General features: G+C 37.6%; 2 protein-coding genes across 3 annotated transcripts; both read right to left on the bottom strand.

Moving 5' to 3' along the window:
- Positions 1-6364: 6364 nt before the first annotated feature.
- On the bottom strand, positions 6365-65615 carry Lix1 (limb and CNS expressed 1). The gene is made up of 6 exons (XM_057758893.1): positions 65452-65615; positions 44800-44963; positions 29980-30120; positions 27722-27817; positions 17020-17097; positions 6365-14898 (listed from the first exon to the last, which is right to left on the bottom strand). Exons 1-6 carry the CDS (start codon positions 65531-65533, stop codon positions 14611-14613), a joined length of 849 nt encoding a protein of 282 aa, XP_057614876.1. The 5' UTR covers positions 65534-65615; the 3' UTR covers positions 6365-14610.
- Positions 65616-77582: 11967 nt separating this feature from the next.
- Positions 77583-95026, bottom strand: Riok2 (RIO kinase 2). Of its 2 annotated transcripts, none has more exons than XM_057758891.1 (10): positions 94920-95026; positions 92877-93015; positions 92120-92236; positions 89690-89865; positions 87033-87121; positions 85922-86113; positions 85275-85367; positions 82936-83460; positions 81754-81850; positions 77583-77832 (listed from the first exon to the last, which is right to left on the bottom strand). In XM_057758891.1, the coding sequence occupies exons 1-10, from the start codon at positions 94983-94985 to the stop codon at positions 77668-77670; spliced, it is 1659 nt and encodes a 552-aa protein (XP_057614874.1). In that variant the 5' UTR covers positions 94986-95026; the 3' UTR covers positions 77583-77667. The 2 variants fall into 2 exon arrangements, with proteins under 2 accessions (XP_057614874.1, XP_057614875.1); XM_057758892.1 differs by lacking the exon at positions 94920-95026 and adding an exon at positions 94627-94911.
- Positions 95027-144179: the final 49153 nt, after the last annotated feature.

Raw genomic sequence — 144179 nt, forward strand, 5'->3', positions numbered from 1 at the left:
TAGATGTGAATAATTTGCATTGATATGAGTCTTGGTTTATTGGTATAAATTTAAGGTCAATCTTGTTATATGTATATGTATTTCTGATATTGATTAAGGTATTGTGATTTTGTAGTTCATGTAAAAATGTAATGTATATAGGTTGTTAATGGATAATCATCTATAATATTCAAGCTTGTAGTCATGTTAGTTAGATTTTCTAGATGTACATAGATATATTTTAGATAGATATTCTTCATATCTTTCAAAGACTATGGAATATGCTATTTAATGTTTTAATAACTTAGGACTTTTCATGACAATGAGACATTCTGCTCCTGCAGCACCAATCTACTTCAAGAAGAAGATGGGCATCGAAGAGGCTCCTTATGGAGTTTGATAACCATTTGGGCAAGAACTGCTCTTGCCTGGACTGTTGCATAAACTGGACACAAAGAACCTGCAGAGAGAGGACTGCTGAACTTGCCTAAAGGTGAGATGATCTTTCGGGGTTCCTGATTCATGAAAGAGTCTGCAAGACATTCTGCAGGATACAGCAGATAGTGACTGAACTGCCTTTGAAATTTCCTGCTTCATGAAATGTCTGCTGGACACTATGGACCTGTAAGCCGAAGATGGATGCCCCAACAGTACAGAGGAACTTTGGGTGGCTGTCTAGGCAGCAAGATGTCTCTGTCATTTCTAGAGTTTGAAAGTTGCTTATTTCTTGTTTGCTTAGGTAATATTATATCCTTCTGGAGTCTTTGATGGAGGTTAAAGAATATATAGATAGTTATCGTTTTCCTTAATTATGATAAAGATTAAAATAGATGTAAATATTGTAATTTTTACTTGATAACTGTTCTGTTATATGTAATTTTGCTATGTTAAAGTTAAAGCCTTCCCTTTTTTTGTTTAAACAGAAAAAGGGGAAATGATGGAGGAAGGTCATTGGCTAATAAAGAAACTGCCTTGCCCATTTAATTGGCCAGCCTTTAGGTGGGTGGAGTAAACAGAATAGAATGCTGGGAGGAAGAGGAAGTGAGCTCAGATGCAGGACAGCTCCTCTGAGAGACAGATGCCATGTTCTCCTCTCCAGAGCAGAAGTGATGAAGCAAGCCGCTATGGTCAGACATGCTGAATCTTTCTTGGTAAGACTGATGCTACACAGATTATTAGAGATGGGTTGATCGGGATATGAGAATTAGCCAGTAAGGGCTAGAGCTAATGGCCAAGCAGTGTTTAAAAGAATACAGTTTGTGTGTCGTTTATTTGGGGCATAAGCTAGCCAGGTGACCATGAGCTGGGGCGGCAGGAACGCAGCCCACAGCTCCTTCAACACCCATCTCTCCACTAAATAATCATACTCCATCTTTCTTATCTCTCTATTACATATTTGTTCATCATAGTGGTGCTCGGGCCCCAGGGTGAATGCTTGGGGTGTCATCTGGCCATTTCAAGGTTTCAGCACCCTGGGTGGGTACTTGGATCTATAAATTATATATTGGATATAAAGGACTTCCGATTTCAAAGTTACAAAACCTATTGAGCAAAGAAAAGCTTTGCACACTTTTCTAGCAAATCCAGTCATTGTAAAATGACACACATATGCAATATTGCTTGTGGATGATGAATAATAATCCAAATAACAATGAGAGGAAGGAAGGCAGGAGAAAGAGAGGGGGAGGAGAGAGAGAGAGTGTAGAAGGAACAGCAGGCTGTGTTCCTGCCGCCTGGCTAGCTTATGCCCCGAAATAACAACACACAAATTGTATTCATTTAAACACAGCCTGATCCATTAGTTCTAGCCTCTTCTTGGCTAACTTTCATATCTTGCTTTAACCCATATCTAGTAATCTGTGTATCACCACAGGGTCGTGGCTTACCGGGAAGATTCTAACCCACATCCATCTTGGGCCGGAGCTTCATGGCGGTTGCCTGACTCTGCTTTCTTTCTCCAGCATTCTGTTCTGTCTTCCCTGCCTATCTATGTTCTGAACTATCAGGCCAAACAGTTTTCTTTATTAATTAACCAATGAAACAACAGATAAATAGAAGACCCTCCTACATCGAGAGAGAGAGAGAGAGAGAGAGAGAGAGAGAGAGATTATATTGTGAGTAAAAGTAAATGAGAATGTCTTTATTACTAGAAAATCAGTTTACTTTGACAAGTTCTATAGAACTTTGATTCTCAATGTGACTACAAAGTAATTTGAATCAAATAAATGAACTGTGTAACTGTGTAACTAGACAACATGAAAAAGAAACTGAAGATTGAATCCAGCAAAAAATTGGCTTCTCGGGCATGAAGGGAAAATAAGGTTGCAAGACTTAGAATCAAAGTTTTCTGTTTTGCAACAGGTATCGTGAGGAAAAGAAAATGTTTTGTTCTGAAATTTTGAAAATTAAATTCCTGAAATAATCAAAGAGTAGAAATTAACAGGGAAAACAATCGTTTTCATTGTGAGCATAACTGACTAAATGAAGCTTGAAGAAAGGCTTGGAAAGTTGGATGGTGGTGACAAGTTTTGGGAGAGAGTAGGAAGGGAATGTGTGGAGAATAAATGTTGTCTGGTTATTAAGAAGAAAAGTCTTAGGTAAATGAAAACTACCCCAGAGAAGCCTGCTACGACTGTTAGCATAACTCCGACATGCTCCTTTCTAACTGGATACAATAATTTCTGACTTTTTATTCTTTAAGCCATTTATTTTAGGCCCTGTAAATCCTCCTGTCAACATGTGTCTCACTTGCAGTGTCTGGGATGCAGTTTCACATGTGGCAAAGCGCAGCCCACTGAAGCCTCTTTTCCACAGAGTGCTAGCAAAGTCCCCTTGGCTTTTCACAGACAGTTAGTAAACTGGGCAAGGAGATGCAGTCCTTGATTAATGTGGAGGAATGAGAAAAGATCTCAAACATGTTGCCAATAAGAATGTGCTAAATAAAAGGCAAATTTAAAGGAAAGTTGTTTTAATTTACAGAAGGTTCTTTAACAAATGTCCTCATTTATTATAAAAGGAACGGTATTTTGGCACTTCTGATACTTGAAGAGACCATAAGTTTTTTTAAAATTCATTTGCACTAGTGGTCTTGTGATCCAAGATTTTTTTTTATCCATAGATAAATAGGTAGAAATGGTAAGTGATAGAGGGATAGATAGATGTCAGTTAGATAATGGATGGATAGATGATAGATAGATGATAGATAGATAGATAGATAGATAGATAGATAGATAGACAGACAGACAGACAGACAGACAGATAGATAGATAGATAGATAGATGATAGATAGCCCGTATTATTTGATTGATTAACTGAAAGGGTACAATGTCTGTTCTTTTTAATTTCAATTAAGTGTAGTACCAAGTTCACCTTTTAGTTCTCCTAGCAAACTGGAATTTCAATAGATCATCTGTGTTTTCAGATTTTCTCTATGGAAATCAGCTTTCACCAAATACTACTTACTTCCAGGTGTCATCAACAATTGCTGATGGAACTAGTACAATGTCTGAGCAGACACAATAGATCACCTCTGAATAACTTGTTTCCCACATATTGTTATGACTATCTAAGTCACAACTCACAGGCCAGAAAGGCATGCTTAAGGTTTTTAAATCACTCAGTCTTAAATACGGATGAATAAAGTCAGGCTATTGAACTGTGCATTTTTGCTCCAGCTGTTTGCACTTGTTGGGATAACTATTTCCCCTTTTATTAAGGCTCATTAGCAGCCACTGATAATGAAAGCCAGTGCCCAGCAGAAACAGACCAGACAAAAATTTCTGACTCACTTGCATAACACCAGTCCATCAGTTCTGAAGATAAATGAAGTGTGACTGCAGAGTAATAAGAGTGATTGGGTTTCCATGGGTAACAGAATTCTTACATATAAGTGAGCAACATTTCCTCTGGAGTTCTCAGGGTGTCTATGTATTCCTATGTGATTGGTCTGGAAGCATTTCGTTTTCCCTTCTGGGGAGAATATTCTTTTGAGTATCTTTAATAGTGGCAGTTTGTCCTTTGAGGAAGCATTTGATGTTTGGAAATCGCACAATGTATTCATAGTACACATCTGTTGTTTCTGTTTACCCAGAAGTTTTTTTCCCCAATTTCTGGTTGGAGAGATTCCATTTCTTCTATTGGTTATACTGTCTTTGAAGATCCTTGGGAAGGAAATTGTTTTTAAATGTCCTGGGAAGTTGCCATTTTACCTCTGGTAGCTGAACCTATGTTTGCCCTCCTTCTTTTCCACTAGGTCTAAGTTGTTTAGATGGGCTTGACTTGACCATTGGTTCTAGAGAGACAGACAAGTAGCACAGGTCTGACCATAGCCATCAACTCAAACCATGATGGTACTCGGTTCTTGGACTTGATTGGGGTGACTCATTAAAATGGCTTATATCTTGCTGCAAGAGGAAAGAACCACTGTAAAAACAGAGCTAGAACTTAAAGTAGATCCTGAAACATGAGCAATAATGAATATATGTGTGCGAACCTGTGAAAAACTATGTAATATAAGATGTCAAATCCTGATTTTTTTCTTACAAAAAAAAAGAAGTCCTTTTTGTTTGTTTGGTTTTTCAGAAAGTTGGTAGAAGAGACCACAATTAAGTAGGGGTAGGGAGTGGACGGAAGGAAAAAAAGACAACCAATCTGGAATTGAAAAATATACCCCAGGGAGATGTTTTAGTACGGGACTCCATACCCACAGCTGCTCCTTGTTCTACCTTCTGGATCTGGAGACCACATCAGGGCCTTGTACATGCTAGGACAATGCTCTACCACTGAGCTAAAACCCTGCTTGGGTTATAAGGTCCATATTAGGTTTCATGGATCAAAATTTTAGGTACTCTATAGCTAAGCAGTCTTGCCTGATAAACTTGTCTTACTCAACACACACACCACCACCACCACCACCACCACCACCACCACCACCACCACCACCACCACCCTCAGAGTTGAATTAACTTGTTTACAAATGAATTCATGGAACACAATTCATGTTGAAATTAGGAACTGTCTGCAGAGAGCAATTTGATAATTTTCCACTGGAAATCGGCATCCTTTCAAAATCAACAGCTCTCAAAGTAAAGTTTAAAATTCTGCACACTTTCCTAATACTTGCTTTGCTCCCAGACAAAAATGTGCATTTTATATCAGCTTGTAGATAGAGGCTGTAATGGTTTGGTTCCCAGCAGGGTCGTTGAATGCAATACTGAACATTGGTGTCATGGTGCTCTTTTGAAAGAAAACAAAACAAACAAACAAACAAACAAAAACAAAAACTATCTCTTTGCTCCTTCTGATATTTTCTAGCTTCCAGACAAACCTTCTTTCTGTGTTCTTACCTGAGAGATCAAGGCCATACTGCTCAGTAAAAGATTTATTAAGTAATTTCAGGCTACAATATAAAAGACTGAAGTGTGATCAGAAGCATGGGAGGAAGTTCACTGGACATGAACGCTGATTGGAGTAGGTCACTGAAAGTGTGTCTTTCGGGGTTGTATTTTGCCATGGCATCTTCCAGTATTCCTCTTCTCTGTTACAATGTAAACGATCCCTCCCTTCCCAGTGTGTGTCTGTGTGAACACTTTTTCTGTTTTAGTTCTGGATTACAGGGAGGAAAAAGTGTTCAAGAAAAAGTATCTACTCCTATGTAGCCTAGAAGAGTTCCAAATTTGGGTTTAGGTTCAAGGTCAAGCAGGGCAATGATTGTACTGGTAGATAATAGATTTGAGTCAGTGATTACTAAAAAAAGTAAGCAGTAGCTGACAGCTTTGCTATACATTAAAACTGGTGAGATATATACATTTCTGGTGCCTAGACCATGCATTCAAAAAGTTTGATTCCATAAACCTTAAAAAGATGTTTAGAGCTCTTTGGGTATTTTAGATGCATAACCAAAACCACTGGGGAAGAGAAAATGAGTTCTATTACCCTGGAATCATAGATGAAAACACTATTGGCATACTTATAACATTAAGTTTTAGCATAGAAGGCTATGCTTTGAGTTCTTACAACACCACAAAAATCAGTAGGTGACAATATTTGGACCAGTGTTTACCCATGGACATAGTCAGAGGTAAGGAAACTGTCTTCTTTTGGGATTTGGCTACAAAGAAAGGCACTGCACAATAAAAATAAGAACTCTAAAACATCTCAACTGTAGTCAACTATAATTCTTTTAGATGAAAACATGTTCCCTAAAGAAATAGGAGAGTCATAAACTTTTGGATTTTTTCCAGACTGAAATGATCAGATTCACAGTGAAGAACTGATGTCTTGATTCTTTTCCTTTGCTAGAAATAGTTGATATTAAGAGCAAAAGTACATGTGAACAGTAGCATTAGAAAAAGCGGGTAACCAAATTCAGAACATTGATGGGAGAGTGGTTTTATTAAATCTGTAATATTCTGATACAGGTGCCTACATTTAGTAACTTCTTCATCTCAGTTTGTTTTTTCATAACAACAAGGTATATTTTGATTTTGCAAAAATTAAACTATCTTTGCCCAAACAATACAGTTTTTTTGTTTAAGAATAACAGTAATCATCTTAGAAGTAGGGTCTATGGGCTAGACCTAAGATACACTGGGTCTCTGAGGTGAAATTTAAAACTATGTATGCTTTTAAAATTGTGAGTTTCAAACTAAGGGTCAGGGATGCTCTGGAACAATCCATGAATTTTAGTGGGATCCATATATTTTTTGATATTCTTATATTTTGCTATGAGCTAGTCTGTGAGTTTTTGTCTGATTTTCAAGGAGTTCATAAAACAACCAGCTTCAGGGCTCCACATTCCTACAAACTCCTTTACTTTAATCTCTTTCCACAGTGCAGTATTGAGAACAAGACAGGCAGGATTTTTTTCCCTCACCTGTGTTTCTCTGTACCAGTGTTACAGATGTGTGTGTGATGATTTGTCAGCACAATGTCTTGACTGAAGTTGACTTGCTATTAGATGGGGCCAGCTATGGCTTTGATCTTTGTTACTTTTGCTGAAGCTTCTGGTACTATTCCAAGAGAAAGAGCACTTTCCATCATTTTCAGTTCACAGAATTTGTGCAGTGTCATAATCATAAAATATTAGGTGAGTTTGATTTTGACCCATCTAAGCCCTGTTCTTATATCTAATCAGATATCATCCTTTTGAGGTGAACATTACCAAAGGTTGTAAATAGAGTAAAGATGTACCACATATAAATATCACTGCCAATATGTGGAAATGGGATGGATTTGAAATGCTAAAGATTTTGTGAAAAAAAATTAAATAGAAATTTTCTTTCGCTTAAAAATTTATTCAGCAAACAAAACAATCCTGATTCCTTCTCTTCTAGATGATATTTAGCCTCATTAAGGACAGCAATATGATTGTTGTTAAAATAACATTTTAAGATGAAAGCTATCTAACATTACATACCATTATCTTCTTAGGATATTTGACTAGGGCAGTTATGTAGCTTAATTTCTTCTTGTCTGAGAAACATGACATGTAATAAATTTGTTATTAAAACTAATTTCACAATACATGATGAGAATATAGTAATTTTCAGGAGTGCTCAAGCATATGCTGACTGTTGTACATTTTTTTTCAAATAATCTGTACTAATTAATTTTATGTATTTTAAAGGTTGCTATCAGCTAGATGGTGGTGGCACATGTCTTTAATACACTCTGGAGGAAGAGGCAGGCAGATCTCTGAGTTTAAGGCCAACCTAGTCTACAGAATGAGATCCAAGACAGACAGGGATACACAGAGAAATCCTGTCTTTAACAACAACAACAGTTTCCTTGAAACCCTGCAAGAGACCCTGCTCCCATGTGGAGGGGACCAGAGAGGTAAGTCAGTAGCCACATGGCCAGACAGCCAGAAGCACCACTCCCTGGGACCTTCCCAGGGGGACAGATTACAAGCACCCCCAAATTCCCTAAGCTTTTCTGGCCATCCAGCAGGGTGTGTTCCTGCTGCTGGGCTTTCTTTACCCCATCCTACCCTGCCTCCAAGCCCACCTTTTCATCTGCGTGGTCCTTGGAATCCTGCAACACAGTGCTTAGGGGATCTGAGAGGTGAGTCAGTACCCACAAGCCTGGACAGCCAGATGTCCCACTCTACAGGACCTTACCAGTGGGCCAGAACCTAGAGGCCCCTCCACAACTCCCTAGGTTTTCTGGCCAGCCAGCTGGGAGTGTCCCTGCTTTTGGGATTTCCCCAAACCCACCTTGCCCCCAAGCCTGCCTTTTGCCCGTGAGTTCTTTGGAATCCTCAAACACAGCCTGCTCCAGTGCTGAGGGGGCCAAAGAGAGGGTAGACAAAGAAAAACTCCCAAATAGTCAACCACAGCAAAGATGGGACCAAGATGCCAAGACTCTGCTGGCCTCATTTGAAGGAAGAAAGGTGCCAATGCAAGAATTCCTCCAACATCCTGAAAAGCAACATGTTAACACCAGAATCCAGTGAACATGTAACAGGAAGACTTGAACATCCTAATCCCCCAAAAAATAGAAGAAAATGACTTTCAATGTAACCTCATGAAAATGATGGAGACCTTTAAACAGGAAGTGAAAAACTTTCCTAAAAAAATGAAAGAGAAGACAAACAAAAAGTTAGAAGAAAGTAATAAATCCCTCAAAGATACCCAAGAAAACTAAGAAAAAGCATTCAAACAGGTAAAGGAAACAGTTCAAGACTTGAAGACCGAAATGGAGGTAGTAAAGAAAACACAAACCGAGGGATGACTGATATGGAAAATCTGGGTAAATGAACAGGAACTACAGAGACAAGTATAACTAACAGAATACAAGAGATAGAAGAAAGAATCTCAGGGGCTAAAGATACCATAGAAGAAATAGACTCATTGAACAAAGAAAACATCAAATCCCACAAATTCCACAAAGCATTCAGAAACTCTGGGACACCATGAAAAAACAAACCTAAGAATAATAGGGGTAGAAGAAGGAGAAGAACTCCAGCTCAAAGGCCCAGAAAATATAGTCAACAAAAATATAGAAGAAAACTTTCCCAACCTAAAAGAAGGATATTCCTATGAAGGTACAAGAAGCATACAGAACACAAAATAGACTGGATCAAAAAATCCTCTTACCATATAATAATTGAAACACAAAACATACAGAAAAAGAAAGAATTTTAAGAGCTGCAAAGGAAAAAGGTCAACTAACATATAAAGGTAAACCTATCAGAATTACACCTGACTTCTCAGTTGAAACCACGAAAGTCAGAAGGTCTTGGATAGATGTACTGCAGATGCTAAGAGACCATGGATGCAAGCCCAGACTACTATACCCAGCAAAGCTTTCTTTCACCATCGATGGAGAAAACAAGATATTCCAGGACAAAAACAGATTTAAACAATATATAGCCACAAACCCAGCCTTACAGAAAGTACGAGAAGGAAAACATAAGCTCAAGGAAGCCAACAACACCATAATAACATAGGCATCTGACAACCCTCCACCAACACAACTCAAAGAAAGGAAACACACAAACACTACCATAAAAAAAATAACTGGAGTTAACAACCACTGGTCGTTAATATCACTTAATATCAATGGACTCAATTCACCTATAAAAAAGGCACAGGTTAAGAGAATGGATATGAAAACAGGATCCAACATTTTCTGTTTACAAGAAACATACCTCAACCTCAAAGATAGACATTACCTCAGAGTAAAGGGTTGGGAAAAGGTTTTCCAATCAAATGGACCTAAGAAACAAGCAGGTGTGGCTATCCTAATATCCAACAAATTAATTTCAAACTAAAATCAATCAGAAGAGATGGAAAAAGAAACTTTATACTCATAACAGGAACAAATCATCAAAATGAAGTCTCAATCCTTAATATATATGCCCCTAATATAAAAGCACCCACATATGTAAAAGATACATTACTAGAATTCAAATCACACATCAAACCCCACACACTGAGATTTCAACACTCCTCTATCCACAATGGACAGGTCAACCAGACAGAAACTTAACAGAGAAATTCATTGTAATTCATTGTAATGAATCAAATGGACTTAACAGACATCTATAGAACATTCCACCCAAACCGGAAAAAATATACCTTCTTCTCAGTACCTCATGGAACCTTCTCAAAAATTGATCACGTACTCGGTAACAGATACATCCACAGATACAAAAAAATTGGAGTAATTACCTGTGTCTTATCGGATCACCATGGAGTAAAGTTAGAATTTAACAACAGTACTACCCCTAGAAAGCATACAAACTCATGGAAACTAAACAGTCAATTACTGAACCACCCCTGAGTCAAGGAAGAAATAAAGAAAAAATTAAAGTCTTCCTTGAATTCAACAAGAATGAAGACACAGCATACCCAAATCTATGGGACACTGTGAAAGCAATGCTAAGTGGAAAGTTCATAGCATTAAGTGCCCACATAAAGAAAATGGAGAAAGCTCACATTAGAAACTTAACAACACACCTGAAAGCTCTAGAAAAAAAAAGAAGTAGACTCATCCAGGAGGAGTAGAAGATTGGAAATAATCAAAGAAGGGGCTGAAATCAACAAAATAGAAATACAGAAAGCAATTCAAAGAATCAATGAAACAAAGAGCTGGTTCTTTAAGAAAATCAACAAGATTGACAAACCCGTATCCAAACTAATCAAAAGGCAGAGAGAGAACACTCAAATGAACGAAATCAGAAATGAAAAGGGAACATAACAACAGACACTGAGAAAATTCAGAGAATCATTAGGTCTTACTTCAAAAACCTGTACTCCACAAAATTAGGAAATGTAAAAGAAATGGACAATTTTTTAGATAGATACCACATATCAAAATTAAATCAGGACCAGGTGAGCAATTTAAATAGACCTATAAGTCACAAGGAAATAGAAGCTGTCATCAAAAACCTCCCAACTAAAAAAGCCTGGGGCCAGATGGTTTTAGTGCAGAATTCTACCAGAACATCCAAGAAGAGCTAATACCTATACTCCTCAATGTCTTCCACATAATAGAAACAGAAGGGTCATTGCCAAACTCTTCTTATAAAACTACAGTTACCCTGACACCAAAACTGCACAGAGACTCAACCAAGAAAGAGAATTACAGAGCAATATCACTCATGAACATTGATGTAAAAATTCTCAATAAAATACTGGCACACCGAATCCAAGAACACATCAAAAAAATCATCCATTATGATCAAATAGACTTCATCCCAGAGATGCAGGGCTGGTTCAACATACGAAAATCTATCAATGTAATCTATCATATAAATAAACTGAAAGTAAAAACCGTATGATCACTTCATTTAGATGCCGAAAAAGCATTTGACAAAATTCAACACCCCTTTATAATAAAGGTTTTGGAGAGATAGGGATACAAGGATCATATCTAAATATAATAAAAGCAACATACAGCTGACAGCTAACATCAAACTAAATGGAGAGACACTCAAAGCTATTCCACTAAAATCAGGAACAAGACAAGGCTGTCCATTGTCTCCATATCTCTTCAACATAGTGCTTGAAGTTCTAGCAATAGCAATAAGACAACATAAGGGGATCAAGACGACAAAAGGAGATAAGGATTCAAATTGGAAAGGAAGAAGTCAAACTTTCATTATTTGCAGATTATATGATAGGGTACATAAGTGACCCCCAAAAACTCTACCAAAGACCTTCTACAGCTTATAAATACCTTCAGTGATGTGTCAAGTTACAAGATCAACTCAAAAAAATCAGTAGCCCTCCTATACACAAAGGACAGAGAAGCAGAGAGGGAAATCAGAGAAACTTCACCTTTTACGATAGCCACAAATAGCATAAAGTATTTTGGGGTAACACTAACCAAAGCAGTAAAAGATCTATTTGACAAGAACTTTAAGTCTTTGAAGAAATTGAAGAGGACACCAGAAAATGGAAAGATCTCTCATGCTCCTGGATTGATAGGATCAATGTAGTAAAAATGACAATCCTACCAAAGGCAATCTATAAATTCAGTACAATCCCCATCAAAATCCCAACAAAATTGTTCACAGACCTTGAGAGAACAATAATCAACTTTATATGGAAAAACAAAACACCCAGGATAGTCAAAACAATTCTATACAATAAAGAAACTTCTGGAGGCATTACTATCCCTGACATCAAACTCTATTACAGTGCTACAGTAACGAAAACAGTTTGGTATTGGCATAAAAATGGAGACGTTGACCAATGGAATCAAATTGAAGACCTGGATATTAATCCACATACCTATGAACATCTGATTTTTGACAAGGAAGCTAAAATTATACAATGGAAGAAAAAAAAGCCACTTCAACAAATGGTGCTGGCATAACTGGATGTCAACATGTAGAAGAATGAAAATAGATCCATATCTATCACCATGCACAAAACTCAAGTCCAAATGAATTAAAGACCTCAGTATAAATCCGACCACACTGAACTTGATAGAAAAAAAAGTGGGAAGTAGCCTTCAATGCATATGCACAGGAGACCACTTTCTGTGTATAACCCCAGTAGCAAAGACAGTAAGGGCAACATTGAATAAATGGGACCTCCTAAAACTGAGAAGCTTCTGTAAAGCAAAGGACACTGTCATTAGGACAAAAAGGCAACCTACTGAATGGGAGAAGATCTTCACCAACCCCACATCAGACAAAGATCTGATCTCCAAAATATATAAAGAACGGAAGAACTAGACATTAAAATTCTAAATAACCCAATTAAAAAATGGGGTACTTAACTGAACAGAGAATTCTCAACAGAAGAATTTCAAATGGACAAAAGATACTTAAGGACATGTTCAACTTCCTTAGCTATCAGGGAAATGCAAATCAAAACAACTTTGAGATACCATCTTACACCTGTCAGAATGGCTAAAATCAAAAACACCAATGATAACTTATGTTGGAGAGGATGTGGAGTAACGGAAACACTCATCCATTGCTGGTGGGAATGCAAACTTGTGCAACCACTTTGAAAATCAGTGTGGTGGTTTTTCAGAAAATTAGGAGTCAAATTACCTCAGGATCCAGCAATACCACTCTTGGGAATATACCCAAGAGATGCCCATACCACAAAAGCATTTGTTCAACAATGTTCATAGCAGCACTATTTGTAATAGCCAGAACCTGGAAACAACCTAGATGCCCCTCAATGGAAGAATAAATAAAGAAAGTGTGGTACATCTACACATTAGAGTACTATTCAGTGGTAAAAAAAACAATGACACCCTGAATTTTGCATGCAAATGGATGGAAGTAGAAAACTGCATCTTAAGTGAAATAATCCAGACCCAAAAATATGAATATGGTATGTACTCACTCATTAGTCATAAACAAAGGACATTGATCCCAGAGAAGTTAAGTAATAAGGTGAACCCAAAGTAAAACATATATAGATCCACTTGGAAATTAGAAGCAGACAAGATTGCCAGGCAAACGTTGAGAGCATGGAGGCAGGGTGGGGGGAAGGTTTAGAGGGAAGGGGAGAGGGGGAGGGAGAGGGGAGAAGGGGAGTGTTGGGGAGAGCTTTGGGGGGTGGGATGGTTGAGATGGAGGAAGGACGGATATGGGAGCAGGGAAGGAAATATCTTAATTGAGGGAGCCATTTTGGGGTTGGCAAGAGGCTTGACTCTAGAGGGGTTCCCAGGATTCCATGGGGATGTCCCCAGCTAGGACCCTGGGCAGTGGAGGAGAGAGTGCCTGAACTGGCCTTATCCTGTTGTCAGACTGATGACTGTCTGAATATCACCCTAGAACCTTCGTCTAGCGATAGATGCAGATAGAGACAGAGACCTACATCGGAGCACTGGACTGAGCTCCCAAGGTCCAGTTGAAAAGCAGAAGGAGGGAGAAGATGAGCAAGGAAATCAGGCCCATGAGAGGTTGGTTCACCCACTGAGACAGTGTGCCTGATTTAATAGGAGCTCACCAAAGCCAACTGGACTGGGAATGAATGAGCATGGGATCAAACTGAACGCTCTGAATGTGGTTGACAATTGGGGCAGACTGAGGGGCCAATGATAATGGCACTGGGATTTGTCTCTACTGCATGTACTGGCTTTTTGAGATCCTATTCTCTTTGGATGCATGCCTTCCTAAGCCTGGATATAGGGGGGAGGACCTAGAACTTTCCACAGGGCAGGTTGCCTTGCCCTCTCTTAGGACTGGACGGGGGTGGGTAAAAGGGTATGTGGAGGAGCTGGAGGGAAGTGGAAGGAGGGGAGGAAGTGGGAATTTTGATTGGTATTATTTAATAAAGAAACAACAACAACAAGTTGTTAGCATGCTACCTTCCCTAGTACTGCTGCTGTTTTCTTGGAGGCTTTTGTACTGGCCCCTTGTGTGAAATAAGGCACATGTCAACTAGACTTTAGATTGGATTCAACCCTGAATAATACTTTCCAATCAGTTCTGTTGTCATTCATTCTGAAGTAGAACCACTAACGGCATAGTTGAAAACATATATGAAGAAGGAAGTTGGGGTCTGGACCAGTACTACTTTTCCATTCCGTGGACAGAATGGGTAGGGAGTAGTGTACCCTTCAGGTAGTGACTATTATGCTAAAATCTCTGACAACCTCTGTCAGTGAGATTCCTGATGTAAAAGACCTCAGGAAACCTGAGACCTGGGCTTGCTAATGATAGCCACACAGAGCCGTGAGGCTCAGCTGGTCATCACTGGGTGAGGAAGGGTCAGGATCACTATAAATCTGAATCAGAGCCAAACTCAGGATTTCCTTTTTTTCTTTGTAAAACCGTAGTTCTTGTCCTGACTTCCTGGCTTCCTCCAGCTGCCCCAGGGCTGCACGTAGCTCTTGAGAGAGAATTCCTGGGGACTCACGCTCCTTCATGATCCAGTCCAGGGCCATGTGGCTGCGCATCTTTTCATCTAAAGAATATTGGGAATAATAGGAGATGACTTCCTAGAATCAAGAAACAAAAGTTCAGAGTGTCAATAGACAGAAACAAAGGCACATGTGTGCAAGGCCTTCCATACTTCCCAGTCAGTTATGTGGTCTTTAAACAACACTAACTTTCAAAATCTGAAATCAAATCCCATTGACATACTTCTGAAAAGGAAATAATGAGCAACTCTAGTCCTGCAAAGCCTGTCCCTCCAGGTTGAGTCAAAACATAACACTAGGAATATCAATAATGTTCATAAAAATATATTTCTGTAACAACATATAAATTTGATTTCATTCATCTCACTGGACCCTTGGGCCCAACCAGCACTACTGGCTATAAGAAGACAGAGGGAGGAAAGGAGTTACACAGTCGAGCTGAGGCAGAATGGGGTTAGGACATGCCTATTACAGGAAAGAGGAAGCCTTCAGTCAAGGGGACTTTAGAACACTTTGAAACCCAAGGCTATTTCCTAGATGATGTGCTTTGTTGTTGGAACACAGCTCAGGAGTAGAGTGCTGTGAGGAGAATTTTGAGTGCTTGTGAGAAAATGCCAAGAAAACAGACAAGAGTCTTGTGACCTCAGTTTCTTCAAAAACACAAAACTGTTCTTGGAATGTGTTTTCATGCTCCTCCCAGGCGTACCAGTTGGGAGTGAGTTTACTTCAGATTACGCATTACTACTCGCTATTGCCTCTATGGAAAAAATGCTTTTGCCATATGAAACTTGTCCACCATGTGCGGATTGCCCTTGTGATTATACACTTAACCCTCAGAGTATAAATTGGCTGATGCTCCAAATACAGTAGACTGTTACATGAGAGTTTAGTATGTCTCATTTTTGTCTCCCAGAGCCCACTGCCTGTAGAGTGGTAAAGACTTTTTTAGCATAAAAAAGACAAATATCCATATGGTTCAAAATAAGCATAGAAAGAACTTCCAAAATGTACTGTAGAATGGAGGCATTATCATTATTAATATTACAATGATACTTTTGTGATACACTAGTTTTTACTTTTGCAAATAATTAAAAATTAACTACTTTCATTTCTTCTGTGAAAAAATATCAATCCATCATGCTATCATATATATGTTTGATCATGAGGAATGGATGCTTTGCTTATTTTTATTTTCATCAGGAACATATGGTATTTCTTTATGACCTTAACAAATTAAAAACAATCATGGAAAAGTGTTTATGACCAACCCAACATATTTCAAAGGACTTTCAAAAATCAAAGGAAAGGGGAAAAAAATGCCAAAGCAATTGTCAGTTACTCATTTCTTTTCCATTTCTGACATTTTGAAAGCCAGACTTTCTAAGCAAAGAACAACTAAAAATTACTGGACCTGCAGTGCCTCCACTCTCCTCTTACTTACTGTAGCATCTTAGTTCTTCATACATATTCTTATTGGGAAATTTTCAAAAATAAACTATTATCTTTTAAGTTCTAATGATGAATAAGGAAAGGATAAATCTCAGAGGACAACAAGAAAAAAGTGTTAAACACACAGGATAGAGTTTACGCTTAATATTAAAAAGAAGAATAGTTCCTATTGTAAGTAAGGAAGGAATACAGAGACCTTGCCTCTGGAAAAGAAAGAGAAAACTTCTAAACCAAAAAAAATTAAGGTGACTAAATGCCAATGTGTCCAACATAATGATCCTTTTTATTGCTTTTGAGGAATTTTTGTTGTAACAATTCTGCCTGTCTTTAGTGAGGAGGTTTTAGAAACCATGTATTCTCTTTTTTCTATACTGGAGAGTGCAAAAGGGCACAGTTCCAAGGTAGGCAGTGTAGATAGATGCACAAGGGGAATTCAGTACTTCACTTAGAATCCAACAATGTCTTATGGTTGCTTCATTCTGCATTTACTATAGTAGGTGTTCTAATCAACCCTCTACAGAGCCAACATTCTTAGTGTGTGGCAGTCCCTGACTCAATATTTCTTCACTCGTCCCTGCTCTTACTTAATAGGCAAATATAAATTTAAAACAAAGAAATGCACAAACAATCAGTTTCAGTCAATATATTTACACAAACAGAAGCATCTGAATAAAGGAAGCCTCTTCAAAGTTTGGTAAACCCCTTGTCTAGTCCTCAAAGCACCAACCTGTTTCAACCAGAAAGTCTCACCTGTCGAGAGCACTTTGTTTCACGGAGGGCTTTCAGGCTTCCATTCCAGTGCAATAGTTGGAAAATGGTCATCAGTTCCTACAAAATCAAATGTCTGTCATTGATCTTAAAGCAGAAGCACATTTCAGAAATAGCTGATTAGACTTAAGTCTGGTCCCAAAGAAACAAAGGCAACAAAATGTCTGTCAGAAACTTTGGGACTGTCCAAAGGACAGAGCACAAATGCCCCTGAAGAAGTGCCTCCCTTCCCCTGCTTTATCTTACATTCAATACAAAATTACTAAATAGTTGACAAATGTCTTTCAACACTAAAAATACACACATTAAAGTAATTGTACACCCCAAAAGTAACTTCAGTATGTCAGAAAATAAGAGAAACAACTTACAAAGTTATACATACATTGTATCATATTTTTAATTGCCAGAGACTGGAAACATTTTAAATGTTCATATTTAAAGAACAATTAAAGTATGATACATCCATATTACTGAACACTGAATATGTAGTGATATGGGAGGCGATGTATGCTGTGAATATGTTTTATTGCCATTGGTTAATAAAAAAGTGTCTTTTGGCCAATGGCTTAACAGAGTATAGCCAGGCTGAAAGAGATACAGACAGAGAGTAGACAGAGTCAGTGAGAAGCCTTATAGCCCCACCAGAGACAGATCCTGGACGTCAGATGGAATTTTACCTGGTAAACCACAGCCATGTGGCAATATACAGATTAACAGATGGTAAGTTTAAGATATAAGAGCTAGTTAAAACTATGCTTAAGCTATTGGTCATGTATTGCAAATAATACAATTTCTGTGTAGTTATTTCTAGTCTGGGCAGCCAGAAACAAATGAGCAATCTCTGGCAACAATAAAGAATGATCATACCCTCTAATCTGTAATACAAAGAAATCTATGGTGTATTGTTAAGATAATAGAAAAGCACACAACCAACAGTGTGTACTTTGTGTTTTATTTTAGAAGAATGAAAGATTACTATATACAAATTTGCTTGTAAATGGTTAGAAGAATTCTTACAAGATACAACAGACTAACAAGAAACCTGACTGTAGAGAAATTTCCAGAAATCCACAAGGATGATCCCAGCTAAGACCCTAAGCAATAGAGGAGAGGGAGCCCAATCTTGACTTGTCCTGTAGTCAAACTGATGAATATCTTCAATGTCACCATAAAATCTTCATCCAGCAACTGATGGAAACAGAGGCAAGAGACCAACATTGGAGCACTGGACTGAGCTCCCAAAGTCCAGTTGAAGAGTGGGAGGAATGAGAACATGAGCAAAGGGGTCAAGGTCATGACGGGTTCACCCACTGAAACAGTTTACCTGAGCTAATGGGAGCTCCCCAACTCCAGCAGGACTGGGAATGAACAAGCATAGGGCCAAACTAGTTCCTCTGAATGTGGTTGACAGTTTCATGGCTGGGGCAGACTGCAGGGCCACTGGCAATGGCACTAGGATTTATCCCTACTGTATGTATTGGCCTTTTGGAAACCTATTCTCTTTGGATGATACCTTGCTCAGCCTATATACAGTAGGGAGAGCCTTGGACCTTCCCCAAAGCAATGTGCCTTACCCTCTCTGAGGATTGGATGGGGGTGCATGGGAGAATGTGTAGAGGGAATGGGGGGAGCGGAGGGAGTGAGAACTTGGATTAGTATGTATAATGAGAAAAGATAGTTTGTTTTCTTTAAAACAGACAAAGAAACAGATTAAACATTTAAATATAGGACCTGAAACTCCAAAACCACTGGAAAATAACATAAGGAAAATGTTTCTTGAACGATGATATTTTCAGCTGTGAACCCAGAAGCAGTAGAACAAAAATACAATTAGATAAACAATATTGCATCAAAGTAAAATGTTTCCACATAGTAAAGGAAACAATCAAAGGAATTAAATAGTAACCTATAGAAAAGATATTTGTAACCACACAACTCACAAAGACTTAATACGCACAAAATATAAGTAGCACAAACAACAAAAGAAATAAAAAACAAAATTCAATGGCATTTAAATGGGCACATGTCTTGAATGAAATTTTACTAATAAAGTCATATAAATAAATAAATGATACAACAGAACCTGATAATAGAGTCTGAAGGTCTCACTTGGTGGTAGAGCATGTACTTAGCATACATGAGACCCAACTTTGGATCTCCAGCATCAAAAGCAAAAAACAAAATTGATCTGGTAACATGTTTGACTTAAGAGAAAAGAGTGAGAAGAATTCTCTCCAGCATTCTGGAGAAAACGTATTGGGTTTTAAGTCATGTAACTAAGTGGAATTAAAGAAAACAACTGAGCTGGGCGGTGGTGGTGCACGCCTTTAATCCCAATACTCAGGAGGCAGAAGCAGGCGGATCTCTGTGAGTTGAGGCCAGCCTGATCTACAAGGGCTAGTTCCAGGACAGGCTTTAAAAACTACGGGAAAACCCTAAGCCCTGTCTCGAAAAAAAAAAGAAAGAAAGAAGGAAGGAAGGAAGGAAGGAAGGAAGGAAGGAAGGAAGGAAGGAAGGAGGGAAGGAAAAGAAAAAAAGAATACAACTGAAATTTTAAGAATGTAAACTGAAATATATATATGTATATATATATATATATGCAAAATTTATAGGAGTCCATTTGCTTTGAACCAGCTCCTTCCAGTACATGACTCAAAATGGACAAAACCAAAGTAGACTCACTCAAACTAAAGTTTCATATTAGCAAGCTGAAATAAATTATTTACCTGACTTTTTCAGGATGTAGGAAAGAGAGGGAGATGGAAGGAAGGAGGAGGAAAGATGTAGTAGGAGGCCATTTATTCGTTTCCGACTGCCAAGACTCAAAATAACCACTTAGAAACGATATTATTTAAATCACTTAAGTGCATTGCTAGCTAGTTCTTATATCTTAGGTTAATTCATTTCTATTAATCTGTGTATCGCCAAGTGGCTGTGGTTTACTGGCAAGGTTTCGGTGCATCTGTCCCCAGTGGTGACTACGTGACTTCTCCTGACTCCCCCTACTCTCTCTCTCTCTCTCTCTCTCTCTATATATATATATATATATATATATATATATCCAACCTGTCTATGTTCTGTTAAACCATTGGCCGAGAGCAGCTACTTTATTCATTAACCAGTAAAAGCAATGAATATACAGAAGAACTTCCCATACAGAAAGAGAGAAGGGGGGATAAAAGTGGAGAGAGAGAGATAGAGACAGAGACAAAGAGACAATAGAGAGAGAGGGTGGGGGAGAGGGAGGGAGAATTTTAGCCAGCATAAAAAGAGAGGTAAGTCCCTCTGCTTTAAGAATGCCTTGAAATGTGGACGGTGTGGTTGAATTCACCTTAAAACAAATTAAGGTTCCACATTCTGCTCTTTAGCCCTGACTGAGCAAAACTTATCAACTCTATCCCCATTTCCCTGCCTGATATAGGACCAGCAAGCTGAACATTTCCATTTTCCTAAAGGTCACAGCTAGCTGAAATTATTTTGTTTCACCTATTCAGGGATTTTTTTTGTTCTTGCTTTTTTTTTAAAGCTTGATGTCAATTATGAATTAATACCATAAAACACAACCATATAATCTTTGGAAAATAACTCCATATAATTACGGAACTTTCTGCTTATAAAAATAGTTATTAAAACTTAGCTTCTAGACAAATGTCCTATTGACTATTCATATATTCAAAACAACAGTCTCTTACTGTCTTTACTTCTATTTGCTCATGAACATGTTTTTCTTCTGAAAGCCCAGAGATGTGTAGTCTTAGGCTGCAGGCATGTTAAAATTATCTTGTGATTTTAGAACTGTAGGGTTATCAGAGGATAGGGCAGCTCTAAAGCTTCTATTATGGGTTAGTGTTGCTACTTTGTATCCCAAGATCCAGTTGGCACCTCCAGACACTGAGCTCGTAGTAAAAGCAAAACCATTTGTTTCCACCAATTAAAATCAACACAAATATTAAACAAGTTGTTCCTTGCACACCAAACAAAGACCCCACTGTCCAGCATCCCAAGTCAAATGCCCAGCGACCTGCCCTATCACAGCCCCTCTTCTTCTAGGTCCCATGTAATTTCACTCCAACATATTGCTACACTAATGTGAAAAACTGGGAGTACACCTAATAGAGCTCTCATCAATGTTCCTGTCAATCCATTCGTCAAAGTATTCCCAGCTGATATGGAGGGTAAATTTCTTGTGTCTTCCCCAATGCTCCTTTCAGACCCACTCATGCAATATTTTGTAACAACAAAAATGAACATGAATTCTCTATGCCCTGATAGAAAACAGGATCCATGTTGTAATAAAAGGTCAATATTTGATATTTCTTTGATTTCATATAAAAACTACTTAAATTTTTCACTAACTATATTTATTATATTATGTATATTATTACTTGTGTGTCAAATGTGTGTGTTCATGTGGGGAGTGTGTACATGAGTCTGAATGAATGTAGAGGCCAGAAGTTGACAAGTGGGTGTCCTCCTCAATTGCTCACCACCATAATTTTGAGACAAGGACTCACTCACTGAACTTGGAACTTACTGATTTGGCTAGATTGGCCAGCAAGTTCAAGGTATCTTCTATCATCCTGGTGCTGCAATTGCAAGTTTGAGCTATCATGCCTGGTTTCTTATGCTGACGCTGAGGGTAGAATTTAGGTCTTCTTGTCTGTGTGCAAGACTTTAGCCTGAGCTCTCTCCAGACCTGTATCTATTTTATTTTTTTTAATGAAGGAAAAAGTCACTCTGCTTCTTCAGTTGAACTCTCATGACCCCAAATCTGCAGTTGGTTTTAAATTTAACTTTCTTCCAGTTCTGGAGATCAAACTCAAGACCTTGCACTACTTGGCAAGCCTCCTCTATCAGTGATCTACACTTAGAGTCCCTATGTAAATTTGGCAACAAAAAGGGACAAACTAGACTTGTGTTGCAGCTTCTAGTACGTATCCTAGCATTACCCTAAAGTGATCCAGTTTGAGCAACAATTTAATGCTAATATAACTCTTGATTTTCTCTCAGACAGCTTTTGTCATTGTTATGTACTCTTCTTTAGTCAGGATCCTCTAGAACCACATACTCATCTATGGACCAACGGCTGCCTCTTGTAGATGCGCTGCTGTCATTCCACTTGGAAAACCACCCAGAACTTTAGAATCCATGGTTATATCGTGAACAGAACTAGAAAGCTTTTTCATGACCCTTGACAACCTTCATTTTTCAAAGACTTCCTGGAAAGTCTGAAACTGTTCTTGCCTCTCTGGAGATGGTCATTTACTTCCCTACTGCTCTAGTTTGTCTAAAAAAGTGCTTCCTCCTTAGTGTGGCTCTGGTTCTTACATATTTTAAGGGAAGGTGACCTCCTTCTCATCCTCATACATTCTATCCCAGTCTAGTCTTTGCCCTGCTCTGTAGAAACATTTGTTATCATATAAGTATACCTAACTATTTATACATACTTCTTATCTCACTTCTTTATTTCCCTTCACGAGACCAAATTCTTTCAGTAATTGTTGTTTTGTTTGCTTGTTAGTTTGTTTTGAGATGGGTTCTATACAACTCTGGCTGTCCTGGAACCCACTACTAGACCAGCTTGGCCTTGAACTCAGAAATCTTCCCAACTCTTCCTTCCAAGTGCTGGGATTAAAAGAGGTTTCACAACATCCAGAGTTCTTGTGATTTGGTGCTTAAACCAATGCTTCTAGGTCCTGTCAGACTTGAAGGAAAATCCATGCAATATTACAGAGGACGTCTGTCTGTAAGGAATTGTTTTCTAGTTTCACTGGATTCCTGTTGTCTGGTTTTAACCCTGGCTTTGTAACTTATCAACCCATGTCCTGTACGGAAACTTGCAGTTACCTACTCTATGATGACCTTTTCTGCTCTTCTGTTGTGAACTTTGTTAAATAAACTAATTTTGAAGTCTAGGGAGCCTGCCTGGCTGAACTGAAAGGAAAGTGAGAAGGCAGCTTGTTAGGGTGAGGTATGTGAGGCAAGATTTAACTGATTCATGAGTATTAAAGATCTTTAAAAAATTAATATTTTGTGCCAGGCATTGTAGCACACAGGGTCAACTCCAATACTGGGAGGCAGCAACAGGCTCAAGGAAGTCTGGGCTACCTACTGAAACCTAACTTTGTTTTTTGTATTTTGTTTATTAAGAGAGAATTTTACACTTATTTTAAGCTTTAACAATATTGTAGTATAATATTTTGTCTCTTAATCACTGAGCTTTTAAAAGCATCTTTCAATTTTGTGCAAAGACAGATGCATTGCTTTCCTCTCTTTGTCTAGGACCTTCTGGATCTGTCCTGGCATCAAGCCTAGCTTCTCACTTGTGAGGTCTATGCAGCCCTGAAGGCGCTGCCCTGGTTTGGTACCCGGGTTAATTGTTTTTGAGCAAAGTCCTTTGCATTTTTATTTTGCACGAGGCCCCACAAATCATATAACTTGTCTTGATCATCAAAGTAAATTGTAAACTGAATGGTGAATAAAACCTGTGTTTTCTTTGCTCTGTAGGGAAAATTGCAGTTGCTGCTTGCTCTCCATCCACAGCTTCCTGTTTTTACTTTGTCATTAAATTCCTTTAATCCTGCAACAACTGGGCTCTGTCCTGGAAACTGCCTTCCTGATCTTGCCTCTTAGAGACAATGGCTTTTCAGCTACTTTGAGCATGAGAAAAGACTCATTGCCTCTGCCTGGAACTTTGGGAAACTGGTTGGCTCTGTGATTCATCAGAAATAAGAAAAACAAACACTGTAAATGGAGAACTTGGAAAACAGGTGGGCACCATCTCCCTACCCAAGAGAAAGAGTTTAAGAGGAAATTTGTTTATGGGATGGGGCTTTAAAAGGCGACCTGGGGAATTTAGTACAGACGTAAATAAACAACTCTTCCTTGGATTGCATTAGTCTTCAGAATAAATACATTAACCAACTTCAGTCAAATTCTCTCTAGAATCTGACCTTGACAAGACCCAGTGCCCTCTGGTTGCCGCTCTTGTCCCTCCCCATAACAGCAGGCAGTTTCTCTCTGGCCGCTTACCCCAAATCAGGCAGACCCTTCTCTCCCAAGGACTGAAGGTAAACAGAAGCCTGTTAGGATTCCTCAGCGCTGCAGGGCTGACCCGGGGAAAACCCGCAGTCAGTGGACACCAATCTTGCCTTTTTACGCTATAGTCATCCGGTCCCAGATCCAAACACTCTTCTGTGACACCCCCGGCCCAGGTCTGTACTCACTTCCCTTTAAGTGTAGACACAAACCGATAAATTTGCCCAGACCCCATGGACCTCCTGGGCCCCAGCAGGCAGGCAGAAGGAAAAGTTTGGCTCCCTGGGTCCTCTCTCCTAATCCGAGGGTTCGAGTTTTCCCTGCCTTCTATCTTTCTTTTTGTCCCTATCCTGCCCCAGTCTTCTTTGTGAAGCATTTCTTGAGTGTGATTTAAATAATTATCATTTAAATATCTTAGTACAGACCACACAGAAAGCAGTCTAGCAAGGCAAGGGTTAAAGTGATACTGAGGGGAGGTTCAGTAAAGCATTTCATAGTACTTGGAAAAAAGTTTTTTTGTTGTTGTTTTTTGTTTTTTAATTCTTACGTCAGTAGCTTTGGCGGAGTAAGCCAACCATGTTCAAAATTATTTTTTTTTAATAGTTACTAAATCACATTCTTGCTACAGGGGTGTCAGTGGGAGAGTGGCCCCTACACCTCAACGGGGCAAAACAGTAGAGCTACTCCTGAAGGTGCAGGAGTGGGAGAACCAGTGACCCCACCCTTGCTCATCACTTCAAAGGGTGAACTAGCCTGAGCAAAGCTGGAGAACTCAACCTGTTGCTGAAGACAGGGGAGAGCTGACCAGATGACCCACGGTGCAACTACTCAGGCCCAGAACGAGGGCTAATTGTTGGCCCACCCCAACATCAACCCCATCTGTGATCTGCTGGAAGGGGAGGGGGGTCTTGTGGACCCAGGGCTACAAGATCTCCACAGCACAGGGCATCAAAGGGATGTCCAGGAAGAGTCCATGTGAGGGTCCAGTGTCAGTAGTGTAGCAGAGACGAGGGGCCTCTAGCCAATGATTCCGTGCAATGAATGTCTGCATGTAAAGGTGTATGGATAAAGGGATTTACTGCGTGACACCCTGTGTTACACTGCAGTTTCCATGACAAGAGTTTCCCTTTCTCCCCATCTCTTTTTTTTTTTCTTTTCTGTTTTTAATCTTAAATTTTGATTTGCTTTATTTGGGGAGGTGTTACAGGGGCAGAGGGTGGAGGTAAGGGTGCAGAAGATGTGTGGAATCGGCACACATGATGTGAAAGGCACAAAGAACAAATAAGAAAGAAAGTTAAAAAGATATTGACTTTCCTCCTTATGAGAAGAGCTGTTCTGGATGACTTATAAACACCCAGGTCTTTAGCTCTATAAAATGAAATGATTTTTTTTATTTAGCAGAAAATAAAAATGAGTTTCAGAATGAGAAAGCTCATAGATATAAAGTGATAGGCACCCATACATAGGTCTGTATGATTTTAAATGCATATCTTTTCTCTTCTGCCATTCTTTTTCCTGTTATTTTCTCTAAAGCTTGGTGTTAGATTGTGGGGGAGGGTTATAGATCCTTCATAGTTTCCCCCTTTTATTGTAAGGCAGGGGGCCATGAAGCATTTTGGCAGAAAGCTATCTAACCTCTTGTGAAACTTATTATTTTCTAAAGGTGTCAGGGGGAATACATCCATCAAGCAGCCTCTGACGTTTCAAGTAACACAATCCTTCAGAGTTACCCTTAACCTTCATGGAGTGTTTACCACATGCCAGGCTGTTCCAGACTCTTCTCATTGTGTCCGACTTCACCTTCACGGGCACTGTGAGGTAGTACTGGTATTTCCTCAGATTTATACACAAGTGAAGAAACAGATTTAGAGATAAGGAACAGAGTAAGGCTGAACCCAGCTACTCTATTCTATATGTCCTCATCTACTACAAAGAAAAGTTGGTGTTTTTGAACATCAGCTGCAACATAAAGCAGCTGTAACACAAAGATTAAGTTTTACTATGATAAACATTTTTGTTCATAAAATTTGTAAGTCTGATTACTTCTTGAAATCAAACTTAAGAAAATAGAAGTACTGGGAGTAAGACTGTACTATTGTATATTAATTTTTGCTGGTATTCTATGACATTGGATATTTGACTTCATTTAAGCTTAGCTGTTTAGAGGGACACACATTGTCTGCCAAATCACTACTGAATTTTCATCTGCTCAGTATATGAGAAGAATCAGATGTGTGAAAAAAAGGAAAGAGATTGCCTTGCATGGGTCTGAAGCCTGGAACTCAACCATTTGCTAAGTGAAGACAATCTTCCTTGCGTAACATGTGAATAATAATGACTACCTCATATGACTATTGTAAGGGTTTAATTATACTAATAGTCAAATGCTCAATATTATGCCAAAGAAAGTATCAAATGAGAAACAGATACTAATATCAATGCTGTTACTGTTATTTTAAACTTTATAAATACAAATAGAATAAGTCAATTTTAACTAGAAAACATCTGTAAACCAAAACTGTATATAGTGCAGTTAGCCCAGTGAACCACACAGCCCAACAGAGTGCACCTTCAGCGTGCTCAAACCCTTACAGTTGGCTTTCTGTTAGGCAAAAGTTTACAATATAGTATTAAATATCTTCTGCGATTTATTGAGCAATATACTGAAGAGACAAGGAACAGTGTTGTTTTTTCATGCCTACATAAAAGTGGGAAGTATTAAATTTAGGATTATATAACAGAGTTCCTCAGCTGTTGCTGCTTGTCAGATGTGGATGACACATTGTTAATGTTGGTTTCCCTGATAGGAGGGAGAGGCACCTCATGTTTAATAGAAATATCAGAACTGAAGTAGTACTTTTGAATGTACCCTTTATCTGACTTCTGGAGAATTTTGTACAAGCAACATTTTTAACCTTTTGATTTTGTTTAAAGGGGATCTTAGTGCTGAAGAGCTGGTGAAGTGTTACTGGGTTGTAAAACAGGCATTGTTCTTCTGTTTCTAAAGTGATAGACACCATATGTAGGTCTGTATGGTTTTAAATAGATATGTCTTCTCTCTTGTGCCATTCCCTTTCCCCCTGTTATTTTCTTCTGTTTGAGGATAATTTTGTTTGAAAAAAAAAAAAATAGACTCTTCGGAGTTCTCCTTTGTTGTTAAAACACAGAGGCCCTGAAGTTTTGGGGCAGTATGCTTCATGAGAGCAGAGTGTGCTATGATTGCTATTTAATTTGGGTTAGTGAATGTGGCTAAAATGCAGTCACAATGCTAAATTCTAAAAGCGTAAATTTTAAAAATCAGATTGTTGGAACAAAAGATACTAATGCTAATGATAAGAGTTACATGTCTTGGGCCTGGAGAGATGCCTCAGTAGCTAAGTGTAAATACAGCTCCAGGGCGATCTGGTGCTCTGCCCTGCATGGGCACCTAAGCTTATGTACACACACACACACACACACACACACACACACACACATATATATATATATACATATATACACAAATAGATAGATAGACAGACAGACAGATGATAAGGAACAGAGTAAGGCTAAACCCAGCTAGTCTTTATATATATATAAAGAGTTGCATATCTCCAAGGCTTCTGGATTGGATCATCAAATAAATAACAAGCAGGGAGTTGGGCACCTGAAACTCCAGCATGGTCTTCCCCATGTTTGACTCCAACATGTAGTGATAGGCTCCGACACTCGTGCTGGGGTCATCTGCATCATCTAAAGTGCCCTTGGGAAGGAAATCAAGCAAAGAAACAAAATGTCAATAATAATTCCTTCCCTTCTTTGAATGAGTAGGACCTAATCCTATTATTGGTCTAAAGGTTCTGGATAAAATACTTAATCTCATTTACAATGACTCAAGTAACGAGTGTTTTATAATCAGCTTAAATGTGATGTTTGCTTAAAATGCTAGCAGATTATAGAACTACTGATAGAATAATAATCCCAAATCAGGAGTTCCCTTTTCTTCTTTTAGGATCTTTTGTCAGTGATGCTTTAATGCCTATGTGGCTGCTCTCCATGACTGTCACTGCGGTTTACTAGAATCTTACAACATTGATCTTATCCTGATTTCACGTAAGAGTGCATAATAGAAATTGAAAGAACTTTACAGGCATGTGGCCCATTCCTTCCTGCCTGCCTGATTCTTAAAGGGAAGTTTTCATAATAAGCTGTTGCTGACTGCATGGGTATTGGTGTGTATACATTTTTAATATATATATATGTATATATATATATACATATATATATACTACTTAATATTTAAGAAGCAAGGTAGGTGACAGGTAGAAATGAAATTCTTTTTAGCTTGGTTGTGAGGAACAACACTAAGCAGCAAACACAAGCTCTGGAATGGTATTCAGGCTTCCTTCGGTATCCCATGACCTTGGATTCCCAGGATGGGGAGCAATAGCAGCGTTGTGAGACTTCACAAACAGCTGTCAGCATCAGGCAGCAGGAGATGTATAGCTTCCAATGCAATAACATTAACACACTGCTCCTGAAATATTTACATTGGCCTTTTAAAATATCCTAGGGGAAATCCATCCAGAAGCCTGCAAGCCACACATATCTCTCTCTTTAGAAATTTCCACCAAAAAATGACAAATTACATTTACATTGAGGGCCCTTCCTTGCTCCTAAGTAAATTCCACATGTATATAAATCAGACATCATTTTCCTAACTTCTCTTCCTCAAAGGCACTTGAATTTACAGGGCCAGAAAAAAAAAAAAGCTTGCTTTTATGTTCAGAGCAGATACAGTGCAGACCTCCCCACTTTCTCCCAGCTAGGCTACTAGTCCCACTGTCCTGCTGCCCCCGCTCTTCTCTGAGTGATAATGCAAAAGGATCCCTAACAGCCTCATCATCTCCTTCATGAGCCACTGCTCAGTAAAGACAGAGACTGTCACTTCAGCTCAGGAAGAAAAACAAAGGGAGGGGATGCTGGCACAAAGGCCTTTAATCCCAGGACTCACTTAGGAGGCAGAAGCAGGCAGATTTCTGAGTCTGAAGCCAGCCTGGTCTACATAAGTGAGTTTCAGTAGCATCATGACTACATAGTATGACCCTGTCTAAAGAAAAGGGGTGGGGGGCAAGAAACAGAAGAAAAGGGACAACGTTTGCCCTCTTCTGTGATTCACACACACAGAGAAACATCTGCTATACTGTGGGGTTCAGGGTAGCTTACAGTTGGAGACACTGGACAGGAATTCTCAACCATTTATTGGACAAATAAATATCTAGTACTGGATTGCTGAGAAATTTTCCTATTTAAATTTCTAAGACACATTTTGTTGTTTTCATTTATCTTTCAAAGCATTTAATTGTATCTGTCAGGGAAAGTTTCAAAGCTTACCAGAAGATGTAAACCGCTAGAAACCATGATTATTGAACACACAGAGCTGTCAAAGCAGCCCATAGTTTCTTACACTATCAACTGCAAGGCTGCATACTGGCTGGGGAATTATTATTTACAGCAAGAAGAACTTAAAATATTTAGCATAATTAGTTAAGTTTGGAGAAATTAGAGCTAGTTTATTACTAGATTATAAATCATTTTTCAACTGCATACATTTTTGGACTCTGAAAAATATCTATAACCCTCAAAAAGCAAACATTGAAATCAGTGTGATCATATGATCTTCCTCAGTCTGAAAGTTAATCGATTTTGATCCTGTCATATCAAGAGTATTAACAAGATACACAATGGGGAAACACTTTCACCTTCGTGATTTCTAACTTAAGGATTCATTTTGCTAAACTTTAATGAGTAGATGGGCAAAAATTTAACCTGAATATTGTTGAAATGGGGAATTTGCTGACTTTGGTATTTCCCAGGATTCAAATGTTCTCATGTTCCCACCTCTCGCCTCCCTTCAGTACTCACACTGGTGGAGGCCACTGCTTCCTGAACACTCTCCATGATGAATTCCTTGGTGATCCTTCGGGAGGGCAGCTCGTTGAAGAGAGAGTTGATGAGCGCCACTTTAGCTGCATCCCGCCTGGCCTCAGCTCTACTTAAGCAGCACTTGAGGAGAAAGGAGAGACAGTTATTAGAGAAGTCAGCATCTTACCGTTCCAACACTGCAGCCGCGGGACTCTGTGCACTTCTGCTTATACATTTACATGGGCTCTCTCTGCGCCTCAATGTCCTTCTTAGTAAAATAACAGTAGGATTGAAGTTGAAACTGATTAATTGATATGAAAAAAGCACCAAGAATGGTTACGATACATGATACATCATCATGGTCCATGAAAGAATGTCAGTCACATTTACCATTATGATGGTTGTAAGAATATATATATTAGTGAAAGGATACCACTGTCAGTCAGTACATACTGTTTTTAACTTTTCCGGCATTTGTTCCCCACCTTTCTTCTAGCAATAGTTCCCTAATTTCCTTGAGGATTGCCTTTTATACTTTGCTCATATATAGTTTGTGTAGAAATCAAAACCATTTGGTTTTCCAAAGTTAGGGGACACAGACTGTCTATGCTCAGTAATTTATTAAATGCATTATTTTTCAAGCCTGGCACGGTGACAACTCCTTGTAATCCCAGTACTTTCAAGGTTGAAGTTATGATATTTTGAGGTGAACCTAGGCTAGAGAGGGACTGTAGAGCTTTAGCTCAGTTGTAGAGTACTTGCTTAGAATGTACAAGGCCCTGGGTTTGAATCCCAATACTTTAAAATATTTTTTTCCAGTGCTCCCAGTGTAATATTAGTCTCTGTCCTCCAAGCCCGATTCCCTCATTGTTCACATGGGCTTGCCCAAGTATCTCGCTTCCATTCAGTTCATTCCCTCTCTTTTCCTAATACTTAAAAGTTCCCAATCTTTGAGTTGAGATAGAAGTCCTATAAGGGCTAGAATAAAGCCATACCTTTAGAGCACTTAAGACATGATAACTGCTCTCCAAGAGGCTCCTATGAACACAGAGCTACAGACACTAAGGTTCCTAGTAGGAAATTACTCTTGTGAAAAGAAGGCAAGGCCCAAGACAAGTCAATGGGATAGCCAGGGAGCCCAGGCTTGTACGATCTAGTCCACCTGAGTTTTGGGGGCTATTTCCTTATACACAGCTTCTACTACCTAAATGTGAGGCTTTCAGAAACATGACTATACAAGGTGTGAAAGGATAAGAAAAGTATTGAGGGTCTCACTTCATTTTTCAGTTTCATAGTCTCAAATCCTTGTGTGCTTTCACACTCCACCCCACACTGACCTTTCTGCCCTGTCCCCAGGTGCTTGAATACAACCTTGTATCACTTAGAGCCCACTTCCACAAACCCAGTTTGAATCCCTGAGATCAGGTTCCCAGTCTCCAAACCCTCCAAATATCATGAATGCTCTAGTGTAACAATCATGTAGGTAACAATTGATCACTTCTTTTGACTTCTCCCCAATCTTTTGTTTTTGGTATTTTTGCATGCTTCTTCGACAGTCATTATAACATCTAAACCTGGATCAGTGCTTTGATTTGAGATGCTTGTGTACCATCAGGGCATGGAAAAGATAGTAATCATAAAGACTTTTAAAACAGTGGGGCAAGGTGTGTGTGTGTGTGTGTGTGTGTGTGTGTGTGTGTGTGAGAGAGAGAGAGAGAGAGAGAGAGAGAGAGAGAGAGAGAGAGAGAGAGAGAGAGAGACAGACAGAGCAGAGACAGAGGGAGTTTAAGTTCTAGAACATCAGTTTACTTGAATGTAATTATTTGCTGGTCTTTTGCCTGCTGTCTCCTCCTGCATGCTCTAGTTGTTACATAAGTTTCTTTGCATCCCTTCCTATTACAATTTACTGAATGAATAACAGACTGACACATAGGAAACTCGGTAGAAAATCAATAAAACACCTGAAAAATGTGCAAGAAATTCTTTCAAGAATAAATATATATACTACTTTTTCTTTAAAAGTACTATTTTTATATACTTTATATGGTATTTTAATTTGGCAGTATGAAAATATATTAAGCCTGGACTAATATTCATAAGGATAACTGGATTTAGACTCTGATATGAACATTTTTCTCAATATGTAAGTTATATTTATTATTCTTTGAAAGGAATATACTCCTATTAAAAAGAAAAAGTTTTGTCAATATTACACAACATCTATAACAGCAATTCATTTTAATAGCAGTTTTACTTTGCAAAATCTACAACAGAGTTTTGGGACTTTAGAATTTAGGGAATAAGATACGGGTCAGGGTACTCTTAAACTCTTAGGAAATATTTTGTCTAAATAATAGCAATTTAAGACAACTTTCGGGGGGGGGAGAGACAAAGTAAACACTGCACAGTTAAAAGAAGCAATCTACTTAAGTAAGAGCAGCTAAGTACTAGATCAAAGGCAGAATGTTCATTTACAGCCCCATGGCACTGTCTCACAGATCAAAGTATAGTAGCCAGGCAGGCAGGCAACAGACAGGGCCTTTACCAGGGAAGCATGGAAGAGGAAGGTGGGAGACTCAGCTAATCTCAAGATGTAAAAGCAGACACCTGGGTTTACTTATTTTATTGTTTCAGGGTATTGGAGGGGTTTTTTTCCCCTTCCAATGGGGAGAAAGTGTGCCTGTTAATAAGTACAAAAAATAAAATCAGTTCTGAGACATCAAAGAACTTTTCTTCATATTGCTCTTTATATTTCTGTACGACAATCACTTCAGAATGAATGTCTATCATGTCAGCCAGCTGCTTTCTTCTGAAACTACAAATCCAAGCCAGTAAAACTGCTGCCTGTTTTGCTTTTTAGAGGTTTAAGGAGAACCTTTCACCCATAGGAACATATACTTGGCCAAGCAATTTAGCTCATTTGCAGTCTGCTTGGAATATCAAAATAACAATCTGGATGCTCCTATAAGAACACGCACCTTCAGAGTCATCACCAAACAATGGGAACTGTAAAGAAATAAATATGGCAAGTTAAAGGGCATTTTATTGTTTCCAAACTGGTTATCAAGGACATCAGAAAGGAGTAAGTAAAGAATGATGCTATTTCAAAGCAGCTTCCAACTAGAATTAGACTTCACTCTATGGTTTACTCTTGCTATTTTTCCCCCAGACCTCATCATAAATACAAATCTGTAAACTGTACCTTATGTGCTAACCATTCTTACTTGTTAATACACTGAGACAGCTTTCACCCTTTGCATTCTATGAAAATTCTGAGCTTGAATATTAAACAGTCAAAATCTTTAGCAAAGTCAGCTATGGACTTCTTAGGCATGTGAACTAGATGCTTTGTGAGTGGCCAGCAGACCCCACCAGATATTTCTCTTGCTACTTAGGTGTCTTTTATTTGCTAGTAGATTATAAACTATTATAGTCATTAATGCCTTCTAATAATAAAGCAAAAGTGAAAATACTCTCCTCCCTGATAACCCTTCTTCTGCAACCCCCCCCCAAAAAAAAATCCACACAGAATGCTGTAATGCTTGGGAAAGCCATTTAAAGGCAATGGTGTGTCAAAAAGAAAATGCCCTCAGTGGTCCATTCCTTTTCCCAGCATTCACCTCTTCACCGAGGTCTCTCGACTCTGTAGGAGTGTTAGTCAATGGAACATGGCAGAAGTGATAGTATATTTCTGTAATATTGGTTTATAAAGATCCCGTTTGCCTTTTCTCTGATTACCTTCATGAAGAAAAGTTAGCTGATGTATTTAAGCAACCCTATGGAAAGGCACACATGACCAAGAAAAAAGCCTGGGGTCAATAGCCATCTTGGTGGGGTTGAAGGATACCCAATCCAATCTTTAGATGACAGCTTGACTGCCACCTTCAGCAGGTGGAGAGCCAGAAATGCCCAGATTCCAGAGTCCTGAACATGTGTGTAAGTTTTGAAACAATTTATTATACAACAAAAGATAACTATTACAGAGTCTTTGCTTGCTTCAGGCAATTAGGAATTTTCTCAGCACACTTTTGGGAGAGAGCTCAGTATCTGAGATCTTATTGCTGACCCTCAGTGATTTGGTCCTGTGCTAAACATTTTATAGTTAATATCATGTCTAGTTATCACAACAATTCTATGAGGTTGGTTTTATTATTACTCTTATTTTATAATTGTGGAAGCATAGACTTTATAAAGGTTATGCACCCCAAGGTTATGGGACTTAAAAATAAACAAGTAAATATTCTCTCTCAAGTATATCTAACCAGTAGTTTATTTTGTGCTTCATAAGAATCCTAACTCAAATTGGTAGATGAGTGAGTCATTGTGAACAGTATGCATGGTTGTGTTCTGTGTGGGGGCTACTGATTTCAGGCACATTTGTACCATGGAACGGGCCTGGAGAACAATCTATGGGAGAATTCATTTAGAGGAAAGTGGAAAGTTTAGGGAGTTGGTTTTTCCTTCTACCGTAAGTACCAGAGAGTCAACATCTTGGAAGCAGTTTCATCTGATGAGCCATCTTGCTGACCAGCCTTCCACCTTATTTTTATGGGACAGGATCTTTTGCTAACTCTGAGATCACCAATTAGTTAGATTGACTTGCCAGCAAGCTCAAGGACCCAGTACAATAGGATCATAGGCACTTGTCTCTATGCCTAGCTTTTTTTTTTTTTATGTGAGTGATGGGGTTCAAACTCATAACCTTATGCTTGTACAAGAAAACTTTATCCATTGACCCAGTGCTCCAGCTCCCAGATATGCATTTAAATAAACCTTCAAGGTGAATCTGAAGACCCTAGACCTGTTCTTAGAAGAAAAACAATGTAAAAAATTCCAAGTAAAATGTGTTAACATTATGCTTTCAGCCTGTAGAAGCTTTTTTGTCTTTATGATAAATCTGCGATGTGAACATAAAACAATGGTAGTTTCTCAATAGAGGAACTGTTTCTATCTAAGACTTAAGCAAAAAAAAAAAATCAGGTTAAAAAGCCCTTTGATAACTCTCCTAAAAGTTGCTGGCTTTTCTAAATTACATCGAAGTTCGCTTTTTATTTCTTCTGTGATAAACTATACAATGTTAAGATGTAAACAAGATTAATTTGTAGATTGCTCACAAATTAAATAGTAGCTATTCACTGGTTTTTTTTGTGCTTTGCTTTGTTTTCTTAAGAATGCAAAGACATTCTTAAAAGAGCTTAAATAAAATTTATAAATAAAATATTATTATAAATAAAATAATAACAGACAAATTTTAAGTAGAAATGTCTAACAAGAAATTAGTACCAGGGCTGGAGAGATGGCTCAGAGGTTAAGAACATTGCCTGCTCTTCCAAAGGTCCTGAGTTCAATTCCCAGCAACCACATGGTGGCTCACAACCATCCGTAATGAGGTCTGATGCCTTCTTCTGGCCTTCAGACATAAACACAAGACAGAATATTGTATACATAATAAATAAATAAATATAAAAAAATAAAAAAAAGAATAAAAAAGAAATTAGTATCATTTTAATAATTTATGAAACACTTAAAAACTGTAGACATATTCCTTATAGGACATCTTCTTGTCAGTCTGAAATAATTCAGATTGAAGAGTAACTTTCGTATTATCTGTCAATGGATTAATTTTCATCCATAACTTGTTTTAAAAAATAAGCGGGATGTGTGTGTTGAGTCAATTTTTTACATTCAAGAGTTTATTGAACATATATCCTAGATATGATTGGTTCTGTTGGAAAGTGTGTGGAAAGACATAAGACAAGGAACCTAACTCCATCTTAACAGACTTCCTGGAATTATTCACCCATGTACTTTAAAGATTAAGATAAAGGTTCTTTCAATCTGAAATCTATAGAGTCAAATTAAGTACACTCTACTTAGTGCTTATGGATGACTGCTGAGGAGCTGCAAAGATGTAGCAGGCAAAATTTTGAATAACAGTAATGTAATAGCAAGTGTTACTTGTGACTATAAGGAGATGGGACTGAAGTTAAAATGAATCTTTGCTGGGGTCAAGGACAGTTCAGCGATATTTAATTAGGACTCACTCAACAGTAAATTGCACACAAGGGGCTCTCCCACACTAAGATTTTGCAAGTGGCAAACCAAATAAACTGACAGTGAAAGTGAAAAATCTTGTCCTAATCTTAAATGTTGTAATGTCTGTCGTTCAAATGGTTGAGAACACTTTTTCTTTGCAACATGTAGTCCTAGTTTCTGCAAGCGACTTGCAGAGTTTACGTGTGCATGACCTGTGGGCTCTGGTCAGTGTTACCAACACCTCAGTTTCATTCTGACATCAAGCAAGCCTTCAACAAAAAGAATTCCACAAGCCAGGCCCTGCTGCTCTCAGTTCTTTAGTGCTTTGACCTCCCGGGTCAGAGCATGAACATTCGCATGTGTTTCAATATATTGGGTTGTGATGTATTAGCGTTTGCTCCTTCCAGATGGTGATGTGGAAAGGGCAACGGCTGAGCTTCTATCACTCAGGTTAACGCCTCCTCTGCAGGTCAGGCTGGAGGCAAGTATGTGGAGACAATTCAAGTCTCTGTATGTACTGAGAACAGGGGTCTTTGCTAGGCATGGGGGAGGGGACTGGTTTGAGAGTCCAGTGTTCGGAGAAAATTCACCAGTTTCTGTTCGCTTAGGGGAACATTTCAGGCATATGGTGGATCAGAATGTTTTTTTCATAATATAAACCACCTGCCCATCTCCTCATTTACCTCTGTTTGAAATGCTATTCTACACATGTCCCTAGACCAAAGTCCCTGGTAACTATTAAATCCCAAATTACATTGGGCTCCTTCAAAGAGAGATGAATGGCTCAGCAGTTAAGAGCACTCACTGCACTTCCAGAGGACTAAGGTTTAGTTCCCATCACCCACATCAGATGGCTCACAACCACCTGTAACTCCAGTCCCAGGCGATCCAACACCTTCTTCTGACGTCGGAAGGCACCTGTACACACATGGCATACACTCACACAGACATACATGCACACATATACTTAAATAAAAAAGAATTCTTAAAAATTTTTCTTTTGACTTATTTTTTATAGTAATTTTGGTGTAAATAGATTGCATGAGACGAATGGGAGGAAATCATGGAAAGTCAAATTTACCTGCTCAGCTACTTAGTAAGATGGTGAACATCTTCTCACAGTGTTTTACAAGGGCTGTAAGACTTCTGTAGATATATCCTGACATCCTTATTTTATCATGGGCCTTCTCTAAGTTTTCCTTTCTCTATATGCTACCATTTTCTCTGGAGGTCAAGCATCTCTATTCACTTCCTTATTAAAGGAAGAAGCAGATAATAGTTAAGGAAAGAAGGCTGGGGAATAAAGGGTCTTATTAAAACAATACACACTTCCAAGTTACATATAAGTCATTAAAGTCTGATGATTAGCTGACATGTCTTTCAAATGAATGCAGTATTAACTAGCCTTTCTATCTGTAGGTCTCATTATTTATGTTAGGATGTTTTTCTGTGAAGATTTCTACCAGGAAATAACTGCTTTAGGAGTTGTTATACTCTATAATAATATATAATGCATCTGAGCCTAGTACCAAAGCCAGGAAAAAAGCCAAGGATTGTTTCCAACAGAAATATTTAGTATTAAAGCAACATTGGTGTGGACAATAGTCTTGATTTTATGGCAGGAACTTCCCTTCTATCTGGAGACTAAAATGTTAAAATGAGGGCTTATTTGATTACTAGCAAAGAAAGCATTGCAGTTTCATTTAGTCAAGTATGTGAACTGACTAAATATTCTCTCAGTCATGGGGAAAACCTTAGTTTTATTAACTTATTTTTATTGTGACTTAGATATATCTTCACTATCTTGGATTTTGAGAAGACTCATACAATTTATAAAAGTATAAAATGTATTTTTGTGTCTGATTATATAGGTAAAATGTGCTTATCACCTTAAGTGAGCAAAAGAGAACAACATTCCACATTTCTATTTTTCTTGTACTCAGTACAATCCTTATAAAAATAGTTTTCCTATGTATTTTCATAAGCAATGACTTTGAAAAGCAGAGTGGCAAAATAATTAAAGGCCATTAAACAAAGACTGAGTGGTTTTTTTTTCTTCCTACTATACAGTCCATTGCACAACACCAGAGTCTTAGGTAGGGTTTCTATTACTGTAACTAAACACCATGACCAAAAGACAAGTTGGGGAAGAAAGAATTTATTTGGCTTACACTTCAGCATTGCTGTTCATGGCTGAAGAAAGTCAGGAGAGGAACTCAAATAGGGCAGGATCCTGGAGGCAGGAGCTGATGCAGAGACCATAAAGAGGAGCTGCTTACTGGCTTGATTCCCATGACTTGCTCAGCCCACCCTCTTATAGAACCCAAACCAGCAGCCTAGGGGTGGCACCACCCACCATGGCTGGGCACTCCCTCACTGATCACTAAATAAGAAAATGCCTTACGGCAGGATATCAAGGAGGCATTTTCTCAACTGAGGCTTTTTCTTCTGACGACTCTATAACTTGAGTCAATTTGACACATAAAACCACCCAGAACAACCAGATATGTGTTAAAAATGGGTTGAGGGAGCCAGTCAAGAGTCTGCTGGTAGAGATACCAATGTTTCAACCTCATAGACCTGGCATTATACAACTAGTCTTAGAATCACACTGTGTCGTTGAACACCTTTGCTTATTTTCTATGAAACACTTTTAACAATAGCACCCAAATAGTTATGAAAGATATAATATCCTAAGAAATTAAACCTATTTCAAATACATCAAGCAATCACATCAATGCTTTACATTTTTCATTAATAATAATTCACATATGCAAATAATTGTATAAAATGTAGTACTATGCCTAAAGGAAATTTGCATTTACTAAAGATAAGAATGCAATCCTTAATTCCAAATTATCCTAGCCAATTCTATACAGAAGACCACATCACAGACTTTTTTTGAAAAAATTAATCATAAACTTTTAAAATAAAAATATAAAATAAGATACTCAAGTTTTCCTTGCAGTTTATAAACAAAAACAGTTGCTGAAACAGTAGTGGGTTTTCTTCTGCATTCATAAGGAGGGGCTGGTAGATAAGTTGGGGTCATAGTTGCTTTTATGGTAAAAATGTGGAAAATGTTGCTGGTTTTCATGGTTGTGATGTATGCCAAGAGAATGATTAACTGCCTAGACCCTCCCCAAAATGATGTAATGAAAACACAATCAAAATGCACAAATCTCATTTAACTTCTGAGAACTTTTATATCAGTAGATTACTTTGTTTACTGCTTAGATATTTAAGAATAACACCATATTTTCACTTCTGTTTTTTCATACTATAGTAATTTATGAAGGTCTGATGAAAAGAAGGTCTATGGTGTTTCCCCCATCTATTTGCATTTATTTTTTTGTGGTGTCAAGATTAACTGAAAATGTCTTAATTAGTCTTCATGGACACAAGTTTCCCATTTACTAAAATGAGAGGTGCTTTGCATAACAAACGGTGTTAGCTTGTGACCATCAAAGCCCTGGACAGCTCTCCTTTCACTAGTCAGAAAACTAAAGCTCATTTTGAATACCATGTTTTGAATGAATGAACATAATTTCTTACAGCTTTCATGAAGCCCATCCTCCACTTTAAGTGTTTTCCATCACTAGGCACCACTGGAAGTTATGTCCATGACACAGCAAGAAGCCTGCTTTGGCATAATGACTTCTCCATGCTTCAGCACATGGCCTTGGCATTAATAATCCATCATGAGATGATTTGCAGTGCACAAGGGTGGCATTTGGTTATGTGAAAAGGCATAGCAGGAAGAAGCATGTAGGAAGGCTCTTATAGGCTAGCTGCTGGAAAAACAAGGCTAAATGCTATATGGTGAAAAGAACATTTAAGATGGTTTTTGAACTCACAAAGAAACAATGCAAGGTATCATCTCTAGAGAAATTCTCATTCCTCTTTTCTTTCTTGTTTTTTCTTCCCCCAACCATGTTTTGGAGGGACAAATAGGTTAAGGGGCTAGATTTGGTTGCCAACACCCAAATACATTTTAAAATATATTTGATTCGGGAAGTTCTGGATCTTTTAAAGCAAAGATGTTAACAATCCTCCTGGGAACCTTAAACTATGATGATTTAAACATAAGGAAAAGAAGACTTTGAAATGATCAGAGAAGTCACCCAGAGGCTTCCCTGCTGAGGAGTTTTCATTTTCATCTTTTTAAAACTACAAGGAAAATGTTGGATTCACCACCTAAGGGAAGTCATTTGAGTCAAAATTTATGAGACAATAGGAAAATTCATAATTCTCAAGATAACTAAAACAAAAACAAGAGCACTGGAATTCTTAGATCCATAGTCTCTAGATATATTTTTATATAATAAATGCATTCTATTTTAGATATACTATAATGAGTGCATTTATTGACTGTGGACATAATTCGTTCCTGGGTACAAATACAGTAATAATTGGTTATTCATGGCCATGAGAGCCAACTGAGAGCAAAGTTATGCACAAATGAAATCCAGAGGGAATGAGGGGGTCCTAGGTCAATTATTTCTCATTGATTCACTTCCAGTACTTTAGCCATAGATATGTACAAGATAATGTTGATTTATTACAGGGTTACGAGCCTCTGTACCCTACATGAAAAGTTAAGTGGATACCTTTACATACTATTGATTACATAGAAGAGTAACAACACTAAGTTATTCTTGGTGTTTGTTATTCATTAATTTGAGTATTGATTAAACAAAATTTATTAGGCTGATATGATGTGAAAACAGCAGTGCTTGAGATTATGAAGGTCTTAAGGATATGGGTCCCATTCCTGGGGCATCTATATTTTATTGCAGAGACAAAACACATGCATACATTACCATAGCATAAGATACTAATAGAAAAGCAAATAACTGCTTTGAGAAATCGGAAGAGGTAGACTGTTTCCAAGAGAAGATTCAGAGCATATGCACGGGCCTGGAAGGTGGGGATAGTGTGAGTATGAGGATGACCAGAAGAGATCAAGACATGGGGTGTGGGAGAGTTGGGCCAAAGCAAACAGTATCAGACTGTAGGAGATAAAGCTGGGAGGAGGAGAACTGAGGTCAGCTGAATAGTCTATTGCTGTAGATTTATTGGATTTCAGTAAGATAACGGCAACCACTAGTTTTCTCCCCTAGTCAAAATTTTTATTTGGAAATGCTTTAGAGAAAAGTTATAAACATAATATAGTTTCGTACTAACCAGAAAGTGGTTCATGTTTCTGTGAGTTTTAAAATGTTTTAGTTTTATTTCTTTTAATGTGTGTGTGTCTATGTGCATGTGAGTGTAGATAGCCTCAGAGGTCAGAGACTTCAGATAACCTGCAGATGGTGGCTGTGAGCCATTCGATGAGGGTGCTGGGAATTGAATTTACATCTTTTACAATAGCAGTACATGCTCTTAATCATCTAGCCATTTCTACAGAACTCTTATGTTTTTTTTAACATAATGATTTTTTTTAGTTTGTTTTTATTACGCTCCTATAATTTGTATGACATGTCTCCTAAGTAAGGCACAAACCTTGTTAAATTTTTATTTTGTTTTTTATTATTTGGAAATTCCAAAGATGTCTTCTTTCTTATCTTTCTTATTTATCTTTTCTTTCTTTTCTCCTCCTCTTCCTTCTTCTTCTCCTTCTTTTTCTTCTTCTTCTTCTTCTTCTTCTTCTTCTTCTTCTTCTTCTTCTTCTTCTTCTTCTTCTTCTTCTTCTTCTTCTTCTTCTTCTTCTCAGGGTTTTTCTGTGTAGACCTGGATGTCCTGAAACTCACTTTGTAGAATAGGCTGGTCTTGAACCTGCAGACATCAGCCTGCCTCTGCCTCCCAAGTACTGGAATCAAAGGTGTGCCCTATAACTGCCCAAATTACTTATCTTTTCAAAGACATAGGTTTTGGTTTTCTTAACTAAGTGTGCTAGATTTTGACCTATTTCAATGTCAGTAACCTTAAAGTTTTACCGAAAGTTATCTATACACCCAATATATTCAATCTAATTTTTTTAAAAAATAATGAGGCTGCAGAGATGGCTCAGCAGTTAGGAGCACTGACTGTTCTTCTAGAGGAATAGGGTTCAATTCCCAGAACCCATACGGCAGCTAACAACTGTCTGTAACTCCAAGATCTGATACCCTCACACAGACATACAAGCAGGCAAAACACCAATATATATAAAATAAGAATAAATAATTAAAAAACAAAACAAACTAATGCATAAATGCAGTATTTTAAAAAATCTCCAACTTACCTTTCAAGGAGAATGCCCCCTACTCAATCATTCTGTCCACATTTTTTGGAGTCTCTGTTCCCGCCTCATCTTCCTTGGACAGTGGCTAAAGCTAAAATTGAGGTTTTACCCCAACTTCCCAACTCCCAGCCATCTTTAAGTCCTTGTACCTTCTCTGTTGATCACATTGTATATGCAGCTCTACCACAACAGATGTGCATGACTCATTCACTTTCTGAAGCTCTTAACTTCATTTAGTTCTAAGATATCTTCATGCAACCACCAGAGAAGTCTTTCAGAAGCACATCTGAATATATCATTCACATTCAGGGTTTTGATTTTATTTAGTATAGAACATGTACTCCTTTGCAAGTTGTGACAGCCAAGTGTATAAATGCTATCTTCCACAAGTTCTTTCCACACTTATACTTTGATAATCCTGAAAATCCTTGAGGCTTTCTCTTTTGGTGTGCCTTTGCACATACCATTCCTTGTTCTGAGAACACTTTCTCTTTCACATCTGAATAAGATACCTTCAACTGTATACCTCAGCTTTAATTTACATTCCCCAATAATATACACAGCATGGATTTGTTAGTCTGTTTATTAAATTATATCTTTCCTGGGCCAGTGAGATGGCTCAGCTGGTGAAGGTGCTTGCCACCAAATCTGATGACTTGAGTTCGAGCCCCAGGCCTCACAAGATAGAAGTAGAAAACTGATTCCCACAAGCTGTTCTCTGACCTTCACACAAGCACCATGGCATAGTGTGAACACACACGTATGCTTGCACATATGCATGTACACACACACAGATAAATGTAATGTTTTAAAAGCTTAAAAACATAATATTATCTCAGTATACAAAGGATTAGAGACAGCACAAAGCAGATATACCAGGCAATAAGGTAAAATAGCGTGAAATATTAATTCAAAGGAAGACTATAGGTAGAAATTAAAGTAACACCAGGTATGTATCTTCATACTTTTAAAGCTATCTTGCTTTAAAAATATTGGGTTCTATATACCTGCATATGTAATATATATAAAGTTTTAATCAGGGCTTCTTAGCAATCAAGCTCAGAAAGAAACTTGGCTGTGTATGCTTTTCCATATGTTAGAAATAAAGTACCACTGTTTGCTTCCTGAATGAGGGATGGTTTATTGCATTAAAGAAGACTGGTAATTTAAGAAGTTCCCTTGCTTGTTCTTGCAATGATTCTTAAATATAACCCATAATTACTAAAACTTTTTTATATTGATTTCCTAAGAGTATGGACCATATCCTTAGATTGTTTGATATTCCCTAGTGACTCACTGGATAACCAGATATTGGCTATAATATACGCCAATACTTTGTATAGATACACAATTAGAAATATGTCTACATTGTAAATGGAGACTGATCATTTGTTTTCTGGCTGCCCAGACCCTAATAATCACACAGAAACTATATATATTACAACACTGTTTGGCCAATAGCTTAGGCATATTTCTAGCTAGCTCTTATATCTTAAATTAACTCATTTATATTAATCTGAGTATCGCCACAAGGTTGTGGCTTACCAAGTAAGGTTCTGGGCATCTGTCTCCTTTGGCAGCTACATGGCATCTCTTTGACTCCACCTACTCTCTCTATATATCTTTTCCATCTTTGCTATATTCTGCCCTGCCATAGACCAAATCAGCTTTATTCATCAACCAATAAAAGGCATACACAGAAGGGCATCCCACATCATCCATTTACACACAAGGAAGAAAAAGTATAACCAAATGGATGAGTATTGTAATAATGATATTTGGAAAGCCCATAAAGCAGCAGATATATCATGATAAACACATTGAGAATGCATTTTCTATGACTTCTGGCTAATACTGAGAATATTTCCTATCTCAAAACTGAGAAAATTAAAAGGTGAAATGAGTTTTTCAAAGGATTACAAGTAGTCAGAGGCAGACCCTGGGATAAGGACTGGTACTTGATCCTAGCTCTTAACTTTCTTCTTTGGTGTGGAGTGGACTGATTACATAGATTTATGTATTTTATATAAATATTTATTTATTTAGCTAGTTTTGAGACAGGGATTCATTATGTAGTCCAAGCTGGCCTAGAACTCTCTAGGTACATCGGGCTGACCTTGAACTTGTAGAGATCCACTTGTACCTGTCTCCTGAGTACTGGATTAAAGACATATGCTACAAGGATGACCAAATTGATTAATAGTCATGGAAGCGCAGCCTTTCACCTGTTAGAAATGCCCTGGTGGAACGCTTTGTCACTGTTTTCTGGTTCTAAACATTTTATTCCAGAATTGTTCTGGGAAAGGCAACAGTTATATTGGAAATAAAATACTATACTACAAAAATTTGTTCTCTGTAGAAGTATCGTGGCACATCCCAATATAAACCACTTTTTTATTTTTTTAAATTGGTACATTTGACTGATTTTTCCAGTATATTTGATACGCTATGACTCAGCTTTATTCACTATATCCAAGAAAACTCACAGCTACTTTGTGAGAAGGTAACTCTGCTCTAGCCCAATTATCTTTCACTAACAAGGGTTTGGCTGTTCTTACCTGAAAGTTGCCAAAGCAGCTCCCTCCAGGAAGAGTCACATAACTCACAAAGGGAGGCCCAGAGGAGGGCATTGACTCATAAACCACCAGGCCTTCACTGGAGAATGTGGCTCTCTGCTGCTGCTTACTTTCCCAAAATTCCTGTAACATTGACACAACATTCACTGCAAAAGACAAGAAGTAGCATCAGTTATGAGGGTGGACACATACTGGCAGAAGCCAAATGGTTAAGGCTGGATTTTGTGATGTGGTAGTTGCTATTTAAACGGGACATATGCACTATGAGGTTTGCGTTCAACTGTGAAGACACTTTAGTTAAGCATATGTAAAAGATGTTAAGATATGTAACTTTAAAATGTGTGTATTTCCTTTGTAAATTACATTTTTATTTAGTGTGTGTGTGTGTGTGTGTCAGAGAGAGAGAGAGACTATGTTGGGGGGGAATGTACATGCATTGGCACCTGTATAAAGGTCAGATGACAGCTTTCGCTCTCTCTTTCTATTATGTGGTTCCCCAGAATCAAATTCAGGCTGCCAGACCAAGTGGCTGAGCCATCTGACTGGACTGTGTGTGCATTTCTTAATGAGTAGGACTCAAGCGGTTTTAGTACCCCAATTCTAACAAGGTTGCAGTATATCAAATTTATTTTATAAATGACATTAATATCAAAATTTAAAATCTGATAATTCATCTCTAAAATTTTGCCTTAGTAGGCGTTTTCCAGATCTGTGATTATCTATAGCCCATATCCAATTTCTCAGACTCAAACCTGAAAAGAGAGAGCCACACTGGGAAGATGTAAGAAATGTGGTATTAATCTGAGCTTACTATTCATATGACTTAAGAGAAATTCAGAAAGGAGAAATCTCTTTTATTTTCCCTCTGCCCCAATCTAAAGTAGAATCAAAGGCAATTGTCAAATAAGCAAGAGACTGGAAAAAGCCATGAGTGAAACTAATAACATGGAGTCTTGTAAAGCAGGGTCTGTTAGAAGATTTTGGAAAACACAGGAATGGTGAGGAGGGCCATGTGTTTTAGATTAAATGACCTGTGATAGCCTGCAGAGGTTCCAGATCAAATTAGGCTGGTTTGTTTATCCTGTACTGCAAATTGAATTGGGGAAATTAACAAGGATAATAGAATTGTGGAGTCAAAAGTGACCTTATGAGTCATGTTGGCTAAGCTCTCCCTGATGCAGGAATTCCTTGCCAGCGCTGCTGCTAGACAACTGTCAGTTTGGCCTGTACCTGCATTTGCCACACTTGGCACAGCAGTTTCAGTCACTGGTGTTTCAATGGAAAGGTGAGCTGGTGTTCTTTCCTCGAAGATTTATGCAAGGAGTCTACTGCATTTCTAGAGAGCTCACAGTGTGTTCGGAGGCAGCATTAGGCAGATATCTGTCAGTTTTGCTTGTGGGGCATTTGCTCACTTTCATGTGTGACTAGGACAAAGGGTTCTCTTGAAGTATCGTGTAGGCTTTACAGTTGGGACTGGGGATTTGTCCAAAGGTTGTGCATTTAGAGGCAACAGTCCAAGATTTTTTGTGGAAATCTCCTTTTTCATGTGTGGTTTGGAGGAATATGTAAGCACAGCACTGCTAGATCAAGAAAGAAAGATGGCTTGAGAATTAAGTGAACACAGAGAAGGGTAGCAGAGGAGATAGAGAAGACTAAATATTGCTGACGTAGGTTGTGTTCCTCAGTTCAGCGTTGCACAACCCAGGCTCTTTGCTTTGCAGTGAACTACCCGAAACAATCCATCTGCTTTTCCCTAAGCCCCTTTGAACTGTTCTTTGATACTTGCATCTTAAAGTGTAGCAATGCAAGGTCTGTGCATTAGCTCAGTGGCAGAGTGCTTGCCTAGCAAGGTGAGGCCCCGGGGTTTTCTCCAGTACTGCAATACACTTTTGTGTGTTTCAAAATCCTGAACATTGACTTTTCCCTGGAAGTCAGGAGTGTCACAGAGTTTGAACTAACAGCAAAAGCACTGCACATCCACACCTCTAAGCTGTTTCCAAGACAATAAGGCTCTAACACCTTCTCCTTAGGGCTGTGATAAACTCATGATGTGTCAAGAAAGTTCCAGAGTCTTCTAAGGAATTGGATAACTTTGCAGCTTAAAAAACTATTTTAGTATTCAAGTGTTCTGGGAAATATTAAAAAAAAAGATAAGATTAACACAAAAAAAGTAGATTAAGTGGAATATATGTGCAAGTGATTAAGTTGAAAATTGGTGAATATAGAACTTTTACTTTGTTTACAAATTTAAAATATAGTTTTATACCAGTTGATAAAACTCAGAGTGGAAATTAGATATTTTTGTATGTTCAATTGTTTCTGACCCATATCCTTTTCTTCAATTCAAGTTCTGAGAAGACATAGACTTTTTTAAAATAAAGAATGCAGTTTATGTCTCTACATGCAATTGACTGTCTAGATTCATCAAGAGAGATTCTGAAGTGGAATTCTGAAATGGAAGCCAATGAGTGGTCTTTTGCTCAACTAGTCAACAAAGATCACTATCTTCAAATTCTAAGTTCATCTTTAAATGAGATTGTTCTGATTGGAGCAGGAAACTGAAGACTCATGATTAACACATAAGATTTTTTTGCCCACATAAATTATTTGCATTAAGAGTTCATAAGTATGGATTTAGATTTCTGAATGAATAAAAAAAACCAGCTTTTGAATTTTTCATTATGCAACCATAAAAGATTCCTTTGATGGTAGTAGAGATGTCATCACCCTGAAAAGTGCAACATATGTGCATGAACACAGACAATGCATATTTCTATTTGTATCTCCTTTGTGACTGTAAATCAGGATGAATGGAGTGCAGCACGAAGAAGGCCAGTTTTGCTGTCTGCAACTCTAAAGGTTAGTTATATAAGAGGGTGTTCTATTTATAGAAAAAAGGCTCTTTTTTGTTTATGGAACATCAGTAAGATTTATAGGCTATCTCAAAGGAAACATGAGAAGAGGAAGAGGATTCATTAAATAGTTTAGTCTTTAGAAGTCTCAGTCCCAAATTCTGTGTACCCCATGTTACAAAGTAAATTTGAGCTACCAAGTGTGTGATACTCATCTCTACATCTAGGCACTCATCTGCATGTATGTCCAGCTCCATAAGAAATATTTCATGCTCTCTCTCTTGGGTATTGTTTCCTTAGTCATACTCTTGACCTATTTTTTAAATTCTTACTCTTTTCTTATTGTTTCTCAGCAGCCATAAATGTGCTCCAAACAATGAATGAATAATAAAATAATCAGTTAAATACCTCACTAAACCTTGGAACTATTTGTAGTGACTGGTTACTGAAATTTTCACGTTATAGTCAGGCTGCTGGTAAGAATATCTTATGTTAACTGTCTCTGCTTAGTGCTCCTTTTGGTTTTTAGTCACCATAGCCTGGCTTCCTTCTACACCACTCCAGTGATACATTTTGACAAATATTGCCAACTCAGAATTTTCAGGCCTCATTTATTTGACTTCTTAGCTAATAATATATATTTCTGTCTTTATCTGTTCTTTTGGCTAGTGGTGGACAGTACACACAGTGTGAGTTATGTGTGTTTTATGCTCAGAACCAAGGTTGCAGTGCAGTCATGTGATACAACATAAACATTCAGGGCTCTGGGAACCTTGGATTCAGTATGCATTTGATTTTGAATTAACTTTTGGCCATTACATATTCAAAAACACTTTGCTGTTACCACCAATGGATTTTGCCACCCCCACATTCAGTCGACTTCACATGGGGTCCCCACAATTGAGAAATTGTGATCTATGACACATTGTTTAAAGGTATACATTATGTCTCTCAAAGTTTAGTAAGGTTCCTTTTCCAGTCTCTACTTTCTCTCAATGGTATTTAGAGCAAAACGGTTTTATCAACAGCCAGGACAAGATTTACCCAGTAAATCTGGATGCTAAATGGAAGGATGCTAGAGACCCTTGGCTGGACCTGGAGAAAGCACACAGGGACAGTTTGGCTGATGCTGCAGTCAGAGCAAGAAGATAAGCACTTAAATGACGCTAAGTGATGAGGCTGCCATAGAGAGGTATGAGGTCCAATGGTTGCGGCAGCATTATAAGAAAAAATAGGACTATTGAGTGATTCTAGAAACTATATGAAACCCAATTCTCTTTCATGGTATTTATCATCTTAGAACACTGAAAATAGAGGAAGCAATTTACTTCTAATTTATGTTGTTTGTAAAACTTATTAATCCATTTCCCTGCCTTGGACTGCTTCTTTGGATGCAATGATAAATCTCCTCAAGATTTTGAATGTTTTGTATACAACAAGATAGTTTGCTACACAGTTTACTGTAGCTAATATAATTTCTCTTTAATATATTCCGAAATTTGATAATAACTGCATTTTGGGAGTAATAATTAGACTGCCCAGAAGCTCTTCTGTATGGGAGGTTTTCATTTTCTCCTTCCTCAAGTTTCCCTTCTTTATTTTAAAGTCCAGTTTGAAATATTCACGATTAACCAAAGAAGTCATGAACAGTGTAAGACACCTTGACTATCTAAACTTTGACACAATCGCCAGCAAAATTCCTTCCTTGGCTTCAGCAAGAACACTCTCTTTACTTGTCTTTGAACTCATAAGACTTATTTTTTTCTCCTACCTTGGCTGTTTTCCCCACCCCCATACCTAATTTACTCCCTCATTTCAGATGAAACGCTACCTCCTCCATCATGTTTTACTCATGCATCTCCCTTCCCAAGCTCTTATTCCATTAGTGGCCCTGTGTCTTAGCACTTAATCTCCTATAAACCATGCTCATAAAATGGATATGGTGCTCCTGGCTACATTTATCAAGTCTGACTTGGCTGGCCTTTCTTTTGGCTAGAAGAATGGAATGTTTTGTGGTAACAATTCATCTAATAAACTATAGTTTTCTGTGATTTAACTCACAGCAGACTATGGGATCCTGGAAGGAACGTGCTCTGGTTCATTCTACTCTGTGCCCTCCCAGGTTTACAACCAAGAAGATAAAATTATCCTCTTAGAAAGAGTCATTGTTCATTCGGATCTCAACAACACTTTGCATGATCTGAACTAGAGCTACTTGTGTGACTGACTGAATATATAGGAAATAAGTAAATTTCAGTAATTCAGAATAGAAATAGGAACAGGAATTAGAGGAATAGGAGAGTTCTGTAATAGGCTTTATGTATGAACCCTAGCGTTACTGAAACAGCATGGCTGTGATGGTAGTAACCTGCCCCCAGCTAGATGGGACGCTCCAGAGGTTGTTCAGAAAGGAGAAACCTAGTCAGAGTTAGCATGTAACAGATAGCTGTGATCTCACGTGGACTGTATCTTTATTAACTATGGTTTAGGAAAGTTGTAAGTATGATTGTGGGTCCATTTGTCTTTACTTTAATTGATTTATGCTCCCTGCATGAAGCACTGTACTGGAAATATCCTGAAGGATTAGTGGAACAGAACATCCTAATTAACAAACATTTATGTACTGTCACAGTCTATGTATGATCACTAACCCTGAAATACAAGAAAGTTCAAAACAGGCCTTTCAGCCGGCAGAGATTTACAGTCTGCCTGAAGAAATATTATATTAATTATGTAATTAATGAATAAAATATTAAAGCTCCAAATTGTAGAATAGAATGAATAATAATATTTAAAGTGTAAAGAAAACATGGTACAGTAATTAAATAATTGCAAAGGGAAAAGAAGATGGATGTGGGCTGATGATGTGGGAAGTCTATCTGAATATATGTTGCTTTATTGATTAATGAATAAAGAAGCCGCTTTGGCCTGTGATTGGGCAGAGTAGAGCTAGGCAGGAAAACTAAACTGAATCCTGGGAGAAAGATGGTGGAGTTAGTGAGATGCCATGTAGCCTCCTCCGGAGACAGATGCTGGATGGAACTTTATGAGATAAGCCACAACCAAGTGGCAATACACAGATTAATAGAAACGGGTTAATTTAAAGTTTAAGAGTAAGCCAGAAATATACTTAAGCTATTGGTTGATGGCAGGAGGTGGTTGCTTGTTGGTTTCTGTCTTCCTGGCTAGCTTAGACCCGAAATAATCACACAGAAACCATATTATTTAAATCATTGCGTGGACCATTAGCTCTAGCTTCTTATTGGATAACTCCTACATCTTAATTTAACCCATCTCCATTAATCTGTGCATCAGCAGCAGTCATTTCTCTATGGGTCCTGCATGTCCAGTGAAGCAGTCCAGGCAAAAGCAATTTCTTGCCCAAATGGGTAACCAACTCCATAAGGAGCCTCTTCAATGCCCATCTTCTTCTTGAAGTAACTGGTGCTACCAGGAGCAGACATGTCTCACTGTCATGAAAAGTCGTAAGTTCTTAAACATTTTAAATGCTGTATTCTGAAGGTCTCTAAAAGATTTGAAGAATACCTACCTAACTGAAATATATCTGTATACACCTAGAAAATCTAACTAACATGACTACAAGCTTGACTATTATAGATGATTATCTATTAAACTATATTTCTTAATTATACATCACATTTTTAAATGAACTACACAATCACAACACCTTAATCAAGAGTATAAATATACATATAACAAGATAGACCTTAAATTTGTATCATTTAACCAAGATCTATACCAATGCAAATTATTTATAACTATATCATATCCCCCTTTAAATGTAAACAAACATTTATAGACAATATTTGGGAATATGTATATACTTTCTCCAAACTGCTTCCTGCTCTTTCTTGGGCAAAGTATTTTCTTTGTGGGAGTATTTACAGCACCCATTCAGGAGGTCTATTTCCATCAAACTATAGTGGTCTGGAAGAAATCCACAGGTTCTCATCTTCTATGAAAACAAAAGAACCTCTTTTCCAAAGCAACATATCCTTAGACTCAAATTTTGAAATCAAGATACCTTTATGCTGGTTTAACTTAGCAGTCCATACAATGAAATGTCTCTCTGTACTTAGCTCCTTCACAGTCAAAAAATTCAAAGAAGACACAATAATATACATAATCCAGACTCTCTGTGAATTTTCCATCTTTAAGTGACTTATTTTTTCTTTGCTCCTTTTAATCTATGACTGTCTATACTCTGTCTCTTAAAAGACTTTATTTTTTTAAATGATTTATATTTTTATAACTCTCTATACTCCTTTTTTTTCTCTTTCTTCCAAGCCAACATACATTTATCCAACACTGTGATCCATTTAGAGGTCTTTTTTTTTATCCGGATTTGTCTTTATTGCATATCTGTAATTATTTTCTGACCAGAAGTGATTTTTAAAATGCTAAGCAGCTTGGTCTCAGTGGCCCTGGGTGCTGGCTCCACCTCTCTCAGGCTTTAAATATAGTGCAGGTAGTTTTCCTCTGGCTCTAGGACTGCTGAGTGGGAGCCATCCTCACCACCTAAACTCTGGGTATACATGCAGCATACAAACCCTTTTTTTCTGAGTAAAAGCTAAATCCATCATGCAGTGCACTGCATGGCCTGAAAATATATCTGTGTATGGCAGTCGCTTGTTGGTTCCTGGCTGCTCAGAACCAAAATAATCACTCAGAAAAGCATATCATTTGCAACACTGTTTGGCCAATAACTTAAGCGTATTTCTGGGTAAACTCATATCCTAAACTAACCCATCTCTATTATTCTGTATATCGCCACATGGCTGTGGCTTACCAGCTAAAGTTCCCAGCATCTGTCTCAGGTGGAAGATCCATGGTTTCTCTCTGACTGTGCCCTTTTTTCTCCCAGCATATAACCTAGCTTTCCCTGCCTTGTTCTGTTCTTCTCTGCTGTAGGCTCAAAGTTCTTTATTCATTAACCAAAAAAAGCAACACATAGACAGAAGGACCTCCTACACCAATTAGCCTAACAGTATTGCAAATAATATAGCTTCTGTGTGATTATTTCTAGTCAGAGCAGCTAGGAAACAAATCTGGGTGGCCAGGAAACTAATAAGCAGCTACCCCCAATAGGCTGAGAGTTCTAAGGAAAGTCTACGTAGGAGGAGAGCCTAATCTGAGTTTCTCCTTAGGGAAATGAGATAGGCACTGGAAGAAAAAAGAGAAATTATACTCTCAGAGAAGTAATAGTGGCATTAAATGAAAAAATAAGGAGACATTTATTTTTAAAAAGAATTAGACAGGAAGGTGATAAGAGAGTAGATTAGAGACATCTGGAAGTGTCTGGGTTCTTTATAAGTCTGAAATGATCATCAAGTGCTTGGCCATAGGGGAATGTGAATGGTGTAGAAAGGAACAGGTGTGGATCTGTGAACAGTAGACAAAGACCAGAAAAATTTAACCTTAGATTTATAAAATAAATCATGAATCTCAACATTGGGCAGTAGATAAAATAGTGGGAAAGTGGGAAAGCAGAGGATGCTCTCTTGTAGAACTTTAAGCAAGAGCAAAAGGAAGGGTTCAGGCAGACAATCTGATGCTCTGCAGAAATATAGTTTAAGATGGGAGATAAATGATCTACACAGTGAGCTGCTCATGAAGAAAGGGCCCTGTTTGTCCTAGCTTACTCTCTATGGCCATGGTTGGGAGCCACCCTAAGAATGAGTTTTCAAGCTGGGTCATGGTGGCACATGCCTTTAGTCCCAGTACTTGGGAGGCAGAGGCAGGTGGAGTTTGAAGCCAGCTTGGTCTGCAGAGCCAGTTACTGGACAGTCAGGGCTACATAGAGAAACCCTATCTTGAAGAAAACAAAACAAACAAAAACAGCGAGCTTACAGCAAAATCCTTCTGGAAGAAGAAGGTCCAGCTCTTTCATTTTTACTTCCGAAGATCCAAAGGTCTCTACCTCTTACAGACAAACAGAAGACTGAGGATAATTGGTTTGAGCAGAAAACTGGTTGTAACTTGGATGTACGTTCACACAGAGTGGTATGTGGGCCATGGTGCACAGAAGAGGGTTACATTTAGAAACTGCAGCCAGAGCTCTGGGACAGATACTGCATGGCCAGACACATGGGATCACATAGTATCTAGGCCTCACCGTCTCAACACAGAAGCCATGTCGCAGTGGGTACTACAAGAATGCTTATCTAGCAAGAATCCCTTTCTGATCTAACCTGTTTGGACTTTAGAGCAAAAATGACTCAATATCTTTCTTTTCTCCATGCCATGTAAATTGTAAACTGGAAGCCTGGAGGGGAGAGGGAAGAAAAAATTATCTTATCTTTTAATTCCTCAGATGAAGAGGAACATCAACAATTTTCAGTATTTTTTAATCATTTGGCTTTGTGTTGGTTTTATTGTGTTTTCCCCTTAGTCTTATTTTTCATTCCTTCATCCCATATGCTTTTATTCTCCCTTTGTAATTATTAATTTTTATTGTTAACTCCTGTAGATTATAACCACTATGTACCTATCCTTCTGTGTGCATCTGTGAAGCTGTTTCCAGAAAGTTTTAACTGAAAGAAAAGACAACCTGAATGTAGGCATCACCGTCCCAGAGATTGGAGTCCTGGACTGAATAAAAGGAAAGAGTGAGATGAACACTAGCATGTGTCTCTCTCTGCTTACTGATGATGCAATGTGACCAGCTACCTAGCCTTCTGCCATCATGCCTTCTTTTTGACATGGACTGTACCCTAACAAACTAAAGTCATCAGAGAGGAGGGAGCCCCAGTAAAGAAAATGCCTCTATAAGATCCAGCTGTAGGGCATTTTCTTAATTAGTGATCAATAGAAGAGAGCCCAGCCCATTGTGGGTGGTGCCATTCCCAGATTCATGGTCCTGGGTTTTATAAGAAAGAAAGCTGAGCAAGCAAACAAAATTCATAAACAAATTAAAAATCATATATCATGAGCAAATTGATTTTACATCAGAAATATAAGAATGGTTCACCATAAACAAATTAATAAACTTAATGCATCATGTAAGTAGAATCAAGGAAAAATGAATTGGATATACCCTTTTCAAATGAAGTATAGGTGGTCAAAAAATACATAGAAAAATCTTCAACAACTTAAAAATCAGAAAAATGCAGTCTGGAATCCATTGAGATCCCATTTCGCCCCATTCAATGGAGCTGAAGATCATCTTGTTAATCAAAGTAAGTTAGATTCAGAAAGACAAGAATCATGTGTTTTCACATGTGCAGGATGTGTCTGGGTCGGCTGGTACATGAGAATACTGAAGGAAGCACTATGCCTGCTAAAGGAGGGGCTGTCTGGTGCAGGCAGTGTCTTTTTCTTAGAGCCTTGTCTGACTAAAGCTGCATCTTCTAAAAGGAATTCAGTTGTTATAACAGCACTTCCTAGGAACTTCACCAACCAAAGAAGAGCACAGGGAAGTCTGATACTATACATTTTATGAGACCTTCTCTGGGATAACTTTCATGGTTGTGGAAACATGTTTTTCCCAACCCATAAACATGAGTAAGTTTTCCATTTATTTGTGTTTTCCTTAATTTCTTTTATTGTTTCATTATTTAAAAATTTATCTTTATTTTTATTATAACTTAAACCAATTCTAAATGTAAATACAGTTTGATTATAGTCTCCTGGTGCAGGAGAATTGTCTATATTCTGTCAATCATGTTTTAAATAAACGCTGATTGGCCAGGCAGGAAGTATAGGCGGGAAAACCAGGCAGGAAGTAGAGGTGATGCAATGAGAACAGGAGAATTCTGGGAAGGAGGAAGTTGATTCCTCCCAGTCCTGCACAGACCACCAAGGAAGCAGGATGTGATCTGCCAGCTGAAAAAGGTACCTAGCCATATGGCTAAATTAGATCTGAATAATGGGTTAATATAAGCTACAAGAGCTAATAAGTAGCCTGAGCTAATGGGCCAATCAGCTTTATAACTTATAGAGATCTCTGTGTGATTTTCTTTGGGGCTTGCCGGCTGTGGGATACTGGGTGAGACAGAAACCCCAACAAGCAGGCTCTTCATGTTACAGTCTCCCCTTCCCCCATGTTATTCCAGATCTGAGAAGACGTTTTATTACATTAAGCAAACTTTATTCATCATACATACCCTCTTTAACCCCCTTATTACTGCATCCCCAGCCTCCCCCAGTACACCTCCTCCATCACTTCTGAAACTCTGAATGCTATATAAATTTCATTTACCTGACACTTCTTCATATCGCATATTTACTATGAACCCTTTGCATAAATACATCACTAAACATAGTTTTCCTCTTGTTTCATGTTTACATATGCTTACACTTGGTTTGTAGCCCAGTTAAGGAGCCTGCAAGGGCAGTGGAAACAACTCCTCCCCCTCTTCTATGCAGGAAAGGTGCTGCCAAGATGTACCATCTCAAGATGGTACATGATTTGCTAAGGATTAAATTGGAGTAACTCAGCTTCTTATAATAATTTGAAATGACCCACAGCTGGTCCCCCTGTTGACTCAAGTGGGAGACAAAGATGGAAAGAATGTGGAGTTCCTTGCCCATTGCCCTTGCTGAAGGCATTGAACTACCGGTTGGGGACAGTGATGAGGAAAGAGAATAAGTAAATCTGATTCACATAGAAATACAAGAAAAACCTGAAGAAGAGAAGGAGGAAGATGAAGAGGAAGAAGAGGAGAGTGAAGATGAGGAGGAGAAAGTGATGACAGTAAAGGTGATGAGGAAGATGAAAAGATGTTAGATGATAAAGAGTCAGGAAGAAAAATAGATAAAAAGCCAAGCAAAGACGTTTGCTCAGAATCTGAATATGACTCTGATGACAACTGTAATAAAGAAGAGAGGGCTTACAAAAGCAAAATGGAAAATTGAGAAATAGAGATTTGAACATAGTAATTAAATAGACAAAACTGAAGAGCTCCTATTATCTGTGTACTTGAACAAATCAACACAGGGAAAGCAAATACTCTAGATTAAGCTCTGTCACACGCATGTCCGAGATGGTGAAACAGGTGGTATTAAACGGAAGATTGGCACCACTATAGCAGAGGGAAGGAAGAAGACAGAGAAGCAAGAGTTGTGTTTTAATCTTTTCAATGGAGACACCAACAGGGATATATGATCTATGTTTTCACATAGGAAGTATTTTATGTGCTCCACTGATCATAAAGTGTTTTTATATGCACCCTGAATGATAGGCACTAATTGATATGTATTAAAATGTGTACTGCATTTTATCTTTTTATTTATCATTAAGAGACAGGCAATTGCTGAGTCAAACAGCCTGGGTTTGAAGCCTGTTTGTACCACAGTGAGATAACTACCTGATCCAAGCTGAAACTAATCATCTGAGGAAAACAGTATGTGTCTTAAAAAAAAAAAATTCTCAGAGTAGATCTTCACATGTACTAAGTACTAGTTTCTTAACTACTGTGATCAGAGGTGTTGAAAGAAGACATTATTATATGTTTGCATATTGCATCTTTGAAACTAATGCTAATAGAGTTTTGGAAACCTTATCATTAAATGTTCTAAAAATAGTATGCATGTCTGTAACTTCTCACTAAATATGTTGTGCTACTTATTGACCAAATACATGAGAATTTCAGAAATAAAAAGAACAATCTCTTTTGAGAACATTTGCTGGTTAGGTCAAAGATTTAGAATAGCCAAAAAAATAAATTAATAAAATGCTTCATGTCTCAATATTTCGAGATATTAGTATCCCAAATTTTCATGTTTTGATGGATAGTAAAAGCAATGAATCTGCCCTTAGCAAGAACTACTGAGGAATTAGCTTTTATTTTAACTTAATACTCAGTGACTCATATGCCCCAGGAAAGCAGAAACAATATATTTCACAGTCTGGTTCAATCACTTAAAATGTCAGTTCTAGAAGAGGTCATTTGTTCACACACATACACACAAAGGATAGTAAAAATCTGTTATAAATCTACCACAAGAAAGAGCCAATTTCTTTAATCTTATGTCAGGAAAATTTCTAGTTGAGTAAAATATTCCTTGCCAAAAACAATTAAGACAAATTGGAAAGACCTGCCATCTACAAATACATCATTAAGTGGCTTTCAAGATAATTAATGTATTTTCAATGATTCTCTGCTTTTGAATAGCTGGATTTATGTTTATAATACTTTAATAATACCTTTTAATTAAAATACCTGTTAACAGGTGACATTTTACCTAATGTTAAATAGTATTTACTATTCTAGCAACTCAATCATGTAGAGTTTGTTTGTATCAGTGTGATTTTCTAATTTTATTGAGGGAAACAGGAAAAGGACCCCCAAATAATGTAAAAGATAAACTCAAAATATATTAATTTATCATGCACACACAATAGGTTGAAAAATGGGGTGCCCTTGGGTCTTATTCTTTGTCTCTCTGAGTCCCAGGAACAGATCGGCCAGGCTAGCTGTCTAGGCATTTGCAATGATCCCTACCTTTGGCTTTGGCCAGGCTAATGGACTCCTACAGACACTGCCCCTGTGTCTTGCAGCAGAAGGAGTGCCCTGACCCCTTTTCCTTTTGTATGAAAGTTCTTTTAAGGTAGCCGCATTGGCACAGTGGGGCAGGCAGCTGGAGTCCTTTTTTGTTCCCAGCAGAGGCACTATTCAAGGGTTGTGCCTCAGTTCCTTAAGCAGCTGGAAAGCTGACTGGTTTTTGTTTGGCTTTTCTTTCCTCCTTTCACTTCTACCCACATTCCAAACATTTCTTTGAAGGAATAGAAATTCTTTAGTTGTTTTACATAGTTAACCTTTCAGGAGGGTCTATAAAAAATTTAAAAGTTATATCATTCCTTTTGGGGGGTACTTTTCACCTTTAGAATTTAAAAAGGTTGAACTCTAAATCTTTTCATTAGAAAAGTTAAATAACATTTATTTTATGTATTTTTGGAAGGACAGGGAGTATAAAAAGAGTATGAAGGAACAAAAGGATTCAAAGGCAAGCTAAATGAAAAGTCATTGTATGTTTCAAACTTAAATAGCAGCAGCAGCATGGTACAATTCACATGTAGTATGAGTCAGATGATATCATCCAATTTTAAAGGCTGTATAGAATAGAATCCTGATGCAATGTATTTCCCAGTTGTGGGGTATTTATCTTTCCCCATGTTCTACTGAGCATTGACTTTTTACTGTATGTGAGATAGCCAGTGAAGGATCAGGCACAAATTCAAGTTCATTAAAATGGTCAAATCTTTACAAATATGGTTTTAGGTGCATAATGTATTTCCCTGAAAATAAATATTCAAAGAATGTTTTTTTCAGTATTTGCCACAGGGTCAATAAAAAGGCACAAATAGAATTGGGTCATAAGAAGAATGCCCTGGTAACTTACAGCTGGAGGCACATTCTAAGGATGAATGTAGGTGTGGTAAATTCAGACATTGTGCCAGTGACACATGGGGTGATTCTGAGCTAGTCATAAGGCTAGCTTGAGGCAGATCTCTGACTGAATTTCCTGAAGTAACTTTTGTTTTCAGTGCTTCTTCCATGGTCCCTCCTGCCTAATTTGATGTCAACTTCTTCCTAAATGTAGTTATTCTTTGCTAATTGTGTCAATTGAAGAATGGCTTAGAAAAGTGCTGGGAAGTTCACTTCATCATTAAGCGGAATACCTGACAATGTGAAAACTCTTCTCCTGTTTCTCTTTTGTGGGGGAGAAAAGTTAAACAATGATTTAAATGTTTCTGTCATATGCCTTCCAGGTACTTGGCCTTATAGAGGCATCTGGCATGTAACAAAATTACAAGGTCTGGTACTTCCCTGGGACTTAAAACGAAGCTATAGACAAAACCACCTCAGAAAAATTATAGTAGGTAGTTTAGAAGCATAGGAGAGGAACAAAGATGAAAAAGCAAAGGCCATGAGTGCCAACAGAGTGTTGGGTGAGTGATGGGTTCTCACAGCTGCTCAACAAGATGAGATTGAACTAGGGATCAACTAATTATCACTGCATCATGGAGAAAAAACAAAGCCAACAAAAATTCGAAACTGTAACATTCCATTGACTCCAGAGAGACAATGGAGAGAACTACAGGATGGAGTAATTGTCCCTTCTCTTCAGTTGTCTTTAAACTTTCAATAGGACTCTTGTTCTTTTAAAATAGAATTGTTTAAAATACCTCTACAGACTAAACTTACACGGACATTTGAACATGGAGGATAAAAAAGTTTTGGGGGTTAAAACTTCAATATAAAATATATCAAATAAAAAATTCTTTTATGAAAGGCTTCTAAAGTTGTCTAACATTTCTTAAATCAATCTGTAGCACATAATCAGTAAAACCGTATCATTTAAACAGAAAAATCATAACTTAGAACCTCACCCTTGGGCAGCTGTATCCTATTATGGACTGTAACTTAGCACATGAGTTTCAGAAGTTGTTAGAATAGAGTTCAAGCTAGCAAATCTCAGTTGTTAAAAAAATAAAATAAAAATAAAAACCTCTGGTGAGATGGGACAACAGCCTATAAAGAGGTCTCAGACCAATCTCAATTCCATGGGATGATAGTCTATCATATTTTATTTTTATTTTTTAAATGTATTAATATATGAGGAAAAAGGTATTAGGACAGACATGGCCTTTAACTGACTGAGAAGTCACCCTTCCCACCCCAGTTAAAAGACTTTAAAATATTTTATCTTTAGCCTGTATTTCAATATTTAAACTGTCAAATGAACATTTTCTGAAAAAAGATAAAGAGAATATTTTTCATACCACTGATAGATGTGCTGATTCAAATAAAAGTTATTGTATCCTGTTACAAATAAAGAAAAACTGGCATTTGAAGGGGTTTCCATAAAGCACACATTTCTAATTTAGTACCAAAAGTATCAGCATTTACTCTGTTACAATTAAGATGGAATCATTGCTCTGAGATGAAATGGTGTTCTTTCAAGGGCAGTTTATATGGCGGAATGTACTGCAGCGTGCAAAAGGAATTTTACATCCCTTACATCCATCCCTCTCTGTGAAATGTGAAAACTATAAATGTATCATCAAATTTATAGATTTCAAGTAACTGCACTAAAGAAAATGGGACGGAAAAATATTTGACTCTTGAGGATTTTTATTCTCCCAGGCCATATACAGCCAGATTCATGATTACTAAGATGTTTTTAATAGACTTGTAGTCTGTTCTGAGTTTTCCAAGGGGTAAAAATGTGCTCTTTGAAGTTAAGTATTCACCTATCATATATATATATATATATATATAAAACCTTCCATGCAGAGAAATGTTTTTCAAATAAAAAAAAAGCTAATGCACCTAAAATATGTGAGAAATTTGCATCTAACTGAGCAACACTTAACAAAGACTCCATCTTACCTTTTCATCTCAGATGTGGAGAAAATACTAGTGAAATCTAAAATACAACTTTATAAAGCTCACCCAGTAATCTACTAATTCTTGTGGCTGGAATGACAATCAAGATAGCTTTTAAACAATCTCTTGGAGAAAGTTGTTTCAATTTGACCTTCAGTTACTGAAAGTAACAACTTCCCGGAGGCATAGTTACCGTTTACTAACTTACATTTTACCGGGGCTGGCAAATGGTTTCCTACTGATGGAACCTGAAGTTCTTCCCAGCCATTACCAGTACACTTTTAACAGTGCCGCATAAAGACATGAACTTCCACACGCAGTTTACAATCATACCTAACTCCTTCACCTTCTGATGGCCGATCTGTCAGCAACAGTCAACCTGCTTCTTCTACTCAGCTCTCATTCAATCCATCCTCCTTGCATAGTCTTTGGCCAAGTGGCTTCTCCTCCTCTAAAAACGCCCCCATGTCTGTATCCCGGCCATATTCTGTTCAAATATGACTACTTATTAGGCTCCTTCACCTCCCAGAAGAGTTCATTTCTCTCCTCTCTCTGTTTTCCCTACAGACATTGCCATTACAGCTCTGATAATATAATAGTACCGGGCACCTCTAAGAACCAGTGTCATACAGTGAGCAACAAAAAGTAAGGAGTTGGAAGATATTTGTATCTAGCCTCTATGTCCTACCATGGTGGGACATGGGCAATTTGGCTCCGTTCCCTGGCTTATAACAATGGTACTACAGTACTACAGCAGTATCTCATTTACTGGCTTGCTATGAAGAATAAATGTTTCTGGCATATTATCTGTTATCTTATGAAGATTTAACATCCTATCTAGTGTCTATATAATGGATGAAGTAACACCTTAGAGATGGTAGGTATATTGTCTTTTGTAATGTGAAGAATTAGTACCTAGGTTAGGATCTGCTGCTACACAGTCATCTTGAAATCATGCAGTAGTATCTTTTGAGAAAAAATCAAGGACTGGTCAGAGTAGCAAGCAAACAGCAAGCACATGCTCCACAAGACAGGGCAGGGGTTCATCTTTGCTTGTGACTCATGACTCATGGAATAAAACTGGATGGCACAAAACTCAGAATGGAAGGCAGCATGGACATTTGCCATGATTTCTCTGAAAACATGTTCTGTCTGGTTGTGTGGTGCTATCCAGTGCTGCGGTTACTGAGATGTTCCTGTTGTGGAGAACAGTCTGGTGCCAGCCTTCAGAAGCAGATTTCAGATAGGGAGCCTACCTTATCCCAAACCTCTTTCATCTGAATGTCAATAGGAAGAAAGAAAAATGTTGTGGGGATTCCTTTCCTTTTGAGAAAGAAAATAATACTTTTTAAAAATACACAACTATCACAGATGAACAACATCTGAACTAGAACAGACTTAACATATTGTAAAAATGGCATCTGAAGGGCCTTCCTGGCTGAGCAATGCATTCAACATGTATTTCCTTAAGCGAATGTAACCATTCCCACATGGATCTGACTCAGACTAGAAAATGCTCAGAGTGCTTTTCCTAATCAACTTCCAGAGAAAATTTACCAATTGTTGCTTGTTTGTAAGCAAATCAAAAGCCAACCAAGGGTGGTGAACAACTCAGGAGGCCATTTCGGCTCTCTGTATGGTGTGTCCAGAGAACAAAGGAAATAGCACTTTGTCTTCTTGAAGAGGAGTTTAGAAACAACCTGACATTAAAAAAAAAAAAAAATACTCCTTGAAAAAGCATTGGATAAAACCGGACTCTGAACACGGCGGACAATGAGGGCTGATGAGAAGCCAAGGACAATGACACTGGGTTTTGAACCTACTTCATGTTCTGGCTTTGTGGGAGCCTAGCCTGTTTGGATGCTCACCTTCCTAGACCTAGATGGAGGGGGGAGGACCTTGTACTTTCCACAGTGCAGGGAGCCCTGACTGCTCTTTGGACTGGAGAGGGAGGGGGAGAGGAGTGGGGGGAGGGGGAGGGAAATGGGAGGCTGGGAGGAGGCTGAAATTTTCTTTTCAATAAAAAAAATACTCCTTTGTTCACTTGTGTTGAGTTTTATAACTTTCTTTTTTTTACATTTTTATTTTTTAAACAATCTTTTTTTTTTATTTTACATACCATTCCCAGTTCCCTCTCCCTCCTGAATAATTTATTTATTTTTATTTTATATGTATTGACATTTTTGCCTGCATGTTTATTTTCTCTTGGAGTTAGACAGTTGTGAGCTGTCATGTGGGTGCTGGGAATTGAGCCTGGTCCTCTGGAAGAACAGTCAGTGCTCTTAACTGCTGCATCATCTCTCCAGTCCCAAGGGTTTTTATAAATTTTTGAAGTCCCTTTTCATCTTCCAACAAAAGCAAGGAAGCAATTCTTCTTAAATAATTAGCAGTGATGTGTTCAAGTGCATGGCCCTCCCTCCGGCAGAGACTGGGATGGATTGTGTCATGGGAGAAACGTAGAGGGAGGAGGACAGGAGACAGAACCTGCCACTTAGGACTGATGACACTGTTTTCTCTTTTTGGTTGCCAGCAGGAGTGTAGTGGCAGCAACTTATGGATGTGCCAAAAAAAAAAAAAAAATAGGTTCATAGGTCAGACTTTGACATGATTAGCAACCAAAGTTGCCAAGATGTGGCTTGGTCCCCAAAAGACATCTAATGTCTTAACTCAGAAAGTAAATCCTTTTCTACTCTTCCACAAAGATTAGTAGAGACATTTGTCACTTAATCACTTTGTTCCCAGGTTAGACAAGCCCGAAGAGAGAGGACCAGCACTCAGACTTTCACACTTACAAAGTGAGGCAAGCAGCTGCCAGCTGCGGAGCAGCAGTTGTTCCAGGGTAAGTCGGCAATGAAAAATGCCAAATTCAGGGTTCTTTGTTGTTGCTGCTGTGAATGAATGAAATATATGAAATGTGACACATTTTTTCCATATGAAAGAATTTCTGTGTGGATTATAAGAGTCTCAGGGGGAAAAAAACAAGAAAAAAATAGCATTCTTGCAAACATTTTGGTGACAGACAGTATGCAATTGGAAGAAATTAGTTCAGCTTAAAACCTGGACCATGCAGCCTCACTTTTCCCTCCATTTCTTTTTACTGCCTCTATGCTCCAAACTCTAGATGTAAGTCCTTACAGTTTACCCAAAGCTTTGGACATGCCGGTGCCATTTGCCCTTCACTAAGAGCTGAATGCAATGTAGGGGAAAGACATTCTTTCCTTTCCTTTCACTGAGGGAAACATAACAAGCCAGAATAGACTCCAGGCTAGGCTTCAGGATGGAGTGATTTTTATTATTTCTAACATAGCTATTGACAAATGCTTGAAGGCAATATTCAAAAAAATAAGAAAGAAAATAGCTTTCATTTTATGCCTTGGAGGCCAGATTGGTTACAATTTAATTTCTAAGAGGGAAATTTCATAGAATAAAGTGGACCAACGTTTCTCTTTCTTCACCGCACATATGAGAAATATAAGCTACAGGGACATCTGGAGAGGACCGTTATTCACTAATCAGACACGAAATCCAAACCACTGATACTTTGATGGAGACAGACATCACTAGAGTCACAGGGAAGAAAGCTGTAACGCATTGCAGGCTGAAAGACATTCCATATGCATTTTCACCTTTTGGGCAGTTCCAAAGCACAATTCTATTTCAGAAGCCCTTTGTAATCTGATACCCACTGTAGATAAGATACACTGTGAAGATAGTCTGTTTTACAGCCGCAAGACATCAAATTGGTTCCAGGAGCAAAGTTATATGACAAATGGTTTAATAGTATTGCTCGAATTGGAAAGCTTGACTGAATTATTTTTCATAATCATTTTAGAAAAAGATTTGAAAATAACTTTGCCAAGCCATATGGGGTGGGGGTGGGAATGTGGGGAATAAGGCTGAGGTGAGGAAGATATCTCATTTTATTGGCTTTATAATTTGTTATTAAACTTTAGGAGCTCAGTGGCAATTTATTATTAAATTTTGTTTACTACAAATATTTTTAGATAAAAATAGTACCTCATTTAAATGTGACTAGCTATGTTTTGGAAGATTAAATAGATTAACAACTAGAGATGCATTTTTTATTATCATTTCCAAGATATTTTTAGTTTTCACCAAATTCTAGTCAGCTTTGCCTTATTTAAAAAGCATCTGGAAAGTTCATTAAGACTTGGCACATTTTAGAGTTTAGAAAAAAGGTCTTCTATACAATAGTGTCTTGGCAAAATAACCCAGAACCTTGTGGATTTAGGAAAAATGAAATCATTTTCCTGACTGAAGTTGGAAACAATTTAAATACCGCTTAGCCCACAACACAAGACTACAAAGATCTAGCAGAAATCATAGTTAAATAGAAAGTGACTAGACACTTACGACTATTTTCTAAAAAGTCAGAAAAAAATAAGGTTTTCTCCTTCAGTACTTACAGTCTTTGAAGACCAAAGCTGGGTCTCTGTGCGGCAAGGCTTGGGCAATGATGTGCCTTAGAGATTCCAAGGTTCTGTCCATCTCGGCTCTGACTGTGCAAGCCGGCTGCACAGCGTCCACATGCCTGAATTCTCGCAGCTCTGGACTGGATTTGTGCAGTTCATTGATGCACTGGATTACCGAAGAATCCCTTTTAACATCTGCCAATCAGACATTTCCCAGAATCTAAAGACCCTCAGGGCCCTCCTCTCAGGCTCACTTATCTTTGTTGTGTTCTGAGCTAATTAGCCTGAAAGGCTGGCTGACAGGCTGGTTCCCATTGCTTCCTCCTGTTAAACACACCCACCTACAGGCCGGCTCAGGAAGCTCACTAATCATGGGAACAGAGTTCCTTTCCAAACAGATTTTGCCTGTGCTGTGCTGCCTGCCTATTTGGGCATTTCTTTTGGCCTTCTATCTTCAAATGAACTGACCCAGGAATATGAACTCAAGAAGCACGTTTCTCAAAGCAATTTACTAAATTACAAAGGAGAGGCTCCTGGAGAATGCCATAATTGTATAACCACTATAACCAACATAATCTAAATTCCTGTTTGGAAAAGAGGGTACTGCAAATATTATGATTGAAGTTAAATTATGCTTTATGAATGCATTCAGAATCCTCTACCCAATGATAGTGAATTCTGGTGAGCAGTACCAAGCAAAACCTGATGGACTATTTTGTAGCTTGCATGATCACACTTATTCTATTGATCCCCAAATAAAACCATTCCTAAGACTGAATTAATTAATTGTGATATCACTCACTCATAATAATTAATTCTATTAAAAATATAGGGTGAAGGTCTGGAGAAATGGCTCAGTGTGTAATGACCTTTGTTGTAAAAGCAAGAGGACTTGAGTTCAAATCCTCAGTACTATGTAAAAGCCAGGCATAGCTGCATTTACAAGTAACACTAGTGTTGGGAAGCAGATGGATCCCAGAACCCATCTACCAGTCAATTTAGCAGAAATAGGGAGTTTCTCATTCATAGCAATACTCTGTTTGTAAAAAATAAGATGGAGAGTGACAAAAGAGGTTATATAGCATCATCCTCTGAACATGAACCTACATACACTACCACCACCATCACCACCACTACCACCAGCACTACTACCACCACCACCATGACTACCACCACCACCACCTACAACAATAGCACTACCTCCAACACCACCAACAGCAACAATATCAACACCAACACTAACACCAAAAACAACAGCAACAAAAGTGATAAGAATTTCTGGTGAGCAAGAGCAAAAAAATAATACCTTTAAAAGAATATAGACATTATTAAAAAAGCATAAATCAGATTTTTCCTATGATCTCTACAGCATCCATAACTATGTGTAAAATAATATTTTGACAAGAGACAAACATGTCATGTGATCACATTGTAATTATATGTAATGCCAGAAATAAAAAAAAAACTGATTTTAATATCTGTAGGCTATTAGTTGTTGAGGAGCTGTGGAAGACCTCTTTGCTTTACGTCTCCCACCTGAGCCCCCTGTTGAAGTCTTGTTACATGGCATTCACTACAGGTTGTTTTCTATAATGTTCTTCCCAATTTTCACATTCTATTATTATGAAACTCATCCTTTAAAGATTGTGTATAAATAAAATGTCTTTCATGTGAAAATTTCTTCAGCTACTTATACAAGGGAGGGCTTAAAAATGAAGAAAAGGAAAATCTAGCAGTAATAGTAATTGTTATTATAATGACTATTTTCTGGCAAATACCCACAGGAAATATAGGCCACAGAAAGAAAAAACTCAAGGTTCCTCCATGGACAAAAACATTAAATGAAATTACATATAGATCTATGTATATTTCATATGTATGCTTGAATTTAACATGAAGATATTTACTTTGGGTCACAAAGTATACTTTATATGGCCTGCACTAATTTGTGAGCAAGTATGTGCGTGTGAATGTGCATGTGTGTATGTTGCTGAAGATGAAACCCAGAGATGTGCACAGGCTAAACAAGCAATCTGTCATTCAGCAACACTTCATACCAGAAAAATATTAGGTACTGTAGTCCAGGAGTTCAAAATTTATTTTTCATTTGGAGGAAATAAGTTCCTAATTTCAAAAATAAACTGGGTGACTGGTGGTTGAAAACCAACCCTGTTACCCTGAGAATAGACACATGGTATGAATGAATGTAAGTGCTTTGAGAATAACATAATATTGGGAACCAAGACAATTAGTGTTCTCATTATAGAACCAGGACAAATAATATGGATTTCCCCAAGGAATGACTCTGATAATAGGAAACAGAAAAGCTAGAAATTATTCATGCCTAGATTTTGATCAGTAAATAGGCTTTTCCTGTAGACCTAAATTGAATATAATAATTCTTTAAAACATTTTATGTGTATGAATGTTTTACTTGCATTTATTTTTTTGCACTGCATATGTATCTGGTGTCTATGAATGCTGGGACTTAAACCTGGATACTCGGGAGAAGCAGTCAGTGCTCTGGAAGAGTGGCCAGTGATCTCTTGAGACTCAAATAGTGTAGTAGAAGGAACAATAAACGTGGGCTCTATAAGGCCTAGAATTATATTTTTGTCATCTAACTGTAAAAAGCCACTCATCTCTGAGTTTACATTTCTCTTGCATAAAATCAGAGAGTTATTCTGAATGCTTTATTTACATTCTAACACATATGACTTTATGCTTATAAATGAACACAAATGTTTGAACAGATTTTCTAGATGTCTAGAAGATCATATATTCATTTCACAAATAGTAGACTGATATTCAGAAAGTCACTTCTAGTCTCAGGCAACTTAACCATTCATTCATAGGAGACACAGAAGTCAATATGATGAATTAAAAGATATTCACTGACACATAGGAATTTGTAAGAAAACTATGAGCATCACTCTCTCTCTCTCTTTTTCCCCCTGAGACAGGGTTTCTCAGTGTAGTTTTGGCTGTACTGGAACTCACTCTGTAGGCCAGGCTGGCCTTGAACTCACAGAGATTCATTTGTCTTTGTCTCCCAAGTGCTGGGATTAAATGTGTGAGCCATCACCACCCAGTAGCTATGAGGATCTTAACAAAGACCCTCACAACAAATTTGCCATGCTCAAAGAAACATGGTCTTTTACATTAGTTATGAAAACAGTAACTTTAATGAAGGCAGACTATACAATATCAAAGTTAACATTGTTTCCTCATTAAGTGCAATCTTTCAATAAAAGTTTTCCTACTCCTCTGCTTATATATTCTTCTTTGAATGCTCATAAGAATTTCTTAGATCAAACTTCCATTAATAGCAGTCAGAAAAACTACTATGTGGTTTCTTACTTTACTTTTGTAAAAAGCAACTGATGGACATGGGAGGGACAGAGAAACATTGAGCAATGTGTCTATTTTAACAGGGATTTATGGCCTTCACTACGAACATTGATTACCTGAAGGTTATGCCAAAGGTACAATTAAAATATGGAAATGTGATGTGGGATTTCCCTCTGTATGTTCTGAATTTGTTTTATTACCACTGGTTAATATAGAAGCTGTTTCAGCCAATGGCTTAGCACAGTACAGCCAGGTGGGAAATCTGAACAGAGATACATAGAGAAAGTAGGTGGAATCAAAGAGATGCCATGCAGCTGCTGAAGGAGACAGATACCCTGGAACTTTTACCAGTAGGCCATAGCCTCACAGTGATACAGTGATTAATAGAAATGAGCTAATTTAAGATGTAAGAGTTAATTAATAAGAAGTCTGAGCTAATAGACCAAACAGTGTTGTAATTAATATCATTTCTGTGTGATTATTTGGGTCTCTGCAGTCGAGAAATAAATGAGCAGTCTCTGCCTACATAAATGGTAAAAGACCACAGTAAAGAAAATGATGGAGGAAGGTCACTGGTTAAAAAATAAAGAAACTGCTTGGCCTCATAGGTTAGAACATAGGTGGGTGGAGTAAACAGAACAGAATGCTGGGAGGAAGAGGAAGTGAGCTCAGACTCGATAGCTCTCCTCTCTGGGGCAGATGCGATGAAGCTCCGACCCAGGATGGACGTAGGCTAGAATCTTCCCGGTAAGCGCACCTTGGGGTGCTACATACATTAATAGAAATGGCCCAAGCAGTGTTTAAAAGAATACAGTTTATGTGTTGTTATTTCGGGGCATAAGCTAGCCAGGCGACCAGAAGCTGGGGTGGCAGGAACACAGCCCACAGCTCCTACTACAGAAAATGATGTTCTAACAAACTCTGTGAGGGTACTAATTTAAAGGATGAGAAATGGCATTTAACTGACATGCTCAGTGATGAAAACTCAGTCCCCAGTGATAAAAGAAAGAGCTTCAATGAATCTATGAACATTCCAGCCTTCTTGGGGTGGGAGGAGATGATAAGATGACCACGGGTGGGTTGGGGTGGGGGATGGGACAGAGAACATGAGGAAGCAACTTTGCTGTTAAGAAAAGTTCATTTCCCTTGTCTTAATAGTATACTTAGTTTAAGCTAACTCATTACACATTTATAAAAAAATGAGATATAAAAGTGATGGCTAGGATGCTTATCTTCCCTGAAATATTTTTTTTTACTTATCTGTCTATGCCTTGATGCTGAAAAGTTTATGACAAAATAGATGAAATAAAGAAGAATCAAACGCATGGGGTTAAAATGTTAAGACAGGGGGCTGGAGAGATGGCTTAGTGGTTAAGAGCATTGTCTGCTCTTCCAAAGGTCCTAAGTTCAATTCCCAGCAACCACATGGTGGCTCACAACCGTCTGTAATGAGATCTGGTGCCCTCTTCAGGCCTTCAGGCATACATGCAGACAGAATACTGTATACATAATACATAAATAAATAAATATTTTAAAAAAATGTTAAGACAGAATGAATCGTTTACAGAAACTGACAGATTCTGATGGAGGAAGGTCATTGGTTAACTAATAAAGAAACTGCCTTGGCCCATTTGATTGGCCAACCCTTAGGTGGGTGGAGTAGACAGAAGAGAATGCTGGGAGAAAGAAGCCAAGTGAGGAGTCACCATGATTCTCCCACTCCAGACAGACGCAGGTTAAGATCTTCCCTGGTAAGCCAACTCGTTGTGCTACACAGAATATTAGAAATGGGTTAGATCAATATGTAAGAGCTAGCCAATAAGAGACTGGAACTAATGGACCAGGCAGTGATTAAAAGAATACAGTTTCCGTGTAATTATTTCGGGGCATAAGCTAGCCATGCGGGCGGCCGGGTGCCGGGGACGCAGCCCCGCCGCTCTTATTACAACAAGATTCCAGTGAAGGTGTAGAGGGAGAACTGAAAATATGAAATGGGATCCATGATTAGCATGGGATCCATGATTAGCATTGTTTCCCAGGAAGGGTGGGAGGGGAAGGAAGAAGAATCAGAAGTTAACTTGGTTGAGGTTCTGTCAGTTTTTCTCAGAAAAATGCCAGCCAGGAGGAAGGACGAGTGACTGCTAAGCACCAACTTTAGTGACTGAAAGAGGTGAATGGACTTCTCCAAGTTTATTTATTGTCTGTTGGGAGGAGATCAAAGAGATGTTTGTATGAAGGCATTTATGAGAGACAGCTGGAAAAGTAATTACTGGCATTTTCTACAGACAAAAGTTTAAAAACACAAGTAACATAGTATAATTTTACTTGACTTTTCATCCATTGATAATTCAACCACTTTAGAGAATTGCCAATAATAAGTAATTGTTGGACCACATGATTAATAGAGAAATAATGAATATCCCATCTGCAGAGTAAGGAGATGGATATTTCTTCATTTTATATAAAGATTTGTAAAAAACAGTTACAAAGTGTCTTTTATCCTCTTTAGGGATATCTGAGTTCACCTTCATAACCAGAAAACACAATAAAGTTTTCACTTATCAGAGCCCCTTGATTGGTGAATATATTTGGGGTTCCTGCATAAACCTGTGGGTTCTTACAGTCTTATATGACCAATTGCCCAGCCCTATCTTAGAATAGGACTCCAAGAGAAGCACAGCTTATTCTTTAAGAAATACTTTACAGGTCAAGGATATCAGGGTAGGTCTAGCTCACAGGTTAACAGCTTTGATATAAACTTGGAATTGTTTAAAGCTGGAAGAATTTGGCTGTTCTATTTTATAAGATTGGAGATAATGATGTCAGGCCATTTGGTCATTAAATATGTGTCTGTGAAAACTGAACTGATACTTTAATGGTGGCTGGCTGAATTCCAGAACAATTCATGTCTTGAAATTGATAGTTTAAAAATTTTGGTTTATGGGGTAGATTTTGCCAATGACTTTTATTATGGTATTTTTTTCAAAGTTTATCTAATTATTAGTTCCTGTCCTTCCATTTCTCTCAAACCTCCCCTCCAGGACTGAGATTTATACAGTTGGTTGCTTGAAAAAAAAAATTGACACAAGATGTGGCTATGGAGTGATATGCTTTGTCTGTAAAGAGACTACTGAAGTCCAGTAGTCTGTGAGCCACTCCTCAAATGAAGAGAATGGGGGCTGGTCTTCCACAGAGAGTGCTGGGGGCTGAGACACCATTTTAAAAAAAAATCATGTTTGTATATGTATGGTTGTGCAGAATGCTTAGATTTTGCAAAAATAATGAATAATTTTAAATATGTAGAATAGGAGAAAAAGTATTAGGTTAAAACAAACACAGGAAAGGTTTATATTGGTTACAAATGACTTAACTGTAAGATTTGATGATGCCAGGTTCCAGCAACCAGTAATTTCACAGCTCCATCTATTTTAGATGAAGTTTCCTGTAAAGGTTGCATCATAAGTAGACACTTAATTCAGTTCCAGCTACTTATAGATATTCTTACATTAAGATAAAAGCCTCATGCCTTTCCATTTCACACTGTAAACTATAATTTCCACATACTTCCTGTTGTGACCAGAGTACTGCATTAGTAAGCATTCTGCTGACAAAGAACTATGCCTTTTCAAAATCTGTTTAAGGAGGAATATTAAACTGCATACGAAGGGATCCTATTTTCCCACAAGTTATAAACTGGAGACAGTCCAAAGTACAAAATAATAAATTCTTCTGTTCCTCTAAAAATACCTGGGTGACTTTGAGCTCAGGGAGAAAGTGTTCCCTCCTGCCCCCCCTTATCCCCAAACTCTGAGAATGTTCTATTTCTATTGAGATGGGCTTTTCTTAGATATGTAATATAAAGAAAGGCTTTGCTTCGTAAAAAGTGAGTATGCCAGGATAGACATCAAAATCTGGTTGTATAGACTGTCTCCTTGCACTTAATGCCTGTGAGGTAAGACAGGTGTGGTGCCAAGTGACTCTACAGAGACCCTAATCAGGAACAAGTTCCAAACCACCCCAAATCAGCTGTCCTGCAATTTGCCTTTTCATTGTTCATCTGTTCCATCTGGCCATCAAGCCTCTCACAACCTTACTCATTCTGTAACTTCATGTAGTGATAAGGTGGGCAGGTCTGCATTTCGTCCCACCTGGCTCCCGCACGGCTAGCTTAGCCCAGGAAATAATAACACAGAAACTGTATTCATTTAAACACTGCCTGGCCCATTATATCTAGCCTCTTCTTGGCTAACTCTCACATTTTGCTTTAACCCATGTCTAGTAATCTGTGTATCACCATGGGGTGGGTCATGGTTTACCAGGAAGATTCTAACCTACGTCCATCTCAGGCTGGAGAACCATGGCGTCTGCCTGACTCTGCTTTCTTTCTCCCAGCACTCTGTTCAGTCTACTACGCCTATCAAAAGGTCAAGGCAGTTTCTTTTTTTTGACCAATGAAAGTAACACATAGACAGAAAGCCCTCCCACTCCAACTTCAGGGAAGAAATTTGGTATTTAAAGATGTTTGTTTACAGTTACAATTAAAATGAGGTCACAAAGAATCTCTATAACCTTGGTATGATAGACTAGACCCTGTTTCCACAACATATCTGCCTTTTAAATTTCAGTCCAGTTTCCTTTCAAATCATTCTTAACATTGACAAGTGTCCCTGAGCCTCACCTAATTCTCTTTAAAATCAAGTTACTGTGTTGCTTGTAAACCTATTTGATTTTCCACTAAAGCATCATTTTTCATTCCACAGAAGACATCTGTGATCTGGTCCCTTTTGACTACAGCACAGCAATCACACTATACTTCTGCCTTCCAAATTTTCTGCATGACTTCCTCCTTTGCATGCTGTCTTTTTCAGTCTACTTATTCAACCAAATCTCCCTTCCAGATTACCTTCCCCAGAATACTGGCACCCCCTTAGACTTCTTGAAATTTGCTCATCAGTTTGATACCAGGTTCTTAAGTAGAATCTTCCTTCTGTCATAAGGTTGGTGTGCTAGTCCTATCTTTCCAAACCTAGATGAGGTGATCAATTATAAATTGTATCTTAAAACACCATGTATCTTTTCCCTGGTAACTTTACACTAGCAAGCTTTTGGAAAATGGATGTAGGAAAAACACTTCTCCCCCCCTTTACCTCTTAAAATAGGACAAACTATAGATTTATAGCAGTGTTTAAGATTAAATGATCAAATAGTCACAGTCATTTCCCTTTAAAGGGAGGCATATATTGTGATAATCATACCAAGCAACAAATTTATATTATAAAGCATACTTTAAGGAATTACACTGACACAACTTTGATCATGTTATGAAATTGTGTGTGGTGTGCACATGTGGAAGCTAGAGGTCAACAGCTTCCTCTATTGCTCTTCACCTTATTTAGGGTCCCTCTCAATGAAATGCAAATTTGCTGTTCTGGCTAAACTGACCTGCCGGCCTGTCCTGGGGACCCACCTACCTGTGAACCCTCACCATCTCAGTCCTGGAATTACAGACATGCAGTGTAGTATGTGCTCTTCTACATGGGTGCTAAAGATCGAAATTTAGGTCTTCATGCTTGCACAGGAAGTACTTTTCTCAATAAAGCACTTCCATTTAATTTTATTTTTTAAATAATTTAACATGTTTTGATGACATTATTATCTACAATTTACAATACTAAGACAAGAGACTTAAAAATATGATACTAAGTATCTTTGCATATGCTATTTTTCTAAGTTCTCTGGGCTTTGGAGTTATTCTCACATTCTTGATTATCACACAACTGTGAGGTCCATTAAACTATGATTATTTTAAAATTTATTGAACTTTATTTTATATGCGTTAGTATGAAGGGGTCAGATCCCCTGGAAATGGAGTTAGCGACAGTTGTGAGCTGCCACATGGGTGCTGGGAATTGAACCCAGGTCCTCTGGAAGAGCAGTCCATGCTCTTCATCACTGAGCTATCTCTCCAGTCCCCAGCTACACTGATTTTTTAACCTCCAACTCTATTATTCAGTTAAGACAGTACTTTATATAGCAATGATAAATTAAGATATAGCCTAATGCTCTATTGAGAGGTTCCAAGGGACAAAGGACATGGATAGTAAGCCTCTGCCCACCCTGGAAGAGGCTAGCAAACCTGAAGATTCAAAGATTAACTGGGTATTTGTCAGAAAATTTACCAAGTAATTGGCAAAAAGAATAGTTACTTTAAGCTACATTATCCCTGTGATTGGTATGAAATATATTATGGTTCTGAACCAACATCAAAACCATCTATCTGGTGAGAGAGATAACTCAGCAGTTAAACGCACTTGACTGCACTTCCAGTGGTCCTGAATTCAATTCCCAGCAACCACAACGTGGCTCACAACCATCTGTAATGGAATCAAGTTCCTTCTTCTCGTGTGCATGAAGACAGAGCCCTTATATACATAAAATACATAAACAACCCTTTTTTAAAAAGTCATCTATCTGCACGCTGAATAGATCAGTGGTTACCAATACCAGGTTAGTATAAATATAAGTCACATGCATGGAAAAAGCTTGTTTAATGGAGCAAAGTCAACTATTCAAGAAACTGAAAAGCAAAGTTTCTGTCAGACATGTTTTGGTAAGTGTGTTTGGGTGGATACAAAACCTATCTAACTTGGTCTGAGTTGTGGTAATATTAGGAAGGATCATTGCTTAACTATAAATGAAATAGGAAAGTCTAATGAATTTTACTAACTTTAAGCTCTATTTTTTCTTTTGTCTGAGAGAGGGTTTCTCTGTGTAGTCCTGGCTATCTTGAACAGGCTGTAGACCAGTTAGCCTTGAACTCCAAGATCCATCTGCCATGTGCTACCATGTCTGGCTAACAGGGCCTTTCTACATAACTCTAGCTGTCATGAACCTTAGTAGACTGGGCTGTCTCCTGAGTGCTTAGAATTAAAGGAAGGCACTACTACCTTGGTTCTTTGTAAGGGTTTTTGTGTGTGTATACACACTATCACAAAAGTAAAATAAAAAAAAAATACTCTACCGAGTTACATCCCTAAACCATTTTACAAATATTTACAAAAATTCTTTCATCCAGTCTTCATAACTCTATATTGTCAAATGTTCCTACTTTACAAATCACAGGAATGAACTGAAAGGCTGAAGATACTTGATACAAAGATCTAAAACTGGAAACCCTAGACTACCTCCCACCTGTGCTGTGCATCAAACAGGGTCTTGCACATCCTGATCCCCGAGAAGTATTTACTTACAACATACAGATTTAATGCATTAGGAATAGGTATAGTTTAGCGTTTTAATTATTGGCTACAGATATTTTGAAACATGTAGGTTAGAACTTATCCGGAAAGATACCCCTCACCTCTTGCAATCAGATCTTCGTTTCCAAATAAAACAAAACCTCCAAAATCCAAATCCCTTATCACTTAGTACTAAAGCTTTAACAGCTTCTACAAATCTTTGTCCAGATAGGTTAAAGCCTCTATTTCTGATTTGAATTTGTTTGGTAGATCACTTGAAATCTTAGACTATTAAGGGTAAGAACCATGTAAACCTGTCTTCTAATTTTATCAAATAGAAATGAGCTTTTTATATAGTAGGTATTCAAATCAACTCAGCCAATGGAGTAAAGCCAAGATGAGGTCATATACTTCTATTCCCAATTTGCTTTCAACACTTTGAATATAAGAAAATGTATTCCAAAACAAACATTCTGTGGTCTTATTAAGCTGTCTTCAACATTAGTTTATGTTATAAAAATACTTTTGGCAAAGTATAAAAACGGAGTACCTCAGCTTAAAGAAACAACTAAAATTTAAAGCAGGACTATGTCAACACTTCCAAAATTAGTATAACTTTCAAAGAAACTGTATCTGATATATTCCTATATCCAAATATTTAAATGAATTTAGATAATGATCTATTGCAAATAGCCAGAAGCATTAATTTCACTTAGGTAAAAGGGAATCTGATGTCTTTATCATGGAAAAACATCTATTGTATTTCTTCTATTTATCACTCTAGACATTGTTGGTCACTGTTGGTACATATTGCCATCTGGTGGTCATTTCCTGAAGAGGCTCTTCTATTACTGGTCTGTTCAGGGAAAGTTGAAGACCTACCTACATGCATCTCCATCCTTCTGAATTAGATTATGCTTGAGGAATGAAACATGGTTTATATTTTCTTTCCTGTACTAAATACTTGTTAATACTGAGGTGTGAGCACATTCTGGAGTCATGCATGTAAGAAAATGGGAAAGAGCATTTCATTCTTCATTCCTTCTCATTCTTCCACCTCCATTAGCCACACTGCTCAAACCTGAGGAAAAGCTGAATTCTGGTAGGGCTATCTGAAGTCTCTTTCCCATGACTACACAGTTAATGAAAACAGCATTGAATAGACTGAGGCTGATTATCCATTACTGACTTATCTCTACTACTGAAGTCTAAATTAACAGAAGGGGGTCAATTCACTCCAATGGCCAAATAATTGTATGTTGTCTCATATAATCCTAAAACTAACTCATCAATGACTGACTGAAGGAGAAAGGAAGAGAAAACTACAGTTTGATTTAAGCTCTTCTATTATTACATGTAAAGTCAGAACCTGCATCTGTTTAAGGTAGAAATAAAAATGATAGTTTGCAAATACTGCTAATGAAGTTAAATTTAAGAAGTTATTTTAGATTTAACAGTTATTTGAAAAACTTTAAAAAAACAATGCTTAGCACAAATACTATTAATTAGTCTCTGGAAACCAACTTTATAGTTTAAGTAGAGTTTATTTTTATATATAGTGGCTTTGGCCACTGATCAAAGGTGGATAAATACAATTATCTTTATATATATCAGAAATATATTAGTCTCCCCAAAAGCTGGCTGCTTCCAAACTAGATTTAATATTCTGCATGTTTTCTCTGCGCTGCTTGGTAAACACATTGGCTTCTCCTTTCTGTAGCCGGCGTCGGGCAGCTGACTTTTGCTGCCTTGTCAGCTGACGTTTCACCTTCTGCTTCACCAGCTCCTGGAAAGATTTTATAGTTAGTATCACTAATAACCATTCTGATAAGAAGCAGAAACTCATTAAAGCAAAGATTTACATTGCTAGTATCTTTACAATTTACAATGTTGAAGATAAATTTTTACAGTAGATAAACCAGGAGAAGCTGTTGGAAAACTTAAATACAAATTATACAGCCAAAGGGGTCAGTGTAGCATAATAGTTTAAATTACAAATCACCAGAGTGCCACCTAGTGGTCAACATGAGCACAGAGGGGAAAACCAAGATGAAAACTATTCCTTCTTGGTAAAAGACAGACATGATTTTGTAATTAATGACCACTCATGCGTGCACGCACGCACGCACGCACTCACTCACCCACCCACTCACTCACTCACTTACTCACTCACGCACTCATTCACTCACTCACTGGCAGTCTCATGTAGCCTGGTGCCAAGACTGGCCTTAAGGGAAATGTAGTCAGATAACCTTGATCTTTTAATCCTCCTGCATTCACCTACAGGTGTTAGCCACACCTGTGGTGCTGTGGACTGAAACACGACTGAGGGCAGCAGTCATTCATGGGAAGTCTTCACAGGGTTTCTAGAGATGCAGAACATCATCTCATATTTAATGACCAAAAATTCAAACCACACGTAGTTAAATGCCGTAAGTACAAATGACAACTGACAATTTAAAGAAAAATTGAAGATTCAGTTCACAATGATCTTTTCTTCCTCAACAGCCCCAATTCAGAACAATGTACAAATTCTATAAGGTAATTGTGTGTGTGTGTGTGTGTGTGTGTGTATGTGTAAAGAAACACCTGGACACAACATAAAGTAAATACTACGTGTTAGCAAGGCAATGGTGGTGCACACCTTTAATCCCAGCACTTGGGAGGGGGAGGCAGGTGCGAGTTCCAGGACAGTTAGGGATACACAGAGAAATCCTGCCTCAAAACAAATGAACAGAATACATAGTTACTTTTGCAATTAAATGAAAATGAATAAAAAACACCTCTTTTTGTTGAAAAGTAAAAACATTTTTCTATTAGATATAGCCACATGTGTATTTATTAAAAGGCAATATATCTTAATCACTTAATTCTGTTGCACTCAAGGACAGAATTTACAAATGACTAGTGGCTGTGTTAAGAGTTTATGTCTAGTTTTCAAAAGAACCTAGATTTGACTCCCAGCAATGTAAAAGTCCAATAAATAGAACGATCAAAGAGGAAACAGATGTTATGTTTATAACTTCAAGGAATTTAAGCACTTTTGCCTTTGTATAGGCAAATCACCAAGTTCACTGAGGTAACCGTTTGTCACTGTTACAAAATAGAAGGAAAACAGTATGAGAAAAATCTCAAAAGAAGTTAGGAGTACAGCCTGTAATCCTAGCAGTCAAGAGGCAGAGGCATGACAATCAAGAGAGAAAGAAAGGGTATGGACCAGACTGTAAGGATCTGGGGTAAGGGGAAACTGTGAGCAGCATATATTATATAAAAAATTATTTTCTGATGGAGGAGGGTTATCTGTCTATCTGTTGCTTTCATTCGTTAATTAATAAAGAAAACTGCTTGGCCTGATAGGTCAGAACATAGGTAGGCGGGGAAGACAGAACAGAATGCTGGGAAGAAGGGAAGTGAGGCAGTTGCCATGATTCTCCTCTCCGAGATGAACACAGGCTGATCTTTCCGGTAAGCCACCACCTTGTGGTGCTACACACATTAATAGAAATGGGTTAATCAAAATGTGAAGAGTTAGTCAGTTAGAGGCTAAAGCTAATGGTCCAAGCAGTGTTTAAATGAATACAATTTGTGTGTTGTTATTTCGGGTGTAAAGCTAGACGTGCTGCTGGGCGGGACGAAAAGCAGGCCTGCTCGGCTCAACACTACAATTTTCAATTAAAAAACCCCCCAAAAACAAAGTCTGAGGTCAGTCTGGTCTGCACAGAAATCTTTGTTCATGGAGTTAGGCTGAGGGTCTTACCCCTCCTTAGAACACAGGCTCATATATTACAATTCACAACACTCAAGACAAAAGACTTGAAGACTCTAAAACCACTGGCTACAAGAGCCTGGGAAAGAGAAAAGGACAAGAGTAGCTTAATGTCTTAAATATGCATAGACAATTGTTATCTGAGCCACAGAGAAGGCAATTACATTTCAAGAATTTTACCTTCATTGGTCTAGCAAATTCTAAAGGTTTCTGAAAGGCCCCAGAACTATAATATAAACTACTGTTAATACTTTTATTCTTTTGTGCGTGCATGCATGTACAGTATATATATATGTGTGTGTGTGTGTATACATACATACACACACACATCCTTGTTGTGTGTACATGTGCACAGGTATGTATGTGTACATGCTCACGTATGCTGTCTTACTGCATCACTCCCCAGCTTATTTTCTGAGATAGGTCATCTCACTGAGCCCGGAGCTCACCAACTTGACTAGCTGGCCAGGATTACAGATATAGCCGCTATGCCTGGCTTTTTATGTGGACACTAGGGATACAAACTCATGAAAGCCTCTTCCCAGCTTGAATTTTTACTTTATTCCTGATAGCTCTCACTCATTTAATACTATAATATTTCATTCTATCCAAAACAAAACATTCTAACTCATTAATGACACATCTGAATTTTTAATAACTTTAGAAAAATGAAGTTATTTCTTTTGAATTAATTTCTATGTAGCCATTTCATCTCATTTCTTCCCTTCTAAACGGTTTCCTTCATTGTTCACTGAGCAAATTATCTCTAAAAAACTGGCTTTAATATCACACAATTTTACATAAACAGAAGGAAAGAATCCAACACAATTATGACTTTAATATATGAAAAATTTGATATATTACTATTATTTCACTTTCTTAATGTTAGACAGAAAATCATTTTTAGAAAGTGCAATTAAACAGTACTCATCAAAAACACTGCCTAATTCTGAAATAAGGTGGGTGGGTTGTAAATTGCACAGTAGTTGCCAAAGAATTGGGAAAGTAAGCAAACTCAACATAGTTTTGCTTGAGTCTCAACAGGAGTATTGACTTGTAAATCCCTGCTCTTTCCAAATGTCAGGAATGAATGAAATCCATAATCCTGACCACGGAGAGGGAGAAACAATTCCTCCACAGGCCACTGAAAGGGGTTTGCTTTGTGAGGTGTAATAACCTCCAGACTGATTCCTCCTTCTGTAAGTCAGAACAAAGGCTGGCTTACATGCCAGAAACCTTAGTTGGATAGAATATTTTGCTCATTGTCCTGTTTAGAAAATGTCCCTTTTGTAAACTGTTTGGATACTACTGCCAAATGTCAAAGGAACCAACAAAACTTTGATACCAAAGACATTTAAAATTACCTACTTCCCAGAATGTAAAAAAGTGAGGATGGAACTCCTTCAAATTTCAGCCATATTGCTGTGGCGTTACCATTCTGCAAAATCATATAACTTTCTTTGTTAAAAAAACAAACAAAAAACCCCCAAAAAACAAGGAGGGAATGAGAAATGGCTCAGCAGTTAAGAATGCTGACTGCTCTTCCAGGGACCAGGGTTCAAATTCCAAGCACCCATATTGCAGCTACAAACTGTCTTTAACTCCAGGATCTGACACCTTCATACAGTCATCTGTTCTGGCAAAACAGCAATGCAAACAAAATAAAAGTAAATGAATTACCACTAAAAACAAACAAACCAGATGAATCACATGGAAAAATATAAAATCCCATCTGGATCCAAAATACTTATGTTGCTCTATCCTTGGAAACTGCTTATTCCAGGTAACTGCTTATTCTCTTGCTAAACTGAGTGCTGTTAATTTTATAGCATTAACATATGAGATCCAAATATCTAAATGACCTGAAACTTTCACAATACCTAAGTTCACTACTCTCCCCACAGCACTGGCCCAAACAGCTGGTACACGTGTAAAACTTACTGGAGGAATTGTTGAACAGCTTAGGATACTGCCTGTAGATGTAACACTCAGGGTTCTTGCTCTATGCTGAGTAACACTCTTCATGCTATCTTCATCTCTAGAAAAACCAAAATTTAAAAAATACACAATTTATGTTAATTGTATATTTTACAGTGAAGCTTATGATGAAATGCCTCAGAATTATATTTACAAAAGCATAAAGTGAAACTACTTTAACTCAGTCCACTGTATTTGAACATTCATGAAATGCCTGACAAGTCACCATCAAACTTTCCAAAGAGAATGTTTCAATAATTGAAATTTATCATTTTCCCACAACTCATTAGTGTTTTTCACTAAATGATATAAATCTATTTATCACATTCTGAGTGTCTTTCTTGCTACCTTCTGAACAAAAGCAGACATAATACAGACAGATATAATATTCCCATTCTTTCTCTGAGACAGGTGGCCTTATTTGTAGCCAAGGCTGATCCTTCTACCTCAGACCTCAAGTATAAGTGCAAGGGTATGTACCACCATGCCTAGCCATAGACAGAAGTACTCTGAAATTGCCTTATAAAGCATAATGAAAAGTATAATCATAGATACATCTATGCTTTCCAATGTGCAATATTTTAATACAAACAATATATAAGAAAATATGAACTGATAGCCAGTATTTTTCTAGAACATCTATTTCTCAAACTTTCATTTATCTTTCTGTATGAATGGTACACGCCACAGCATGTACGTGGAGGTCAGAGAACAATTTGCAGGAGTCAGTTCTCCCCTTCCACCATGTTGGTCCTGGGAATTGAACCTGGGTCATACTTGGCAGGAAGTGACTTTATCTTCTCAGTCACTGTCCTAGCCTAATATACATAGTAAGTGTATTAATAAAGCAGAACAACTTACCGTGTCTAGAAACAGTTCTATTTATTAAAAGAGCTGCATTAATTCTATGAAGTCATTGGTTTTAGTTAAAGACAGAAATCTGTGACATTTAGTCAACAGACTATTTGGAATCAGATCAATTGAAGAGACAAATTTGTTTCAATATGAAAAAGCTTTCATTTTACACAGGATGGCACAGCACAATTATGTCATAGCATTTGTTCTTTTTCAAATATGTTCCCTCATCAGAGTCAAAGAACAGACTGATCTCAAGATTAAAGGCAAAAAGAAAACAAGAATCTATACCTGAAAGGCCTGAACTCCTTGTTCAATGATGACAAGGCAATCAGATCGGAGCACTCATCTTCACACTCTTCAGAGTCAGCAAGGCTTTTCCACTGACCTGTCTGGCCATCATGTCTGGTATCATTGTCAGTTCTATTGCTCTCCTCAGAAAACCCAGTAACAGAACTGGGGGCAAGAACCTGACTTTTCATTTCTTCTAAAGCTTGATTTAATTCAGTCACTTCAAAACTGGAAACATCAGCACTCTGCTCTGATAAACTGTCTTCCTTTATTTGCTTCAGGTCTCCAGATGAGAAGCAACAGTCGCCACCTGATTGATCTACTGGGTTCAGTTCATTTTCCATTTCCGACGAACAAAGTTTGTGTTTTTCTAATACCTCTTCATCAGAGAATGAGAAGTCAGATTCCTCTTCTGTTTCAGTAATTTTATCATCTGGACCTACTGGATGTAGCAGTTCATCATCTGCTTGCATTTCTTTTGTGTAACCACTGGCGGAGACCTCAACGTCAAGAGAATCCTCCCTCCTAAGGAAAGAAGGTACCGGCATCGAATAACAAAGAAGATCTCTAAGATGAACAGCACCACTCTAATAAATGATGAATCTTAAGGGAATTCAAATGGCCTTCTACATTTTTATCTTAAACAGTTAAATTACTTAACTATGCAAATATAAAAGATATTTGAAGAATAAAATGACTAAAAAGCAAAATAATAAAAAGATTATAGAAACCAGTTGATTTTTATTAACTTAGTAAATTAACTTTCAAAAAGGGTGAGGATTGCTTTTTAAGCCTAACATAATCATCATGATAGAGGCTTCATCCAGCAACTGATAGGAACAGATGTAGAAACAACTCATGGCCAAACATTAGGTGGAGCTCAGGGATTCCATGGTAGAGGGGGGAAGGATTGTAGGAGCCAGAGGGGTCAAGGACATGGCCAACAGAATCAACTAACCAGGGTTCATAGGGGTTCAGAGACTGAGGCACTAGTCAGGGAATTTGTAGGATTTGACCTAGGTCCTCTACAAAAGTTATGCTTGTGTAGTTTGGTGTTCTTGTGGGACACCTAACAGTGGAAGCGGGGGCTGTCCCTGACTCTTTTGCCTGCTTTTGGGACCCTTTTTCTTCTACTGGGTTGCCTCATCCAGTCTTCATACGAAGATATGTACCTAGTCTTACTGAAACTTGTTAGGCCATGTTTGGTTGATATCTCTAAGAAGCCTCTTCTTTTCTGAAGGGAAAGAGAGGAAGAGTGGATCTGGAGTGGAGGAGGTAAGGGAAACTGAGGTCAGGATGTAATATATGAGAGAAGAATAAACAAATCAATTAAAAAATAATTATAAATATTTCAAATAAAGGGATAAAAGGAAAAAAGATTGCTTTTTAAACAACAAATCTCAAACCAGGAAATATCTTAAAAGTGTATAAAACCAATAGAGAAATATAAACTAAAAAATATAATTTGAAAAAAAAAAACAAGGATGGAGGCATGGCTCATCACTTTTCTAGTGGAAGGTGGTTTGGTTCCTAGCACCCACCCAGCTGCAGATCTCACGCTCTCTGGTCTCTGTTGGTACTTGCACTTATGTGCACATATTATGTGTTGGGTAGCATGTTGTCAACTTACACCCTAGGGAAAGAGGGAACCTCAATTGAGAAAATATACCCATTACATTGGTCTACAAGCAAGCTTGTGCATTTTCTCAATTCATGATTGAAGTGAGAGAGCCCAGCTCACTTAGAATAGGGTCTCCCCAAACTGGGTGGTCCTGGGAGGTTTAAGAAAGTAAACTGAGCAAGCCAATAAGCAATACTCCTCCAGGGCTTCTGCTTCAGTTTCTGTCTCAAGGTCCCTCTGCCCTGGATTGCCCTGATGAAGGACTGTAACCTGTGAGTCAAATAAACTCTTTCCTCCCTAAGCTGCTTTTGATAATGGTATTTTATCACAAGTAAAACCCTAATCAAGAAATGCATGTAATTAAAAATAAAAAGTAAAATCTTAAAAAACAAAACACCATTTTCACTAAGATTTGTCACCTGATTTCTTATAAATTTCTTATGAACATTTGATACTACATTCAAAATACAATGAAAAGAGTTGACTTCATAAGAAAATAAATTCAAATCCAAAAAGTTCAACTGTAGCATCTTAATGGACTGACAGCAAATATTTTCAAATCTTCAAGTTTCATTTATGTACTGTAGAGCAGTGAAACTCAACAGCAACTACATGATGTGTGTCTAGACGTTATTTCAGACAAAACAATTAACTTTAGAATTAAGCAAATAAATCTATCAAAGGAGTTCAATCATTATAGGCAGTACTAAATACAAACCTGATGTCACTAAAGGTTGGGTAGAGTTCACTTTCATAGCCAAAACGTTTCATGAAGAATTCTCTAATGCATTTAACATCTCTGTCAAAATACCTGTAAAAGTAAACATTTGGTTTTAGTGCTGTCTTTCCTATCTACTGTCTATTTCTCTACTTCTGTACAGGACACATAACATTTCCGCGTATCTAACTCTGTAGACCAGGGTGGCCTTGAATTCACAAGAGATCGCCTGCCTCTGCCTCTCAAGTGCTGGGATTAAAGAATGCACCACCACCACCTGGCTTCTCTGATTTCTTAAAGTCTTGTTTGAATAAATTGGCTCCATGGCTAAGAAAGCTTGATTTGAATGTCAAGTAAAATTCTTCTGTTTTCTTCATTGTAGTTTATATATTAGAGCTTGAACACACAAGATAAGCATAATGATAAGGTCTAAAATTGAATCTAAATATATTTTTTTCTACTTTAAAATACTGAGTAGTATTTTATTTTCCTCTTATGGGGAAAATTCTAGCGTAGTCCGATATAAAAAAACCAAAATTCCATCATTGAAACAATTTACCGATCTAAATAGAAAACTGGAAAATTATGAATAAAAATGTTCTATGATACACAAAACATACACAACTAGAACCAGTTTTAGCACATACCATTCAGCATTTGGATGGGAAGTGGAAACCATCTGTGGAAAATCAATCATGGTGATGTGGTCATCTTTATCCAATATGAGATTGAATTCATTGAAATCTCCATGAATCAGCCCATGATTTCCCAGTTTGACTATTAGGTCCATAGCTTCATCATAAACTGATGAAGGGTCTTCAACATGATGTATTTGACACCTAAAAGTAAGGAAATTATAAATAGATTATTTGTACATGTTCATGATTTTAATAAGTATAAAAATGCATTTCACTTCCCAACCTTCCCAGCTTCCTCATAAAAAAAAAAAAAAAAGTTCAAGACAATTTCTTCTATGCTTTTTTTTTCAGTCATTTCCATTTCTAGTCAGCTGACTCCTTTCCTTGAAATACTTTCTTCACTTAACTATCAGGCAGCATGTCATTCAGATTTCAGTCCTTATTATCATTAATTTCTCATTTATTTCACATTCAAATTCAATCCCAAAATAATTCATGTTGCTACCTGTGGAATCTGAGCATTTTTCATTTTCTTTATGACAATTAAAGATATTATCATTGCCTGGACTGCTATACATTTTCTAACTTCATTCCCTGACTATTTCTTGGATCTGACTGTTCACATTTCCCTTCCTCCTGACCATGCCACCTTAGTCACTCTGGTTTGTTTTCTCTCCAACCACGACTATGAACACACAAGGACCAAAGCCCTTCCTTTACCTGGAATATTGCCTTAGCTAGGTTCCTAAGATTCCACCCCGTGAATGACACTTTCCTATCTTACATTAAATAGGAATTTCCCACCTCCAGTCTTCACTGATCTTTATCAATAGAGTTTATTAACACACTAGATATACTATGTATTTCCTTTTTCAGTTTGAGGGCAGGAACTTTTTTTGTTCACTGTTGAACTTGAAAGTATTGGTATACAACAGATTCTTCAAAAATACTGAACAAACTAATTCACAAATAGCAGAGATGATGAACTGAATAAAACTAAGTTTTCAACATATTTTTTGCCTACCTCTTACATTCCAAAAACTTAGTAAGTTTTACTTAAAAACATGAACCTTAAATTCATTTATTAGAACCTATGTTTTCAAGCTTAATGAATACTTACAGGGGATAGCCATCAATGAGTTCCATAATCACTGCATGGCGATTATAATCAATTGGTTTGGGAACTGGAAATTTCCTCTCATACAATGCCTAAAATGTAAAAATACAAAAAGCTAATAAAATCTGTTTTTTAAAAGAAAAGAAGAATGCATTTTTATACAACAAGGCTTTCCAAAATTTTAGTCAACCTAGGGGTATTTAATGCACAGTTTACTTACTGCAAGAATTAGCCATACATAAAAATAAATTTAAATTTCTTTGAATTAACTTTCCCTCTTAAATTGTTCAATTACTATATATTCTGTACTGTGATTACGGAAAAAAAAAGCTATAAAGTCCCTTAGAGCATTTCCTTTCTGTTTTTAAAGTCCCTATCACTTGTTGATGTGTGCTCACACTATTGCAATAGAAATAAATTTTGATTTTTCTGGCATAAGAAGTCAGTCATTCTGAAGGTGAGGCACTTTAGTCTGTAATCACTGATATAGCTCTCCAGAATACATGATGTGATACAGTAAGCAACAAGTATACACAGATGCTACCTTAGACCGTTCAGACCTTTCCTCCTGATATCTGGAATCCAGCATTTCTACCATTCCACTAGTGCTCCACCTCCTGCCACCACACTTTCTTTACCCATGGACCAGTATCAGACCAGATGCTTATGCAAATGCATAATTTTACAAGTATCTACAGTGATGTAAGTATTTTATTTCATTTTGAACAATTTTTGTATTTTTGTTGCCCAGATTTCAAAGTTCTTTTTAACTGTCTAGTACAAATTCTTCTAGCCAGTACCAAAAGTATAGCCAGGACAGTCACTTCAGAGCCACCTATACACAGGGTTCACATCCTCTCATATCCTGGCCTATACTTGATCTTCCGCAAAGTCCTTTCCTTAAAGTCACATCCATCTTTACGAATCCACTCAATTCCCTTTCACTTCACAGTATCTTCCTCTTCACGTTTACTTCAAAATATAAACTTTTCTTTGTGTCTGTTATTTTCCCAACTTTAAATCAGTCTACACTAACTATTCAGTCATTTACCCTGTATTACCACAGTACTTAAATTTAAAAGCTTTCTATTCAGCCACTACTTTCTGTGGATAGGAACTGAAATAGTTCCCAGAAATTTTTGTTCACTTTATTTTTAAAGAGTTGTACATCAGGCTGGGCGGTGGTGGCACACGCCTTTAATCCCAGCACTCGGGAGGCAGAGACAGGCGGATCTCTGTGAGTTCGAGACCAGCCTGGTCTACAAGAGCTAGTTCCAGGACAGGCTCCAAAACCACAGAGAAACCCTGTCTCGAAAAACAAAAAAAACAAAAAAACAAAAAAACAAAACAACAAAAAAAAGAGTTGTACATCAATACAGACCAGTTTTAACAAGTCTTGGCAACATGAGAACATATTATAACCTAGGTTATATAAACATTAGTCTAGAACAGCAGTTCCCAACCTGTGGGTCATGACCCATTTGGGGGCTGAAGGACCCGTTCACAGAAAGCCAACTAAGACCATTGGAAACACAAATATTTATATTACTATTCATAACAGTACAAGATTACACTTATGAAGTAGAAACAAAAACAACTTTTTGGTTGGGGGTCACTACCGCATGAGGAACTATATTAAAAGGTGGCTGAGAACCACTGGCCTGGAGCTTAGGTTACAGTGCAGCTCCCAAGTCACAGCCTTACCTTAGTCTTTTCCTTTTGGGAAAATATCAATGCATTTAAGAACACCTATGTGCAACCCGGTTCTCTTTCTGTACCTTCAATCTGAATATACTTAAAAAGCATCCAGTACTGTTTGGAGGCCAAGATGCATCGGCCAAGATGCATCGGCCAAGATGCTTCCTTATAGTATAAGGGAGAAAAAGGAATAACAGGATCAGAAGTCTTGTTTATCCTGCCTTAAGAGTTCTCCTACCACTATTAACAAATAAAGGATCGGATTAAATAAACTATTCTAAGAAATAGGGCTTACAAGCAGCAGCCGCTTTCACACTACAGTAATTCAAAGCAACTAAAAAGAATTTTTTTGTTGTTGTTGTATGCGGAAATCAAACTAAAACCTGGACCATCTGGCCCAGAGGGTAAAGGCATTATATAGCAGACCTGCCTTCTATCCCAGAGACTCAGGATGGAAGGAAATAAGTGAATCCTGCAAGTTATACACACATACATATTAAAATGTAAAATCTAAACTAAAAACAATGAATAAATTCCAACAAATTGTACCAGACAGACTAACTTTTCTATTAAACTTGGTTGTTGATAATATTTAAGTATTAAAGATATTTTTAAAAATCTACGTGGCACTTATTTTTAAAGGTAATAGATACCATTTTATTATACAAATATGTAAATTAATATTTTTTTCTCATTATGTTAAAGAAAAACACTAGTCAACTTATCTGAAACAAAATTTCCAGACACTGCTTTCAATAAAAAACACATTTATACAGTCACACACATAAACTGGAATAACAACAAAATACCTTCATTAAGGAAGCCAAGAGGAGGAAGCCACCAGGAAAAGAACAAAATCAACAGAGTTCAAGTGGACTTAGGGACTGAGTGGGGAGTCATTAAGGTCTTTGTAATGGTTGGTTATAATGAGCTACAGGTTAACCTTTTTCATTAAAAAATACCTTCATATAGGCAAATTCCTTCATGGCAGAGAGACGGGATAAATAAAGCCAAGAAACATTATGCCTGTGCTTATGGTAATCACGCTTGTTTTTCAGATTTCTAAAGGAGGTTCTTCCTAGTCTGTGAAGCTTCAGTGCAAACTGCTGCCCTTCTTCATTTGCAACAATGTAAATATCTAGAGCAAAAATTGTAAAAGCATTGTTAGGACACTGTAACTGCAGTGGCTTAGTTTATCTGTCTTCATTGTATCTGCTATCTTTCCTAATATTTCTTGTGTAAAACATTTTATATCCTAACTGACAACCCAGAATGTGTTCATATGTTTCACTATAAAAGAAAGCAGAGATGTACTTAGCCAAAGGGTACTACTGCTTTCAAAGATGCTAAGTACTTACATTTATCATTATGTCAAAACAATCATTCAATTCACTGAGAAAGCATTTCTAGTGAAACTCACTGTGCTAGGGAGCCAACACAGGCCTTGCACACAGCAGGCCAGTGCTCTATCCTATGATTACATTCTCAGTCCAAGAAACGGATTTAACACCTTCTGTTCCAACACGTTCAATTCAACTGCTTTTATGACCAGTAAGTTAGAATTTAATTTTGCAAGTAAACTAGTGATCTTCTTACTAAGTAATTTATCAACTATCAAAGTAAGTTATTTGTAATGCTGACATTTAGAATATTCTAAGTACATTAAGAAATTTTAATAATTTATATTAAAAATAAGCTACCATACCTTATTGACAGAATATAAATCATTACACATTTTTGAAACTTGGTAATAACAAAATTTATACACTTTCTACCCTGTTATGGACTGAACTGTGTTCCTCAAAATTCCCCCACTGAAGCACTAAACTTTAATGTATCTACCTAAAGAAAGGAACTTCCATTACTACTCATAACTAAGAATAAATGAAACTCAAATCACTACTGCTCAGAAACTGGTAAAAACCAAAGAGCAACCATTCTACTGTAACACTGTACAGTTATGAGAAAGATACCTGCTGGTATACAATGTCAACAAGAGTAAAGAACACACAAAAATTAGGGCATAAGATCCTGAGTAATGTTTACTTTCACCCTTGGCTATGATTTCATGTGAACACAAAAATAACTCCAAATACACATAAATGGAGCTGTTCTTATACAGAAAATTTTTCAGATTAAACAAGAAATAGTCTTAGCTATGAGATATAATCAACAGAAAATTATCTGAAATGTGGATTTGAAATAAGATTAGATTTTATTGTACTTTTCTATTTTTGCAATGTTAATACTTACTTTAGTATTCAATTAATTTTTTAAATTAATTAAAAAATAAACAGAATGTTTCATAACAACTTAGTTTTCAAAGCTGAAGTATTTACAATAGTTAATTCATAATTTAAAATTCAAAAGTAACGACTGAAAGCAAAAACGATTAACAGGAAGGTTATGTTACCCAGAGGGATAGTCCACTGTGTGTATACATTCATATTCATGTGTACATGCTCTCATCTCCCCACTCCAACTTAGTATTCTATCTGCATTATTTTTTTTTTTACTTTTTTTTTGGCAGGGTTGTTTTTTTCAAGAGAGTTTCTCTGTGTAGTTCTGGAGCCTATTTTGGAACTTGTTCTGTAAACCAGGGTAGCCTTGAACTCAGAGATTTGCCTGCCTTTGCCTCTCAAGTGCTGGGATTAAAGGCGTGTGCCACCACCACCCGGCCTAGCATTACTTCTTAAATACATACCACAACTTAACATATAAATACAGAAGGCATACTAATCATAGAGAATCTCATAGGGAACTTTTTCAGTAGGTTTCTTAATAATTATTGATTTCCAAGTTTAATTTTGCTTACCCATAAATTAGATAGAAAGAACTGTAAAGAACAAAAATGGTATACAGGAGGCTACAGTTCAAAGACTCATCTTCTGTCTTTATTCTTGTCCCTCACCTCTCACAGAGGAAGCAAATGAATATACAATGGTATTTTAAAATCTTTGGTTCTGTGTTGCTGGGACAGAACGATGTACCTGTGGCACTGATACTATCTTCCATTACTTTCTTTTGAAACATACTTTTAATTATTACAAATGCATACTTTATCGGATATAAAATAAGAGCAAATACAATATTTACCAAAGATGTAAGCTATTAAAAGAATATTAGGGCCTGAAGTGTAGCTGAGTGGCAAAACATGTGCTAGCATATATAAACCCTGGAAATTCTTGGTATTACTAAAATGATAGTAATGGATTTATGAAGGTAATTATACCCTACTAAATTACTGTTAACAAATACAACAAACTGGCTAACGATCAACTTTCTGACTTACTGTTAACTTTGACTATGTAACAAAATGAAAGAATGTTTTCTCAAAGTAAAATAAAAACTTAAGCAAAGACAATGCTTTCAACAATGCTATTAGTACATACCTGACTCTTTGCCAACACCCATTTGGTTTCCAACAGACTCAACTACCTGTCTAGAAGACAGTGTTTTCAAAGCTAGGTAATCATAACCAGCATTTGTCAACCGATAGCCCTGGACAGCTAGACAAAAATTAGATAAGAACATCATTTAGTTGTACTGCAGCAACAAGATACATCAACTCAAGCATTAAAGATCAAAGTCTTTGCAAGAGAAAGATAAATTACCCAAACTTGTAAATTCCCAATCTCTTCTCTACTACAGAACTACTTAAGTGTGATTCATGTATGGACATCAGCTTAAGGGTCTGTGCAAAGATATGCACATAAACACAAAGGTATTTAAGTTCAGGATATTTTATATTGACCTGACCATGAATTTATGCCTATTTTTGTATATAACCATTATCCTCTTTTTCCAATAACTACTTTCTCTTATATTTATAAAAGATCTCTGACAGGTCTTTAAACCTTCAACCCCCATCACAGAAGGCTTGAGAAGAAATGCTCCAGAGACCTGCGAGTGGATGGTAACTATATGACTGTCCTCTTTGCTCTGCAGTGTGCTCTTGCTACCTTATCTGCCCTCTTTGATTTGAGTGGACTCCGTGATTGTTTTTGACCAATTCAATATGGCAGAAGAACATGTGAGTTCTTGGTTGTCTAATCAAGCAACCTGTACTTCATGTCCTTTGAAGGTTGGCTCTACAGAAAGCCAATTAGCTGAAAACTGACAAAAAAAAAAGTAGCATAAAATACTTACTTTTAGTACGTTCCCAAGCTATAAGTTTATGCTTCACTAATTCTCTCAAAACTTTATTACAGCCACCATGTTTCAGACTGGCTATAGAAGCAATCAAACTGCAGGGAACAATTTCATGGTTCTTCATGCCCATTTCAACCTGAAATTAAAGGAATCATTATGATGCCATAAGCAACACAAAGCCTTGCCTACTAAAATAATGCCAAGATATTAGCCTCTTGAAACTTTCCCAAAGTAGATCTCTAGCCTCAGATGTGTAGCCTAACAGGAACAGATAGTGAGAAATGTGCTGTTAAGCAAAATGTAAGCTAAAAGTATTAATAGGCATTACCATGGTTATACTGTCACTAGGTAGAATGATCTTCGGGTACTGTTGGCCAAACAGAAAGGTTAAGGCACTATATGACTATAATTCTACAATACAGTTATTTTCGTCTCCACCTAAATTCCTTCTTGATAAATACAGTTAACCACTGATGTCTCTTAACTTCAAGAGTAAAAACTGTTAATTCTTGAAAAACACACGGCTGATAATAAAATACTTAACACCTAAACACCTGTCTTAAAAGCCACAGACATCCCAGATAATAAGCATAATTGAGATCATTGATATAGAGGCAAGGAAGTTCACAGAAAGAGGGCAAGGAAGACAACATTGGCAGCATCCATCTGAGCCTGAAATGTTACGTCCAATACTAGGTAATTCCTTGGGGACCTCAGAAATTACGGAGGAAAAATCTGTTCCTCTGAAGTCTCACCATAACTAAGCATTTAAGACTTTTTAACTCATTTTTAAAGTTCTGTTTCTGCTTCTCTAATCTTTTAATACACTTCTTGACTACTTTATTTTTTGTCAGACATTGGGAAATAAGTGAATGTACTGAGAAGAGATGAAAAGTCATTATTTTAAAATACCATTTAAAGAATAAGTCTAAGTTAATTAAGGCAGCTGTCGGAGAAAGTGCATGCCAAACTTATTATGGATCTTGCATTTGATAGATTAATTTTTAAATGCTACCTTGACTACAAAGGCTTAAAACAATACATGAACCAGACAACTCACATTACATATCCTATTATGTAACATGGTCCTTCTCCTTACCAAAAGACAGTGACTCCTAAACAAAGACTGACTTATTACAATCTTAGATGTACGTCCTTATTTCTGTGCAATGAGATTAAAGCTACACAATCAAATTTTGTCATTTTCCCAATTAAAACATTCACTGGCTTCCATATGTAATGTTCACTAGGCCTGAAAGGGCAAGTCTACATGATTTGGTTCTCACGTTTTCCATGTACATCTTCAACTATTGGACACAGTCACACTGGCCTTTCCTTTGTTTGAAGATTTTCCATCTCTGGGTTTTTGCTCTAATTTCAACTCTCTCCAAGGACACTTCTCCTGTAGGTAATAGACCCCTCATTTGGGGTTGGCGACAGGACACAAACCAACTTTGTGGTTTGATTAAAATAGAAGTACTCTTGGATTCAGGCAGTCTCCATCACTCACTATAGTAGTACCATTTTCTACCACATGCATACTTTCTATTTTATCCTTCGTCACCCTCACGATCCTTATTACTTGATAATGACATTATTAACTTTCTTACTGGATTACTTGACGACGAAGGGTATCCCCCCGTCTGTTTTGCACTCTATTGAAGAGCCTAAATTGTTACTAAAACCGGACTAATGTGTTTTTCTGAGTGGAGACATTACGTGGCTGGGTCTATTACTGGGAACCTACCAAAGACTCTGCCTACTTTGGAGGCCAAGGATCACTGAAGTTTCTCGGGCAGCAGAGACGCGAGAGCTTCTGAAGCAAGACGAGGAGCGGTAAAGAAGGCTTTGCAGTCTTTAGGAAAAGAAACCTTCTTCCACAAAAGCTTAGTGAAAGTCAGACCTTGGACCCCTTTACCCAGATCGCAGACTCGGCCACAACCCACAGACCAGAGCCCTCACGCTCAGCTTCCAGCGATTTTAGAGGAGCAGGAAGAGGATGCCGCCGGGATGGATAGGCGAGAAAGGTGTGCTTCTTACCGCGGTCAGAACCCTGAAGTCATCGCGGCTCATGTACCTCAGCTTGGCTACATTCACCTTCCCCATGCTTGCCGAGCTGCCGGACCGACGCGCACCCCGAACACGCTGAGCAGCTGGGTAATCTCGCGGGCTTTCCGCGGGCTGCGGACCCGCGCAGGCGCTCTGTATCTGTGGTTCCTGTTAGTAGGTAAGAACTCGTGCTTAACTGGTATTGAAAAATGCTCTATTTTCTGGACTTAGAACAAAAAATTACGTAATGGAGATTATTCAGCATTTTTATGTTTTTTTTTTTTAAAAAAAAAAACGCTAGCCTAACCTGGCGGGTTGCAACTGTTTCTCATAATATGGCACGTTACTTTTCAGAGCTGCCAGGACCTGAACCGGAAATGGGGCTCCACTTCCGGAAGCAACAGCGCTCAGGTTAGAGGAGGGGCGGATTTTGTCGCTTTGCGTCCTTCCTGCTTTTAGAGCAGTCACTGTCTGCAGTAACGCCAGGGAGGGAAATGGCCAAGCCGAGACTCCAGGCCAGCAAAGCCCCTGGAAGCGAGGAGGACGCCGGCCTCAGCTGCCCCCGCTGGCCAGGGACGCGGGTCTCACCACCGGTTAGCCGAAGCTGTTGGCCGTACTTGTGGTGCCAGCTTCTAAAGGAAGCTCGCGCTTTGCTGTTTCTGGGGGTCCAGGAGCAATGAAAAGGCTTTAATGGGAGACTTGACTTGGAGCTCCTTGCTGTGCGCTGTGCCTACCTGTCAGCGTGGGGCTGTACCCAAGACAAAGATGTTTATTCCGTACCTTCTTCACGACCGCAGCTGCTTAACAGTGTGGCTGTTCAGTATTTGTGTTTCTGACTTCACGAATTTTATTTTAAGCCTTTCAGCAGCAAATCTTTTGGTCTGCTCATAGGTTAAGCTTGGGTTCTACATACTATCGTCTAGGGTTATGATCGGCTTTGTCTTTGACGAGATTGCCTATCATTGGTTTTTCTTTGGGAGGTATTATATACCAACTTGACGTTAAGTATTAAGATTTATATACTTTCAAGTTCCTCCCACAACCCACTCCTTAAGAACCAACGTATAGCTTTCTTCCTTTTCAAGAGTGGTGCTAGTATGTTGCTCCATCCAGAACGCTAGCTCTTTCCTAGATCAGATGCTAGATCTTAGAGGAAGGCTATGGTGTCCGTTGTCTTTACAGCTAAAGTAGTCATGGAATCAAAACAGAAAAACAATCCCCTGTCATCTCTATGCCCCTACCTTTGGGGTTTTTGTACTTGAACACAGGACTCTGATTGGGCTTAACTAATTAAGCCTTAACTAAATCCACTGAATGGAATTTTTCTTTCTGTAGTAACACTAGAAAATGTAAAAATACCTGGTGGTGGCAGCGCACGCCTTTAATCTCAGCAATTGGGAGGCAGAGGCAGGAGGATCTCTGTGAGTTTGAGACCAGCCTGGTCTACAGAGCGAGTTCCAGACAGCCAGTGTGAAAACAAAAAGTTTGAAGACGCTACATTGGTTGTCAGTCTTTCTCTTTTCAGCATTGCTTCAGAAAGCCACCACCAATTCAGTGGGTTTGGATCCAAGTTCTGGAATAGCAGGGGGAATCAGACCAGATTTCTCAACTTTTCAGTATTGGTTTGTGTGTGTGTGTGTGTGTGTGTTTGTAAATTTCTTTTAAAAAAAATTATGTATACAGTATTCTGCCTGCACATATGCCTGCAGGCCAGAAGAGGGCACCAGATCTCATTACAGATGGTTGTGAGCCACCATGTGGTTGCTGGGAATTGAACTTGGTACCTTTGAAAGAGCAGGCTAGCCATTTCTCCAGCCCTGTATTGTTTATTTTCAAGTAAAATTATCTCAGTAATAAAGGTATTTGTGAGTAAGGGATTCAAGTTCAGTCTTCCCCTCATCATATTGACTTAAACCAGTGGTTCTCAGCCTTTCTAATGCTATGACCCTTTAATACAGTTCCTCATCATGTGGTGACTCCCAAGCTTCAAAGTATTGTTGTTGCTTCTACATAACTGCAATTTTGCTACTATTATAAATTGTAATGTAAATATTGTTTTGAAGATACGGGTTTATTAAAGGGGTCGTGACCCATGTGTTGGGAACCACTGACTTAAAAGTGCAGAATGGATTTTGCTCATTCACCATTTATCAAATATGGGTACCAGATTTTTTGCTAGGTGTAGACTGCCTTGACGGGTTACTCTGTTTAGGGTCTGTAACCCACCTGGCTGGTCAGTTATTCCAGGGTCACGGAGAGGTACCACCTGAAAGACATGGGTCGATAAGAGGAAGGAGGCTAGGCAAATTTGTCGAAGCCTCCGTTTATTAGAGTCATGGTTACAGTTTATATAGCCCCTGGATGAGGAGCTTGGGGGCTGGGGCACTGGATCTTGCCACGTGGTCCACGCCGGTAATGTAGGCCAAGAGGTTACGATCGGTCAGGTCACGATTCCTCTGCCAGGAGTTCACAAGTTGACACACCTAGTTCTCTAGATAGTTAGAGTGTGAGGCGGGTTCCGCTAACAGATAGCTCTCTATTAACAGACAATTTGGGTGTGGGATAGGCTTTGTCAATGAAACAATTCTCAATACAATTGGGAAGTGGAGTCCTCTGTAAACTTCTCAGGGCAATGATCCCTATAATAATTTGTGGGGGGGGGATGGCTCCTGACAGCTAGGCCTTGGGGGAATGCAATCGTAATGCTTAAAACTTAAGTTTATGGGGAAGGAACTGAGCAAAATTGCTAGATGTGACAGAAAAGCCAAGGACTCAGGATGCTGAATTTCCTTTTCCCAGACTTCTCCACTACAGTCAAGCACACACATACATACTTGTTTCTCATAAAGTGAGATTCTGGAGTGTCTAAAGTTCCTGGAACTCAATCTGTAGTCTAGGCTGGCCTCAGACTCAGAGATCTACCTGTCTCTGTCTTCCAATGGGACTAAAGGCATGCACCACCACTGCCTGGCAAATTCTAACTTTTTTAGTCTGAAGTTCAGTGTATTTAACAATAAACATCATCCTTTTGAATCAGTTTGTAATTTTGTTCAGTTTTTTTGTGTATAAGTTCCTTTGCTTACCACTTCTTCCTGTCATCTGTAATGTTCTTTACATCTTTTTCCCCAGTCATAATAAGTCTTATGATTCTTCAAGTTCTATTAACCACATGAAACATTATTTCTATTTATATTCATTTCCTAGATCTGATGTAATAAATAACTATATTTGTGACTCAAAGCAGTAGAAATTGATTTTCCATAGTTCTGAAAGCCAGAAACAAAATAATTTTTCACTGGGCCAAAATCTAAGTGTTGGTATTAAGTGAAAAATAAACCAGTCTCAGACAAATGCCACAGATTTTCTCATATATGTAGAGCCTTGATTTAAAATAGTATATGTGTGTGTGAATATGTGTTTATGGTTATATGTTGGTCATAAAACTAGAAGGGACTCAGGAGGAGGAGGAAGAGCTAAAGGGGAGTGGGGAATGAGATAGTGCTGGGGTATTTGTAAGAAGAAAGCAGAAGATAGGTCTGACTATGTGAATAAGAATCCACTTTAGCTCACAAGGAGTTCTGAAGAAAGTGGACTTCATATAAAATGTAATATTAAACGTTCAGTAATAAATGGTCAGATAAACAGACAAAATTTAAGTGAGATTGAAGAAAATGGAACAGTGACATAAATTGTCAGTTAACATAAAACTCAAAAATATGTAGTTACTTATTCAGTTGTGTTGACTGGTTACAACCTTGTTATAGAGAATTATGTATGAAAAAAAAATATTTAGATGGGTGATGGTGATGCATGTTAGCACTTGGGAGGGAGGCAGAACCTGGTCTACAGATGGTCAGGGCTACACATAGAAAACCTGTCTTGAGAAACCAAAAAAGAAAAAAAAAGAAAAAATTTAAATTGATCCAAAAATACTCCTAAGTTTCAGATTGCTAACATGGGTTCTAGTTATATTTAGTAAAAGGCAGTTACGATTGCAAACCTCCAAACACTACAATTTCCCCCACGAGCAAGTTTATAAATACCTCAAAATACCTGCTGGAATTCCTGTAATTATCTACTCTGTCCCTTTAATTGACAAGCCATGTCCACTTCCCCCGTCTGTTGAGGCAAGCACCTGAGCCCATTGCTTTTCCATCTCCCTCTTGAAGAGGCAGCTTCTGTCTCTCCCTTCTTCCCACTTCTCCCCTTCCCCCTTCTCTCTCTCTCTCTGTCTCTGTCTCTGTCTCTCTCTCTCTCTCTCTCTCTCTCTCTCTCTCTCTCTCTCTTCGACTCCCTGCTCTTCTCCCTTTCTCTCCTTCCCCTCCAACTTCACTCTGCATGGCGTGCCTATCAATATCTCTGTCTCTCGCCTGCCAGTGGCTCCCCGCCTGGGACCAGCTGCTTTGGGAGACCTGTGGCGTGGTCTCCTGGCTTGCCCATCCTTCTGTCTCTTCTTGTGGGACTGACTGCCCCATGGAGGTCTCTCACCCACCACGCGGCTCCCTGCCTGGGACTCGTGGCCCGCTGCAGCCACTTGGGGATCTGTAGCATTTTACTTAATCCGTTACAACTCCAACATATTCTAGAAAGTTTAGGCATGGGGATGTGCCATGCTAGTTTTGGGAAGCCCCTGTTCCTGAGACAGGTTTGTATGAGTTTCCTTTTTTGAATATGACTGACTGCCCTTTTCAAGCAGGTCTTCAATGAATACAACTGTTGGTTTCCTTCAAATGTCAGCTTTTAAAAGCTGCTGTTGACAGTCAAAGGACACGTGCAAATGTTGGAATCAGCTTTTTAAAACAGTAAGGGGGTTTCCTCAGTCACTAATACCATGATACTCCAAACTCATTTCTGAATTTGGAGCATCCTTGCTAAGAATTGAAGGTTGCCATTAATTGATGTGTGGTTGTCACTATTAGTTCCTGTTAAGATGATTTGCGTTGCAAATATAGCATATGCCTGTATGAAATAAAAGCTTTCACAATAGAGTTCATCCAAAAATAGCTTGTTGTTGGCCATTCTTAGACCTTTCATTATTTCTAAAAAACATTAGTGTTGGTACATTCTGTACCTGTTGTTAAAGTCACTGAAACATCAGAATGCAGTGAGTCTTTCTCCATCCCAACTGCCAGCTCCAAAATAATGACACAGAGACTCATTATTAGTTATGAAAACTTGGCTTTAGCTTAGGCTTTCCTTTAACCAGCTCTTAAAACAAATTAACCCCTTTATATTAATTTACATTCTGCCTCTCCTGCTTCTTTCATGTCTCCTGGAGTATCTCATGCCTAGATTCATCTCCTCTTCCTTTCTCTCCCTGAAAATTCTGCCTCTACTTCCTGCCTAGCTATTGTCTGCTCACCTTCTTATTACACCAATCACAGCAAATATACTTTCACACAGTGTACAAATATCCTACAACTGATTATTCATTTTGAATATGTTAAACATGTCTTGGGCTTTGCTCTTACAGCTCCTGCTTTGGCCAATTTTCTACCTTGTGATTCATAATTTCTTTTTAATTTTCTAAGGAATTTTTATACTGTTTTTCACATTTCAAGACAAATTTACATTCCTAAAACAGAACAATGGATACAGAAGATATGACACATCTACACAATGGAATATTACTCCTCCATAAAGATGAATGAAACCATATTATTTAGATGAAAACGGGTGGAGTTAGAGATCATCACTTTAACAAAATAAGCCAGATTCAGAAAGACAAACATAACCTGTGCTGAACCTGGATTTTAAAAAGACATGGAAGTAGTGGAGTGAGCTACTGAACTCCAGTTATGCCATCTCTTGAAAATATTCCTAAGAAAACTTTAAGTGCTAAATTTATCTTTGCTGTGGGACAATGATCTTGTACCCCGTGATGATTTATCAGTTGTATTGCTTTAATAAAACACTGATTGGCCAGCAGACATGGTATTACTACTTTCCCAAGCTGCTGCTCTGGTTTTACCTCCCGATCTGAATGACTGATAACAGCATACCCTGAAATTGATAATTTGGAGGCCTGGGTCTCCTCTTTGTCACTACTGCCTAGAGCAAAACAGACCTAACTGCAGCGCCTGGTGAATATGCTAATCAGATCAGGAGCTAATCAGATCAAGTTCCCCCTGACTGTTTACAGAGGTTGCCTGGTTGCCTGGTATCCTCTATGCATGCTGGGAGAAAAGAAGCAGTGCACTGATTGAAAATACAATCCGTGCCCTATTCATAATTTTACCGAAAATAAACCATTTAGCTCTTCTATCTACCACCTAGAAATGAAGCGTAGTGCATTAACCTTCTCCTCTAGGATTCCCTGATGATTTAATTCCTGTCTTAACTAACTTTGGTCATTAAGGAGTTCACCAGACAGACACTAACCACTTCCATATTTGAGCTGACAGCCACAGATCTCTCTCTCTCTCTCTCTGTCTCTCTCTCTCTCTCTCTGTCTCTCTCTCTCTCTCTCACTCTCTCTCTCTCTCTATCTCTATCTCTGTGTGTGTGTGTGTAAACTCTTATCTGATTTTTAAAGGGCAAAAGAATTCTGGCCCTGGAACCTGCTAGGGCTTAGTACTTACTGGTTTTAAGGGTATATATTGCTGGGAACATTTGTAATGGGATGGAATTGAAAAGAAGAATAAAGAAACATGGGTAGACAGAGCCTGGAACCTGTTATGAGTAAATTTCTTAAACCTCAGATTCTGAGACCCAGACTTCTACCCCCCTCTCTTATTGTGGAGACCTTCAATTGAACCCTGGGAGGAAACCTTAGAAGCTGGACTTTTAGGGTTTCTGTTATGTGTTTCTTTTTCTCTCGGATTCCACCTCCTATTTGTCTTCTCTGCCTGCCAGTTAGCCTATCCTTTCTTTTGCCTCATTGTTGCCCATTTAGCACTTTATTAGACCATCAGGTGTTTTAGACAGGCAAAGAATCACAGCTTTACAGATTAAACAAATGCAGCATAAACAAGAACAATACATCTTTGCATCATTAAACAAATGTTCCACAGCATAAACAAAAGTAACATACCTTAAAATCGTATTTTACAATACATATCACAATTGTGGTATTTTTTTTTAAATTTTTGCCATTAAAAACTCAGACCAACTGGATATTAGGGGTGCTTCTTGCAAATCTGCTTTCGAAAGTCCTACTGGTGGTTAATAAAGACTCCATTATACCTATTCAGGCCTCTTGGTAGTTTTTCCCTTTGGGTATCCCATCACAGTAGAACCGTTACTATTTGGGGAGAAAACAGAAAGGAAGAGAGACAAGACAGGGTAATAGGCATTGAATATAATTAAAGCAAATAAAATGCATGTGTGAGAATTTCACAGTGAAAGCCACTATTTTGTGCAATGAATATATGCTAATAAAAACAAAAGTGCATTCATAGCATGACATTTTATGTTAAACCTTTTTATTATTCACTTTCTAGCTTGAACTAACTCATGATTAATTATTCCAAATACTGATTATTTTCTTTTTTCAATAAGAGCTACTGATTACGAACTTGACACATGATCCCCAAACCAGTGACTGTCTTTTCCAGTCTTATTGTGTATTTAAGTTTTTATTAAGGGACATGCCAGTATAAATTATAAAAACAGCAAGAGTCTTGCATTTAAAATTTGGGCTTATGTTTTCCTGTGTCTTATTCTAATCTCCTATAGGCTGAACCAGCTTCGAACATGCAGGTGACTAGACCGAGGCTATGTATGAGAAAGGTAAGGTAGGACTTTAATTCCTGGGTAACTCATAGAGAAGGCTTCCTTCTCATTCTGCTTTACCTGCCTACTCTGAATATCACATGAAAGAGAAAGGCACTCTATTTGTGCCACTGTGGAATCTTTGATTACATGAAAATAATCATACTCCACTAATACAGATGGGATTTTAAAATTTAATGTAATTTATATTGAAAAGAATATGTAATATATTTTGATTACAGTTCCCCCTCCCTCAACTACCCAAATCCTCTTCACTGACCCAAGGCCACACCTTTTCTTTCTCTTTCATTAGAAAAAAAAAAAAACAGCTGGGCATGATGACACACACCTTTAATGCCAGCACTCGGGAGGGCAGAGGCAGGTGGATCTCTTGAGTTTAAGGTCACCCTGGTCTACAGAGCTAGTTCCAGAACAGCCAGGACTATACTGAGAAACCTTGCCTTGAAAAACCAAATTAAAAAAATAAGGAAAAGGAAACAAACAAGCATCTAAAGCAAACAAGTAAATAGGACAAAATAAACAAAAAACAGGAAAAAAGGAACCAAAGAAAAGCATAAGAAACACACACACACATTTGTACACATAGAAATCCTATAAAAACAAATTTGGAGACCATAATATATAAGCAAAAGAACTGTAAGGTTAACAAAGGCCTATCCAAAGCATCGTGAAACGAAAAACCTCCAAAAATACTATTGAGTTCGTTTGGTGTTGGTCATCTACTGCTGGAAAGAGGTTATAAAGGTATTGTTTCTGTTATTTCTTTTTCAGTCCATTTGTTATTTGTATATAGGAAGCCAACTGATTTTTGAATCTCATTTTTGTGTCATGATCTTTTGCTGAAAGTGTTTATCAGCTATAGAAGTTTTCTAGTGTTGGGGTCATTTCTGTATAAAATCATGCCGTCTGCAAATAAAGATACTTTGACTTCTTCCTTTCCTACTTGTATCTCCTTGATCTCATTCAGTTTTGCTCTAGCTTAGTCTCAAGTACTATATTTAATAAGTGTGGAGAAGTGGACAACCTTGTCTTGTTCCTGGTTTTAGTGGAAATGCTTTGCATTTCTCTACATTTATGTTGATGTTGACTATTGGTTTTCTGTAAATTGACTTTATTATGTCCCTTTTACCCCTAGTGTTTCCAGGACTTTTATGAAGGGGTATTGGATTTTGTCCAAGGCTTTTTCTGCAGATATGAGATGGTGATGTGATTTTTTTGTTTGTTTGCTTACTTATTTATTAATTTATTATTATTATTATTTATTGATACGGGGTTTCTCTGTGTAGCCTTGGCTTTACTGGAACTGGCTCTGTCAGCCAGGTTGGCCTCAAACTGACAAAGATCTACCTGCTTCTGCCTCCCGACTGCTGGGATTAAAAGTGTGCACCACCTTCTATCTGCACCTGCACCACCATCAGCCTGGCTGATAGTGCATTTTTTGTTCAGTCAGTTTATGTGGTGGATTACATTTATCAATTTATGTATGTTCAATCATCTCTTCATCTCTGGGATGAAACCTGCTAGGTCATGATGGGTGATCTTTTTGATGTGTTCTTGGATTTGGTTTGCAAATATTTTATTGAGAATTTTTCCATACATGTTTGTAAAGGAAACTTCTGTAATTCTCCCTGCCCCCCCCCCCCCCCCGTCTTTTTGTGGTTTAGATATCGAGGTAATTTTGGCCGCATAAAAATAATTAGGCAATGTTTCTTCTTTTCTATTTTGCAGGATAATTTGAGTAATATTAGTATTAATCCTTTGAAAGTCTAGTAGAATTCTGTGCTGAATTAATCTGGTCTTTGGTTTCTTTTGGTTGGGAGACTTTTAGTTATTTCCCCTATTTCACTAGGGGTATGGATGTTTAAGTTTACTTATCTGATTTTGATTTAACATGAGTAGGTAATGTATATCAAGAGACATTCATTTCATTTTAATTTTTTCAATTTGGTAGAGCACAGATATTTTTTCAATTATGTCCTTATTTTTTTTTGTACTTTCTTACTGTATGTCTCTATGTCTTTTTTCTTCTTTACTTTTGTTAATTTTAATACCCCCTCTCCATTTTTTAGTTAATTTGGCTAAGGGTTTATCAATTTTATAGATTTTTCTGAAGGAATCAATTTTTTGTTTCATTGATTCTTTGTTTTTATTTCTATTTTATTGATTTCAGTCCTAAGTTTATATCTTTCTATACATTCCTTTGGAGTGTTATTTCTTCTGTTATTCAGAGGTTTCAGGTAAGTCATTCAGTTAATACTGTGAGATCTCTCTAGTTATTTCATGCAGGCACTAGTGCTATGAACTTGCCTTGAAGAATCACCTCCATTCCCACTTTCATAACTTCAACAGTTTCCTGATCCTGAAGGTCATAATGAGGGTGATTAGGGAATACAAACTTCAGGTAGGATAGTTTAAAAGATGCAGTTAAAGCACATGAAGAAAATCCTCCTCCTTTCTTGACTAAAATGCTTATGCAAACCAAGTTCCCCAACCCAACAAAGCATCCAATATTTTTTCTAGTGGTGAAGGATTGACGGCTTTGGTATTGAGAATAGCAACAAAATAAAGTTGCTGGTTCTAAACACTTCCCTTCAGCTTCATACTGAGGATAAAACAGAGGCCATTAGACAAGAGAAGACAACATAAGGCATCCAGACCAGGAAGAGGGAAGTCAAATTATCTCTATTCACAGATGACATAATTTGTATGCAGAAATTCCAAGGCATACTTACACATGAAAAAATAGATCAGAACTAATAAGTTCAGCATGGTATAGGATATTTGCTTAATGCAAGTTCTCTTTGATGAGAGGAGACCAAGGAGACACCAAACTAAACGATATTGGAACACAAATAGAGCATTGCTGGAAAGCTGGTGAGGTTTGAACTTTGGTTCATTATTCTATGTCATTAAAAAAAAATCTTCATAATGTATTTATTTGAACTATGTAGTCAGTGTAAACTGATGTTAATTTAAGTAGCTAGAAGTGCTAACTGAACCCCCATGGGTTTGCCTTTTGTTCTCCTTTTGCTTCCTTCTCACTGTCCTTCCTGCTTCTGTGCTGTCTCTTTAAATTCACATTTTGATAAATAGACCACGATGGTGTAATTAAAATAGGGAGATTAAAGAAAGTGGCATCATCTGCAAAGTCTAAAATGATTTCAAAACACAAAAGTTTCAAAACATCTCTAATTTAAATGTTTTCTTATGTATTCTGCGTGTCTTGGTGAATTTTGACCTTTCCCTCCTCATAGAGAATCCATTTAACGATAATGCTGTGTGACCTGAACTCTGTGGTGTACTGCCTAGTTTTGTGTGTAACTTGACACAAGCTAGAGTCATCAGAGAGGAAGGAGCCTCAGTTGAGAAATGCCTTTATGAGACCCAGCTGTAAAGGCATTTTTTTTTTTTCAATTAGTGATCAGTGGGGTGGCCAATGCCATCTCTGGGTTTGTGGTCCTGGGTTCTATAAAAAAGCAGGATGAGCAAGACAGGGAAAGCAAGCCAGTAAGCAGCTCCCCACTATGGCCTCTGCATCAGCTCCTGCCTCCAGCTCCTGCCTTTCCTGGGTCCCTGTTCTAATTCTTTCCAGTGATGGATTATGATCTAGAAGTGTATGCCATCACAATTACCCTTTTCTCTCTAGCTTGCTTTTTGGTCATGGTTTTTTTTTTTTTGTTTTGTTTTAAACTATTTATTTATTATGTATACAATATTCTGTCTGTGTGTGTATGCCTGCAGGCCAGAAGAGGGCACCAGACCCCATTACAGATGGTTGTGAGCCACCATGTGGTTGCTGGGAATTGAACTCAGGACCTTTGGAAGAGCAGGCAATGTTCTTAACCTCAGAACCATCTCTCTAGCCCCCCGGTCATGGTGTTTTGTTGCAACAATGGAAACCCTAAGTAAGACAAATTGGTATTAGTGTAGTAGGGTATTGCTGTGACAGATATCATCATGTTTTGGGTAGGATTATTGAAGGATTTTTAGAACCTGGGCTAGAAGAACCATTGAGTGTTAAGACCTCTGAGGGATGTTCTGTGGGAGTTTGGAAGATAAGAATGTTGAAAGCAGTGCAGAGGGTAGAGACCAGGCTTGTGAAATTTCAGAGGGAAGTTTAGAGACTCTATCAAGGCCAATTGTTATGTTGAGTTACGATTTTGTGGTTCTGGTTAGCTGGGGCTGAAGAATCAGCTGTGATTAAAAAGATGCCAGGATTACTAAAATTAAACCTTTATGTTACTCAGACAATTGATGCTGGTTGTCTGGAGCTAAGAAATTAGTGCTAATTAAGAAAAGACCAGCAATGTTGAGGTGAAAACTTCTGGGAAGTGTTTTCTGAGAACATAGAGAAGCTGTGTTCCAGAGGTGGCAATGGTTGTACCTCGTGCTGGTAGCCAGAATTGGGAATGTGTGTCACCCAGGTGTTACAAGTTTTGAAGGCACGAAGAGGTCATGGAGAGAAACTGAGGCTTGGCGCTGTAAAAGGCTAGGAGAGGCCATAGATGAAGGTGCAACCTCAGTAGCAGTTGAAGGCCTAGGATTGAAAGAGTCATGCAAAGAAGTTGAGGCTTGGCATGAAGAGAGCCTAGGAGAGACTGTTGGTGAAAGTGCAGCCCAATTGCACCAAGTTCATAGGTAAGCTAGTATAACATATACACCAGAAAACTAACAAAAGAGCTTATCTTAAATAACAAAAGGAGAGGACCAAGACCTGAGGTTTTTCTCTGACTCTTTTTTTTTTCTTGCTGATTTTTTTATTAATTAATTAATTTAATTATTAAAGATTTCTGCCTCTTCCCCGCCACCACCTCCCATTCCCTCCCCCTCCCCCATTCAAGTCTTCCTTCCTCCTCAGCCCAAAGAGCAAGCAGGTTTCTCTGCCCTGTGGGAGGTCCAAGGACCACCCACCTCCATCCAGGTCTATTAAGGTGAGCATCCAAACTACCTGGGCTCCCACAAAGCCATTACGTGCAATAGGATCAAGAACCCATTGCCATTGTTCTTCAGTTCTCAGTAGTCCTCATTGTCCGTTATGTTCAGCGAGACCGGTTTTGTCCCATGTTTTTTCAGTCCCCGGCCAGCTGGCCTTGGTGAGTTCCCGATAGATCATCCCCATTGCCTCAGTGTGTGGGTGCACCTCTCGCCGTCCTGAGTTCCTTGCTCGTGCTCACTCTCCTTCTGCTCCTCCTTTGGATCGTGAGACTTCAGTCCAGTGCTCCAATGTTGGTCTCTGTCTCTGTCTTCTTTCATCGCCTGATGAAGGTTAATATTCAGGGGGATGCTTATATGTTTTTCTTTGGGTTCACCTTCTTATTTAGCTTCTCTAGAGTCACGAATTATAGTCTCAATGCACATACGCTGTGGCATGCATGTATCCACATTCATGAACATGACAAATGTTATCCATATATGTATACATCATATACATATATTAGATTAAAAAATACATTCTTTTTTTCTGGTATGGGGTAACTAATGACTTTCTCATTGGTTTTAAAACTCTCTTCAGAGGAGGGAATTTATTTAAAATGCAAACATTACCTGAGAATCCTTGAAGCCAGATGAAGGAAGTGGAAGGCACTCTGTATTGTAATGAAAAACTACATTAAAGCTGATCTCCTCCTGCACCTGCCATATATTCCCTGATGAATGTTGGTAGCTTTATTTTAATTCCCTTTTCTTTATGTGTGTGTGTGTGGATGTGTGCTTGTGACAATAAGTTTCATTAAGGCTGTTTATGAGAGCATGAGAACTTCACCAATGGTTATACCACTGAAGAAAATCTCTTTCCCTATCAACCATTAATTGTGTATATATCCCCAGGGAGGAAGGACTCTGTAAACACCCCGACACACACACACACACACACACACACACACACACACACACACACACACACACCAGGCCCAGTCTTGGGCAGTTGATCAAAGCTGTCATGAATTCAAGAATGAAACAGTCATGTCATTCCTGTAAGTGAGTATTCCATACCATTCCCTTCCTCCGGCTCTTATATTCTTTCTGCCCCTTTTTCTGCAATATTCTCTGAGCATAGTAGGGGAGTACTATAGATTTCCTATACCAAGTTTCACTATTTCAGCTCTTAAACAAGAAACCCCAGTTGGTTTCTTGTGGTTTAGGTGTGACTATTTCCTTATTCTTTACTGATCTGTATTTTCTCCGCTTCCTTTGACTCTCAGTTTTATCATCTTACTCCATATAGCTGTTAAACTATTAAAGCTGTGAAGACATTAGGACTTATTAGCACTCCTGAGTCAGAACTCTTATTGTTTGTATTTCTGTGGCTTCATCTCACTTCTGCCTCTATCCAGAAATGCGTACATATTGCATTAATGCCTGACTGCAACTGCCTTTACAGATTTCTGTCGAGCCCTATGCTTCTGTCATAAATTCTTGGAGGGCTCACCCTATTATCAGTTTGCATTTGGGATAGCTGCTCTGGTTTCTGCCATCTCTTTCTCATGTCATCTGGTTAATCCTCTTTTACTTCTTCTTAGGTTCACTGTATCTGGCTCATATCAATCAGCTTCCTTCAAGGGTAAATACTGAAAAAAAATTAAATATCAGCTGGTAAAAGAATATGTCCTCTGGCATTTGCTTTTAAATAATCAAGAAAAATCAACTAACCAAAAATGACAGAAACATAGATTTTCTAGTGAGAAGTACACTTGAACGCATTGGCACAGGAGACCACTTCCTAAATATAACCTCAGCAGCACAGGCACTGAGAGAAACAATAAATGGGACCTCCTGAAGCTGAAAAGCTTCTGTAAAGCAAAGGCACGGTCAACAAGACAAAACGACAGCCTACAAAATGGGAAAAGATCTTTGCTAATCCCACATCAGACAGAGGTCTGATCTCTAAAATATACAAAGAACTCAAGAAATTGATCATCAATAGAACAAATAATCCAATAAACAATGAAGTACAGACTTAAATAGAGAAATCTCAACAGAGGAATATAAAAGGGCTGAAAGACACTTAAGGAAATGTTCAACATCCTTAGTCATCAGAGAAATGCAAATCAAAACAACTCTGAGATTCCATCTTACACCTATAAAAATGGCCAAGATCAAAAACACTGATGACAACTTATGCTGGAGAGGATGTGGGGAAAAGGGAACACTTCTGCATTGCTGGTGGGAATGCAAGCTGGTACAGCCCCTTTGGATGTCAGTGTGGTGATTTCTCAGAAAATTAGGAAACAACCTTCCTCAAGATGCAGTAATACCACTTTTGGGTATATATTCAAAGGATGCTCAATCGTGCCACAAGGACATGTGCTTAACTGTGTTCATAGCAGCATTGTTTGTCATAGCCAGAGCCTGGAAACAACCTAAAGGCCTCTTGACTGAAGAATGGATAAGGAAAATGTGGTACATTTATACAATGGAAAAAGTTAACGACATCTTGAATTTTGCAGGCAAATGGATGGAGCTAGAAAATGTCATATTGAGTGAGGTAACCCAGACCCAGAAAGACAATTATCACATGTACTCACTCATAAGTGGTTTTTAAACATAAAGCAAAAAAAAAAACAAGCAACAACTAACCCACAAATCACAATCCCAGAAAACCTAGACAACAATGAAGACTCTAAGAGAGAAATACATAGATCTAATCTACATGGGAAATAGAAAAAGACAAGATCTCCTGTGTAAATTGGAAGCATGGGGATCTTGGGAGAGGGTTGAAGGGGAGGGGAGAGGTAAGGAGGGGAGCAGAGAAAAATGTAAAGCTCAATAAAAAGAGACATAGATTTAAAAAAATGATACAGTGTTGACACTTGTTAAAGCTGGATGGTTTGTATTATTATTTTATTTTGTAAATACATGGGCAGTGCTCTACTATGGGACTCTGCCTCTGTTTCTGTAAGTTGCTGGACGAAGGTTTTATGGTGATATTTGAGATACTCATCAATCTGATTATATGGCAAAGCCAGTTCGAATACCCTCTCCTCTAATGCTTAAGGTCTTAGCTGGGTTCGGAGAATCAACCTACTTCAGGACCCAGCAATACCACTCTTGGGTATATATCCAAAAGATGCCTATCATACTACAAGGATATCTGTTGAACTATGTTTATAGCAGCATTATTTGTAATAGCCAGAACCTAGAAAAAAACCTAGATTCCCCTTAGCATTTTTATAAAGAAAATGTCATTCAAATTTATCATCATGTAAATTCTTTAATAGTTATGCTTCCTATAGTAAATTTTTATTAATTGCGTGTGTGTATGCTTATGGGTATGGTATATAATGTATACTAGACTTTTCATGAAAATAAATAGTAAAAAAAAAATAAAAAAATAAAAAAGAAACACACAAAGAGGAGTAGAAAATTGTCTTTTAGCCAAGTAGGAAGGGTGGATATTAGGTAAAAGTAGTACTCTGTCTTCTTGACATATACAGGTATGTACATTTTCTATAAATTGTCCTTTGCTTAGAACTACTTTAAGAAGTTTATGCCTTGGTTTCATTTGACCTTAAAAATCTTGTCATGGTTGGTTGTCCTAGGCAAGGGTTTGGGTTTTAAACAAAGACATGTAAGCAAAGTTTTGTGGCTTGAATGTGAAATGCTCCCCATAGGCTTACATGTTTTGAACATTTAGCCCCCAGCTGATGGTGTTATTTGGGAAGGGCCTAAAACCTTTAGAAGAGGGAGCATTGCTGGAATTAGTGCATAACTGGAGATGGAGCTTGATGTTTTATAACCCAACCTCACTTCCTGTTCATTTTTCTGACTGTGAATGCAATGTTATCAACCATTCTCCTATTCCTGCCACCATGCCTTCCCTGTATTCTTTCATGTCTTCCTCATCTTGATGAACTGTAACCTTGAACTGTAGTCCCGAATAAATTCCTTCTAATTTGAATTGCATTTGTCAAGGTATTTTATTATGGTAACAGAAAAGCAACTAAGCCATTGAATGTCTAAAATCCAGTGCTGTTAATATTTAGATAGTTATAGGTGCTGTTGGATATTTTGGAGGGCTGTCCTGTTCACTGTAACATGTTTATCAGTAGTCCTTGGCTATATCAAACAAGAGACTAGGTGTACCTGGCGGTGGTGGCTCGAGCCTTTAATCCCATTTCTTGGGAAGTAGAGGCAGGTAGATCTCTTGTGAGTTCGAGGCCAGCCTCGTCTATAAGAGATAGTCCTAGGACAGGCACCAAGAGAAGCCCTGTCTCAGAGAGAGACAGAGAGAGAGAGAAACATCGATTAATATCTCCTGGGGAAGAGGGCAAAGTTACATATAGTTCTGAAGTATACTAAATTATCAATAACCAATCTTTTAGTTGGACTTCATCTCTGTATGTTAATGGAGTTGATAAAAGCAGTCAAGATACCATAGTTTTTCCATGCTAAAAGACTTGTTGTAGGTATTATAATAACTAATTTAAGCAGACATTTCCAGTATTTGTTTTTACAATATCATCAATTAATTTAATACCGGGACTCTTCATTTTTAAGCTTTATGTGGTATTTGTCTTCTTTTTTGCATAAAATGTCCATAAGTTTCATTATTGTCCCTTTTTAAATCTGAGGTACTTTTTAAATAAAAATCTTCTGCAAGTAATTATTTTCAAAATTTATAGAATATGACCTCTTCTTTTTCCTGTATGTGGATACAACTGCATAGTGCTAATATTTTATTTTTAGGGTAATGTGAATTTCACAGTGTATTTGGAAATGTAGCCTTTGCTTAGATTGGGGAGTATGGAAATTTATTTGATAAATTTTGTGGTTCTGGGCACAGTGTAAATGAGACATTTTCAGGTGCTGCAGTATATAAATAAGTGAATGCTTTTCTTGGCTCAGTTTTGTACCATAACTAGCCAGCAACTCTTGCATTAACTTCTTCAACTGAAAGTGCACTCATACGTACTTCTGATTTAATAAAAACCTTAAAATAGGTTTTTGTACTAATATATTTATAACATGCAGGTGTTTGACATAGAAACATAAATTACACATGAATAAAATTGGTTCAGGGAAATACTAAAATGTACTAGGGAGGATATTAATATATATATTTGGATGTTTATTTTTATAATCCAACATGAACATTTTTCATACCTTGTGGAGAGTTCAGTGCTATTATATGGTTCATTTTTTTCTCTTGAATATTTCTAGTCTTAAATAATTTTTATTGTTTCTCTATTTCTCTTGAATTTTTTGAATTATTATTTTATTAGTCTAGTTGTATAATTTCTTCTTTTTGGAAAACATACTAAGATCTGGGTACTAAAAACAATCCATTTAATTTTCCCAATACTTTTATTTCTCAGCTCATTTTATTATCCTTTCCTATAGGAACTGTACAGTATATATGCCTTGCTTCACAAGAGCCACAAGTATGCTGGTAAGCCTATGCAGAATCATAGTCATGTTTTATATCATGGCAAAAATACTGACCACATATTAAACTGGTGTTAGGAAAACAACATTGTTATATGAATTCTGTTAAGACATTGAAACTGGTGAAGGGTGGTCTCTGAAATTCAAGCATGCTAATTTAATTTGTCTCATTAAAGATATTTACTTAAAATATTTATTGAGTGCTCACTAAGTGGACAATTGTAAATCTTTATTTATTTATTTTTATATAGATGGGTTTTTATTATGTGGCTCAAGCTGGACTTAAGTTCCTGAACTCAGGCCATCCTCCTGTATCAGCCTCCTGAGATACTGGCACTGCCGTTTCTCAGCTTAAGATTTCTTTTTGATTATTGTTTCTCAAGTAAGAAAAATTAGATATGAATGAAAATTGGGTAAATGATTGTGAAGAAATAATGAAAATAATGAATATAGTTAATCAACAAATTGGCAGACTTGATTACACATTTGTTTACAGAATGATATCCACATGACCAAGTTCCTTCTCCGTTTTGATTATGTCCCTGAATGATCTCTTCTCGGGAAACCTCTGACTGCTGAATTTGCAAGGATACTTGCTTCTCCCCACCTACACTGGACTACCCTTCTTCCTTAGTGCAACCTTCTTCTTTTTTTGATAGTAGTTTTGATTTGATGATATACATGCATTACATTTGTGTTCATCATTAGTTGTCTTCCCTTTCCAACTATGAACTCTTTAAAGAATTTTTTCCTAATGTCCTTGGCATGTGGATTGGTGCAGAGGTCTCCAGTGTATTACAAGGACCTTATTCCCTGAAATGCTAGCAGTTAAGTCTTTGCTAATGGCTGTTTATGCTATTATTCTGTAGTTATTAGCAGTTCAAACTTAAAACCTTAGAAGATCTTTGAAGTATGAAAGGGTGCAACAAAAGACTGCTGGAATGTAATTTATACTATAGTTATTAAAGTTATTATTTATTCAAATTATAGTGACTGTAATTTTGATCACATGCTATGCCATGGGCTTTACCCGTTCTTTCTGACTTAGCTCACTTATTATTGTTGTAGGCTCTTGAGTTAGTACATTTGGTTTAGAATACCAAACTACCTGAGGCTGGGTAGTTTGTGAAAAAAAAGTTTATTACCTCCTAGTCCAGAGGTTCCAGAGCATGGGTCACCATCCATTTTCTTTCTGTCAAGGGGCCTCATTGTGTATCACAACACAATGGAGAAATGGAAGGAGAAGGGTGTACATTCAAGAGGAGCATCTAGGAAGGAAAATCACCAACCAGATTTTAAAGTCTTTGCATTTTTAAAGCTGTCTTTACTTAACAACACTCCCTAGTTTCTATTATTTAATGAGAAATTCCGTTTTATGATATCTAGCAGATTTATAGTATATGTACTAGCATACAATGTGCTTTTTATTTCACTCATTTATTAAAATATTGTATACCTAACCACATGTTAGGGCTGAGTATGGTATGATGGCTAAATTGTGCTATCTTTTACTTTTATAGAGCTTGTAGTTTACTGAGGAAGACAAAAAATATCTTCAAAGGTTTGTAAGGTGCCCTCAATCACCTACCTTTCTCTTGACACCCACATCTTGCAATGTTATTGAAAGCAAAGTGTTCTGGTAACATTTAAACTTCATTTCACTTTCCAGAATACATGGAAAAATTTGCTTCATCAAGAGTTTGGCCAGTGATGGTACATGCCTTTAATCCCAACACTTGAGAGGCAGAGGCAGGCAGATCTTTGAATTAGAGGCCAGCCTTGTCTGCTCTACAGAACAAGTTCCTGTACAGTTAGGGCTACTACACAGAGAAACCCTGTCTTTAATAACCAAAAAAAAAAAAAAAGGTCATGACATTGGCATTGAAGGTCCAGAGAATTTGTTCTTATTTTCTTGGAGTTCTTTTTAAAAAAAATATTTATTTTTATTTATTTATTTATGTATTTATTTATTTATCTATCTGCTTATTTATTTATTCAGTGTGTATGGGTGCTTGTAATCCATATGTAAGCTTGGTGCCTGTGGTGGTCCAGAAGAGGATGCTGGATTCTCTGGATTTACTGATGATTGTGAGCCACCTGAAGGTGAAGGCGTAAGTCACAAACACCAGTTTGGAATTATGATTAATAAAATGGTTATTTATTTAAAAGGGAAAAAACTTACAGATCACCATCACAGACAACAGCCCTCTGCGCAATCAGGAAGGGAATCTAGTCGCCAGAAGCGGAGCAGGAAGTAAGAGAGCATGAGGAGGGAAGTGGCCGCTTTTTTAAAGGGAGAGAGACCACGCCCCAATGGGCTGGTATCTCAGCAGCTATTGGCTGGAGGAGCGGAAGGACCTCCCGCAACACCTCCCCCTTTTGTTTAAGTAAGAGAATTCTAAACCTACTATGAAATTATATACAATAAGTACAAATATCCTATTCTAGCTTAAGTCTTATATAATAAATAGCTTGGCCAAGTCATGAGTGGAAAGTAACTATATTTATATAGTTTTCAACCCCATCGAAGATCTGAGAAGGGAAATAATGTTACCTGAGTAATTAGGAAGTGCAATCAAACAACTTCCAAAACATGCAACAAATCACAGAGACAACTAGCTACCTGGGCAATTACCCAAGGTCACGTTTGCAGCGTTGAAGCAACCAACTTTGGCTAAGGCCTAACATAACTGACATACCATTTTCAAAGGCAAGCAACTTTTCAAAACTATCTTACCCTGTCTTGGCAGGATATGACAGTCCTGTTTTATCCATTGATGCACGCTCTGTATCTCTGTCAGTGGTTGAGGTATGAGCATTTCTTTGCCCAAAGGCCAGTTCTGCCAAAAAGAAATGCTCCAGGTGCAGTGTCTTTGGTGCTCAACATTCTCTCGGGAATAGAGCGGTGTTTCCAGGAGCAATTGTGTCTCTCTACCACAAAACTCTGTGTTAGATTAAAGGCCATTTTCTACAACTCTTTGAAGAGGTTGAAGACTATCTATACTGAGTATAATCTCTATGTATCTAAAGAACCTGATTAGTCTAATTATAAATGACAAACTCAGAATACTATTGATCTATATAATTCTCAATACCTATCTAACATAAAGACTAAGACAATAAACGACTGTGAAACAAATGAGGACAATGACCTCCAAATATAAACAATGTACAAATATACATTGCAGTATGGTAAATATATATCAATACACAAACAATATATAAGTATCTTAATCAGAGGTAGAAATGTACACTGCAATATGGTAAATATATACAATATATATCAATACAATATATGTCGATACATAAAAAATATTTTAAACAGAGGTAGAAACATGCATACATACAATAGTCAATATAATTTCACTTTGTATCAATATATAAGAATCAATAGCAATATATTTGTCTCAAAACAATAACTCACAAGTACCAACAAGTACCAATCTATGATCCCATCATCCCATTATCCCTTTTTTTTTCAAATGATCCCTGAGCTTATAAAATTCCTCCCCCAACCCTCAACCATACACTAATTATAATCAACCCCTAAATGATGTCCCTAAACCCAAGGGCAAACTTTACTGGGAGAGGGGACATCGTCCTCTAGAGTTACTTCCAGCTGTCATGGAGGCGACATTCTTTCTGGGGGATCCTGTGAAAGTAAAATGATGGTTAAATTTCAAGATCAATGTCTTTTAAAATTGCAAATAGTCTCTGAGTATTTTGTGCAGGTCTGGCCAGAATGTTGTACAAGATGTGCACCATTTCAGCTAACCAAGTTGGAACTGTCTTGTGCAGCTGGTACCCAAAACAGGTCTTGTAAGCGCTATCAGTATCATGACGTCATATCAACCAGGTGGAGTTGTTGTTGTGGGACCCCATCTTCTTCCTGGAAACTTCAAATGCCACTTCAGGAAAAACTCATTGTTCATTGTGAAAAACTTAAACATTATTCATATAGACATATGTATATGTATATTCAATGAAAGGCATGATAGATATTTTCAATGAAAAGTATGATAAATATGAAGAAAAGCAAAGATGTTTTCTAAACTCATATTTCTTTCTGTCCCATATCATGGCTCTTGACATGAGACAGAGACTCTGGGTTTTTCTCTTACCAACAGGCTTGGAATTGGAGAGGGACTGAGCCAGAGTCCAACTTCAAAATCAGCTCTATATATTTATAAATAAATGTACATTAATACATATTTAAAGATAAGAGTAGAATAATTTTACTTATGAGACCTATTTGAATTTCTTGCTGAATCTTATTGGGTTGTAAATAGTTTTCATCTGTCAGTATTCAAACATCCAGGGTCCCTTAAATTTTCTGAAGATGAGTGTTTTCCTGCAGAGATAAGAAGAGAACCCTGCCCCCATTCTATATGTTTTCTTAGCACCTGTATAAATATCATCATTGTAGATGAGTTGTTATTTCTCCTTTCCAAGAGGTTTCTCCTCTTCACATCGAAACTTTATTAATTTTGATGGTATCCACAATTTTTCTTCTCCTTTGGAAACAAGAGCAAAACCCCTTTGCCAACGTAGCACATCTCCTGGCTTCCATTGAGAGGTCAGCACATCTTTGAAATAAATTGGTTGATTTAGTTCAGCAGAATTTTCCATTATCCAATGTCTTTCTGCTGCTGCCGTTCCTTTCTCATTAGCGTTAAGAAAATTCAAGGTTAATAAAGCATTATGTAATCTATTTCTGGGTGTATTTTTGGTCCCTTTCTGTTGTTCAGCATATCCTGTATAGTATGATTTGATCTTTATATAACTGCCTGTAGGATTATTTGGTATACCTGTAATGTGGTTTATATTATAATAATCAAAAAAGCGTTTCATTTTCTTAGATACATATGCTGGACCATTATCTGTCTTTATTTGTGCAGGTATACCCATGATGGCCATAACTTCCAATAGATGTGTGATTACTGAATCAGCCTTTTCTGAGATCAGGGCAGTAGCCCATTGAAAACTTGAATACGTGTCTATGGTGTAGTGTACATATTTTAATTTACCAAATTCCATAAAGTGGAACACATCCATCTGCCAGATTTCATTTCTCTTAGTACCCTTTGGGTTACTCCCTGCAGGTAACGGTGTTTGATTATAGAAAGATCAAGTAGGACATCTCTTTATAATGTCCTTATCTTGTTGCCATGTAATAGAAAATTCTTTCTTTAGGCCTTTACTATTGACATGATGCTTTTTATGAAATTCTGAGGCCTGCAACATGCTTCCAATCAATAATTGATCAATCTCAGCGTTGCCTTGTGCTGGAGGACCAGGCAGACCTGTATGAGACCGGATGTGTTATGTACATCAGACAAAGTCTGTTCCTGATTATGTCTTGTACCTGGATAAACAATGAAGTCAACTCTGTGTCATCTGGTATAAATTCAGTGGTTTCAATATGCAAGATAACTCTTTCTGCATATTGTGAATCTGTAACTACATTAAGAGGTTCTTTAAAATCCCTTAGCACCATAAGAATGGCATATAATTCTGCCTTCTGGACAGAATTATAAGGGCTTTGTTCCATCTTACTCAATTCATCTGACTTGTAACCTGCTTTCCCTGATTTATTTGCATCAGTATAGAATGTACGGGCTCCAGTTATTGGAGCATCACATACAATTCTAGGAAGAATCCAAGAAGTTCTCTTTATGAGGTTAAGTCTACCACTTTTGGGATAGTTGCTATTAATTTCTCCCAAAAAATTAGCACAAGCTCTTTGCCACGGTTCATTGTCTTCCCATAACGTTTTTATTTCTTCAGTAGTAAAAGGCACTATAATTTCTGCTGGGTCTATACCTGCTAGTTGACGAAGTCTCAGCTTACCTTTTATAATTAATTCAGAGACTTTTTCCACAAAAGTTTTTAATTTTTTTACTTGGTTTATTAGGTATAAATATCCACTCTAAAATAATATCTTCCCTCTGCATTAGAATCCCTGTAGGAGAAATTCTGGAAGGCAATATGACTAGGATGCAGCTAAGATTTGGGTTCACCCTATCCACATGTGCCTCCTGTAATTTTTCCTCAATCATTGTCAGTTCCTTTTCTGATTCAGCTGTCAGTTTTCTTGGACTATTCAAATCTTTATCACCATCTAAGGTTTTGTTTAAATGAACTATTAGATCAGGTGTTATCCCAACAGCTGGTCGTAGACTGGAAATGTCTCCTAACAATCTTTGGAAGTCATTAAGAGTCTTTAACCGGTCTCGTCTAATTTGTGCCTTTTGCGTTTTAATTTTCTCTAACCCTATTCTGTAACCTAGGTAATTAATAGAATTTCCTCTTTGAATCTTTTCAGGGGCAATTTGTAATCCCCACCTAGGCAAGACTTTCTTTACTTCTTCAAACATCCTTTCTAAAGTATCTTTATTTGAATCAGATAACAAGATGTCATCCATGTAATGATAAATTATGGACTTGGGGAATTGTTTACGAATTATTTCCAATGGCTTACTTACAAAATATTGGCACAATGTAGGACTATTGAGCATACCCTGTAGGAGGATAGTCCATTGATATCGCCTATTAGGCTGAGAATTATTATAAGTAGGCACTGTGAAGGCAAATCTTTCTCCATCCTTTTCTTGTAACGGTATAGTGAAAAAACAATCTTTCAAATCAATAACTATAAGAGGCCATCCTTTTGGTAATAGAGAAGGCAAAGGAATTCCGGATTGTAGTGGGCCCATAGGTTGAATTACCTTGTTGACAGCTCTTAAATCTGTCACCATTCTCCATTTACCAGATTTCTTTTTTACAACAAACACAGGAGAATTCCAAGGGCTGGTTGATTCTTCAATATGGTGAGCATCTAGTTGCTCTTGCACCAGTTGTTCCAATACCTTAATTTATCTTCAGCTAGAGGCCACTGTTTGATCCATATTGGCTTCTCAGTTAGTCATTTTAAAGGTAGGGCTGTTGGTACCTCTAAAGGTTTGGTATTTGCTGTATGTTCTTGTACAGCCTGAATGGCTGGTGACCTTTTTCCATAATACCTCATCATATCCTTCCCAGAATTATGAGTTCCTGGAACTACAGGAATGTTAATCTGGGTATTCCATTGCTGTAGCAGGTCACAGCCCCATAAAGTTATTGCAAGATTGGCTATATATGGCCTTAGTCTTCCTATTTGCCCTTCGGGCCCTATGCATTCAACCCATCTTGTGCTTTGTTTTACATGAGATAGGGTTCCAATTCCCAGGAACTGAACATCTACCTCTTGAAGAGGCCAATTCGGATGCCAAGATTCTGGAGTAATGATACTTACTTCTGCACCTGTGTCTAATAAGCCTTCAATAAAAGTGCCATTTATATAGACTCTTAGCTTTGATCTTTGATCGTTAATAGAAGTCTGCCAAAATATACGTTTACTCTGTCCTACTGGGTTTTTTGACTCATCCTCCAGGCATAATTCATCATTTAGTCCAGTATTACTTTTTACAGCAGAAATTGGAGCTTTTAATTTTCTTGGTGAGGCACGTTCTCCACTGTGACTGGGAATAACTGGGCCACTGTTGCACTGTTGGCTTGGGGGCCTGCGAGAGGCCCCTCAAGGAGTTTCCCAATGATATCAGGTTGCCCTGTCTGTCTGTTGTTGACCTGCATTCGTTGGACCAATGCTGGCCTTTACTGCATCTCCTACATATACCTGAAGGCTGAGGTCTCCTATTTTTGTCATTCCCAGAAGGGATATTATTCCTAGAAATCCTTTGCCTGCAATCCCTTTTCAGATGTCCTAATTTACCACAATTAAAACACCTGGCAGTTTGATGTCTCCTCATTGCTTTGGAAATCGCTTCTCCTACCCAAGATTCATCGTTATAGCTAAACGTCTCAACATTCATCGTATGCTGAATCCATTCATCCATAGGTGCTGATCTAGACTTTAAAGGCCCAATTATCTTTTTGCATTCTATGTTTGCATTCTCAAAAGCTAGAGATTCAAGAAGTAGTCATCTAGCTTCTGGGTCTGTTACCCCTATGTCCAGAGCCTTAATCAATCTTTGCAAAAAGTCAATAAAGTGTTCTCTCTGTCCCTGCCTAATTCTGGTATATGATTCAACCCTTTTTGCTGGATCTTGTAGCCTATTCCAAGCATTTAAAGCTGCTTGGTGACATAGACACAGTACTTCATCATCATAAAGAGCTTGGACCTGTGGATCAGTATATTCTCCTGCACCAAGAATTTGATCTTGGGAAACCTCCACACCTTTTGCTCTTCCTTGCTGTTCCATATGTTTGGATTCTTCTCTGAAATAGATTCCAAACATCAAGGAAGGTCTATTATCTAAAACTGCAGACACTAACTGATGGAAATCATGGGGGGTAGCTCTAGCATTAGAAGCCCAAGTCCTTATCATTTCCTTAACATATGCAGAGTGCAAGCCAAAATTAACAATAGCTTGCTTAATTTCTTTCAGATCATTCATTGCTATTGGCGTCCATCTAGCTTCTTTGACTCCCTTTGAGGCTTTAGAAGTTGACGCTTTGTCAGAATTAAGTATAGGGTATGTCACTAAAACCCTGGGTAAGCCAGTTCTAATAGCTGGTGGTGGCATTGTATCCTTTCCTTGTGCCTTCTTACTCTGTTCACCAGCTCCAATAATTTCTTCAATCATTTCAAGTCTTTTTATCATTGTCTCTCTTAAATCCTGAATCTCCTGACCTGCATGTGTTTCTAGTTATTTCACTGAGGTATCAATTTTTTGGTCCCCATTCTGCACCTGTGATTCCAAAGCTTTTGAATCCTGAATCTCCTGACCTGCATGAGTTTTTAGTAAAGACTGTATGGTTCTTAGGAGTGCCATATTCTTCCTAAATGATAGAATATGCAAAAGAATACTGAAACCTAGTAACCATTAAATTAAGTTATCCCCATAGTCATATAAACCTTGCATGATGTAACCCATTGTATTGGTAACCAAACCAGTAAAATTGTGTTGGAAACGAAAACTGATATATTACCTATTATCCAGCAGGTGGCACTGTTGCCAAGTTGCGGCGAAAACGGGGTCCTGTTTCAGTGTCCGCCTAGTATTTGTTAAAAACAGGGAAATGCAAGTTGCTCAACAAAGTAAATGTAATTAAATCAATTCCGTACACTGAACCATAAACTCAGGATCCAGGGGTAGAGAAGAGTAACTCGGAAGCCGTGTATGCCTCCACATGACAGAGTCACCCTGAGGGGTTGCAGCTTTTGGCAACCGGCCACCTTGTGCTCTGGTTCGCGCCACTTAAGAGCTGTGCTTGCAAGGGAGATTTAAAAACGACTCAGAAAAGAGCAAACCACACGGGCAGAGACTATGCAGGCCTGTGGAGTTTAAATCCATGTGGGAAGGCAAACAATAGGCTGCGTGGGGACTTGAAGTCAATCTGAGGTGTCTAAAGGGAAAATATAAAGAACTGCAGTAAGAAAAGCCACTGTGTGATAATTTATATTAAACTGCTTGCTCCATGCCCAAGGCACAGGCCACAAGGCACAGACCGCGGCTGAGGAAGGTAGGGCTCGCGCCAAGCCGAACTCGCAGCAGGCAGCCAAGCGGGGGAAGGAGGGGGTCCTAAAACCAAACGTTGGGCGCCAGATGAAGGCGAAGGCATAAGTCACAAACACCAGTTTGGAATTATGATTAATAAAATGGTTATTTATATAAAAGGGAAAAAACTTACAGATCTCCGTCACAGATACCAGCCCTCTGTGCAATCAGGAAGGGAGTCTAGTCACCGGAAGAGGAGCAGGAAGTAAGAGAGTGTGAGGAAGGAAGTGGCTGCTTTTTTAAAGGGAGAGAGACCACGCCCCAATGGGCTGGTATCTCAGCGGCTATTGGCTGGAGGAGCAGAAGGACCTTCCACAACAGCCACCATGTAGGTTCTGCGAATTGTACTGGAGTACTCTGGAATACCAAGCAGGGTTCTTAACCACTGAGCCATTTCTCCATCCCACTTTCTCAAGATTTCACATACTCTTGGGTTTAAGCAGTCTAGGAGATCTATAAAATAGTTTTTATTTCAATGACTTAAAAATTCTTTTATGATGTAAATGAAGTTTGTAACCATCTAGGATCGAACATCCTATACTGGAATTCACCCCTGAAGATTCTTTCTCAGAAGCCACTGACTATTGCTAACCCTTCAACCAGATGTGGAAACACATGGAGTTTCCCTTTTCCATGTTGTTACATGTTGTCTATGATTGTCATTATACTTGTTCAGACAATGTATTGTTAAGATTTCATATGTAGATTTTTCCACTTAATAGGGAAATGCATAGGGGAAAGTATCTAGTAACAGGTGTCCAGAACCCCTGCCCTCAATTTGTTTTGTTCCCTCTTCCATGTTTTTCTCTGAGAGTTAGGTGTAAGGGTTGTGTTACACATGTAACAGTTGGTGTTTGGCATTCCAGAGTCCCTTACTTTCTGCCTTTTGACCAGTTGTGGCTCTCTACCTATTGAAGAAAAAAGATTCTTTGAAGGGTGAGAGCTACACTATCAAGGTATGCATTGAAAGTACAGTTAGAAATTGTATTGGTTTAGGAAAATGGAAGTAGTAGGTTTCTGTCTCAAGTCTATGATTTCTCCAGCTAAGGTAGTATTTAATAGAGATTTTTGAAAATCATTGCAATGCTATTCCCAACATGTGCTAAATTATAACCTTGTATTTTTAGAATGTACTGATATTTTCTTATTCATAAATCTATATCTACTTATTTTGTGATGAATGAGAGATATTTAACAGGATGGAAAACGAAAGCATTTATTATTAGCTCTTGAATAACTGAGGCTTTCCCATTTTTCTTTCTTTTTCTTTTTTCTTTTTTGTCCCGAGACAGGGTTTCTCTGTACCTTTTGGAACCTGTTCTGGCATTTGCTCTGTAGACCAGGCTAGTCTCATACTCACACAGATCCACTTGCCTCTGCCTTCTGAGTGCTGGGATTAAAGGTGTGCACCACCACTGCCCGGCTTCCCCACTTTTCTTTTCTTCCTATGTTTCCATAATTATAACTCTTTCAAGTTTTACTTATTTTTAGAAACTATGGTTTTTAAAAGCACTTCAAAATAATCTAATAAAAAGTGTAAACCTTACATTAGATATTTTGATCATTCATATGTTGACATAAATATGGCACTCATCTTTGATGGGGTGTTTCTAATAGAGTACATCTTTTCCATTTCAGTGTAGTTTAAGGTTAGAAGTATTTGTCATCTAGTGTTCCTTAGAACCACATGATAGGAAGGAAAAACTATGGAATGAAGTGAGGAGTTTCTTTGAGTTTGTATCACGATTTTTCCTCTTGTGAAAGTCACAGTTCAAAGAAGTAAAGCCAAGCATTTCAGATATTTGGGAACTGTATTTATCTGAGTATTTGGATTCTGAATTCCTAAATTTATACAGGGGTCAAGGAGAAATAAAGGGTAGATTTTAGATAGTCAATTTGTTTGATGAATCTTGCCTAAAGGTATATATATATATACAACATCTAGTCTCTGTTGTTTAAAACAGCATTTTTAATGGTAATTGTTCAGTTGTTAACTTTCCTTGCTAGACATGAGTACTTTGAAGGAAGGATTCTGTATATGTACTAGGTTGTATTCTTATGCGATTCAATAGTGTCTAAACTTTGTGTTTAGTTAGCATGGTGGTGTTTATCTGCTATCTCAGTATTTAAGGTGGCTGAGGGAAGATAATTTTGAAATTGAGACCAGTCTAGGCTACATAAAAGGGAGAACACATGATCCACCCTCCCATTGAATTTATTGTTGATCAATGATATAAGCTTTAAATGTTCTTTGAAAAACATAGATTCTGGGTTGGAGAAATGTCTCATTGGTTAAGCGGGCTGAGTTCCCATCATTGGTGTCAGGCATTCACAACTACCTATAACTAACTCCAGCTCTAAGAGATCCATTGCCATCTCCTGACTTCTGTTGGCACTCACATATATGTGCATCCCCATGACATAAGTAAATAAATCTACAAAAGAAAAGAGCTTCTAGAACACAAAGCAGATCAGTAAGAAAAGCCAGGTCATGGAGAGCTACTGGTGTTTAGCAGTGACTCTCATCAACAGGATTTTCTGCTGAGTGTGGCAAAAGCCCCAAACAAGGTAAGACTGTGATTTCCTGAATTTTATATCGCTGAAGCACTTCTTGTCTCTGCACATACTCTTCCTCACTTTTGAATGGTGTGTATAAAAGAAGTTTTATACTGTTGCTAATTTAGAATTAATAAGACAATAATAAAACTTTTTTAAGGAACTAGTACCATGACAAAAATTATTTTATTAAACATTTATGTTCAGGGAGGATCAAAGAGTTTCTCTTTATTGTTTGGTTTATACTCTTTGATATGCTTACAAGTAGTCTCATTTGTTTTGGGATTAAAAGGCTCTTGGATCTCTGAGTTTATAGTTTATAATTTTAAAAATATTTCAGGATTTATTTCAAAGTTTTTTATTTATTTTTAAAAAAGATTTATTTGTTATGTATATATACACAAGAAGAGGGCACCAGATCTCATTATTTTTCTCTTTTCATTTTATTTTTAATGGTTTCTATCACGTGTTCTTCAGGCACATCAGAATTTTTTTCCTGATACTATCTGACCTGCTCTTAATTCTTTCCAGTGTGTTTTTCAGTTTAGACATTGTTATTTTCATTTACAGAGATTTGATTAAATTTTGGCATGTCTTCTACATTTAGGTGTAATATATTCAATTTGCCCCATAGTTTGCCTATGTGACTGTAATAATGGCAGTTGCTATAATGTTCTTTTCTCTTAAATCTGTAGTCCTAAATGGGATGTCTCCATCAAATCCCTCCCCTCAGGGGTAAGGGAATTATGCAGAAGAAGAGGCAGAAAGACTGCATATATATGAGCCAGAGGGGATAGATGGCACCAAAGAAACAGTGCCTTTCCGATACAACAGGACTGATTCATATGAACTCACAGAGACTGTGGAAGCATGCACAGGTCACCCACAGGTCCCAAAACTGACAGGGGAAGTGGACACTGGCTCCCATCCCAAACCCAGAAGCTATCTGAAAGTGACAACCTCTTACAAAGGAAAAATTCATTCCCACCAATAAAGTTTCACTGGGTATACAAACCACACTTAAGGGAAGGCCCCATACCCAATGGTATATGGTCAACATAAAATGAACTCGATGGTATTTTAAAATATTGTTACTTCATATTGTTTGGACATTAAAAATATTGCTGGCCTTTTGCTTTTTATATTGCTTCTGATTTTGTGCTTTTATGGGTTTTGTGTGTATGCTCATGTGTCTGTGCACATGTGTGTGTTTATGTGTGTTTATTTCTAGTACTTCTTTTAATTTTTTTGTTTGCCTGTTTGTTTTTTATCAAGAGAGAGAGAAGGAAGATATGGAGTTGTGTGGGTGTAGAGGTGAGGAGGAGCTAAAAGGAGACGAGGGAGGGGAAACTAGGATCAAAATTTACTGCATGAACAAAATTATTTTCATTAAAAACAAGGTTTAGTGACTCTGATTTGGAAAAATACTAAATTAGCTCTCTTGTTATTATAGAAAGTGATATTTCAAATAACTGATATTTAAAGAGGTGGTCAGGGGATGGATTGGGAAAAAATACATCACAGTGTTAGACATATAAAATATATCTATTTAGATTTTTTGATGTTTTTAGTATTTTTCAGTTTTTAAAATCTCTATAATTTGTTATTTCTCACTCTTAACAGATTCATAATTTTGTACAGGTGATTTATTATTTTTCTTTTTCGAGTTATTATTTTTAATTGAAATTTGATTTTTCTTATACAATAAATATATCTTGACTATAGTTTCCCCTCTCTTCACTCCTCCCAGTTCCTTTCTACTTCCCTGCCCTTCGAGATCCACTTTCTTTATGTTTTTCATTAGAACAGACTAGCTTCTAAGTGATAACAATCAAACATGACAACATAAAATATAATAAGATAAAACAAAAACCATCACATCAAGGCTGGGTGAGGGAGTCTAACAGAAGAAAGGATCCCCAAGAGTAAGCACTAGAATCAGAGATTCACTCAGCAGTCCAACGAGAATACTAAGTTTAAACCTATAACATATTTGTAGACAACCTATAACAGACCTCTGTCAACCCTGAGCTTGCTGCTTCAGTTTCTGTGAGTTCATGTGAGTCTTGTTCAGTTGTTCCAGAGGGCCTTGTTCTCTTGGTGTCCTCCATCCCCTCTGGCTTTTACACTCTTCTATCTCTTCTACAAGATGCTCCAAGGGAAGGGATTTAATGGAGACATCCCATTTAGAGCTGCATTTTCCAAGGACTCTCTCTATACAATGTCTGGCTGTGGGTCTCAGCATCTGTTTCTGACTACTGCAGAAGGAAGCTTATCTGATGATGACTGAATAAAGGACTGATTTTTGGGTATAGCAGAATGTCATTAGGAGTCATGTTGATGCTTTTTTTTTTTTTGACCAGTAAGTACTGTTTGGTTTTAATCTAGGCCTCTGGGCTATCTAGTCTCTGATTCCTGGCCACCCAAGCAGTGTCAGATATGGGTTCTGTCTCATGAACTATACCTTAAGCCAAACTAGACATTGGTTGGCTACTTCCACAAGTTCTGTGCCACTATTGCCTTTGCATATCTTGCAGAAAGAACAGATTGTAGGTCAAAGGTTTTGCAGCTGGGTTGGTGTTTATGTTTCTCTTTTGGTAGCCTACAGAGTACCTTCCTGTACCAAAGACATTAGAGTGTAGGGATGAGGGCTCCATGAAGGCAACAACTCTACTTTCCCATGTCAATGAATTGTGCGGATGTTGTCTTCAGCAGTAGGGACTCATTGTTAGTTTGTGCAGAGCAACTCATTGTTTTAGTAACAACCTGGGTTTGGCGATTTCCATGGGACCTCCTTGGCTAATGACTCAGTTGAATGCAACCCAGTCCTGCTACTGGAAGCTTTCTTTGATGACAAGAGATAGCTGATTGGGACTCCATATTCCCCATTATTAGGTAATCTCATTTATATATTTTAGAAAAATTCTATTGCACTAGGTTTCCCTCAGATATCCTTCAACTCCAATTGCCTCACATCCCCTCCCTTGACTCTATCTCCCTTTTCTCTACCTACCTGATCCTCCACTTCATATCTCCCCCTCCCCTAGTCCTCCTATAATAATCTATTCTATTTATCCCTCTTAGGGAGATCCATGTGTGCCTCTAGTCCCTTCCTCTTTATCTAACCTCTTTGGATCTGCAGATTGTAGGTTGGTTATCATGTATTTAATGGCTAATTTACATATAAGTGAATACACATCATATTTATCATTCTGGGTCTGGGTTGTTTCACTCAGGGTGATTTTTTTTGGTTTTTCAAGATAAGGTTTCTCTGTGGCTTTGGAGCCTGTCCTGGAACTAGCTCTGTAGACCAGGCTGGTCTCGAACTCACAGAGATCTGCCTGCCTCTGCCTCCCGAGTGCTGGGATTAAAGGCGTGCGCCACCATCGCCCGGCCAGGGTGATTTTTTTTTCTTGTTCCATCCATAGTTCAACAATGACTGTCTCCCAACGAGTGGCCAATAATCTGGTACTTGTTCTGTCCATGATGCTCGATGTCTTAGCAGTCCCAGTCTGATTCTAGAATCCCAGAGGATTCCTGGAGAGCTTGTCTTCTGGCTGTGTTGGAATCCAGAAGTAAATTATAATACCAGTGAATGGAGTACAATGGGACAGATAAACTTGCCAGTGAGCGTGAGGTCAAGCAGGTGAAAAGCAAAATCTTCTTTCTTCCATGTCACTTTATGTGAACTACCATCAAATTGCCCAAAATTAGGGTGGGTCTTCCTAACCTAAATAATTTGATCAAGAAAACTTCTCACAATCATGCTCAGTTGCTTGTGTTCTAGTTGATTTCAGATGCAGTTGAGTTGACAATCAATTAGCCTTCATAGGTACATTAATTTAAAAAAAAATAGAATTTAGGTGCCCAATGCAATGCATCATCATCCATTTAAAAATAGTCTGTTTATGATCTTGTATTCTTTAGAAAAACGAGCAATCATTTTATAGTGCAGTCTTAGTTTTGTTTAGCAGTTCTCCTAATAGGCAAGCAACATATATTGGAATGCATGCATACATACATACACACACACACACACACACACACACACACACACACATATCCAACAGTGAGATTTTTTTTTTGCTTGCCTCCTCCCCCTTTTTTTGAGACAGGGTTTTTCTACCTAGCCCTGGTTGTCCTAGAACTCACTATGTAGACCATATCGACCTCAAATTCACAGAGATCTGACTGTCTCTACCTCATGAGTGCTGGGAATAAAGGCCTTTTCTTTTTATTTTTTTTTCCTTTGGTTAAAAATATTGGCTGTTTTTTTTGTCCCAATTTCTTTACCTTTCTATGAATTTTATTTTCTTTTAGGAAGTTTCTATTTTATTTTATTTATTTAAATTAAAAATACTTTATATGTGTGTATGTGTGTGTATATGCTTGTGTGTATGTACATATATGTTTGCAGATATCCTCAGAAGCCTAAACTGGGCATTAGAGTCTCTGGAACTGTAGTTGAAAGCAGTTGTTAGCTGCCCGTTATGGGTGTTACGAACAAGCCCAGGTCCTCTGTGAAAACAGAAAGTGCTCTTAACTGCAGAGAAAGATCTTAAAGAAATTTTTAGAATGAAGCAATTAAGGATCATAGAAGATTTTACAAAATGTAGAGAAAGTAGACATCTTGAAAATACAGAATTATGGGGACAAGGTGGTGGCTCAGCAACAGAACACGTTTGCACGTATGATTCCCTGCATTCAGTCACCAGCACTAACAAACAAGGAGCAGACTAACCTGAAAGGCATAGTTATTTAAGGAGAGCTAAACATAGACATCATTTTCTATTTGGAATAGAGGATGCTATGAGTTAATAATTAACTAAGTTAAGAATATTCATTAATAGTACTTGACCTTTAGATGGTTTCAAATGATGTTTTCTGTTTCGCCTAAATTTTGAGAAGCGTCTTCTTATGTATTACAGACTAACCTTGAACTCACAACATTCTCTGTGTTTCAGCCACCTGAGAGCTAGGATTACCAGAGTGTACCATTATGCCTGGCTCAAATTTTCTTTTTCATGTACTGTTATACAAAAAATTTCTAAGCATAGTATTTTACCTATAACCTCCCCTGATTTATTTGAAAACAATATTTACTTTATCCTGAAGAAAACTAATTTGTTGATGCATAATTCTTATTATAATTCAACTTGATAAGGTCTTCTTTGCAGTATTTTAAGTATCTTTGCAATAATATTTTCTTGCTAGACTTTTTGGAGGCAGGTGCTGTGTTGATGTTCATGGACTATGTTACCACTGAAGGCCAGATTGAGATCCGTGTTCTGTACTGCCTGCAGAAGCCACGTTGGTGTCAGTGGTCTGTTCTGCCATGAGGGCTGTGAGGGTCTCTGTGGTCTGTGCTGTGGCTGAGGGCCATATTAATGTCTGTGGTCTGAGCTTCAGTTGGAGACCAGGTTGAGGTTCAAAGTCCATGCTGCCAATGATTTCCATATTGCTGTTAGTCCTCTGTGTTCCTGCAGAAGGTTACATGAATGTGTGTTGCCATCTAAAGTCATGATGATGTACATGGGCTGGAAAAAATCCCACTGACCCCATTTAGTGCTTCTAGCATGTGCCAGGATGTGCATATATGTATAAAACCATCTACTACAGCATAAAGAGCATCCCAGGGACTGCATCTGTGAAGCAAAATGACTCACCCTCCACAAGCAGTCATTAGTATCTTCTTATCTAGGGGTAGTATTTCATGTGCTGGAATTTTGTCTGCTTTGATCTTGTACAGATAGTCATAGGGGCTGTTAGTTCATGGGTACCATGGTCCTGTCATGTCAAGCAAATACTATTTGACTTCAGATACCCATTACTTCTGAATCTTACAGTCTTGATGCCCTCTCTTCCAGGATGGTTCCTGAGATTTGGTTGGAGGGAGTATGGTATGGATAACCCATTTAGAGATAAGTACTCTATTGCCTCTTATTCTCAGCACTTGACCATATTAATTGCCATATCCTGCAAAGAAAAGCTTCTCTGATGACAGTGGATAAATACTCTAATTTATGGGTATAAAGGTAAGAATTTGGAAGGCAGTTTACCCTGTGTTCCTTTAGTAGTCCAATATTAAGTTCAGTAATTCAATATTAGTAGTCTCCTGTAAGGCCTGTGACCTAGCCAGACACAGGTTTTTGTACCAGTTAACTCTACTAGGTGTGAATTCTGTGTTGTGGGTCAGCCCTTAAATCTAATCAGAAAGTTCTTGGTTGTTCTCTTACACTTGTTATACTCACTAGTGGGCATTTCTTGTCAGGCTAGTTGTCATTGTAGTTCGAAGAATTCATATCTGGGTAAGATTGTGATGACTTTTTTATCCTGGTATACTGCAGAGAGTCTCCCAGCACAGAAAAGCTACCTGGTAAGGATGTGATGTGGGATGTCCTTCTGTATATGTGTTGCTTTTAATGGTTTATGAATAAAACTGTTTGAGTCAATGACTTAACAGAGTAAAGCCAGGCAGAAAATCAGACAGACAGACAGACAGACAGACACACACACACACACACACACAGAGAGAGAGAGAGAGAGAGAGAGAAAGAGTAGGTGGAGTCAGAGAGACACCAAGTAGCTGCAGAAGGAGACAGACACTGTAACCTTGCCCATTAAGCCACACTTTTGGGGCAATACACAAATTAATAGAAATGGGTTAATTTAAGATATAAGAGCTAGCTAGAAATATACCTAAGCTATTGACCAAACAGTGTTGTAATATAGTTTCTATGTGATTATTTGGGTCTGGGCTGGAAACAAACAAGCAGTCTCTTACTACAGGGATGATGCTTCCCGGTTGGTACCAGCTTGATTTCTTCATGTTCTGTAATTCAATTATGTGATGGTTTTGGCAATAGGGTATTACTGTCTAGTGCCAGGGAGTTAACCAAGACCAATGACAATGCCCATGATGTTTGGTGAGGGGCTCTATGCGATACTACTGACCAACAGCTTGAAAAGAGGTAAACTATATCTAGTCTTGAGCTTCTGCTTTTGACATTTATTTTACTTTTAAATTGTGTGTGTGTGTGTCTATGTCTGTGTCATACAACGAAAGCATACAATGTCTTTGTCAATAGAAACTTACAAAATACTCAGGATGGACAACTGAGAGGTGTATCTTGTATTGTTTTGGGTGTCTCTGGAGTCTTCCTGACAAATAATTGGTAGGGTGGTAACTTATTCCAACACCAAGACTTCATTTAATAATCCATGTCTTCTGGGAGCAGCCTTCTTCACTAATGTGAGGCACTTCAGTTCAAACTACTTTATTGTTGTACTTTTAGTTTACAACTAGTGGGGTTTCATAATCTTTCTTAATACATTGTTAGTTGTATTAACTTACCTCCTTCCTACCTTCTCCATCTCCTCCTCACAATCCCCATCCACACTTAAACCTTTAGATCCCAATATTCTCTGGGGCTACAATATTATTCTATGTTCATTCTGAGTGTACTTCCATTTGACTGTATCATACATTTCATTTTGTAGAGAGTTGTTTTAAAACCTTATTTTAGGAGAAGAAATTATTTTGAAGAAGACATATGTAGTGTCTTGTTGGGGGAGGAATTACTACTGGCCTATCAGCAGGCTGGAAGCTGAAGAAGTGCTGTGAGTATTGAATTTGGCTTAGCTGGAGGGCTGAGGAAATAGAGGAGCTTCAGTATTACTTGCCCATAGGTTTAGGACAGTAGGTAAATGTGCATATCAGAAGAAAATTGAGATTCCTGCAACTAATCCAGGGAGAGTTTGATTCTTTCGGTTGTAGGGCAGCTAACTGTGGCAATTTTCCTCATTGAAGGACAAGACAGGGTCATGTAGTAAGCCTGACAATTCAGATCCCACAACTAAGGAAACCTAGAAATCTGTGTTCTACCTTTTATTTAAAACAAGTGGCTGAGATTTTGCAATATAATGACTTACCAAGATGAGGAAGAACTGAGGCTTGACAGATCACTTTTTTTGTAAAAGACTAATTTAATTCTTTGCACACGGAAAAACAGCACAGCAAACCAGAACTTTTGTTGGTAATTTTCCTTAGTAGATCATTAAAGATTCTCAGTCATATTTCAAAACACATTATGTAGGTTTGCAAATGTAGCATGGTGCTCTGGGTGAGACAGAAGTAAGAAGTGTCCTGATTATTATGTAAGTCAGCATAAGGTGGTTGATAAGTTGAAGGAGTAATTTTCATGGCCTGTGCAGAAATCTTCTGTATCCTATAGATTGCCCTCCACTGTAAAAGGTTTTTACTGTATATATTTTCTTGAAAGTCTTATTAAAAGTATTACAACAATTCTCATTATTAACACATGGTGTATTTTATACTTCTTTTCAATGCTCCAGAGAAAGTTTTTTACTTGAAATTTGGATGTGGTGTGAAGGAAGCTGCATTGGTTGCTATGACACAGCTACCCGCTTTAGGAAATGCTTGTCCCTCTAGAGGGCAGTGCTCCACTTCTGCATCCCAAACCCTTGGAATTAGGGCTGCCTTCCTGAAAGGCTGGAAGTGGTTCCTGTGGCCTCTCATCACTTCTCATTTCAAAACAGTCATTTAATAAGATAAATTTTGAACAAGAAAATAATCAAAATAATTACAACCCCCATAAGCTAATATTTGATTTGGAATTTTAAGGACAATTTCTTTGGTTTTTCTTCTTTGTTTTCTAAGAATATGTAGCAGGTGCTTAACCTATTCTCATTATTTTATAACTGAGCTCTATTTTCTGCAAAATAAATTTTTTCTACCTCTAAAATCTATTTCACTTAAGGTTTTGCATTTGCCACTAGACATTCTTATGAAACAAAAAATTAAAAATTCTAACTAAAATAAACCCCAGAGAATTCTGTGTGTCTTCTGGTCTCAATTTTATATTTTCTCCCCATAACTCTTGTTACTTATAGTTTCCCTTAGCCTTTTAAATCTAGACATAGAAACTGGTGAAATAATTGCAATAAACATTATATTTATTATTATTACATTTTAGATGATTCCTCTTGTGCCATAGCCATCTTCTTTCTTTCTCTTCTTTCTCTTCCACCTTGTGTCTTCCTCCTTCTTCATCTTCCACCTCTTCTTTTAAAATTTTCCTTGAAACAAATAGATTTCTTAAACAAAAATATCAGTCTCTTTTATCTAGCCTGTCCACTTCATTCTCTTTAAAACAAATACAGAATTTATTAGTGTGACAGGCAGAAATCTATGACCATCCTAAAGATTTCTGGGCCTTTATGTTTGCTGCAAAGAGACTCTTTAGAGATTGTTTTCTAAAGGAACTCACTTAGCCACAAGAATGATTTAAAATCTGTGTCTTGTAATCAGAGCCAGAAGCTCGGTAAGTATATTGAAAAAGTACTGGGTTTTCTGTTTAAGAGAGGGTCTTCATTGATGGTTTTGTACTTGAGAGGAACCTTGAGGTAATGACCTTACAGTGGCCTCTAGTGGTTGAGAACAGTCCCTAGTAGAACAGAAAACCAGTGCCCACTTCTATAAACACAAGAAACTGAGTTCTGCCAAAACCAGTAATCGTGGAAATAGATTGAAGCTGCAGATGAGAATGAATCTCAGATAGTACCTTTATTTCAGTTTTGTGATACACCAAACAAACTTTAGTCACACTTAGACTTTGGACCTATAACAACTGTAAGATAATAGCTAGGTATAATGACTAGGTAATATTTTAAGAATATAAAGTTGTTATGCAGTGGTAGAAACCCAGTAGAATGTAAGTAAAGTTCTTTAATATCATGTGTGTAAGGGGTTTCTTAAAAAGTGCAAGCTGTCACATGATTATATCTGAAACAACAGTGCTCAACAGTTATGGTGGTTTGCCAATATGCCACTCCCTTCTCCTACAGTATTTGCTATTGGGTTGATCTCATGCCGAACTCCATAGGTAAGACTCAGTAAGGTTCCACCATTTAGAGCACATCACTCCAAGAAGATGTGACCAAAATTCTTCTAAACCGAATAAACCTTGGGGCATTTGGGTAGGAGTGTTAGGGTATATGCTTTCCTTTCTTTTTGAGCTAGTTGATGTGAATACTGAGGTTTATGGGTCGTAAAAATTCAAAGGCAATTCTAAAGTTTCTCAGAGATTTCTGGGTTGTACTTGAAGGTTTAGTGATACACACAGGCAACTAAGGAATGTTGAGAGTGGGAGAAATAGTCTTCCCTAGGGAAGAACATGCCAGTTGGTTACTGATGTGGGAGTGATTTCTTTCTAATCTGTTGCTTTCATTGGTTAATTAATAAAGAAACTGCCTAGGCCCATTTGATAGGCCAACCCTTAGGTGGGTGGAGTAAACAGAACAGAATGCTGGGAGAAAGAAAGCCGAGTCAGAGAGTCGCCATGATTCTCCCACTTGACACAGACGCAGGTTAAGATCTTTCCTGGTAAGCCAGCTTGTGGTGCTACACAGAATATTAGAAATGGGTTAGATCAATATGTAAGAGCTAACCAATAAGAGGCTGGAACTAATGGGCCAAGCAGTGTTTAAAAGAATACAGTTTCTGTGTAATTATTTCGGGTGTAAAGCTAGCCAGGTGGCGGGAAGCAGCCCGCTGGCCACTAATTTCAACAGGTTACCAAATGGTTACTCTGAAAACAAACATAAATAGCTTTATATAAATTGAGCTAGTTGTATTTATGTATTTAACAACCATTAAAGAAAAAGAGGTCATAGACTTGGGAAGACCAAGGAGGGTACATGGAAGGGTTTGGATAGAGGAAATGAAAAAGAAAAAATGTAATTATATTATTCAAAACTTATTTCTTTTAGGAAAGAATATTAAGTGAATACATAAAGACCAAAAGTATTAAAATACTTTTACATTTCATTCAGTCCCAGATTAATATAAATGTTCTCCCTGAAAGTTCAGTTATTTTTGACAATAAATCTTTCTCTTATTTTATAAACAGTTGATTCTTGCATTGAATTTATTTTTAACAACTAAAGGATATATCAACTTATAGGCTAGCCATGGTCTCCTTGATTTGCATGATACCTTTCTTCATCTTTTAAGAGAATATTTTCTCGGTAAGTGGTAAGTGACTCTTGCTACTTATATATTTCCTTTAGTTTTTGCCTAGTCTTTTAACTCTACAAATAAAAATTGGTAAAATAATTGTAATGAATGTTATAATATTTATTATTATTACAACATAATGGAACAATTCAGGAAAATCTGAATTATAGTTTTCATGACATATCTTTGAAGAACATTTATTATTTGTTTTTAATTTTTTTTTCTTTTTTCTGTTTTGCAATTTTTAAAAGCTGTATACAAAGTTATAGGCTTTGTTATATTTATATATATATATATATATATATATATATATATATATATATTCAGCATAATTTGTTGTTATTTACCCCCATCTCATAATTTGTTTTTATTTGCCTTCTTTTATGCTCCCTGCTGGTTCCTCTTTCTCCACCTAATAGTCCTTACATCTGCTAAAATGCCTTTGAAATTCATATTTATTTGCTGTCAATAGAGTGTAAACTCTTTTGTTTCAAGATAGTGAAAGAATAAATTATCCAATTTTCAGTAGTCAACACTGTAACTGCCTATTATTTTGTCAATGGAGACATGCTGGAGTTAGTAACATGTAAAACAATGTTTTGTCTTGTGTAAAGATGAAAACAATTTGTATTGTTAATTTTTTGTTGAATGTTTATTTATAATAATAATCTTATCAGTAGAGATTAATACTTCATAATATAACACCTTTTAAAAATATTTATTTATTATATTTTTAATTATGTCTATATGTATGGGGGTGCCGATCTGCACTTGAGAGAAGGTGCCTGCAGTGGCCAGAAGTGTCTGGTTTCTGGAAAAGTTGAGTTACATTGGTTGTAAGCTATTTGTTATGGGTACTGGGAACCAAGCTCAGGTTTTCTAGAAGAGCAATTGAAAACCAGTGAGTCCATTTGCCCAACTCAAAAAAGCCTTTTAAACATTGTAAAAATACCTTTAAAATGAGTTTAAATTTTATGTTTGAGTGTTTGTATTAAAAGCTTGTTTATTGGTGTGGGTCTGTATTCTGTCAATTATATTTTAAATAAATGTTGATTGGCCAGTAGCCAGGCAGGAAGTATAGGTGGGACAACCAGACAGGAAGTAGAGGCGGGTCAATGAGAACAGGAGAATTTTGGGAAGGAGGAAGCCCATTCCTCTGCATCCAGACCTGACCACAGTCGTAGCAAGATGTGACTTCCCTGCTTAATAAGGTACTGAGCCACATGACTAGCATAGATAAGGATAATGGCTAATATAAGTTATAAGAGCTAATAAGAAGCCTGAGCTAATGGACCAATGAGTTTATGATTAATGTAGACCTCTATGTGATTTCTTTGGGACTTAATGATTAAAGTAACTGGGTAGGACAGAAACCCTGTCAATAGTTTCTGTTTATTTATTTTAGTTCAAAGGATTTTTCTTTTACCTATAGACATATATGTTTTCCCAAATGTCATGATAACAGACCTAACTAGTCTTCTGTTTGTTCTGTCTGGGATAACCCTTTGTTAATATTATCTTAAATAATAGTATCTTAGAATGTTAGAGTTTACCTGAAATTAATGCACAGAAAAATATTTCCATTTCTATAACATTTAAATTAGGGGACGGATATGGATGATTTAGAGTTTTCTTGAGATTTATTTTTTATTTGTTTATGCCAACTATATAAAATAATGGATTTCCTTATGAAATATTCATATATTTTGAGATTTCTGAAAAAAAGAATACAGAGAGAATGCCCAGTATATAACTCATGTTTTAAATTGGAATGTTCATTTTATGTCATTGTATCTTAGAAGTTATATTTTTATTTTTATAGGGAATCATGATTGACAAAGTGCTTAAAATCTCAGAAGATACTTGTACTTTGTACTTTTGAATACTATTGGAATTGTTAAAGACTATAGGAATTTTTGAATTTGGAAGTAGTGCATTAAATTATAAGATGGATGTGATTCTATGGCACCAGGACCAGAAATAAATGGCTTGAATGTAAAATATTTCACACAGGTTTATGGGTTTGGAGTATTGGTGCCATTTAGTGACAATGTTTTGGAAGGTTGCATAATCTTTTGGAGGTAGAGCCTAACTGAAAGAAATTGGTCACTAAGTGTAGGTCTTCAGATTTCAGAGCTGGGTCTCACATTCCTGGCTACAGAAGCAATGTGACTGGTTGCCTCAAGCTCCTGCTTTCATTCTTCTCCTACCATGACAGGCTGTATTGCTTCCAATCGTAAACCTGAACAAACCCATCTTTCCTTAAGTTACTTCTTATAAGGTATCTGGCCATAGCAACAAGAAAAGTAACTTATACAAATCCCTAAACAAAAGAAAATAAATTTTATATACTGTAGACAGAGGTCAAGATCATTGGTTAAGCTAATGGATCAAATAATAGTATGGATGTCATATTAATTATAATTTGTAAAGGCTACTATAACACCAAAGTACACACTATATTGCTTACGGAACAAAAGGATTTTGTTCTAGGAGCTAGAAATCCATAATAAAGAACAAGAACAAGGAATTCCCAGGCTGTTTGTCACGGAGGACTTTCCACTTTGACTTACAAATACGTTTTCTTCCTACTTTTTCCATCTGTGTATTACTGTGTTCTAATTTCTTATAATTCATATTGGCTAAGGTGTACCATATTGACCATGCTTCACTTTCAGATCTTTTTAAGATTCTAAGGTATCAGGGTTAGAACTTTAACATTTAAGTTTTAAAGATACACTTCAGCCCATAATCTATATCCCTTTAAGTTTTCTACAAACCTAGTTTACTAAGGTGGCTATGAATAGAGAAATGACTAGATAGAACAATGAGAAGATTCATTACAATGGGTATTTTGGATTATAAAGGAGAAACATTTTTTTTCTAATTGGTTTTTTTTTTATTCTTTTTTAATTAAAATTTCCAACTGCTCCCCGTTTCCCATTCCCCTCCCCCTCCTCCCACACATTGCCCCCTCCCCCCACTCCCCTCCCCCATCCCCACTCCTCTTCTCCTCCCCCCAGTCCATTCCCCCTCCCTCTCGATACTGAAGAGCAGTCCAAATTCCCTGCCCTACAGGAAGACCAAGGTCCTCCCACTTCCATCCAGGCCCAGGAAGGTGAGCATCCAAACAGGCTAAGCTCCCACAAAGCCAGTTCATGTATTAGGATCGAAACCTACTGCCATTGTCCTTGGCTTCTCATCAGCCTTCATTGTCCGCCATGTTCAGAGAGTCCAGTTTCAACCCATGCTTATTCAGTCCCAGTCCAGCTGGCCTTGGAGAGCTCCCAATAGATCAGTTCCACTGTCACAGATGCCCTATCATATGACAAAAGCATTTGTCCAACTATGTTCATAGCAGCATTATTTGTAATAGCCAGAACCTGGAAGCAACCTAGATGCCCTTCAATGGAAGAATGGATGAAGAAAGTGTGGAATATATACACATTAGAGTACTACTCTGCGGTAAAAAACAATGACTTCTCGAATTTTGCATGCAAATGGATGGAAATAGAAAATACGATCCTGAGTGAGGTAACCCAGACCCAAAAAGAAGAACATGGGATGTACTCACTCATAATTGGTTTCTAGCCATGGATAGGGGCCACTGAGTCTATAATTTGTGATCCTAAAGAAGCTAAACAAGAGGGTAAACCCAAGGAAAAACATATAGATATCCTCCCAGCTATGGGAAATAGACATGACTGATGGGCAAAAAATTGGAATCTTGGGGGTGGGGTGGGATGGGGATGAGGGGTGATGGGGAGAGAAAAGTGTGAAGGAGAAGATGAGGGGAACTGGGGGAATCGGGGTGATTGGGGATAAAGGAAGGTTGGATAGGGGAGCAGGGAAACTCATACCTTAGGTAAGGGAGCCACCTAAGGGTTGGCAAGAGACTTGAACTTGGAATGGCTACCAGATGCCCAGGGCAATGTCCCCAGTTAGTTCATTGGGGCACCTGAGGATAGGGAACCTGAAATGAACCTATCCTATAATCATACTGATGAATATCTTGCATATCGCCATAGAACCTTCATCTAGCGATGGATGGAGATAGAGCCAGAGACCCACAAAGGAGAAACATTTAAAAACACTTGTGTTGATAAAAAAGACACAATAAGAAAACACCATCACTTCCTTGTGCTGTGCTAGAGAATGATGGGAGTCACAGTAAATGTGTTTTTAACTCAAGGGATATAATTAGGAAGAAAAAGTCTGGTATTAGCCCTCAGAAAAGTAATGAGTGCCTTAAGTGCAATACTCATTTAGATGTCTGTTTTAGCAAACATTTTGAACAATCCTCAGATTTCAGTAAGCTTAATTCATACTGTAAAGACCAAATTGCAATCATGCAAGAAATGGATTTGTGCTTCTCAGTACTTACTCCAGAAGCCAATGCTTGGGTAAGCAGAGAGAATAGTAAAAATCCTTGGTCTCAACCCATTTTCTATGACTTTTCATAGTTAACCCATGTTTTTCCCTTGAGTATATTGCAGTATAAATTTTATTGTGAAGTTGATATAAAGGAAAAGTATCAGATGAATATGGAATTATTATCCATAATTGGTAATTGAGAGTTGAGGGTTGAGGCTGGCTGATGGAAGACTCAGGGATGTCTGTCTTCTGGCCAATGAGAGAGTCTGTCTCAAGGGAGGTGGAAAGTGTTCTTGAGGATGACACCTGTAGTGGCCCTTGGCCTTCACACATGCATCTCACTGATATGCACACACTACAAGAACACATACGCACACACTTGGGTAGGAAGTAATATAATAATGGCTAGCACCATTCTTGGATCAAAACCAGATACAATTATTATCTTTCAGATGTATAACTTGTTTTGGAGGATATGTTAGCAAATAAAGTGCATGGACTAAGACATAGCAACCATTTTGTGTAATCACAAAGAACTGAAGCTTGGAGATGCTCTTCAATGCTTATATTTAGTATCTATAAGCAGTTGGTTTCAGATTTAGTAATTTCCTCCTGAATAATGAAGCTTACATCCATTAGCCTATTTTTTTTAAATAACCAGGTTATTTACCTAACACTTTGGTTAATCAGAACCTGTGTTCTATATTGAGCATGTTTTCCTTGCTGGAAGTCTGGGGTAACAATCAGGACACCAAGAATTGAGCTTGTTATTCTCTCTTATATAAATATAATATTGCATGTAATTTATCTATCACCTTATATGAGAAATAGCAGATAAAATGCCTTGCTTTACTGGAGTTCAGTATAGCAGAGATTCACTGTTCTACTGCAAGAGGAGAGTGCTGCAGAGTTCCTGCAAGGGAAGGAAAGGAAATAGTGTATTTTTAAGTGCACATTATGCTTCAAATATTTATATAAGAGAGAATAACAAGCTCAATTCTTGGTGTCCTGATTGTTAAGATGAATATGCAACTTCCCACTCCATCATTTTCATTATGATAAAATATTGGATGACAGACACATTTCATAATTCAGGACTTTTTAGCATTTTTTTTAGGTAATGCTTGATAATACTTAAATCAGATGTTTGTTTTACAGTAATCTTCACGTGAAATTTGAACCCCAACCCCTACACTTGAAGACTGTTTTTTGTCACCTACTAACTTACTTGTTTTTCTTGAGGTTTATAATTCTGAATATGGATAGTTCAACAAACACAACTACTATTTTATTGCTGAGGCAAGAATTTTCATTGCTCCTAAACAAATATTGGATGGCAAGTCTGCATCACCAGAATGTTTAAAAGCATTAGTATTTTCATAATAGTATATATGTCATTTTATTTATGAATATTCTAGAAAATAGTTAATGTGGTTAAACACATTAAATGGGTGAAGTAGGAAAAATGAAAAATTGATATTTATCTACTTTATTTGTTAAAGAATGTATATTATTTTTATAAACAATTAAAAATAAGTACTTTTCCAAATTCAATTAAATTTAATAAAAAAGAGTTTATTTCCTTTCTTATTCATGAGATTGTAGAATTAAAAGAGAGAAAGCAAAAAAGGAAGAAAGAAGATTTATGTATGTAAGCGAACATCTTGGGAGCACTAGTAACCTTTTTGCATCAGGAGACAAAAAGGCCAAATTTTCATTAATTTCAATTTTAGATTCTTGCTTTATATGTAATTCTAGACAGTTATCACCATTGAATGTTTGTGTCTTCTACTAAACTGTAACCTTTAATGTGAGCTTTGTCTCTGATGTTTACTTAAATTCCCAGATGTTTCCTTAACACAAAACTAATATGTAAGAAAGTTTTCAGAAAAAAACAAAACTTTTCAGATTTTTTTTTATTGTTGTTAAAGCAACTCAACTAAATAATATGGCCTATGAAATTGCTTCATCTTAATTCAGGGACAAAAGAGGAATGCTACTTTGGAGAATGCTATCATATATCAAATGTTTTCATTCTTTGCCAAGTTTACAGATCACTGTTTTGTCACCTGAGTCTGTCAGTTTGCAGATGTAAGGGAGTTCTCAGCAACTACATTGTGCTTGAAACCACCCAGGGAGGCTTTACACATTATCTGCCTGTTACTATTTCTTGAGCAAGTTCTTTACTTTCAGACAAGAAACATCCACTAATTAGAGACTCTGCTTTGTCACTGAGATTGTCCTGTCCAAGAGCTTCCTGCTGTGATCTGAGGCATTCTTCTCATTAGCGTTAGCTGTGCACGGACCACAACTAAGAATAAGGTGCTGTCTAGCATTTCTGTGTGGTGAACTTTTAGCTCACTACACAGACAGCTCACCTTTAATGGGCTTTAAATAGGACAGGATGAGAGATACTTGGCAGTTTTTTAGTATTTCACTTACTACTAACCCATGACTTCCCATGCTAGGATAATATAACAAACATAATGAAAAAATTAGTAAAATTTCAAACTCTAAAAATGTCCAAGAACAATTTTAATAAAAAATACTTGCCAACATAATTAAACTTCACTTTTGTGAAAGAAAATCTTGTAAGAAAATAATTCCATTTTCTTTTGATTTAATTTTTGAGGGTAACCCAAAGTTGGCTTAAGCTATTAAACTACATCATATCATGTGAGTTTTTCTTCTTTGCTTAAGGGATAGTATTTGTAGCCCCTTTTCTGGTTGACAGTTTGTTACACAACTATAAGAAAAGAAAGGATAAATCAATTGACAGACCTTGTGCTCTTGAATTTTCAAAGAAATTTCATGTGGGAGTAATTTAGGATTCACCCATTATATTCACAGAGCCCATTCCTTGATTGCAGTTTGATTGTAGCCTCCTCTTTGCTTTCTTCATTTAGAGCAGGGGGTTGGCAGAGATGATGCAGAGTCTTGTTTTGTTAATGATGGATCGATCATGGATCTATATATCTGTATCTATCTATGTATCATCTACCTATATCTATCATTTCTGTCTGTCATTTGTGTATCTATTTATAGACAGTATTCATGCATTTGACTGGTTGATTCACAGGTTAGTTTTAGACATAGGCTAGTTCAACGAGTTTAGTAAAGTAGATAGTGTCTCAAAATTAAAAAAATAGTTATGTTAAATGTCAGAATTATTGAATTCCAGAAGAAAAATTTTATTTTTCATTAATATTTTTAGTACGCTTCCTTCTGAAAGCACACATGTACTCTCCAGCCCACATGCACACATAGACACATACCATACAAACATACACACATGAAAGAAAGATTACTTCTAAATGACATGAAATAAAGTACTTACATACTTATTAGCTTAAACATTTTAAAATTTATGTTGATATTTCTTGAAAATTTTGTTTATTAAGGAGTCATTTAAACTTTTTTTTTAAAGAAGCAATTGATAAGCTATCAGATTGCTAAGGCTGTTTTATTAACAGGGTCTGAGTTTTTATATTTACTTTTAGTTTTTTTTGAAGTTTCTTCCTTTCTTTCTTCCTTCCTTCCTTCCTTTCTTCCTTCCTTCCTTCCTTCCTTCCTTCCTTCCTTCCTTCCTTTATTTTTAGAATCAAA

This window comes from Chionomys nivalis, chromosome 2 (assembly GCF_950005125.1).
Source record: "Chionomys nivalis chromosome 2, mChiNiv1.1, whole genome shotgun sequence".
NCBI classification, from domain to species: domain Eukaryota; kingdom Metazoa; phylum Chordata; class Mammalia; order Rodentia; family Cricetidae; genus Chionomys; species Chionomys nivalis.

Excerpts from the sequence above, each read along its gene's own strand:
- Lix1 (XM_057758893.1), bottom strand. The coding sequence starts at position 65,533 with ATGGACAGAACCTTGGAATCTCTAAGGCACATCATTGCCCAAGCCTTG. Across the intron at positions 44,964-65,451 it reads AGCTTTGGTCTTCAAAGACT|TGAATGTTGTGTCAATGTTA; the intron begins GTAAGTACTGAA and ends TGTCTTTTGCAG. Across the intron at positions 14,899-17,019 it reads AAACAAAGTGCTCTCGACAG|GAAGTCATCTCCTATTATTC; the intron begins GTGAGACTTTCT and ends TCTTGATTCTAG.
- Riok2 (XM_057758891.1), bottom strand. The coding sequence starts at position 94,985 with ATGGGGAAGGTGAATGTAGCCAAGCTGAGGTACATGAGCCGCGATGAC. Across the intron at positions 92,237-92,876 it reads AGCTTGGGAACGTACTAAAA|CTGTCCAGGGCTATCGGTTG; the intron begins GTAAGTATTTTA and ends ATTTTTGTCTAG. Across the intron at positions 87,122-89,689 it reads AGGAATTTGCCTATATGAAG|GCATTGTATGAGAGGAAATT; the intron begins GTATTTTTTAAT and ends TTTACATTTTAG.